At 43.9% G+C, this 144,179-nt stretch overlaps 4 protein-coding genes across 11 annotated transcripts; 2 read left to right on the top strand and 2 right to left on the bottom strand.

The window, feature by feature from the left end:
* Positions 1-52,554: 52,554 nt before the first annotated feature.
* LOC123068757 (uncharacterized) lies at positions 52,555-56,314 on the bottom strand. Of its 2 annotated transcripts, none has more exons than XM_044491403.1 (10): positions 56,071-56,314; positions 55,869-55,989; positions 55,194-55,548; positions 55,021-55,054; positions 54,599-54,802; positions 54,255-54,344; positions 53,802-53,867; positions 53,629-53,720; positions 53,491-53,538; positions 52,555-53,006 (listed from the first exon to the last, which is right to left on the bottom strand). In XM_044491403.1, the coding sequence occupies exons 3-10, from the start codon at positions 55,532-55,534 to the stop codon at positions 52,889-52,891; spliced, it is 993 nt and encodes a 330-aa protein (XP_044347338.1). In that variant the 5' UTR covers positions 55,535-55,548; positions 55,869-55,989; positions 56,071-56,314; the 3' UTR covers positions 52,555-52,888. The 2 variants fall into 2 exon arrangements, with proteins under 2 accessions (XP_044347338.1, XP_044347339.1); XM_044491404.1 differs by having other exon boundaries at positions 56,103-56,294.
* Positions 56,315-64,137: 7,823 nt separating this feature from the next.
* Positions 64,138-68,866, top strand: LOC123064890 (uncharacterized). 7 transcript variants are annotated; one of them, XR_006430841.1, is made up of 11 exons: positions 64,142-64,367; positions 64,481-64,573; positions 65,325-65,480; positions 65,728-65,805; positions 66,034-66,110; positions 66,200-66,425; positions 66,554-66,723; positions 67,095-67,284; positions 67,368-67,466; positions 67,572-67,642; positions 68,345-68,866. XR_006430841.1 is itself a non-coding variant. In XM_044488285.1 (10 exons), the coding sequence occupies exons 6-10, from the start codon at positions 66,204-66,206 to the stop codon at positions 67,608-67,610; spliced, it is 720 nt and encodes a 239-aa protein (XP_044344220.1). In that variant the 5' UTR covers positions 64,144-64,367; positions 64,481-64,573; positions 65,376-65,480; positions 65,728-65,805; positions 66,034-66,110; positions 66,200-66,203; the 3' UTR covers positions 67,611-68,866. The 7 variants fall into 7 exon arrangements, 4 of the variants coding, with proteins under 4 accessions (XP_044344222.1, XP_044344220.1, XP_044344219.1 ...); XM_044488285.1 differs by having other exon boundaries at positions 64,144-64,367; positions 65,376-65,480; positions 67,572-68,866; XM_044488284.1 differs by having other exon boundaries at positions 64,144-64,367; positions 67,572-68,866.
* A 20,734-nt stretch (positions 68,867-89,600) lies between these two features.
* On the top strand, positions 89,601-90,986 carry LOC123064889 (uncharacterized). The gene has a single exon (XM_044488283.1). The coding sequence runs from the start codon at positions 89,763-89,765 to the stop codon at positions 90,858-90,860; it is 1,098 nt and encodes a 365-aa protein (XP_044344218.1). The 5' UTR covers positions 89,601-89,762; the 3' UTR covers positions 90,861-90,986.
* A 22,720-nt stretch (positions 90,987-113,706) lies between these two features.
* On the bottom strand, positions 113,707-126,816 carry LOC123067346 (uncharacterized). Its single transcript, XM_044490180.1, has 24 exons — positions 126,569-126,816; positions 126,449-126,483; positions 126,200-126,337; positions 126,013-126,081; positions 125,611-125,768; positions 125,413-125,479; positions 125,283-125,336; positions 124,744-124,832; positions 124,483-124,599; positions 124,233-124,339; positions 124,061-124,139; positions 123,911-123,967; positions 123,400-123,585; positions 122,473-122,838; positions 121,587-121,709; positions 121,143-121,194; positions 120,435-120,630; positions 120,031-120,110; positions 119,810-119,926; positions 117,606-117,659; positions 116,769-116,835; positions 115,994-116,097; positions 115,806-115,913; positions 113,707-114,146 (listed from the first exon to the last, which is right to left on the bottom strand). The coding sequence occupies exons 1-24, from the start codon at positions 126,708-126,710 to the stop codon at positions 114,024-114,026; spliced, it is 2,688 nt and encodes an 895-aa protein (XP_044346115.1). The 5' UTR covers positions 126,711-126,816; the 3' UTR covers positions 113,707-114,023.
* Between the last annotated feature and the right edge of the window lie 17,363 nt (positions 126,817-144,179).

The following is a 144,179-nucleotide window of genomic DNA, read 5'->3' as shown; positions in this document are numbered from 1 at the left end:
TTGATCGTTTAGTATGTTGCTATTGCTTTCTTCATGACTTATACAAAGTTCCTACAACTATGAGATTATGCAACTCCCGTTTACCGGAGGAACACTTTGTGTGCTACCAAATGTCACAACATAACTAGGTGATTATAAAGGATCTCTATAGGTGTCTCCAAAGGTATATGTTGAGTTGGCGTATTTCGATATTAGGTTTTGTCAGTCCGATTGTCGGAGAGGTATCTCTGGGCCCTCTTGGTAATGCACATCACTATAAGCCTTGCAAGCAATGTGACAAATGAGTTGGTTACGGAATGACGCATTACGTAACGAGTAAAGAGACTTGCCAGTAACGAGATTGAACTAGGTATTGGATACCGACGATCGAATCTCGGGTAAGTAACATACCGATGACAAAGGGAACAACGTATGTTGCTATGCGGTTTGATCGATAAAGATCTTCGTAGAATATGTAGGAGCCAATATGAGCATCCAGGTTCCGCTATTGGTTATTGACCGGAAACAGTTCTAGGTCATGTCTACATAGTTCTCGAACCTGTAGGGTCCGCACGCTTAACGTTACAATGACAGTTTTATTATGAGTTTATAAGTTTTGATATACCGAAGGATGTTCGGAGTCCCAGATGTGATCACAGACATGAAGAGGAGTCTCGAAATGGTCGAGACATAAAGATTTATATATTGGAAGCCTATATTTGGATATCAGAATCATTCCGTGTGAAATCGGGATTTTATCGGAGTACCGGGGGGTTACCGGAACCCCCCGGGGGTTAATGGGCCTACATGGGCCATAAGGGAGAAGAGGAGGGCCGGCTAGGGCAGGCCGTGCGCCCCCTCCCCCCTAGTCCGAATAGGACAAGGAAGGGGGGGGGGCTGGCGCCCCCCTTTCCTCTTTCCCCTTCCCCCTTCCTTCTCCAACAAGGCAAGAGGGGGGAGTCCTACTCTCGGTGGGAGTAGGACTCCTCCAGGCGCACCCCTAGGGGGCCGGCCACACCTCCCCCCTCCCTCCTTTATATACGGGGGCAAGGGGGCACCCCATGACACACAAGTTGATCTTCGTGATCGTTCCTTAGCCGTGTGCGGTGCCCCCCTCCACCATATTCCACCTCGGTCATATCGTTTTGGTGCTTAGGCAAAGCCCTGCGTCGGTAGAACATCATCATCGTCACCACGCCGTCGTGCTGACAGAACTCATCCCGACACCCTGCTGGATCGGAGTCTGGGGATCGTCATCGAGCTGAACGTGTGCTGAACTCGGAGGTGTCGTATGTTCGGTGCTTGGATCGGTCGGATCGTGAAGACGTACGACTACATCAACCACGTTGTCATAACGCTTCCGCTTTCGGTCTACGAGGGTACGTGGACACACTCTCCCCTCTCGTTGCTATGCATCGCCATGATCTTGCGTGTGCGTAGGATTTTTTTGAAATTACTACGTTCCCCAACAGTGGCATCCGAGCCTAGGTTTTATGCGTTGATGTTATATGCACGAGTAGAACACAAGTGAGTTGTGGGTGATACAAGTCATACTGCTCACCAGCATGTCATACTTTGGTTCAGCGGTATTGTTGGATGAAGCGGCCTGGACCGACATTACGCGTACGCTTACGCGAGACTGGTTTTACCGCCGTGCTTCGCACACAAGTGACTAGCGGGTGTCTGTTTCTCCAACTTTAGTTGAACCGAGTGTGGCTACGCCCAGTCCTTGCGAAGGTTAAAACAACACTAACTTGATGAACTATCCTTGTGGTTTTAATGCGTAGGTAAGAACGGTTCTTGCTCAACCCATAGCAGCCACTTAAAATTTGCAACAACAAAGTAGAGGACGTCTAACTTGTTTTTGCAGGGCATGTTGTGATGTGATATGTTCAAGACGTGATGCTATATTTTATTGTATGAGATGATCATGTTTTGTAACCGAAGTTATCGGCAACTGACAGGAGCCATATGGTTGTTGCTTTATTGTATGAAATGCAAATGCCCTGTAATTGCTTTACTTTATCACTAAGCGGTAGCGATAGTCGTAGAAGCAATATATGGCATAACGACAACGATGCTACGATGGAGATCAAGGTGTCGCGCCGGTGACGATGGTGATCATGACGGTGCTTCGGAGATGGAGATCACAAGCACAAGATGATGATGGACATACCATATCACTTATATTGATTGCATGTGATGTTTATCCTTTATGCATCTTATCTTGCTTTGATTGACGGTAGCATTTTAAGATGATCTCTCACTAAATTATCAAGAAGTTTTCTCCCTGAGTATGCACCGTTGCGAAAGTTCTTCGTGCTGAGACACCACGTGATGATCGGGTTTGATAGGCTCTACGTTCAAATACAACGGGTGCAAAACAGTTGCACACGCGGAATACTCAGGTTAAACTTGACGAGCCTAGCATATACAGATATGGCCTCGGAACACGGAGACCGAAAGGTCGAACGTGAATCATATAGTAGATATGATCAACATAGTGATGTTCACCATTGAAACTACTCCATCTCACGTGATGATCGGACATGGTTTAGTTGATTTGGATCACGTGATCACTTAGATGACTAGAGAGATGTCTGTCTAAGTGGGAGTTCTTAAGTAATATGATTAATTGAACTTAAATTTATCATGAACTTAGTACCTGATAGTATTTTGCTTGTCTATGTTTGTTGTAGATAGATGGCTCGTGCTGTTGTTCCGTTGAATTTTAATGCGTTCCTTGAGAAAGCTAAGTTGAAAGATGATGGTAGCAATTACACGGACTGGGTCCGTAACCTGAGGATTATCCTCATTGCTGCACAGAAGAATTACGTCCTGGAAGCACCGCTGGGTGCCAGGCCTGCTGCAGATGCAACTGACGACGTTAAGAACGTCTGGCAGAGCAAAGCTGATGACTACTCGATAGTTCAGTGTGCCATGCTTTACGGCTTGGAACCGGGTCTTCAACGACGTTTTGAACGTCATGGAGCATATGAGATGTTCCAGGAGTTGAAGTTAATATTTCAAGCAAATGCCCGGATTGAGAGATATGAAGTCTCCAATAAGTTCTATAGTTGTAAGATGGAGGAGAATAGTTCTGTCAGTGAACACATACTCAAAATGTCTGGGTATAATAATCACTTGATTCAACTGGGAGTTAATCTTCCTGATGATAGTGTCATTGACAGAATTCTTCAATCACTGCCACCAAGCTACAAGAGCTTCGTGATGAACTATAATATGCAAGGGATGGACAAGACTATTCTCGAGCTCTTCGCAATGCTAAAGGCTGCGGAGGTAGAAATCAAGAAGGAGCATCAAGTGTTGATGGTCAATAAGACCACCAGTTTCAAGAAAAAGGGCAAAGGGAAGAAGAAGGGGAACTTCAAGAAGAACAGCAAACAAGTTGCTGCTCAAGAGAAGAAACCCAAGTCTGGACCTAAGCCTGAGACTGAGTGCTTCTACTGCAAGCAGACTGGACACTGGAAGCGGAACTGCCCCAAGTATTTGGCGGATAAGAAGGATGGCAAAGTGAACAAAGGTATATGTGATATACATGTTATTGATGTGTACCTTACTAATGCTCGCAGTAGTACCTGGGTATTTGATATTGGTTCTGTTGCTAATATTTGCAACTCGAAACAGGGACTACGGATTAGGCGAAGATTGGCTAAGGACGAGGTGACGATGCGCGTGGGAAATGGTTCCAAAGTCGATGTGATCGCGGTCGGCACGCTACCTCTACATCTACCATCGGGATTAGTTTTAGACCTAAATAATTGTTATTTGGTGCCAGCGTTGAGCATGAACATTATATCTGGATGTTGTTTGATGCGAGACGGTTATTCATTTAAATCAGAGAATAATGGTTGTTCTATTTATATGAGTAATATCTTTTATGGTCATGCACACTTACAGAGTGGTCTATTTTTATTAAATCTCGATACTAGTGATACACATATTCATAATGTTGAAGCCAAAAGATGCAGAGTTGATAACGATAGTGCAACTTATTTGTGGCACTGCCGTTTAGGTCATATCGGTGTAAAGCGCATGAAGAAACTCCATACTGATGGACTTTTGGAATCACTTGATTATGAATCACTTGGTACTTGCGAACCGTGCCTCATGGGAAAGATGACTAAAACGTCGTTCTCCAGAACTATGGAGCGAGCAACTGATTTGTTGGAAATCATACATACTGATGTATGTGGTCCAATGAATGTTGAATCTCGCGGCGGGTATCGTTATTTTCTCACCTTCACAGATGATTTGAGTATATATGGGTATATCTACTTGATGAAACACAAGTCTGAAACATTTGAAAAGTTCAAAGAATTTCAGAGTGAAGTGGAAAATCATCGTAACAAGAAAATAAAATTTCTATGATCTGATCGTGGAGGAGAATATTTGAGTTACAAGTTTGGTTTACATTTGAAACAATGCGGAATAGTTTCGCAACTCACGCCACGCGGAACACCACAACAAAATGGTGTGTCCGAACGTCGTAATCATAATTTACTGGATATGGTGCGATCTATGATGTCTCTTACCGATTTACCGCTGTCATTTTGGGGTTATGCTTTAGAGACGACCTCATTCACGTTAAATAGGGCACCACCAAAATCCGTTGAGACGATGCCTTATGAACTGTGGTTTGGCAAGAAACCAAAGTTGTCGTTTCTTAAAGTTTGGGGCTGCGATGCTTATGTGAAGAAACTTCAACCAGATAAGCTCGAACCCAAATCGGAGAAATGTGTCTTCATAGGATACCCAAAAGAGACTATTGGGTACACCTTCTATCACAGATCTGAGGGCAAGATTTTCGTTGCTAAATTCGGATCCTTTCTAGAGAAGGAGTTTCTCTCGAAAGAAGTGAGTGGGAGGAAAGTAGAACTTGATGAGGTAATTGTACCTGCTCCCTTATTGGAAAAGTAGTTCATCACAAGAACCGGTTCCTGTGACAACTACACCAATTAGTGAGGAAGCTAATGATATTGATCATGAAACTTCAAATCAAGTTTCTACTGAACCTCGTAGGTCTACCAGAGTAAGATCCGCACTAGAGTGGTACGGTAATCCTATTCTGGAAGTCATGTTACTTGACCATGGCGAACCTGCGAACTATGAGGAAGCGATGATGAGCCCAGATTCCGCAAAATGGCTTGAAGCCATGAAATCTGAGATAGGATCCATGTATGAGAACAAAGTATGGACTTTGGTTGACTTGCCCGATGATCGGCAAGCCATTGAGAATAAATGGATCTTCAAGAAGAAGACTGACGCTGATGGTAATGTAACTGTCTACAAAGCTCGACTTGTTGCAAAAGGTTTTCGACAAGTTCAAGGGGTTGACTACGATGAGACTTTCTCACCCGTAGCGATGCTTAAGTCTGTCTGAATCATGTTAGCAATTGCCGCATTTTATGATTATGAAATTTGGCAAATGGATGTAAAAGCTGCATTCCTGAATGGATTTCTGGAAGAAGAGTTGTATATGATGCAACCAGAAGGTTTTGTCAATCCAAAAGGTGCTAACAAAGTGTGCAAGCTCCAGCGATCCATTTATGGACTGGTGCAAGCATCTCGGAGTTGGAATAAACGCTTTGATAGTGTGATCAAAGCATATGGTTTTATACAGACTTTTGGAGAAGCCTGTATTTACAAGAAAGTGAGTGGGAGCTCTGTAGCATTTCTGATATTATATGTAGATGACATATTGTTAATTGGAAATGATATAGAATTTCTGGATAGCATAAGGGGATACTTGAATAAAAGTTTTTCAATGAAAGACCTCGGTGAAGCTGCTTACATATTAGGCATCAAGATCTATAGAGATAGATCAAGACGCTTAATTGGACTTTCACAAAGCACATACCTTGATAAAGTTTTGAAAAAGTTCAAAATGGATCAGGCTAAGAAAGGGTTCTTGCCTGTATTGCAAGGTGTGAAGTTGAGTCAGACTCAATGCCCGACCACAGCAGAAGATAGAGAGAAAATGAAAGATGTTCCCTATGCTTCAGCCATAGGCTCTATCATGTATGCAATGTTGTGTACCAGACCTGATGTATGCTTAACAATAAGTTTAGCAGGGTGGTAGCAAAGTAATCGAGGAGTGGATCACTGGACAGCGGTCAAGAACATCCCGAAATACCTAAAAATGACTAGGGATATGTTTCTCGTTTATGGAGGTGACAAAGAGCTAGTCATAAATGGTTACGTTGATGCAAGCTTTGACACTGATCCGGACGATTCTAAATCGCAAACCGGATACGTGTTTTAATTAAACGGTGGAGCTGTAAGTTGGTGCGGTTCTAAACAAAGCGTCGTGGCAGGATCTACATGTGAAGCGGAATACATAGCTACTTTGGAAGCAGCAAATGAAGGAGTCTGGATGAAGGAGTTCATTTCTGATCTAGGTGTCATACCTAGTGCATTGGGACCAATGAAGATCTTCTGTGACAATACTGGTGCAATTGCCTTGGCAAAGGAATCCAGATTTCACAAGAGGACCAAGCACATCAATAGACGCTTCAATTCCATCCGGGACCAAGTCCAGGTGGGAGACATAGAGATTTGCAAGATACATACGGATCTGAATGTAGCAGACCCGTTGACTAAGCCTCTTCCACGAGCAAAACATGATCAGCACCAAGACTCCATGGGTGTTAGAATCATTAGTGTGTAATCTAGATTATTGATTCTAGTGCAAGTGGGAGACTGAAGGAAATATGCCCTAGAGGCAATAATAAAGTTATTATTTATTTCCTCATATCATGATAAATGTTTATTATTCATGCTAGAATTGTATTAACCGGAAACATAATACATGTGTGAATACATAGACAAACTTAATGTCACTAGTATGCCTCTACTTGACTAGCTCATTAATCAAAGATGGTTATGCTTCCTAACCATAGACATGTGTTGTCATTTGATTAACGAGATCACATCATTAGGAGAATGATGTGATTGACATGACCCATTCTATTAGCCTAGCACTTGATCGTTTAGTATGTTGCTATTGCTTTCTTCATGACTTATACAAAGTTCCTACAACTATGAGATTATGCAACTCCCGTTTACCGGAGGAACACTTTGTGTGCTACCAAACGTCACAACGTAACTGGGTGATTATAAAGGAGCTCTACAGGTGTCTCCAAAGGTAGATGTTGAGTTGGCGTATTTCGATATTAGGTTTTGTCACTCCGATTGTCGGAGAGGTATCTCTGGGCCCTCTCGGTAATGCACATCACTATAAGCCTTGCAAGCAATGTGACAAATGAGTTGGTTATAGAATGATGCATTACGTAATGAGTAAGAGACTTGCCGATAACGAGATTGAACTAGGTATTGGATATCGACGATCGAATCTCGGGTAAGTGACATACCGATGACAAAGGGAACAACGTATGTTGTTATGCGGTTTGACCGATAAAGATCTTCGTAGAATATGTAGGAGCCAATATGAGCATCCAGGTTCCGCTATTGGTTATTGACCAAAAATAGTTCTAGGTCATGTCTACATAGTTCTCGAATCCGTAGGGTCCGCACGCTTAACATTACAATGACAGTTTTATTATGAGTTTATAAGTTTTGATGTACCGAAGGTTGTTCGGAGTCCCGGATGTGATCACGGACATGACGAGGAGTCTCGAAATGGTCTAGACATAAAGATTGATATATTGGAAGCCTATATTTGGATATCGGAATCATTCCGGGTGAAATTGGGATTTTACCGGAGTACCGGGGGGTTATCGGAACCCCCCCGGGGGTTAATGGGCCTACATGGGCCATAAGGGAGAAGAGGAGGGCCGGCCAGGGCAGGCCACGCACCCCATCCCCCTAGTCCGAATAGGACAAGGAAGGGGGGCCGGGGCGGCGCCCCCCTTTCCTCTTTCCCCCTTCCCCCTTCCTTCTCCAACAAGGCAAGAGGGGGGAGTCCTACTCCCGGTGGGAGTAGGACTCCTCCAGGCGCACCCCTAGGGGGGGCGGCCGCACCTCCCCCCTCCCTCCTTTATATACGGGGGCAGGGGGGCACCCCATGACACACAAGTTGATCTTCGTGATCATTCCTTAGTCGTGTGCGGTGCCCCCTTCCAGCATATTCCACCTCGGTCATATCGTTACGGTGCTTAGGCGAAGCCCTGCGTCGGTAGAACATCATCATCGTCACCACGCCGTCGTGCTGACGGAACTCATCCCCGACACCCTGCTGGATCAGAGTCCGGGGATCGTCATCGAGCTGAACGTGTCCTGAACTCGGAGGTGCCGTATGTTCGGTGCTTGGATCGGTCGGATCGTGAAGACGTACGACTACATCAACCGCGTTGTCATAACGCTTCCGCTTTTGGTCTACGAGGGTACGTGGACACACTCTCCCCTCTCGTTGCTATGCATCGCCATGATCTTGCGTGTGCGTAGGAATTTTTTTGAAATTACTACGTTCCCCAACAACATATGCAAATATGGCCTCGGAACACTGGAGACCGAAAGGTCGAGCGTGAATCATATAGTAGATATGATCAACATAGTGATGTTCACCATTGAAAACTACTCCATCTCACGTGATGATCGGACATGGTTTAGTTGATTTGGATCACGTGATCACTTAGATGATTTGAGGGATGTCTATCTAAGTGGGAGTTCTTAAGTAATATGATTAATTCAACTTTAATTTATCATGAACTTAGTCCTGATAGTATTTTGCAAATAATGTTGTAGATCAATAGCTCGTGTTGTTGCTTCCCTAAGTTTTTATATGAGTTCCTAGAGAAAACTAAGTTGAAAGATGATAGTAGTAATGATGCGGACTGGGTCTGTGATCCGAGGTTTATCCTCATTGCTGCACAGAAGAATTATGTCCTTGATGCACCACTAGGTGACTGGCCTATTGCAGGAGCAGATGCAAACGCTATGAATGTTTGGCTAGCTCAATATGATGACTACTTGATAGTTTAGTGCACCATGCTTTACGGCTTAGAACCGGGACTTCAAAAACATTTTTGAAATGTCACGGAGCATGTGAGATATTCCAAGAACTGAAATTGGTATTTCAGACTCATGTCTGTGTCAAGAGGTATGAGACTTCTGACAAGTACTTTGCCTAAAAGATGGAGGAGAATTGCTCAACTAGTGAGCATGTGCTCAGATTGTCTGGGTACTACAATCGCTTGAATCAAGTGGGAGTTAATCTTCCAGATAAGACAGTGATTGATAGAGTTCTCTAGTCACCATCACCAAGTTACTGGAACTTTGTGATGAACTATAGTACGCAAGGGATGACGAAAGCAATTCCCGAGCTCTTCGTGATGCTAAAATCGATGAAGGTAGAAATCAAGAAAGAGCATCAAATGTTGATAATTAACAAGACCACTAGTTTCAAGAAAAAGGGCAAAGTGAAAGAAAGGGAACTTCATGTAGAATGGCAAGCAAGTTGTCACTTCCATGAAGAAGCCCAAAGCTAGACTAAAGTCTGAAACTGAGTGCTTCTACTGCAAAGGAAATGGTCACTGGAAGCGGAAATGCCCTGAATATTTGGTGGATAAGAAGGATGGCAAAGTGAACAAGGGTATATTTGATATACAGGTTATTGATGTGTACCTTACTAGTGTTTATAGTAGCCCCTGGGTATTTGATACTTGTTCGGTTGCTAAAAATTAGTAACTCGAAATAGGAGTTACAGAATAAATAGAGACTAGTTGAGGGTGAAGTGATGATGTGTGTTGGAAGTGGTTCCAAGATTGATATGATCGTCATCGCACACTCCCTATAGTTTCGGGATTAGTGTTAAACCTAAATAAATGTTATTTGGCGTTTGCGTTGAGCATGAATATGATTTGATCATGTTTATTGCAATACAGTTATTCATTTAAAGTCAGAGAATAATTGTTATTCTGTTTACATGAATAAAACCTTCTATGGTCATACACCCAATGAAACTAGTTTGTTGGATCTCGATCGTAGTGATACACATATTCATAATATTGATGCCAAAAGATGCAAAGTTGATAATGATAGTGCACCTTATTTGTGGCACTGTCGTTTGGGTCATATCGGTGTAAAGCGCATGAAGAAACTCCATAAAGATGGACTTTTGGAATCACTTGGTTATGAATCATTTGATGCTTGCGAACCGTGCCTTTTGGGCAAAATGACTAAAACTCCGTTCTCCGGAACAATGGAACGAGCTACTGACTTGTTGGAAATAATACATACCGATGTATGCGGTCCAATGAGTGTTGATGCTTGTGGCGGGTATCGTTATTTTCTGACCTTCACAGATGATTTGAGAAGATATGAGTATATCTTCTTAATGAAGCACAAGTCTGAAACATTTGAATAGTTCAAAGAATTTCAGAGTGAAGTGGAGAATCATCGTAACAAGAAAATAAAGTTTCTACAATCTGATCGTAGAGGAGAATATTTGAGCTACGAGTTTGGCCTTCATTCAAAAAACAATGTGGAATAGTTTCACAGCTCACGCCACATGGAACACCACAGCGTAATGGTGTGTCTGAACGTCGTAACCACACTTTATTGGATATGGTGTGATCTATGATGTATCTTACCGATTTACCACTATCATTTTGGGGTTATGCATTAGAGACAGCTGCATTCACTTTAAATAGGGCACCATCAAAATCCATTGAGACGATGCCTTATGATTTGTGGTTTGGCAAGAAACCGAAGTTGTCGTTTCTTAAAGTTTGGGGCTGCGATGCTTATGTGAAAAAGTTTCAACCCGATAAGCTCAAACTCAAATCGGAGAAGTGTGTCTTCATAGAATACCCAAAGGAAACTGTTGGGTACACCTTCTATCACAGATCCGAAGGCAAGATATTCATTGCTAAGATGGATCCTTTCTAGAGCAGGAGTTTCTCTCGAAAGAAGTGAGTGGGAGGAAAGTAGAGCTTGATAAGGTAATTGTACCTTCTCCCGAATTGGAAAGTAGTTCATCACAGAAATCAGTTCCAGTGATTCCTACACCAATTAGTGAGGAAGCTAATGATGATGATCATGAAACTTCAGATTAAGTTACTACAGAACCTCGTAGGTCTTCCAAAGTACAGTCCGCACCAGAGTGGTACGGTAATCCTGTTCCGGAAGTCATGTTACTAGACCATGATGAACCTACGAACTATGAGGAAGCGATGATGAGCCCAGATTCCTTGAAATGGCTTGAAGGCTATGGAATCTGAGATGGAATCCATGTATGAGAACAAAGTGTGGACTTTGGTGGACTTTGCCTGATGATCGGCAAGCCATAGAAAATAAATGGATCTTCAAAAGGAAGACGGACACTAATAGTAGTGTTACTATCTATAAAGCTAGAATTGTCTTAAAAGATTTTTGATAAGTTCAATGTGTTGACTACGATGAGAGTTTCTCACTCGTATCTATGCTTAAGTCTGTCCGAATCATATTAGCAATTGCCACATTTTATGAAATCGGGAAAATGGATGTCAAAACTGCATTCCTTAATGGATTTATTAAAGAAGAGTTGTATATGATGCAACCAGAAGGTTTTGTCAATCCTAAAGATGCTAACAAAGTGTACAAACTCCAGTGATCCATCTATGGACTGGTGCAAGCATCTCGGAGTTGGAATATACGCTTTGATGAGTTGATCAAAGCATATAGTTTTATACAGACTTGCGGTGAAGCCTGTATTTACAGGAAAGTGAGTGGGAGCACTACAACCTTTCTGATAAGTATATGTGAATGACATATTGTTGATCAAAAATAATGTAGAATTTTCTGGAAAGCTGTGACGCCCCGAGACCGATGCTCTAGATGCCTTCTATTTATTTTAGTTGTTGCCGTGTGTTTATTATGTTTGTTGCACTATCATAATTGTTTTGCATATTTCATTCCTATATGTTTATGCCATGATCATGTTGAGTGCCTTGTCATATATTTGCTTCTTGCACCATGCTCATCTCACTTGTTATGTTGCATTGTACCCTTGTCATTTTACATTTCATCATGCTCATCATGTGGGTTGCATTCTTCATGTTGTATGTGTATCAGCCCTTGATATCTCTCTATCAAGCCATGCCCTTGTATCATCACCTCTCCCTTCCTTCTTCCTTCATGTTTTTGCAAGCGACATTATTCCCTCCTTCATTAATGTTCATTATTTTCCTGATGCTAGTTCACCATGCCTAAACCCTCTCTGCCAATTTTCAACTCTTTTGGACTTGATTTGGTTGGAATCAAAATTGCCTCGAGTTTAAATTTAGTTCAAACTTGCGACAATTTTCTTTCTCTAAAAATGCCCAAACCAATTATTTCAATTATTGCATAACTCCAACGTCGTAGGGATATTCTTATATCTCTCATACACCCATCTTTTATCCATGTGCTTTTCTGTTTATTTTCTGTCTGAGGAAATGGAAAAAAGGAAGAGAGAGCAGCGGCCTAGCTTCCAGCAGGCCGGCACAGTAGAAGGCAGCCCAGCAGCAGCCCCCTTATCCCTCCAGATCCTTTTCTCACCCAAAACCCAGCCAACCCTCTCTTCCACTCGTCCCACGTGGCAACACTAGACCCATCCATCAGCGGGGGAGACTGTAGCTTTCACCACCTTTCTCCTACCTCTCCTCCTCTGCTTTACACGCTCGCCATGGCCATGGCCACCGTGGCCGAGCCAGCTTGCCTCGCCCTCCTATAAAACCAGCAGCCCTCGCCCTAGGGTTCCTCCTCCTCCCTCTTTTCCCCTCCGTGCCGCCGCCACAGGTAAGGGGCACCCACGCACCTGCTTTCCCGCCTCCAGGAGCCATGGCCGGCTCGGGCACGACCTCGCTGTCGGCCTATCCCTCCGCCGTGGCCCCCCCTACATCGTCTTCTCGCTCGAGAACACTGCCCCAGACCCATTCTGACGACGAGCCGCACCCAGGGATCGCCAAGTCTAGCTACCTTCCCGTCGTCCTCTTCTTCCCCTGCTTCCTCTGCTTCGTGGACACGAGGACGCCGCCCCGATCAGCGCGTCTTCTCACCGTCCCCGCTCATCTCCAACCTCGTACGACTCCAGCAGCACCCCCACGGTGAAGCCCCGTTCCTCCCCATATCTCTCTCTCTCCGGTTCAATTCTGTCACCGTGGTCGTCTTCCCGAGTCGCCGATCCCATATCCGCCATGGACGAGTTTCTGAAACTCACACCCATGCGCCTCCTGCACATGCGTGCACCTGCATCCACACCTAGCACCACATCCGCTGCACGCCCGCACCCACGCTTGCCCCGCTGCATGACTGCACGCCCCGCTGCACGACTGCACGCCCCGCCGTGGCCGTGGCCGAGCGCCTCGACCTGCAATACCGGCCATGTTTCTCTGTAGTTGCTTCGCTTGGGTTCAGACTTCAAATCCGTTCAGTAAGTATGCATCTTCAGGCTTCAGCCGAGTCCGATTTGCAACACCAACACCTCGCGTGTTGCTCCGCACTAACCACGCACACCAGCAGCTCTCGTGCGCAACTAGAGCCTTGCCTATTGCCTTGCAGCCGCCCAGCACCGAGCCAAAACCCTCATGGCCAATAGCTCGGAAGCTTCGAGACCATGCCACACACGTCCCGAGCATTCTCCACACCTGTAGGCTGCACCCTGAACCTTTTCGCACGCCCGCTGTAGCTCTGCATCCACCGCATGCGCCATGCTTGCTCGCTGCCGTTGCCACTGAGATCCCCGTGCGCGCTTCAGTTTTGGTCCTGGTCGCGTTGCTCATATGCTTTATCTTGTGCCGATTTCCCTTTGCATCACCAACACAAAGCTAGCCTAGTGGCTAGCGTAGCCAGTATCCATCTGAGGGGTCTGGGGTTCGATTCCCAGCTGCCACAATTTTTGCCCTATTTTTCTTTACTGTTGCACGCGCACACACTCAGCGCTCACTCGGGCCAAGTCCTCCTGGGCCGCTGCAGGTTGCTGCAATCCGGCCCGTGCATTTTTTACCAGTATGTATTTTAGCATTTTCCAATGCATTCTTATTTACAGAAAATGCCCCTGTTTTGCATTGCTCATATCTAAATATCCATGCATCCAAATGAAACATGTCTTATATATAAAATGCTTAGAATTTCGTTTAGTTTCACATTATGCTGCTTTCATCCATGCTAAAAACATTTCTGGGGTTCGATTCCCAGCTGCCCCAATTTTTGCCCTATTTTTCTTTATTGTTGCACGCGCGCTCACTCGGGCCAAGTCCTCCTGGGCCGCTGCAGGTTTCTGCAATCTGGCCCGTGCATTTTTTTACTAGTCTGTATTTTTGCATTTTCCAATGCATTCTTATTTACAGAAAATGCCCCTGTTTTGCATTGCTCATATCTAAATATTCATGCATCCAAATGAAACATGCCTTATATGTAAAATGCTTAGAATTTCGTCTAGTTTCACATTATGCTGCTTTCATCCATGCTAAAAATGTTTCATATCCTGTTTGATTAAATTTGCTCAAATGCCACGTTAAAATGATTTATTTCATAACTAAATAACTGTAGCTCGGATTTTAATAAAGTTTATATGTAAATGGGGTGGAAAAATGCATAGATTAACTTGGTGCACTTTGTTTCACTATTTAACAACATTAAAATATGATTTAGGACAGAACAGTACCAAATTCTAAATATGGACACGAGGATTTTCCGGAATTGTTGTTTGTTGTTTCCAGCCTCATTTAAACTTGCTTAAATAGTTAGTTTACTTATGCTTCACCTCTTGCCATGTTAATAAAAATTTAACATTGTTTGGTAGCTTAAACGAGATTAAACTAAATATGTCAATGTGGTGTTTTGTCAATATGCAACTCGTTGCATATTGAGCTCCACTTAATTTGTAGTGTTGTTTGTTGCACTTTGCCATGCCATGCCTCTTTAAACCGGACATGCATCATACTTGTTTGTGGATCATGCCATGTTTATGCTTGTGCATTTACCATGTTGTTTGTTTCTTTCTGGTGTTGCTTCTTAGTTTCGGTAATGTTGCGATTGTGAGGATTCGTTCGACTACTCCCGTTCGTCTTCTTCATGGACTCGTTCTTCTTCCTAGCGGGATTTTAGGCAAGATGACCGTCACCTTGGATCTCACTACTATCATTGCTATGCTAGTTGCTTCGTTCTATCGCTTTGCTGTGCTACCTATCACTTGTTCTTCAAGCCTTCCCAAATTGCCATGTCAGCCTCTAACCTTTTCACTAAACCTGGGCAAACGTCGGGCCGGGCCGGGTTTCGGGCCGGGCTTGTAAAAGCCCGACCTTCATTTCTCAAGCCCGAGCCCGGCCCGAAGCCCAAAATACTCCCTGATTTCAAGCCCGAGCCCGGCCCGAGCTCAAGCCCGAAGCCCGAAAGCCCGGCCCGAACGGTGTTTTTTAGTACGTGTACGTGCAAGCCCGGCCCGAAGCCCAAAAGCCCGGCCCGAAAAAGAGAAAAAGAGAATCCCGAGCCCGGCCCGAACTACCTTTCGGGCTGCAAAACAAAGCCCGAGCCCGGCCCGAGTGTCAAGCCCGGCCCGGCCCAACCCGGGTTTTTCGGGCCGGGCTCGGGCCGGGTCGTCGGGCCGGGCTGCCCATGCCCGGGTTTACTTTTCACCCTTCCTAGCAAACCGTTGCTTGGCTATGTTACCGCTGTTGCTCAGCCCCTCTTATAGCGTTGTTAGTTGCAGGTGAAGTTGAAGATTGCTCCATGGTGGACAGGGTTATGTTGGGATATCACAATATCTCTTATTTAATTAATGCATCTATATACTTGGTAAAGGGTGGAAGGCTCGGCCTTATGCCTAGTGTTTTGTTCCACTCTTGCCGCCCTAGTTTCCGTCATACCGGTGTTATGTTCCTTGATTTTGCATTCCTTACGCGGTTGGGTGATTTATGGGACCTCCTTGACAGTTCGCTTTGAATAAAACTCCTCCAGCAAGGCCCAACCTTGGTTTTACCATTTGCCTCACCACCTCCTACTTTTCCCTTGGGAGTCGCTCTCTCGAGGGTCATCTTTATTCCGCCCCCCGGGCCAATGCTTCTCTAAGTGTTGGTCCGAACCGAGCAGCCTGCGGGGCCACCTCGGGGAAACTCGAGGTCTGGTTTTACTTGTAGCTTGACTTATTCGGTGTTGCCCTGAGAACGAGATATGTGCAGCTCCTATCGGGATTGTCGGCGCATCGGGCGGCTTTGCTGGTCTTGTTTTACCATTGTCGAAATGTCTTGTAACCGGGATTCCGAGACTGATCGGGTCTTCCTGGGAGAAGGAATATCCTTCGTTGATCGCGAGAACTTATCATGGGCTAAGTTGGGACACCCCTGCAGGGTATAAACTTTCGAGAGCCGTGCCCGCGGTTATGTGGCAGATGGGAATTTGTTAATGTCTGGTTGTAGATAACTTGACACCAGATCCGAATTAAAACGCATCAATCGCGTGTTTAGCCGTGATGGTCTCTTTTCGGTGGAGTCCGGGAAGTGAACATGGTTTTTGGGTTATGTTTGACGTAAGTAGGAGTTTAGGATCACCTCTTGATCATTGCTAGCTTCACGACCGTTCCGTTTGCTCTCTTCTCGCTCTTATTTGCGTATGTTAGCCACCATATATGCTTAGTCACTGCTGCAACCTCACCACTTTACCCCTTCCTTCCCATTAGGCTTTGCTAGTCTTGATACCCATGGTAATGGGATTGTTGAGTCCTCGTGGCTCACAGATTACTACAACAACAGTTGCAGGTACAGGTTATGCGATGATCTTGACGTGAGAGCAATGTTTGCTTGTTTTGGAGTTCTTATTTTGCTTCTTCTTCGATCAGGGGATAGGTTCCAGGTCGGCAGCCTGGGCTAGCAGGGTGAATGTCGTTTGAGTTTATGTTTGTGTTTCATCCGTAGTTCGGATGTTGATCTTATGTATGGTGTATTGATGTATTCTTGCGGCATTTGTATGTTTTGTATGTATCCCCATCTATTATGTAATGGTGATGTAATAATATCCACCTTGCAAAAGCGTTTCAATATGCGGCTCTATCCTTGGTGGGACCTTCGAGTCTCTTTAGGATAGTATCGCATATTGGGCGTGACAAAAGCATAAAGGAGTGTTTAAAAGGAATTTTTCAAAGAAAGACCTCGGTGAAGCTGCTTACACATTGAGCATCAAGATCTATAGAGATAGATCAAGACGCTTGATAAGATTTTTCAATGAGTACATACCTTGATAAGATTTTGAAGTAGTTCAAAATGGAACAGTCAAAGAAGGAGTTATTGCCTGTGTTGTGATAACCCACAAGTGTAAGGGATCACAATATCTTTCGAGGGTAGAGTATTCAACCCAAATTTATTGATTCGACACAAGGGGAGCCAAAGAATATTCTTAAGTATTAGCAGTTGAGTTGTCAATTCAACCACACCTGGATAACTTAGTATCTGCAACAAAGTATTTAGTAGCAAAGTAGTATGATAGTAATGGTAACAGTGGCAAAATTAAAGATAATAGTTTTGTAGGAATTGTAACAGTAGCAATGGAAAAGTAAATAAGCGAAGCACAATATGTGAAAAGCTCGTAGGCATTGGATCAGTGATGGATAATTATGTCGGATGCGATTCCTCATGTAATAGCTATAACATAGGGTGACACAGAACTAGCTCCAGTTCATCAATGTAATGTAGGCATGTATTCCGAATATAGTCATATATGCTTATGGAAAAGAACTTGCATGGCATCTTTTGTCCTACCCTCCTGTGGCAGCAGGGTCCTAGTGGAAACTAAGGGATATTAAGGCCTCCTTTTAATAGAGTACCAGACCAAAGCATTAACACATAGTGAATACATGAACTCCTCAAACTACGGTCATCACCGAGAAGTATCCCGATTATTGTCACTTCGGGGTTGTCGGATCATAACACATAATAGGTGACTATAGACTTGCAAGATAGGATCAAGAACACACATATATTCATGAAAACATAATAGGTTCAGATCTGAAATCATGGCACTCGGGCCCTAGTGACAAGCATTAAGCATAGCAAAGTCATAGAAACATCAATCTCAGAACATAGTGGATACTAGGGATCAAACCCTAACAAAACTAACTTGAGTACATGGTAAATCTCATCCAACCCATCACCGTCCAGCAAGCCTACGATGGAATTACTCACGCACGGCGGTGAGCATCATGAAATTGGTGATGGAGGATGGTTGATGATGACGACGGCGACGAATCCCCCTCTCCGGAGCCCCGAGCGGACTCCAGACCAGCCCTCCCGAGAAAGATTAGGGCTTGGCGGCGGCTCCATATCGTAAAACGCGATAAAACTTTCTCTCTGATTTTTTTCTCTGTGAAACGGAATATATGGAGTTGGAGTTGAGGTTGATGGAGCGTCAGGGGGCCCACGAGATAGGGGGTGCGCCCAGGGGGAGGGCGCGCCCCCCACCCTCGTGGACAGGGTGTGGCCCCCCTGGCCTTGATTCTTTCACCAGTATTTTTTATATTTTCCAAAACTTACCTCTGTGGTTTTTCAGGTCATTCTGAGAACTTTTACTTTCTGCACAATAAACAACATCATGGTAGTTTTGCTGAAAACAGCGTCAGTTCGGGTTAGTTTCATTCAAATCATGCAAGTTAGAGTCCAAAACAAGGGCAAAAGTGTTTGGAAAAGTAGATACGTTGGAGATGTATCATGTTGCAAGGTGTGAAGTTGAGTAAGACTCAAAACCCGACCATGGCAGAAAATAGAAAGAGAATGAAAAGTCATTCTCTATGCCTCAGTCATAGGTTCTATAAAGTATGCTATGTTGTGTACCAGACCTATTGTATACCTTGCTCTGAGTTTGGCAAGGGAGTACAATTTTTGATCTAGGAGTAGATCACTGGAAAGAGGTCAAGATTATCCTTAGTGAGGACTAAGGAAATATTTCTCGATTATGGAGGTGATAAAAGAGTTCGTCGTAAAGAGTTATACCGATGCAAGCTTTTACACCGATACAGATGACTCTACGTCTCAATCTGGATACATATTGAAAGTGGGAGTAATTAGCTAGAATAGCTCTGTGTAGAGCATTGTAGACATAGAATATTTGCAAAATACATACGGCTCTGAAAGTGACAGACCCGTTGACTAAACTTCTCTCATGAGCAAAACATGATCACACCTTAGTACTCTTTGGGTGTTAATCACATAGCGATGTGAACCAGATTATTGACTCTAGTAAACCCTTTGGGTGTTGGTCACATGATGATGTGAACTATAGGTATTAATCGCATACAGATGTTAATATTGGTGTTAAATCACATGGTGATGTGAACTAAATTATTGACTCTAGTGCAAGTGGGAGACTGAAGGAAATATGACCTAGAGGCAATAATGAAGTTGTTATTTATATTTCCTTATATCATGATAAATGTTTATTATTCATGCTAGAATTGTATTAACCGGAAACTTAGTACATGTGTGAATACATAGACAAACAAAGTGTCACTAGTATGCCTCTACTTGACTAGCTCATTAATCAAAGATGGTTAAGTTTCCTAGCCATAGACATGAGTTGTCATTTGATGAACGAGATCACATCATTGTGATTGACTTGACCCATTCCGTTAGCTTAGCACTTGATTGTTTAGTTTGTTTCTATTGCTTTCTTCATGACTTATACATGTTCCTATGACTATGAGATTATGCAACTCCCGAATACCGGAGGAACACTTTGTGTGTTACCAAATGTCACAACATAACTGGGTGATTATAAAGGTGCTCTACAGGTGTCTCCAATGGTACTTGTTGAGTTAGCATAGATCGATATTAGGATTTGTCACTCCGATTGTCGGTGAGGTATCTCTGGGCCCTCTCAGAAATACTCATCACTATAAGCCTTGCAAGCATTGTGACTAATGAGTTAGTTACGAGATGAAGTTTTATGGAATGAGTAAAGAGACTTGCCGGTAACGAGATTGAACTAGGTATAATGATACCGACGATTGAATCTCGGGCAAGTAAGATACCGATGACAAAGGGAACAAAGTATGTTGTTATGTGGTTCGATCGATAAAGATCTTCGTAGAATATGTAGGAGCCAATATGGGCATCCAGGTTCCGCTATTGGTTATTGACCAGAGAGGTGTCTCGGTCATGTATACATAGTTCTCGAACCCTTAGTGTCCGCACGCTTAACGTTCGTTGACGATATAGTATTATATGAGTTATGTATGTTGCTGACCGAATGTTGTTCGGAGTCCCGGATATGATCACGGACATGACGAGGAACTTTGGAATGGTCCGGAGATAAAGATTGATATACGGGATAATAGTGTTTGGTCTCCGGAAGGGTTCCGGAATTCACCGGAAGGGGTTCCGGATGTTTCCCGAAATGTTTGGGTACGAGAACACTTTATTTGGGCCAAAGGGGAAAGCCCACAAGGTTTTTGGAAAGCGCAAAAGGAAGTTTTGCGGAGTCCAGGGGCCAGACGCTAGGGTCCCTGGTGTCTGGGTCCAGACGGCGGGAACCCTGGCGTCTGGCCCTGGAGTCCGAGAAGGACTCTTGCCTTTCGGGTGAAACCTACTTTGTGGAGGCTTTTACTCCATGTTTCGACCCCAAGGATCAACATATAAATAGAGGGGCAGGGCTAGCACCAAAGACACATCGAGAAACACCAAGCCATGTGCCGGCAACCCTGTCCCCTCTAGTTTATCCTCCATCATAGTTTCCGTAGTGCTTAGGCGAAGCCCTGCGGAGATTCATCTTCACCAACTCCGTCATCACGCCGTCGTGCTGCTGGAACTCATCTAATACTTCGCCCGTCTTGCTGGATCAAGAAGGCGAGGACGTCATCGAGCTGAACGTGTGCTGAACGCGGAGGTGTCGTATGTTCGGTACTTGATCGGGGCGGATTGTGAAGGTGTACAACTACATCAACCGCGTTGATAAACGCTTCCGCTTAGCGATCTTCAAGGGTATGAAGATACACTCCCCCTCTCGTTGCTATGCATCACATAGATAGATCTTGCGTGAGCGTAGGATTTTTTTTTGAAATTACCACGTTCCCCAACAGAGGGGGGCACAACCCCCTCAGCTATACAAATAGCTCTTGCCTGTAGCCAATGTCGAAATGGTGTACCTGGTGAGAAGTGATGCAGCGGTTTCTCTATGGTAAATAAATGAGGAGAGATTCTAAAAACTTGAGGGGAGGGTTCAGATGTGACTGTTAATTTATATTATTGTACTATTTGTGAACATATTCCATAGTACTACCATCTAGGATTGATTCGGTACATGCTGATGCTGGCGTATATCCAGTAGTATATATCGATAATTCGCTCCTGATCCCAGCTCATCTACATTCGCGCTGAAAAGAAGTCAAAACAAATACTAAAAGATTCAAAAAATTCCATTTTTTGCATGATAGATAATTTTATGCGTAAGGTCTACTCCAATTTTTAAGTCATTTGGACATCTTAGCGGCTCTTGGCAAAAAAGAGAAATTCAGGGTCTATAAAAAAGTTCGCTGTTCATGCATTCTTCTGACCCGATTTGTCTTTTGCTAGGAGATACTCAGATGTTCAAATGATCTAAAAATTGGAGTGGATCTCACGCAATAATTTTCTACCATGCAAAAAGAAATTGATTTTTTTGTGATATTTTTTTGGCCAGATGTAGATGAGTACTAGCACCGAGATGCTGCACTCAGTATATATAATCTAGTTTGCTATGATTAACTGATGTATCCATGAGTACTTGGTTTGACAATGTGTGTGACCGTTGTTGCTAGATGAACGTGAAAGGTTACTTGCTTCAATCTCTTGTGTTGTATGCATAATTTTCCACACAAAATAAGATATGCATAATGGGTAACGGAGGTGTAGATACATGTCCTAGGTATTGTGCTTGTTTGAGTATGATTACTAGATGGACAAAAAATTTAGAGATTACTTATGTGTCTCAAAAATTGCAAACCATGCCTCATGGGAAAGATGACTAAAACTCCGTTCTCCGGAACAATGGAGCGAGCTAATGACTTATTGAAAATAATACATAGTGATGTATGTGGTCCGATGACTGTTGAGGCACGTGGCATGTATCGTTATTGTCTAACCTTTACAGATGATTTGAGTAGACATGGGTATATCTACTTGATGAAACACAAATCTGAAACATTTGAAAAGTTTAAAGAATTTCAGAGTGAAGTATAGAATCATCGTAACAAGAAAAATAAAGTTTCTATGATCTGATCGTGGAGGTGGGTATTTGAGTTACGAGTTTGGCCTTCATTTAAAACAATGTGGAATTGTTTCACAACTCATGCCATCTGAAACACCACAGCATAATGGTGTGTCCAAACGTCATAATCATACTTTATTAGATATAATGCGTTCCATGATGTCTCTTACCGATTTGCCTTTATCATTTTGGGGTTATGCATTAGAGACATCGACATTCACGTTAAATAGGGCACCATCTAAATCCGCTAAGACGACACCGTATGAACTATGATTTGGCAAGAAACTTAAGCTGTCGTTTCTTAAAGTTTGGGGATGCGATGCTTATGTCAAACAGTTTCAGCCTAATAAGCTCGAACCCAAATCGGTTCTTCATAGGATACCCTAAAGAAACTATTGGGTACACCTTCTACCACAGATCCAAAGGAAAGATTTTTGTTGCCAAGAATGGGTCTTTTCTAGAGAAGGAGTTTCTCTCGAAAGAAGTGAGTGGGAGGAAAGTAGAACTTGATGAGGTAGTTGTACCTCCTCTCGAATAGGAAAGTAGCACATCAGAGAAAACCGTTCCCGTGATGCATACACCAAATAGATGGGAAGCTAATGATGATAATCATGAAACTTCGGATTAATTTACTACTGAACTTCGTAGGTCGACCAAAACACATTCCGCACCAGAATGGTACGGTAATCTTGTTCTCAAAGTCATGTTGTTAGACAACGATGAACCTGCGAACTATGAAGAAGCTATGATGTGCCTAGATTTCGACAAATGGCTTGAGGCCATGAAATATGAGATATGATCCGTGGATGAGAATAAAGTGTGGACTTTGGTGGACTTGTCCGATGATCGGCAGACCATTGAAAATAAATGGATCTTCTAGAGGAAGACAAACGATGATGGTAATATCACTATTTATAAAGCTCGACTTGTCGTGAAAGGTTTTCGAAAAGTTCAAGAGGTTGACTACGATGAGACTTTCTCACCCGTAGCGATGCTTAAGTCTTTCCAAATCATGTTAGCAATTGCCGCATTTTATGATTATGAAATCTGGCAAATGGATGTCAAAACTGCATTCCTTAATGATTTTCTTAAAGAATAGTTGCATATGATGCAACAAGAAGTTTTTATCGATCCTAAAGGTGCACTACTAGGGAAAACCTTATACACAAAATCTTACCAGCATCACGGCTTAGAATAAGGCGCTGCCCACGTAGCAGTAGCGCGTTAGGAAAAAACAGCGCTACTCCTAATATTTCCACGACGTTGCCGCCAGACTAGGTATAGTAGTAGCGCCGGTTTTGTAAACGCGGTATTGCTATTGAACTTAGCAGCAATGCTTTTCGCCAACACTCGTTGTTGCTAAGTTTAGTCCACTCGTTGCAACTAAGCTTAGTCCTACCTCGCTTCACGAATAGGACGTTTACCATCTTAAATATGTTATTTCTCAAACCATCACAACCACTTGGTCTTCATTGAACTCTATGTGTAGGATCTGTGGCCGCAATAGGAATCTATGCCGGTTCTTAAACCGGGGAAGATTCCTATTGGAAATTTAGATTCTACACAAAAAAAATCATTGATGATCAATGTATTTTTTTGATTTTTTACATGCTTAGCCTTAGCTTAGCAGTAGCGCGTTTTGCAGAAGGCGCTACTGCTACAGGTATAGCAGTAGCGCGTCTCCAGTTAAAAGCGCTACTGCTATGGAGTTTAGCAGTAGCGCTTTATCCTAACACGCATTACTACTAAATGCCACCTATCTTCCCCAACCGGCCGCCCCCACTCTCCCTCTCCACTCTCACTCTCCCCCGCATCCCCCGTCGTCCGTCGCCGCCGCCGTTCCCCGACCACCGTCGTCACCCGTCGTCGTCGCCGCTCCTACTCCTCCTCCACTGAGGTAGTCCCCCATCCCTCCTCCCTCCTCCTCCTCTCTCTTCCCTCCTCCTCCTCCCTCCTCCCTAGCTACCGGCCCCTCCCTCCTCCTCCGGCCAAGCCCTCCGCTGGCAGCCCTCCTCCCCCTCCTCCTCTCCTCCCACCGCCTCCTCACTACTCCTCCTCCCTCCTCCCACCGCCCTCCTCCCCCTCCTCCTCTCTGTTTTTACTATTTTTAGTAAGTGTTTAATAGAAATAGTTTATTTAGGAAGTGCTTAATAGAACTAGTTGAATTAGTAATAAAATTAATTATTTTTATTTATAGTAAGTGAGGGAGTCCTGGATTAGGGGGTCCTCAGACAGCCGGATTATATGCTTATGCCGGACTGTTGGACTATGAAGATACAAGATTGAAGACTTCGTCCCGTGTCCGGGTGGGACTCTCCTTTGCATGGAAGGCAAGCTTGGCAATTCGGATATGTAGATTCCCTTCTCTGTAACCGACTCTGTGTAACCCTAGCCCCCTCCGGTGTCTATATAAACCAGAGGGTTTAGTCCGTAGGACGACAACAATCATAATCATAGGCTAGCTTCTAGGGTTAGCCTCTACGATCTTGTGGTAGATCAACTCTTGTAATACTCATATCATCAAGATCAATCAAGTAGGAAGTAGGGTATTACCTCCATAGAGAGGGCCCGAACCTGGGTAAACATTGTGTCCCTCGCCTCCTGTTACCATTAGCCTTAGACGCATAGTTCGGGACCCCCTACCCGAGATCCGCCAGTTTTGACACCGACATTGGTGCTTTCATTGAGAGTTCCACTATGATATCAAAAAAAGGTTTGATGGCTCACCTTGTTATCGAGGACAACTTCACCTCTGGGGGAGCCCGGGCTTTAGGCCAAACCCTCCGACTGGGCAGCTTCGTCATGACCGCCTGTTCGACCGCCGTGCCGACGATGACTTCTCGGATCATCAAAAACAGCCTCCACGTCAGCTCGGAATACGCCGACCAGATGGATCCAATGGAACTTTTGTCCTTGAATGAGCTCTTGGATCGCATCGCCACCCTGGGGGTCGCTACGATCGGATTGGGCTTAAACCCGATCAAAGAGAGATTAATTCTCCGCCGGTCACCCATCAAATAGCGGTGGTGGAGGAGCAATGCAGCGATCCTTCCTCTATTTTGAGGACGAACTATGTCCGTACCCGTTCGCGGGTGGACATGACCCAAACTCTAAACTTAGAATCGAACAGGGGGCCAGAAAAATTGGGCAACATCTCGGAACCCGAACCGTCAAGTTCGGAAGTTCCTCTGTCCCTGGGTCTTAGATTAGGTCAGGGTTCAGAATTAAATCCACCCACCCACCCAGATACAAGCGATCTTTCCCACATTAGACAACCATCCCAAGAGACAGTACATCACTTTTGGGCCAGATTCCTCCTTGTAATGAGCAAGGTCAAGGATTGACGCGAGGGAGATGCAATCTCATTCTTTTGCAAAAATTGCATGGACAAGGGAATCCTCAACGCCATAAGTCGTCGTGACATATCACACTTCGCTGACTTGGCGGCCATAGTACAAAAGCACCATGCGATGGAAAGCGCCTGGAAAACCCAGGCAAAATTCTGGGATCCTCCGGCTCTCACTAAACCCCTCGTTCGGACTAAAAGGGTGCACTCTTGCAAGTCACCCGATCCAATTACAAAGAAACCAAAGCCCACTATAGGGCGTGGAACCGTATTGGAGGGATGGCTCAATGGGCCATGCTAAATTCACACGACACCGGATACCATACCAACACACAACCTTAGAGCATGTTGGATACTTCGGCAGGTGGCCAAGAGCGCGCGAGGATCTCCTCATTAACAATACCGCAGAGCATCATCCCGCAGAAAACAACAATACAGTGTTGACAGTCTTCGAGACTTTCGCCTCAAATAACAGGCGCCAGAGAGCACTCCGCGGCCCCGCCGAAGTCTGCCACGTTGCAGCAACAAATCCATGGAACGACACGGCCATAACCTTCAATGCCAGTGACAAACCTCAATTCTGAACAGTCCGAGCACCAGCCGCTTTGGTCCTTAGTCCAATTGTGGACGGCCTCCGGCTTACTAAAGTGCTCATGGACGGTGGCAGCGGATTAAACCTCATCTACAAGGAAACTCTCAACAAAATGGAAATAGACAAGAGCCGCATTGAGCAAAGCATCACGACCTTCAGAGGAATTATCCCTAGTCGGGAGGCACAATGTGCGGGAAAAATCACACTCGATGTGGTATTCGGCATGCCGGAGAATTACAGGTCCGAAGATATAACATTCCAAGTGGCCCCATTCAGTAGTGGATACCACACCCTTTTAGGGCGGGACGCATTCTCGAGCTTCCAAGCTATACCCCATTATGGGTAAATGAAGCTCACGATGCCCGGGCCCAATGGAATCATCACTCTAGCCAGTGATCCGGACATAGCACTCCGCGCCGAAAATAAAATAGCTGCCCTAGCCCTTGAGGCATTATCCGAAGCCCTCGTGGCTGAAGAACTAACTGCGCTACGCTCCACAATGGACAGGGACGACGTGATACTCGACAAACGATCCAAGTACACCTCTTTCAAACCAGCGGACGAAATAGTCAAATTCCAAGTCCACCCAACGGATTCTACAAAAACAACATCCATTAGGGAACAGCTGAACCCCACTATCGACGCCGCACTGCGGGCGTTCTTGCGCGATAATTGGGACATCTTTGTCTGGCACCCTTAAACATGCCAGGGATCCCACGCAGGCTGGCCGAGCATAGCCTAAACATATTGAAGGGATACAAGCCAGTCAAGCAGACTCTACGACACTTTTTAGAGCCTAAACGACAAGCTATGGGAGAGGAGCTAGCCAAGTTACTCGAAGTCGGATTCATCAGAGAAATAAAACACCCGGACTGGCTAGCAAACCTGGTGATGGTACCAAAGAAGGACAAATCCTGGCGCCTATGTGTCGATTTCAAGGACCTCAATAAGGCTTGCCCCAAGGACCCCTTCCCTCTCCCCCGCATCGATCAAATCATCGATGCTACCGCAGGACATGACTCATTGTGCTTCCTCGATGCATACTCTGGATACCATCAAATCAAGATGGTGGAGTCCGATCAAGCCGCAATGGCATTCATCACTCCATACGACCCTTTCTATTTCAACACCATGCGTTTCGGGCTCAAAAACGCCGGTGCAACCTACCAACGCATGATTCAGACATGCCTGGAAAAACAAATCGGCAAAACAGTTGAGGCATACGTAGACGATGTGGTCATCAAGACCAGACACATCGAATCTTTAATGGACAACCTGAGGCTCACGTTCGACAACCTCCGAACATACGACATCAAGCTCAATCCGGAAAAATGCATTTTCGGCGTTCCCACCGGAAAGTTCCTGGGCTTCATCGTTTCCAATAGAGGAATTGAAGCAAACCCGGCTAAAATCCGAGCTTTGTCACAGTTGGCTACCCCAACAGACCTCAAGCAAATCCAGAAATTAACTGGATGCGTGGCTGCCTTAAGCCGCTTTATCTCCCGATTGGGAGAAATGACACTACCTCTTTACCGCCTTCTTCGACGCACCGAAAACTTCGAGTGGATGGATGTGGCCACGGTCGGACTGGAAGAAATAAAGGCCCTCTTGGCCAGCAACCCAATCCTTGCCGCACAGAACATCGGCAAACCCATGTTGTTATGTATAGCTGCAACACATCAAGTTGTAAGCATTGTGCTCGTCGTCGAATGAGAGGAGGATGGACATAACTTACCGCTTCAAAAGCTGGTATACTTTGTATCTGCTGTCCTCACTCCATGCAAGTCACAGTACCCACATTATCAAAAAATAGCATACGCGGTCTTCATGGCATCTCGGAAACTACAACACTACTTTCAAGAGTGTTCAATCACGGTGGCCTCTGAAGTACCACTCAACGATATAATAAACAACCGCAATGCCACGGGCTAGATTGCTAAGTGGGCCATCGAGCTCCTCCCATTCGACATTATATATAAACCACGGCGAGCCATTAAATCGCAAGTACTGGCTAACTTTGTCGCCGAATGGACAGAAGCCGAACTCCCTAAAGAGTATGGCGCATACTCCAATTGGATCATGCACTTCGACGGCTCTAAGATGCTGGCTGGTCTGGGAGCGGGTGTTGTCCTGACATCCCCCACTAGAGATAAGTCCAATACGTACTCCAAATACTATATATAGACTCCAACAATGCAGCCGAATACGAGGCTCTGTTGCACGGTCTTCGGATGGTAGTCTCCATGGGCATCCAACACCTAGAGGTGCGTGGGGATTCGAACCTCACAATATCTCAAATAAATGGAGACTTTGACGCCAAGGACCCGAAAATGGTGGCTTACCGTAATGCCATCCTCAAGATGTCAGCTCGATTCGAGGGGCTTGAATTTCATCATGTGGTCCGAGAAAACAATCAAGCGGCAAATATCCTTGCCCGTATCGGTGCTAAGCGCGACCCCGTCGCACCTAACATCTTCTTGGAATGGTTGTTCAAGCCATCCGTGGTGTGGCAAGGGGAGACCGGAAATACTAGTCCGGATCCGACCACAACCCCAGAACCCGAACACACTGACATAATCGAAGGCTCCACCACCGAAATAACACCTTTGGACCACATAATCATGGTTGTCATCGCCCCCTGGGCCGAACCCTTCTTAGCCTACCTAAATAGGCAAGAACTCCCCGAGGACCAAAATGAGGCACGTTGCATTGTGCGGCGCTCTAAAGCCTACAAGGTCCACGAGGGAGAGCTTTATAAGAAAAGCGCTATCGGAGTACTCCAAAGATGTATCTCCAAAGAGGAAGGGCGGCAGCTCTTGGCCGAAATTCATGCTGGACTTGGCAGCCACCACGCCGCAGCTCGGGCCCTTGTAAGCAAGGCCTTCCGTACAGGTTTCTACTGGCCGACAGCCCGTGCAGACGCACAGGACCTCGTCCAACATTGCGTCGATTGCCGGCTCTTCGCCAACCAAACCCATATGCCACCTACCGCTCTCCAAACAATCCCCATAACTTGGCCCTTTGCGGTCTGGGGGCTCGATATGGTCGGACCCCTTAAAGGAGGAAGCCATAATAAAAAATATCTATTGGTCATGGTGGATAAATTCACCAAATGGATAGAGGCCAAACCAGTTAAAACGACCGAATCTGGACCAGTGATAGACTTCATATCAGTGGTCGTGCACCGATACGGTGTCCCCCACAACATCATCACCGATAATGGCTCTAACTTCACAGCCGACGAGGTGAAAACTTGGTGTGGCAACATGGGCATTAACCTCGATTACGCCTCCATCTATCACCCCCAAACAAATGGTCAAGTCGAACGAGCAAATATTCTCATTATGAGCAGCATCAAACCCAGACTAGTGCGATCCCTGAAGGAATCAAACACGCACTGGGTTGAGGAGCTTGACTCTGTACTATGGGGGCTGCGGACCATGCCAAATCGCACTACCGGATACACACTGTTCTTCATGGTGTACGGCACAGAGGCGATATTGCCCTGCGATATCATTCATGACTCACCTCGAGTACGCATGTACAAAGAGAGAGAAGCTGAGCTCGATTGGCAGGACAGTTAAGATGCCCTGGAGGAGGAGCGCGACGTCGCAAAAGCCCGTTCCGCATTCTATCAGCAACAGGCTCGCAGGTATCAAAGCAGAGAAGTATGGGCCAAAACTTATAACATTGGCAAACTCGTTCTATGCCTACCGAAGAAGAAAAAGGACAAGCTCAAGCCCAAGTGGTAGGGTCCCTTCATCATTGATAAAGTTCTCACCGAAGGAGCGTACCGCTCGCGTGATGCATCAGATAATCTACTCGAGCCAAACCCATGGAACGCGGCCAGACTTTGAAGATTCTACGCCTAGCGCCGAACTCTGTGTCCGTCCCCTTCCCTCCGCCCTTTATATATATATATATATATATATATATATATATATATATATATATATATATATATCCTCTCTCTTTATTTTTATGGCTCTAAGGCTTTAAGTGTGACTCGACTACACACCCTTGACGCGCTAAATCCTTAAGTATGCGCACTCACTATACCTGGGGGCTTCTTATACAGAAGCTTAATATAATTATCTTCCGGGCATCATGCCCACTACATATGTGTCGCTTCTCCATATGTACCTTTTCTTCACTATTATATGCATCGATATGACTTAAGTTTTGGCCAAGATGGGTTGCATGGCTCCTGTATTTGTGCCCTACGTTCCCGTTAGTTCGGCTAGGGCATAAGGGGAGCACCTCTGCAATTGTTACTGCCGGGTACTCCAGACGTGCACCTTAGACTGGGTGAAGTCGAAAGCTAGCATTCTTAAGGGAATATTCGGTCGGTGAACTAAAGATGTTTCTTACCTATTACAATACAAACCCCCAGATGTTTCATATACTGCGTCTCTGTTCGCAGTTCGGGCATGCGCATTAATGCATGCGTACCCAGGGAAAGGAACCCTTAACGGAACTATTCTCCCTAGAAGATGTTTCTTACTATCCATGTAATATAACATAGCTAGTTGGGTACTTGTCTGTTCAAGCACTTATGACCCCTATGCCTGGTTTCCACGTGTACCCCGGTTTACATAATTGAGCGGGTATTCGGAAACACTCCGTACTATTGGGTCCGGAGGCTGAAGCGAAAAGGTCCACCATGACAAATGATTTACAATCCGGCTAGGGACAAAATATGTCAATTGAAGTACACAGTCACTTAGACCCACATACTTCTTCTTCTATACCATCCAACAGGCTGTCTAGCCTACAATCCTGTTGGGAATACTTTGCGCCTAATCCTACCTGGTCATATACCAGACTAACGGGAATCTCTTTCCCATCTGACCCTACAGGTCCGACCAGGGCCATGTGATTCGGATCGAGCTTGGTGTACCGTGTTTTCACCATGGCCCAAGCTTCCCTCGCACCTTGTCGACAGGCAGATATCTTCCATAAATGGAAGCACCGCCGCGCTCCCTTGAGCAGCTCTACAAGCTCCCCCATGCTTCCTGACAGAGAGGTGGATGGCCACAAGGCCTTGGCAATACCCTGCATCACCTTCCGAACTTGTTCGTGCAGTTGCGAAAGCTCTTGCAGAAGATCGCCTGCGGATTCGGGCATCTCCTCTTTGGGACGACCAGTCAGTATACCTACAGACATAACTCTGTTAGCCCGTTTCTTTGCCGAACAGTATAAAGGTTCGTTTGAGCACATACTAAAAATGCCGCGTTGAAGCCTCTTATTCTCCTTCACGAAGTCAGCAAGCTGGGCCCGAACATCGTTCAATTCCACGCCCAGCCGGGTATTGGCATCCTGGAGATCATTTTTCTCTCGCCTGACCCGTGTAAGTACACGCTCGCCGGCCTCTAGTTGTCGTTGAGCTCGTTGTTCATCCTCTTGTAAGATCTCCGAATTCACTCCGGGATTGCCTGCGTAATCTATTGTTAGATCTGCGAACATGCCGAATACCAAACAGTACACGTAATTACGTTTTTTATTGATCAAGAAAAATATTACCAGATGAGCCCTTCTTGGGTTCCTCCATTTCGGCAGCTGCGGCCCTTAGCCGGGCTTTGCACTCCTCCAGCTCTTGAGACAAATGGGTGTTCTTCTCTGTAAGAACCTATTCATACAATGATCCTTAAATCAGTTGTGCCAACTGTTTCAAGTCTCAGGGGCTACTGATATACATAATTATCAGATTTTGCTTACCCATATATCTTTTAAATACTGGTATCTGGCTTTAGCAAGCCCATCTTGAGCAGCTCGGATGTATGCGTCTCCCGATTTGAAGGCGTTGAACGCCTCTTCGGAGAAATTAGGGTCGCAGAGTGCGGCCCACCGACACCGATGATTCATAGCGCTCTCCACTTCGGAATTTGTAGCGGATATTCTATCCACATCCTCTATAGGAGGACCATCCGGTGTTGTCCCCATGTCAGCCTCCATCCTCGAGGTCGGTTCTGGAGTCCGGCTGGTAGAGGCGTGGCGAGCAGGATCCCTGGATACAGTCCGACGGATATTCTTTCTACCAAGACACGGTGGACATTGTTATATTTTAAAGATGACAATCACGGAGCATGTTCAAATCATACCTCTTCGATGGCGGCTCGGTCATGTTCGCTTTCCTTTTAAGCCTACCCAGCTTGGGCGCCCCTTGTTGGTGAGTCGCCACAGGTTCGGCATGGCGCACCGATGGCCTTCCCTATAAAGCACAATACACATGCGGTGGGTAAGGTGTAAAGAGGGGATCCTCTTCGGAAGTTAGGTCTGCTGTTTCACTTACATATGATGCAGGGAGGAGGCCAGGATAGTCGGCAATGATGGCCACCAAGGCGCCGTCACAACTTGCCTGGTAAAAACATCCTGTCAACGAGCTCCACAAATATGTCTGGATCTTCTTCGAGTCCGGGGTCGAGGGTCCGGTTGTGATCCTCTGGCTGTGTAGGCGGGCTGTGGACCTCCCTGACAGCTTTTCGCAGTTCCTGTTATGGACTAGCAAGGTAAATATTTGTGATGAAAGACTGCGGGAATGAATAGAGTTGAGTAAAAGATAGCAACTCACCCAGCTAGGGGGGTTGTACATGGAAAATCCATCTTGTGGCTTAATGCGGATGAACTCCTCTTCTTCTCCTTTATACAAATCGGACAATATTTTCGCCAGAGCGGTGGCGGAGTCCGGACCTTTCCGACCGCAGCGGGTGGCATCGTCTTCTCCATTGAAGTGCCACATGGGATGCCCCGATACTGGAGTGGCTGCACCACCCCTGCATTATGCATATTGACATAACCTCGATTATTGTCAATCCAGATTTGGCCAGCGTTTTTATCCTGCCCATCAGTTGAAGGATCTCTCTGCTATCTTCCTCCTAGGGGCTCCGGGGATGCCAGCTATGGCGTTTCTTCAATAGGGCATTTGTGAACTGGGGAAGACCCATCCGGATAGGGTCAGGAAGGGAGACGTCCTCTATAAAACCACTCGGAAGGCCAGTCTTCGGATGTCTCTTCGGAGTGCCGAACATGTATCCGGTCCCGGTGATGCGCCATATTTCGGCTCCGCCCACTTGGTATATTGATCCCTCCTGATTGCGAGGGGCGAGGCAGAACAACCTCTCCCATAGCTCGAAATGAGCTTCGCAACCCAGAAATAACTCACAAAGGGCGACATAGCCTGCGATGTGCAGGATGGAGGCAGAGGTGAAGTTGTGCAGCTGGAGGCCATAATACTCCAGGAGCCCGCAGAGGAATGGATGGATTGGAAATCCGAGGCCCCTCAGCAAGTAAGGGACAAGGCATACTCGCTCCCCCCTAGATGGGTTGGGTAAACTCTCCGCTTGCTCCCCACCGTCAAAAGTGGCTAATCCGGCTCGAACGGGGACAAGATATGCAGGGGGAGGAACCCCTGGGTCCGCAACTCCACCAATTGGCCATGGGATACAGTACACTTCTCCCAATCACCTGGCTTGGCGCTATGGGGGAGAGAGGAGGAGCTGCGGTGGCCGGCCATGATGGGATGGTTTTTTCGGGCACGCTCCGATGGATCCTCGCTTGGGGAAGATGGTGTGTTTTGGATCTGAGGATCCCCGTCTCTTTAATAGACAATTTGTTTACATGGTCAGGGTGGCAAGTGTAAAAATGCCCCGACTCCTCGCATTCTCTCGACACATGGAGACTGACATTATTAAGATACAGAAGCCGATGAGTGCAACATTAAATGGGAGGCCGGACACTACTCGTTACAACAGGTACTCTGGAGAATTTGGAGAAGAATCCGCATTGCAATGCCGAAGACAATATGCACGCCGGACTCATCATCATTAAAGCCTGGTTCAGGGGCTACTGAGGGATTCCTAGATTAGGGGGTCCTCGGACAGCCGGATTATATGCTTATGCCGAACTGTTGGATTATGAAGATACAAGATTGAAGACTTCGTCCCGTGTCCGGGTGGGACTCTCCTTTGCGTGGAAGGCAAGTTTGGCAATTCGGATATGCAGATTCCCTTCTCTGTAACCGACCCTGTGTAACCCTAGCCCCCTCCGGTGTCTATATAAACCAGAGGGTTTAGTCCGTAGGACAACAACAATCATAATCATAGGCTAGCTTCTAGGGTTAGCCTCTACGATCTCGTGGTAGATCAACTCTTGTAATACTCATATCATCAAGATCAATCAAGTAGGAAGTAGGGTATTACCTCCATAGAGAGGGCCCGAATCTGGATAAACATTGTGTCCCCCACCTCCTATTACCATTAGCCTTAGACGCACAGTTCGGGACCCCCTACCCGAGATCCGCCGGTTTTGACACCGACAGTAAGTGCTTAGTTGAACTAGTTGAATTAATAGAACTAGTTTATTTTTAGCAAGAAAACTTAGGTATATATATGAGATTTGATCATCTAACTTAAATTTTACTATATAACTAGTTTATTTTTAGTAAGAAAGTTAATAGAACTAGTTTATTTTTAGTAAGTGCTTAGTTGAACTAGTTGAATTAATAGAACTAGTTGGATTTATGTCATTATCACTTCGTCATCAAAGAATGCTATATGAGATTCGATGATCTAATTAAAAATTTACTCGATGGAATATGCAGGCTTTGTAGAGTCGTGTCTCCTTGGAGTGATTGTCATCCGAGCTACCTCTACTTCCTCCACACCTGAGTCGGTGAGCTAAAAGTACACCTCCTCCTTATCCACTCCTCGGTGTTGAATAGAGTAGAACTAGGATATTTATTTATGCTTCTTAACCAAATGAAATGTTCGGGTTATAACATATATTGAAATGTTTTTGTCAATATTGAACCATTGAAATGCAATGAGCACCAGTTTATGCTCATGTGCGAAGTGTTGATTCATTTCCGAGTGGCCTATGTTTTGCCGGAGTGTTGATTTATTTTCATTCTGGCAAATTTCAGGCGCTCGATATGTCCTATTTTACCAAAGGTCATGCCGAATTTTTCCGTGAATTTAAGCATGACTTGTGCTAGAATATGTAGGAAATATCGAGTGCCCCGGATTTGCTAGAAAGAGAATTAAACGACATTTTGAGTTGACTTTACATCTGTCGGGGCTCCATACATGACAGTCAAAAAATTAGGAGGGAGAGTCTCCACCATATATGAGAGAAGAAGAATGCCGACTGTTGTTGTGGGGGTCGCTTTTCCTTCTTCTCCTTGTGCTAGACCTTTGTTATGCACTAGGTGAAGAAGGAGTAGCGACCATCACTAACGGTCGAAAAATCGATGAGGGAGTATCCACCATATATGAGATAAGAAGAATACCGACTGTTTTCATGGGGGTCGCTTCTCCTTCTTCTCTTTGTGCTAGACCTTTGCTATGCACTAGGGGAAGAAGGAGTAGCGACCATCACCGATGGTCGCAATATCAGAGAGGGAGTGCCCACCATATATGTGAGATAAGAGTTTAGGAAGAAAGACTCACCAGACCTAAAGTCAACCCATTGCATATTGAGTAACAGTGATCTGTGTGTTGAGTTTCCTGGTAGTTGCCTTCGACTGATTTTCAGTGTTTCAAATATGAACATAGGAAATGTCTGATGATGAAAGGGAATTCAGTATGTGCGAATACTGCGAAGACGAGCGTGGCCTGTGCGACAGGCCTCACCTAGTTGGTGGTAGGCGCTTCCGCATCATGCTGGATGAGACCTTCGAAGTGGATACAGTAAGTCACAGCGACAAGTCTTTTTTTCATAATTAAGCATGGCTTATGCTTCATTTGCTTCAACTTATAATTTTAATTTTTTACAATTCTACTAGCGTATCCCCTGCTATGCAAGAATGTATGTCTTGGATAAGATTGGTTTCAGTACTATGGAAATTATGGAGGTAAAGAGAGTTCACTTGAGGACCGAGCATGGTTGTACTTTTGCCGTAAAATTATACAATACAGAGAACTACTCCCATTTTGAATGCAAAAATTGGTGTGCACTATGCAAGGCATATGCATTTGAGCCTAACATGTTTATCACCTTTGATATTTGTCCGAAAGATGAAATTGAAGGTAATATCAACATCTGGGTAGATGTGCAGACGCCTCCAGTTCTATCATTATGTGAGTTTCTCAACCATTTTATTAAGTAATTTATATTGTTTATTTAAAAATAGTTGACAACTAATTTCTACTGACAGCTCATTTCCATTCAAGCAAACATGTCCGACGCTTGGTAGATAGCACCTACTACTGTCCCGAGGCTGAACTAAACTGCGAGGAGATAAGTCATTATGTTTCATGGCTTAAGGATTTGATACTGTCAAGAAAGGTTATTTTTTGGACTTCGAGATATTAGTACTCAAAACGTGTGACCACTAGTGTGCGTATTGAACTACGGTCACATCTATTTAGGGAGGATGGTAAGATTTTTACTATTTGTCCTCAGTGCATCTTTTGCATACATTATTTTTTAAGCTAAACTTTACTGCTAAGTATGTTACTACGATGTTCTTCAACAGGGACTCCCTATGAGTGTTGTGCCTCGTTGGATCGAGTCTAAAGGTCGCATGACAATCATTAGCTTACGTCTAAGATATCCTGCATTGCACATGAGTGCATTCATCATTTCTCGAAGCGAGCAACTCTTAATAGTCGAATAGTCAAATACTGGAGCAAAATTGTGAAGGATCGCAACAGAGAAGTATTTGGGGGCATCAATCAGAAGCGCAGCCCACAATTAGGAGACATGTTCATCTGCATTCTCCAATATGATGAAGCAGGAGTGCTACATCTGTTTTATGCTATTTTACCTAAGAGAGAGAGAGAGAGAGCAGCAGGAGTAGGTCCTAGGTATTAAGAACAATTAGTTAGTGTTGATTATATATGAATATGATGATGATGAGAAGTTTTATTATGTGCTACAATGGGTTAGAGTTGATGGTGATGCTGAGGAGGAGGAGTAGTGATTATGAGTACTATGATGATGATGATGAGGAAGAGGAGTTGTTATTATAACTAGTGACCAAGTTGTTATATGATGTCTCATGGATGAAAATGATGATGATGAGGAGTTGTTACATGACAATGATGTATTATGACGATAAGTTGTTAATGATATTATGATGATGATGATGATGATGATGATGATGATGATGATGATGATGATGATGAGTTATTATGTCATTGGGTGAAAGAACCGCGGTTTAGTTTCAAGTGGATGGATCCAAAGTGACCATTTGGTCACTTTGGATCTATGCACTTGAAACTAATCCACGGTTCTTTCGCCCAATGATGTAATAACTCATTCTGATGTAAAAACAATCTCTAAATTGCTACTTTATGAAAACTTGTATAATGGCATATGAATATGACATAAAACAAAAAAATACGTAATAATAGTAGTAGTGCGGGTAGAGCAGTGCGCTGCTAGTAACTACCAGTAGCGCTCTCTACCAAAAGTGCTACTGCTAAGCAAGTATAGTAGTAGCGCGGGCAAACACATGCTACTGATACACTTTAGTTGTAGTGTCGTTTCAGTAGCACGCAGCCCCGCGCTACTGCTATACCTAAAACCGGCGCTACTACTAGGCTTTTCCCTAGTAGGCTTTTCCCTAGTAGTGGTGCTAACAAAGTGTAGCATTTTTTATATTATATGTGGATGACATATGGCTGATTGGAAACAATATAGAATTTCTAGATAGCATAAAAGGATACTTGAATAAGAATTTTTCAATGAAAGACCTCGATGAAGCTACTTACACATTGGGCATCAAGATCTATAGGGATAGATCAAGACGCTTAATAGGACTTTCACAAAGCACATACCTTGGCAAAGTTTTGAAGAAGTTCAAAATGGATCAGTCTAAGAAAGGGTTCTTGACTATGTTGCAAGGTGTGAAGTTGAGTAAGACTCAAAGCCCGACCACGGCAGAAGATAAAGAGAGAATGAAAGTCATTCCCTATGCCTTAGCCATAGGTTCTCTAAAGTATGCCATGCTGTGTACCAGACCAGTTGTGTGCCTTGCCATGAGTTTAGCAAGGGGGTACAATTGTGATCCAGGAGTGGATTACTGGACAACGGTCAAAATTATCCTCAGGTACCTAAAGAGGACTAAGGAAATGTTTCTCAGTTATGGAGGTGATAAAGGGTTCGTCGTAAAGGGTTACGTCAATGCAAGTTTTAACACTGATCCAGATGACTCTGAGTCTCAATCTGGATGTGTATTGAACGTGGGAACAGTTAGCTAGAGTAGCTCTATGCAGAGCATTGTAGACATAGACATTTGCAAAGTATATACGGATCTGAATGTTGCAGACCCGTTGACTAAAACCTCTCTCACGCACAAAACATGATCACACTCTTGTAAAATCTTTAGGAGTTAATCACATGGCGATGTGAACTATATTATTGACTCTAGTAAACTCTTGGGGTGAGACAATAATAAAATGGTTATTATTATATTTCCTTAATCATGATAAAGGTTTATTATTCATGCTAGAATTATATTGACCGGAAACTTAAATACGTGTATGGATACATAAACAAATATTGTGTCCCCAGTGAGCCTCTACTAGACTAGCTCGTTGATCAAAGATGGTTAAGGTTTCCTAACCATAGACATGAGTTGTCATTTGATAACAGGATCACATCATTAGGAGAATGATGTGATGGACAAGACACATCCGTTAGTTTAGCATATGATCATTCAGTTTATTGCTATCGCTTTCTTAATGTCAAATACATATTCCTTCGACTATGAGTGTTGGGAAACGTAGCGTGCAATTTCAAAAAAATTCCTAAGCTCACGCAAGATCTATCTAGGAGATGCATAGCAACGAGAGGGGGAGAGTGTGTCCATGTACCCTCATAGACTGAAAGCGGAAGTGTTTGCCAACGTGGTTGATGTAGTCGAACTTCTTCTTGTTCCGACCGATCAAGTGTCGAATGTACGACACCTCCGAGTTCTGCACATGTTCAGCTCGATGACGTCCCTTGAACTCTTGATCTAGCAGAGTGTCGAGGAAGTAGATGAGTTTCGTTAGCACGACGACGTGGTAACGGTGATGGTGAAGTTATTCGCGCAGGGCTTCACCTAAGCACTACGTGAATATGACCAGAGGCGTAAATATGGAGGGGGCGCCGCACACGGCTAATAATCGTTGGTGTGTGTTCTAGGCACCTCCCCCCTTCATATATATAGGTGGGAGGGAGAGGGAGCAGCCAAGGGGGCGCCCAAGTAGGAGGAATCCTACTTGGGGCCCTAGTCCTATTCGGCCCCCTCCCATCCATAATTACCGGAGGCGGAAGGAAGGAGGAGGGAGGGGGACGGAAGGGGGAGGCCGAATCCCTCCCCTTCCTTTCTCTCTTCTCCTCTTTCCTTACCCTCCAGGTTGGGCCTATATGGGGGCGCAGCAGCCCATGCTGGCTGCTGCGTTTCCCCTCTTAGCCCAATAGGCCCATATCTTTGCCGGGGGTGTCCGGAACCCCTTTCACTACTAGGGAAAAGCCTATACACAGAATCTTAGCAGCATCGCGGCTCAAAAAGGAGCACTGCTGCTAATTAGCAGTAGCGCGGGTGTGTAAAACCCGCTACTGACAAAAGTTTAGCAGTAGCGCGCTCGGTGTTACCCGCGATGCTACAAATATCGACCGACAGTGCCCCCCAAACTCCATTTAGTAGCAGCACGGTTCCGCGAGCCGCGCTACTGCTATGGATGTAGTAGTAGTGTGCTTTTTCTGAGGTCACTGCTGCTAATTTTTAAATGGGACACACTTTTTGTCCCGGTTAACAGTAGCGCTTCTGCCGAAAGCATGCTGTAGCTACTTTCTTATCAGCAGCGCGTTTTACGTCCCACGCTACTGCTAATCCACACCAACCCACCCCCTTTTCCCCACCCGTCCCCTCCCTCCCCCTCCTCTCTTCCCTTTCCCCTACCTCCCACTCTCACTCTTCTTCTTCCTCAACACTTCTCCCCCATTACTCTCCCTCTTCTACCTACCTTTCTATCTCTTCATTACTCCTACCTAACTACACCATCTCCATTAGTGCATCTCCTTATATTTTTCCTTCCCCCTCCACTAGTTGAAGTTGTCTCCTCCCAAATTAGGTAGCTAGGTAGATGTAGCATTTAGTTAAGTGATATATTTGCCCCCTAACTAGATCTATCTTTGTCAAGAAGAGCTTTGGGCACTTTTGATCTCCCTACATCATCATCTTATCACCGTGTGCTCGATCTCGAGATATAGGTGATGATAATTTCATGCTTTTGCAAAATGGAAATATGTTTATGTGTGTGTGATATGTTTGTGGAAATTGTGTGTATGGCATGAGTTGACGCCAAATTGTGCTTTTGAGTTGCCTATGTTTTGCTGAAATGTCGATTTATTTCCGTTTCGGCGAATTCTGGGCAAACTCTAGATCCATATATGTCCTATTTTTGGGGAAGGTCATGCCAAATTTTTGTATGACTTTGATGCATGCACGTATTTTTATAATCAATTTGTTTTATTATTACCGTGCAGACGTTCATGATGGTCAGTGGAACGATGGTGAACAGGTGGTTGCGGTCGGCGGTGCAGGACATGAAACAAAATAACCTGGCAGAGGTTTTATGTCCGTGTCGAAAATGCAAAGGAATAGTTTGGCTCGACCCCTATGACGATGGTTGTGTCGAAGCGCACCTGCTCATGACTGGTTTCATGGATGGCTATACTCGGTGGATAATTGAAGATGAGGATGACGATGTTGAGGATGCCGATGGGGCAGGCAATGATGACACGGGGCAAGATGAAGAGATGATCGATAATGGCGGCGGGGAAGAGGTCAGACATGGCGGCGGAGAAGGGGCCGGACATGGTGGAGGAGAAGGGGCCGGACATGGCGGTGGAGAGAATGACATGGACTCCACGCAGCAGAGTTCGTCAGTACTAAGTTCAATCGTGCGGGACCCTCACGTTCAAGCATTGCTTCGCAAGGAGACGAGTACTGAGAGAGCTGCTTCTAGAGAGGAGGCTAAGCTGGAGCAACTGGTGGTAGACTCGAACACTCCATTGTATGATGGTTGCAATCCTGAGGTGACCCGCTTGAGTTTCACGCTCCAACTCCTGAAGACGAAGGCTAAAAACAAATGGACCGACACTAGCCTCTATGAGCATCTCAAGTACCTAAAGGATGTTCTTCCCGCGGGTAATCTATGTCCTACTAGTGTTGATGAGGCCAAGAAGATCGTGTGCCCTCTTGATCTGCCACACGTTAGATACCATGCATGCATCAACGATTGCATAATTTATCGGAAGGAGCACGCGGAAAAAACAAGCTGTCCGTGTGCAATGCTTCTCGATACAAGAAGGCCGGGAAGAAATGTCCCCAGAAAGTTGTATGGTACTTACCGATCACTCCCAGTCTCCAGAGGTATTTTGTAGATCCCAAGGAAGCAAAGCTAATGCGCTGGCACGCGGAGAGGAAGAAGCCCGACGATGGAGATGATCCGAAGCTGAGACACGTGAAGGATGGAAGCCAGTGGAGAGCGTTGAACAACTTCTATCGGTATTTTGAATGTGATGCAAGGAACATCGTGCTCGGTGCGTGTACCGATGGCATGAATCTGTTTGGCAACCAGAACACCAACCATAGCACATGGCCCGTGTTTGTATGGATGTACAACCTCCCCCTGGCTGTGCATGAAATCAAAGTACATTCACATGAGCATGCTTATTCAAGGGCCGAAACAACCAGGAAATAATATTAATTTGTATCTAGGGCTACTTCAAGAGGAGTTAGACACGTTATGGAAAACACCGGCCAAGACATGGGACGCCAGCAAACGCGAGTATTAACATGAGAGTCGCGTTGATCACGACAGTGCAGGACTATCTCGGTTACGGATATGTGGCAGGCCAGGTGTGCCATGGATATTGTGGATGCACGCGGTGCATGGATGATACGACGTCTCAGCAGCTAACGTCAAGGAAAGATGGCGGGTCTAGGAAAATCGTGTACATGGGGCATCGAAGATGGCTTGAACAGGACGACCCGTAGAGAAACCGTGGAGATCTATTCAATGGTCACGCTGAGCATCGAGGACCTCCACGTAAGCGGAGCGGTGCCGAAATTGATGAGCTGTTGAAAAACTGGAAGGAGTGCCCCGCGCTGGGAAAGACGATGAGAAAGGCGCCGGAGCCGCTGCTGAAGGTATGGAAGACGAGGTCTGTGTTCTGGGACTTGGAGTACTGGCACAAACTCGATACACATCATTGCCTTGATCAAATGCATATCTGTAAGAATGTCCTTGAGAGCTTGCTCGCAACACTGATGAACATACCGGATAAGACCAAGGATGGGCCGAAGGCAAGAAAAGACTTGCAAGATTGGAAAATCAGGGAAGATCTGCACATGCCGCCCCGTAAAATGTCAGACGAGACAGAGACGGAGACAGAGGCACGGGAGAAGAAGGGCAAGAAAATAAAGAAAGAGGATTATTGCCCCCCCTTCTTGCTTCACCTTAAGTTAGGCTAAGATCAATCAATTCTTTAAGTCCTTACCGGAGTCAAAGTTAGTTCCGATTACTGTGGCAAGATAAGCAGATATCTAGACATGGACAAGAAAAGGTTCAGCGAGATGAAGTCTCATGACTGTCATGTGATGATGATGCAGATACTACCTGTTGCCCTTAGAGGGATAATGGAAAAGCACGTCCGTGACACGCTTATTGGTCTCTGCAACTTTTTCGACATCATCTCTTGAAAGTCGATCAGTGTGAAGCAGCTCTGAAGGCTACAGGAAGAGATTGTTGTGATACTGAATGAGCTTGAGATGTACTTCCCGCCCGCGTTCTTTGATGTGATGGTGCATCTATGTGTCCATATTGTGGATGACATAATAGACCTTGGGCCGTCATTCCTGCACAACATGATGTCGTTTGAGAGGATGAATGGGATCATCAAAGCATTCGTTCATAACATGTCCCGTCCGAATGGAAGCATCGTCCAGGGCTATTTGACACAAGAGTGCATCTCTTTCTATGAGAATTTTCTATATGGCGCAGACCAGCAGCCTGGTGTTAGTGTTGGTTTTCCCATTAACAAGCACGATGGGAGGCTCGAAGGAGATGGTCACTGCAATGGTCGCAGGGAACTGCATGTGGCATACTCAGATCGATGCAGCGACTTTGACAGAGCAAATTTGGTAGTGCTACAACACCTAGACGAGGTAGATCCTTTCGTGGCACTGCACAAAGAAATTATCGCAAAGAAGTATCGTGACCGGGGGGTATGCAGGATGGACGCCAAAGTTACTAGAGAGCACAACTCCACTTTCCTACATTGGTTCAAAGAGCATATTATTGCTAATCCCCCGGAGGAGGGCTCTAAGGACGGATTGCTCATATACGCCTTAGCACATGGCCCCTCGCCCAACCTCGTAACCTATCAGGCATATGATATCAACGGATACACGTTCTACACGGTGGCCAAAGATATGGACAGTGATGATCAGAACTCAGGGGTGACGATGGAATGCATGACCGGCAGCGACAACGGCGCAACTGAACGATTTTATGGAAGGGTCGAGGAGATCTGGGAGCTTGACTACTCTGGACTACACAACACGATGATGTTCCGTGTCAGATGGGCTAAGAATGTCGAAAGAGAAAGCCGGATTTTCACTACCATGACTATACCCGATGCCAAGAGCGCTACCGTGAACGCTATCGCAAAAAACAAGCCATGGGTACACGCTAAGCACGTGACACAATGCTTCTTCATAGCCGACCCGCGCAATCCCAGCCGTGTTGTCGTGAGGAGAGGCAAAAGGAACATCATTGGAATGGATGGAGTCGCCAACGAGGAAGACTATGATCAGTACGGCAACCCAATGAGGGAAGATGACGATGATGATGAAGTATACGTCAAAAGAAGAATCAATACTACATTACCTAAGAAAAATCGTACTCCATGGAAAAGGCAAAGTCACAATGAGGGGCTCAATTATTCTTCGACGAACAAGAAGGGAAAGAAGATGACTCAAAAACGAAAACGTCAGCGCTGAGGAACCGTATGTTATCGGTCAAATGATGTAATATATATATGTTCCTATTTTGTATACACACTTAGCCATTATTATGCATGGGTCCAATGATGTAATATATATGTTCCTATTTTACATACATATTTAACCGTCAAATGATGCAATATATATCGCCCTCCCTTCGTTCACTGCTCTCGGGAAATAAAAGTGGGAGAAAATAAAGGAAAAGAAAAAAAGGAAAACTGGCAGTAGTAGTAGCGCATTTCGTATAAATCGCTACAGCTACTGAAGTTGTAGTAGCGTATTTCGTATAAACTGCTACAACTACTGAAGGTAGTAGCAGCGCGTTTTGTCCAAACGCGCTGGTGCTATGTCCACTTAACCCAAAATTCTCACTATCCCTGCTTCATCCCACCTTTTCCCCCCAAATCCCCACTCTCTCTTCCCCCGTCGCTCGCCCCCGACCCCGGCGCCGGCGCTCGCCCCCGACCCAGCCCTCGCCCCCGACCCAGGCGCTCGCCCCCGACCCGGCCCTCGCCCCCGACCCAGGCGCTCGCCCCCGACCCGGCCCTCGCCCCCGACCCAGGCGCTCGCTCCCGACCCCGGCGCGCTCGCCCCCGACCCGTCGGCCCTCGCCTCCCTCCCCTGCTTCCTCCCCTCCCAACCTCAGTCGTCGTTGGGCCTGCCTCCTCGCCCCTGCACCCTTTGTAAACCCCCCCTCTCTCTCTCTTTGCTAGGGTTCTTCAGTTAATTTACTTAAGTTTTAGTTAGGGCAGTATGTTAATTAGGTTATCTATTTAGTTATGAATTTAGCTAGGTTTCAAAATTAGCTGAATTTATATGCAAAATTGAACTGGACATGTGATATGTGGATATGTCATGTTTTGGACATGTCATGTTTGGAAAATGATCCGAGTGGCCTATGTTACACCAGAATGTTGATTCATTTCCGTTCCGGTGAATTTCAGGCGCTCGATATGTCCATTTTTTAGCAAAGGTCATGCCAAAATTTCCCGTGAATAAAGGCATGATTTGTGCTACATAGTTGGCATATCGAGTGCTGGCACATAGATTTCTTTTTATGTCATTTCTCATTTATTCATACTTTTAGAAATAAATGAGGACACTTAATCATAGGAAACATGTCGAACAACGAAGAAACTGGGCCTTCTGACCAAGATGCAGATGCGATGGATTATGAGGGTGAACAAGAGTACCTCGACTATTTGACTGCTAAGCAAGGTTTGCAGGTCGGCCTCGATGATGGTACTGACACCGACATCGACACCGACGGCGCCGGCATCGATGGCGGCGCCGAGGGAAGGTACCGGCGGGGAAGATACCGGTGGGGAAGGTACCGGCCCCGATGCCGCTGCCGAAAAGAGGAAGCATAAGAAGCAGAGGATACGAAAACCTAACAAACTAGGGATTGGACGACTTGTGATCACAAAGATGGCACCTGGCAAGTTTGAGCCATTAGAGCCGGAAGAACCTCGCAAGTGCTATGGGAACCAAGTAGGATGCATCCTGCGGGAATGCGCGAGCATCAACGATGATGACTTAAGGAGTAAAGAACATTTGACGCAGTTGCTCCTAACGAAGTTACACAAGAGATTCAAGTTCCCCGACCGGGATGATAACATAGAACAACCGTGGGATGATCCGAAGATGAAAAAGATTAATAATCACACCATGGGCATGTTCAGCAATGATTTGGCATCCTAGAAAGGGAGGGTGAAATGAGCTATTGAGGCTGATGAACCCCTGTCCAAGATTCTGGAGGAAAATCCGACACTTACGGAAGAGGAGTTCGAAAAGTTCAAGGACACTTGCACTACCGACATATAATATTCCATTTTTGTTGCCTTTCGGTTGTTTTACGCCACAGACATATGTGTTTGCAGACGAAAGAAACCCCGTGCACCCTACTCTACTTGATCAAAGGCCAGAAGGTGGACGTGGGAAAGGGGATGATAATGGACCCCTCGCAACCCACGTTCCACAACCAGCCGATCCCCGCTGGGCACTTCAGGGTTAGCTTGACCAGTGTGAAATCGGGGCACGAGGGTTTGCCTCCTCCAGTACAGGATGTGGGAGCGGACGACGAGACCCCGCCGTGGATTGGAAGCTGCAAGGGTTGGGTGCTGCTATGGCCGAAGAATCTTATTCGTCTGGAGCCGGCTGAGAGCACACCAATAACCACACATCAACAAGCATGTGCGGAGACCACCGACCTGCCTATGCAATTACCAGCTCCTGTAGTGCCGGGTGAGAGCGGCGGACGACATGATGAAGGGGGTGCAATAGTACTGGCTGATGTAATTTCTCCTGTAGAACAAAGAATGGATGATGAGACAGAGGTCGACCCTATGGATTTCCTCAATACAAACGCGTATGACTGTGACATAGGTATGATGAGTCAACCATATGACGAATCAGGCTATCAGCTTGCTAATGAGGATATGGATGATATACCCGGGCAGGGTCATAGCACGGATTGCAAAAAGTCTCTCTTCATGAAATCCTCACAGGACACGCCTGAAGATGCCGCCTCAACACAGGCTCAACTAGCCGGGCACGAGGGTCGTACAGTACTTAGCCCGGAAACACTGGGGCAGGGGTTAAGGAAGGTTCTGGAAGGTGTGACCAAGAAAAAGGAGAGGAAGAGATTGGGGAAGATAACTGCCTCCAAACAAGCCAGAGCACATAGCAGCCAGACAATGCATTCTGAAGAGCGTGTACCCGTGAAAGGTGCGGTCATGTTCCATCTCACGGGCGAGCCGATGCTACCGCCGAAACCGCTGGAGGCACTATCAGGGGATCTCAGGAGACTGCACGACCATGTGCTATCGACTGAGAAAAGCCTACTAGCCTCAAAGGATCCAGGATATCCGACATACGCTGCTCGTGTGCCTGAGGGGAAGTGCTACGTCGAGACACGGCCTGCGGAGGTGTTCTTCCTGCGGTTTGACCATATCTTTGAGATGTTTCTAACAAGGCGGCTCGATTTTACAATCGTCCGCCTTTTTGCACTACATATGAGCTTCGTCATGAAGAGTGAAGAAGTCTCGCAAATCTATGTGGCGGATCCGTACTACATGCACGAGTCTTTCTTGAGTCTCGGCGACTTTGAGCGTGAAACTGCTAGGGAGTACCTCCAAAACTTCATGGTACAAAATAAGGACCGGGAAATTGTCCTCGTGCCTTATCATCCAAAGTAAGTCAGTTCTGGACAACCCTTTCGTACATTTCAATCATTCCTTCTCTCTCATATGGGGAATAATTTGAGGTGTCTTTTCCCCGCAGCAACGGGCGCGTCGTCCTTATCGTTCTTTACCCGCAAGTCTCCCACGCCGTGTATTTTGACCCTTCCAGAGACTACGAGAAAAAAGACTACACCCACATAATGAATATTCTAGATGATGCTCTCCAAGGCTTCAGCTTTAGAGGTGGCCACGTGCAGATCGGGAAACAAAGGAACAAGAAGATGGGTTTCGCGCATAAAACTAACTTCTCCTGCATCCATGTCCCAAAACCAAGCAAGAAGGATGGATTCTACATCGTCCATCTTGTGATTCAGTTCAACACGGATCACCAAAAGCTTCGCATGAGAAGCAGAAATGATGATCATATCCACAAGTGGCTAGAATCTCATGGAGAAGCGGATTATAAACTTAGAGATGACTTCTTTCGTGTCCAAAGCGACATTGCGACGATCATCATGAAAGAAGTCATCGATGAGAAGGGGATGTTCCACCACGGCCCTATATCGCGAGCTGACGTCCGAACTTGCATAGGCATGCAATGTCTAGACCTCACGCCATTCAAGAAGCTAGGGTTCATCCTCGATGATATGGAAGGATGGAACTTCTAGTGATTTATGATGCCGATGATGATGATATGTGTCGGTTGAACTTGTATACTTTTTGTAGCGATGAAACTTTGTGATGTCCATGGTCCCTGCCGAACTTGCGTAATGCTACTTTGTTAGTTTGCGTACGATGACCTGCATACCTCTAGTTAATTAATTTGCGTACTGTATGTTACATCTAGTTGCTAACCCTTTCTTTTTCGGTGTTGCTCTAGTATATTTTGTTGCATATATATGATTGTACATCCTCTTCATGAACATGCATATCTAACAGGTACCTAGTTTCTTGATGGCGAGATGGAATTGCTATGTCGTGTATAAAGGGAAGGTTTCGGGGGTGTACAACGAGTGGCATGAGTATCAGGCGCAAGTGAATGGGTTCACGGGCGCCAGCCATAAAGGCTTCAAAAGCAGACAAGAAGGAGAAGCTAGTTACTTGAGGTTCACGCTAGCGCGAGAGAGGACTCGTAACCGCCACCTCATGTACTGCATAGTTCCGCTCTCACTCATAGTGATAGCTCTTCTTGCGTATACCTTTGTTTAGATGGATGACGTTGTTGTAGTTGCAAGTATTCGAGACTTGCATGTATTGCTATTTTCGAGATGATGACAAGATACCACTTTATGTTGGATGATGATTATGCGGAGACTATTTGTATGTATATGTTATTATTACATTTGTGGTCTCGCAGACATTTGTATGTGTATCATGATGACATTTCTATGTGCTAAAGATTCTTCTATAAATCCTGTTCAAATACAAAACAAATATGCCAAACAAAAAAAACTACTTAAATTAGCAGTAGCGAGTGTATAAAAGTTAGCAGCAGCGCCGCGATAGCAGTAGCGCGTCCAGGCAAAGCGCGCTAGAGCTACTAGCAGTAGTGAGCTTCCACTAACCGCGCTGCTACTATACTTGTGTAGCAGTAGCGCCGGTGAGCACGCGCTACTGCTATGTGTTAGCTGTAGTGCCTTATTAGTAGCGCCTCCCCCCGCGCTACTGATACACCTAAAATCCATGCTGCTGCTAGCCTTTTCTCTAGTAGTGTTTTCGGTGACCCGATACATACCCGGTACCCCCGGAATACTTCCGGTGTCCGAATACTATCGTCCTATATATCAATATTTACCTCTCAACCATTTCGAGACTCCTTGTCATGTTCGTGATCTCATCCGGGACTTCAAACAACATTCGATCATCAAATCACATAACTCATATAATACAAAATAGTCATCGAACGTTAAGTGTGCGGACCCTACGGGTTCGAGAACTATGCAGACATGACCGAGACACCTCTCCGGTCAATAACCAATAGCAGAACCAGGATACTCATATTTGCTCCCACATATTCTAGAAGATCTTTATCGGTCGAACCGTTATGACAGCATACGTTATTCCCCTTGTCATCGGTATGTTACTTGCCCGAGATTCGATCGTCGGTATCTTTATACCTAGTTCAATCTCGTTAACGGTAAGTCTCTTTACTCGTTCCGTAATACATCATCCCGCAACTAACTCATTAGTCACTTTGCTTGCAAGCCTTCTTATGATGTGTATTACCGAGAGGGCCCAGAGATACCTCTTCGATACTCGGAGTGACAAATCATAATCTTGATCTATGCCAACCCAACAAACACCTTCGGAGATACCTGTAGAGAGCATCTTTATAATCACCCAGTTACGTTCTGACATTTGATAGCACATAAGGTATTCCCCCGGTATCCGAGAGTTGCATAATCTCATAGTCAAAGGAATATGTATATGACATGAAGAAAGCAATAGCAATAAAACTGAATGATCCATAATGCTAAGCTAATGAATGGGTCTTGTCCATCACATCATTCTCCTAATGATGTGATCCCGTTCATTAAATGACAACACATGTCTATGGTTAGAAAACTTAACCATCTTTGATTAACGAGCTAGTCTAGTAGAGGCTTACTAGGGACACGGTATTTTGTCTATGTATCAACACATGTATCAAGTTTCCGGTTAATACAATTCTAACATGAATAATAAACATTTATCATGATATAAGGAAATATAAAATAACAACTTTATTATTGCCTCTAAGGCATATTTCCTTCAATGAGATCATGCAACTCCTGGATACCGGAGGAATACCTTGTGTGCTATCAAACGTCACAACGTAACTGGGTGATCATAAAGATGATCTACAGGTATCTCCGAAGGTGTCTGTTGAGTTGGCATGGAACGAGATTAGGATTCGTCACTCCGTGTATCGGATAGGTATCTCTAGGCCCTCTAGGTAATATACATCACAAGAAGCTTGCAAGCAAAATGACTAAGGAGTTAGCTACGAGATGATGTATTACGGAATGAGTAAAGAGACTTGCCGGTAACGAGATTGAACTAGGTACGAAGATACCGATGATCAAATCTCAGGCAAGTAACATACCGACAGACAAAGGGAATTACGTATGTTGTCATAAAATTCGACCGATAAAGATCTTTTAGAATATGTAGGAACCAATATGGGCATATTGGTTATTTATCGGAGAGGTGTCTCGGCCATGCCTACATAGTTCTCGGACCCGTAGGGTACGCACGCTTAACATTCATTGATGATATAGTGTTATATGAGTTATGTGATTTCGTGACTGAATATTGTTCGGAGTCCCGGATGAGATCACAGACATGATGAGGAGCTCCGGAATAGTCCGGAGGTAAAGATTGATATATAGGACGATGCTATTCGGACACCAGAAAGGTTTCAGAGGGAACCAGGTATTCACCGGATCACCAGAAGGGGTTCCGGGAGGCCCCGGGATGTCATGGGCCTAATGGGCCAAGGGGAGGTACACACCAGCCCACAAGGGGGCTGGCGCGCCCTCTCCCTGGCCGCCGGCCCTAGAGAAAGGAAAGGGGGGAGGGCTAGCCCCTCCTGCCTTCCCTTCCTCGTGGGAAAAAGGAAAGGGGAAGCGTCACCTCCTCCTACCTTCTCCCTGGCGCCAAACAAGGAAGGGGGGCGCCAAAGCGCAAGCGCCCAAGGGGGCCGGCCGGCCACCTTGGGGCGCACCCAAGGCCTCCCCTCCCCCACCTATATATATGAGAGGGAGGGGCGCCACACAACGCACACAGTCTCTTAGCTGTGTGCGGCGCCCTCTCCAAAGTTTAGTCCTCCGTCCAGTTTTTCCGTAGTGCTCGACGAAGCCCTGCTGGCACGAGTTCACCATCATCGTCACCATGTAGTCGTGCTGTCGGAACTCGTCTACTACTTCACCCGTCTTGCTGGATCAAGAAGGCGAGGACGTCATCGAGCTGAACGTGTGCTGAACGCGGAGGTGTCGTACGTTCGGTACTTGATTGGCTGGATCGCGAAGAAGTTTGACTACATCAACCACGTTAATAAACGCTTTCGCTTACGGTCTACGAGGATACGTAGATACACTCTCCCCTCTCGTAGCTATGCATCTCCATGGATATATCTTGCGTGTGGGTAGAAAATTTTTGTTTTCCATGCAACGTTTCCCAACAACATGTCCCTATAAGTTTGTGACACCTTGATTTACGACTAGTCATGTCGGCCCGAGTTCTCTATCATATGGATGCTAGCGGTACAATTATATATGTGAGCCAAAAGGCGTAAACAGTCCCGGCCAAAGTAAGGCTGTAGCCGTGGGGATACCGTGCGTGAGATTGTAAAGTGATACAATGTGTTACATAATAGATCGATGTGACTTAGGATCGAGGTCCCGACATTGTTGATCATATCAAAGTTCTCATAACATCTGTTGCTGTTGATGTCGATGTGCAGAGGGGTGGTATCCGTGGTGGAGGGGCTCATCGGCAGCATTTGCGGTCGCGGTGCACTAGGAAGAGCATGCTGCCCGTGGAGATGCGGAATTCGATGTCGCCATGGTCGAGGGGGACGGCGGTGGGTTGCACCGTCAGGGAGGGTGAGGAGGATCCCGGGGGCGGCCGTAGGCGCCACTGACGACATACGGTGCGAAGACGGGTGCGGTTGGCGTGCGAGTGCACACGGGAGAGGACCAGGCTCAGCAGCTCCCGCAAGTCACGCTGTGTCACCTGGCGACGCATGCCGAATGAGCCGCCGCTGGAGCGGCAGAAATGTCGCCATTGCCACCTCCTTGCCTTGCCAACCGAGGCCAAGGCCAAGATATTCTCTTCTCGTGGTGCAATGGGGGTGCTCCTCTCCCCTCTCGGGGCCTGCGTGCGGTGGCCGGACGTGTGCTGGGTCGCTAGATTTTTAGGTGATGCGATCGTGTCTGGGTGAAATCCTTGGGAAAAAATTATGTTGATGGTGGTGACGGCATAGCTGAGATGCCCCCCCCCCCCCCCCCCCCCCAACTACACTGGTGGCACACAGGTGCCGTGGCGTTGCCTCAGCCTCGCGTGACCCTTCAAAAGTACAAATGAGTCCCACGACACCACCTGTGTCGTGGCGTTATGCAGTCTCGAAGCCTTTGGATTGTGTCAGTGTTGTGGTTTGATCACAGCTGACCGATGCTGTTTGATTGCACCAGCGTTGCTCTCTGTTGTGTCGATAGGCTGCAAAGCTTTTACCCCCCACCTTCCCCTTCTCTGTAAATATTCCAAAATTCATGGATGTGCTGGCTAGGCAAATAGCAGGTCAGGAAAAGAAATGCAACTAAAGCAGCTATCAAATGGTGGGGTGTCACATATCATATTCAGATTGCACAAAATTCCCCACTGGAAAGAACGCCTGCTTCAAACTTCAAAGAAGCTACGCATCCCAAAATTTTGGTGCACATAAGTCGTGGCAATTCACACATCCACTTTTGAGTAAAGAACCTCGTAAAGAGCCCGTGCTTTCAAGTACAAGGAATTACAAGCACCTGGCTCCGAAGAATGCGGCTGATTGTGTAGTAGCAGAAGCTCCATGTGGTTTTCAGGACAAGGGGAAAATGGGAATAAATTGTGCCAGTATATGTGTATCTTCTTGTCTACTTCACGTATGTGTAACTATGCGGGAACCAGCTTTCCAGGAGAGACCTCTTGATCCTCAGGACTAGGGCGAAGAGACCATAACAAGGGAAGTGAAGCAATGCCACCACCAAGTACCTGCATGAGTACACTTTTTTAAGATCACAGTTTAAGGCATCGAGGTTACAAGTTCAAACAGTAATGGAGATTTATGTTAAAAATCACTTATAATCAAGTGTCTCAAAAAGATTCCGAACCAATTTAACCAAAATTTATGCAAGAAGCTGAAACAGTAATCAGATTATGAAGCTTTTCAGAATTCTGTTGACTACTCTTCTTGATCATCTATTCACAAATGTTTGACCCCAAAATGTATCCCCAAGAAACAACCATAGTCTGGATTGATGTCTAAGACAAACTAGTAAGGAAATCTATCAACTGCGGTCAATATGAGTTCATTCTTGACTTATGCCTGCTACGTATGTGCCATGCCCAGCCTATCAGACGGTTTTACGTTCATCAAACGTCTAGATTGTATACAACGGTGCCAATTCATTAATGAAGCAGCTGCACATGGAAGAATAGCACTACAAAAGTACTTCTTTCGTCAAGCAGAGCTTACCAGACAGGTGCGCGAGGGTATGTCAAGTCTAGGAATGGGTAAGGCCACCTGGAAAAATAGTATAACATAAACACAAGAATATTCTTTTCCACGATTAAGATTCAATATAATAAAGGGAGATGTAAGTAAAAGTATTACCAAATCGACACATTAGCATGGATGATCCACTGAACACTGACAAAAAGGCCTGTCCAGAGCATGAAGTATGATATTCTAAACCATGGAAAACGCTGCAATTTTAGATTAAACGATCAATATAAAGATCAGAAGATTGTGGTATGGATCAATATATTCTGGCACACGACATTTACCAGGCTATTCAAAGCAGTATCACCAATTATGAAGAGAGCATTGAGTGAATGTGTTCCAATCAGCAACTGCAGTATGCAATCACAAAACAGTAGTAAGACATGCAGCAAAGAATATGTTCACCAAAGGATGTGTGAGACACTCAGCCATTCATTAGCACAGCTCCAAACCACCAACAAAATATCACAATTTGCAGAACCCACAACCCAAAGCCATACACAATCATATGGACTAGCTCAATAACCAGGATGTAACTAGAGGAGTCCTATTTAGACTTATGTATTATGGTCTTAGAGCAAATTTAGAGTAAAAAATACAATAATAAAGTAAATGATACAAATCATAGTATTGATTATAAAAAAAGTGGCAACAATTCTTCCCATTTCTTTGGATTAACAAATAACTTAAAAGGTCTCGGAGAACAAGGTTTGTAAAATCTGTGATCGAAAACTCACAAAATTCATTTGATATTGATTCCGGGCAAGAAAAGGGTAGAGAATGAACCAAAACACCATATCCGTAAGCATCACAGCACCTGCATTTGTCTGAAAACAGGCATATCAAAATCGGGGCAGGCAACAAACACCAAATCCGTAATCATCACCATTCATCGGCCAGCCACAGTTCATAATGCTTTCAGTTAAAGAATAGCTATAATAATGTAAAAGAATTACATGTCAATCAATTACACTTTCAGATTATGTAATTTTTTTTCATCAATCACAACACACCTACTGTTCAGCAGTTAAAACTCAGAAAATCATGTGCACTTTGTACTTAAATATATATGACAAATTACCTGAAACATAATCTGGAACAGATAACCCCAAAATCCTGCAATTTCCCGGCCATCATGTGTTTTATTGAAACAAGAACTTTTGATGGAATCGTCGTATGTACTTTCCCCCGTTGGAGCAATGATATAAGAGCCATGATCTCCAACAGATTTATCCATCTTGCAAGCGTACTGATAACATCCATAGAACGAAAGCACCGAACCAAGCTAAAGATGAAGAAGGTGCACGTTAGAGGTATCACCTAGTGAGTGCCAGCAAAATAGGCAATGAGCAAGCATGCAGATACAACAAATTGCATGCTATACAATCAAAAAATATTTTATATTGATCATTTGTTCAAATTCTGGCAGAACATGTTGTTGTCATTCTCATGTGTAGGTAAGAATAAGTGGTCACAATGAGTTTACCGTAGCAAACAACATACCCCAAAATACAAGGTGACAAGCAAGAAGGTCCACCTGTCAAATGTAGAGAACAAACAAAATCAAATAATTTTCTGAATATTACTTGGTACGAAATGGACACTTCGCGCTATCTTTCCGTTGTTGTTAGCAAAACTTCACAGGCAGTAGTACGAGGAAGGATGAAGTAGCTTACTGAGTGTAGTAAAGGAAGACGCTCCATCCATCGACAATAACATCAGAGACAAGCACTGAAGCCATAAACAAGAACGACACAAGGCGAAAAGCCAGCAGCCAAGCGGGATGGATCTCCTCAAGGCACGGCTTCCAGCAGTCCTCAAGATACACAACTCCGGGTCCGACCTTGGGCCGCGCCTCCTCTCTGTCGCCCCCCTCGTCATTGCCGGCCGGCGAACTGGGGCCCTCGTACTTCCAGATCAAGTAGCAGGCCAGGGCCATACAGGAGTAGACCCAGGTCGCGCAGAGCAGGAACCTCCAGTTGAGCCAGTAGCCCGGATCAGTGGTGTCCATGACCATGGCTGATTGCAATGCTGCGACCAAATTAACGTCAGGCTTTTTTCTATAAAATTCGATACTAATACCATACTTGTGGATGTGACCAAGAGAAAAGGCATTTTCCCCTGTTCCATGCCGACAGGGGGAGATATTTGCCGAACAGTGAAAGAACAAGGGGAATGGAATCAGGTGGTGCCCCCACGGAAAAGGCAAAGACGCAAGCTCTGCGCCATGATTCCGTGATCCAGTCCACGCCCACGCAGAAGTAGAACACAAGAACAATAAACAGCGGGCATCAAGAAGCCTCGCGCGCAGGGGGGAGACAGAGAGAGGGGGGCAGAGCAGAGCTAATTACCAGTGATCCGTCAGTAGAACCGCACGCAGGGGGCGCCTCCTCCCCGACGAGAAGAAGAGCAGTTCACTCCGCCTTCTCCAAGCTCCCGCCTCCCTATCTCTCCAGCTCTGCCCGATTGCCGCTGTCAGATCGGAGAAACGCGTGCGCATCAGTACAGCGAGAATCATAAATGCTGGGGACAGGACCAGGGGGGGGCGCGTACTGAATCAGGACGGGGCTTGGGTCGATCTTTACCCGTGCTCCGGTCTCCCTCCCTCTCAGGTCGCCGGCGCCGCGGAAGGAGGGATCTCCGGAAGCGTCGGGGCCCGGGAGTCGTGGACTGGTGTCCCGTCTACCAGTCTCACTTCGCTCGCGGCCACAGACAGAAGTCGGCGGCCGTGGGTGTGTGGGGGGAGTGAACAAAGAGGGAGGCCGGCCGTGGGGAGCCACGTATCCGGTGTCTGATTCCAGGGTGCTCCACGGTGGTGGCGATGTGGGCGGGTGACGTGGTGGACCCGAAGACATCTCCGCTTCTCCCTCCGACTTGGCGTGGGTGACTCGTCGGCAGGAGTCGTTTGCTTGTACCGTTTTGTCTTTGCCACCCGGGGCAGTCGCAAATAGCCGAACAGTGTCTGCACGTAACACACAAATCGCTAACGTCCACGAGGTCTGCGTCTAAACAAGTTTCACCGAGGAAGAGGCGAATTTGGGAGTGTCCAATTGGCACTTGACAAAAAATCAATTGCGTTTCTTTCATTCCAAAGATGGTTCATTGTCAGACACTTGCCCTCTGTTGCTGAGATGGTAGCTAGCTAGTACTGCTTCACTAATTATATTTTGGATCGAAATCAATACAGCTTTTCTTTTCATTCGTCTGGAACCTCTTTCCTGAACTTTGCTCAAGCCCTGCCCGCCGGCAAAGAAAATAAATAAATGAGTTATTAAATAGTTGATATCAGGAAATGACGAACTAAAGATGCCGACATATAGTTAATAATGATTGAAATTACCTGTCGACTATCCCCTTCAAGATTGAGTAGTCACTTTGTTTTTTAAATAGTGAGTCCAGTACTTCAACTGTTCCTTCGTCAACTTAATGATTAACAAGATCCAATGGTAACTGCATGCACACACGCTTGCATGTCTTAACTAAGCGGGCATGTGCATAACACTCATCAACTACCCTAAACCCTATACACTTAATTATTAACATCTAGCTAACTAGTAAGCAAAAACAGAATTTGTAGTACAAGACAGTGTCACTCACCGGAAGTTGTAAGGAAGTAGTATATCTTCATTGATATTGAGGCGCTTCAAGAACTCTAGCATGTTTTTCTCTACATCGTCTTTATACCATGCATATGTCCATGTTTCTTCATTAATGGTATTTGGGTCAATTAACCCAATGCCATAGCATCCACATTTTTTCATTTCATACATCTTCATCCTGCATAATTGTCACGCCCAATATGCGATACTATCCTAAAGAGACTCGAAGGTCCCACCAAGGATAGAACCGCATATTGAAACGCTTTTGCAAGGTGGATATCATTACGTCAACATTACATAATAGATGGGGATACATACAAAAGGCATACAATGTCACACGAATACAACATCATCTTACATAAGAGCACCATCCGACTATGGATGAAACACAAACAGAAACTCAAACGACATCCACCCTGCTAGCCCAGGCTACCGAACTGGAACCTATCCCCTGATCGAAGAAGAAGCAGAAGAAGAACTCCAAAACAGGCAAACATCGCTCTCACGTCATGATCATCGCATAACCTGTACCTGCAACTGTTGTTGTAGTAATCTGTGAGCCACGAGTACTCAGCAATTCCATTACTATAGGTATCAAGACTAGCAAAGCTTAATGGAAAAGGAAGGGGTAAAGTGGTGAGGTTGCAGCAGCGACTAAGCATATATGGTGGCTAACATGCGCAAATGAGAGCGAGAAGAGAAGCAAACGGGACGGTCGTGAAGCTAGCAATGATCAAGAAGTGATCCTGAAACTACTTACGTTCAAACATAACCCAAAACCATGTTCACTTCCCAGACTCCACCAAAAAGAGACCATCACGGTTACACACGCGGTTGATGCGTTTTAATTCGAACCTGGTGTCAAGTTCTCTACAACCGGACGTTAACAAATTCCCATCTGCCACATAACCGCGGGCACGGCTCTCGAAAGTTTATACCCTGCAGGGGTGTCCCAACTTAGCCCATCACAATCTCTCACGGTCAACGAAGGATATTCCTTCTTCCAGGAAGACCCGATCAGTCTCGGAATCCCGGTTTACAAGACATTTCGACAATGGTAAAATAAGACCAGCAAAGCCGCCCGATGTGCCGACAATCCCGATAGGAGCTGCATATATCTCATTCTCAGGGAAACACCGGATGAGACTAGCTACGAGTAAAATCAGCCCTCAAGTTTCCCCGAGGTGGCCCCGCAGGCAGCTCGGTTCGGACCAGCACTTAGAGAAGCACTGGCGGGAGGGGGGGGGCTAAAATAAAGATGACCCTCGGGAGCGCGACTCCCAAGGAAAAGTATAGGTGGTGGTGAGGCAAATGGTAAAACTAAGGTTGGGCCTTGTTATAGGAGTTTTATTCAAAGCAAACTGTCAAGGGGGTCTCATAAATCACCCAACCGTGTAAGGAACGCAAAATCAAGGAACATAACATCGGTATGACGGAAACTAGGGCGGCAAGAGTGGAACAAAACACTAGGCATAAGGCCCAGCCTTCCATCCTTTACCAAGTATATAGGTGCATTAATTAAATAAGAGATATTGTGATATCCCAACATAATCCTGTCCATCATGGAGCAATCTTCAACTTCACATGTAACTAACAACGCTATAAGAGGGGCTGAGCAAAGCGGTAACATAGCCAAGCAACGGTTTGCTAGGAAGGGTGAAAAGGTTAGAGGCTGACATGGCAGTTTGGGAGGCTTGAAGAGCAAGTGATAGGTAGCGCAGCATAGCGATAGAACAAAGCAACTAGCATAACAATGATAGTAGTGAGATCCAGAGTAACGGTCATCTTGCCTGAAATCTCGCTAGGATTAAGAACGAGTCCATGAAGAAGATGAAGCCACGAAGATGAACCAAGCGTAGACGAACGAATCCTCACGATCGCAACGAAACAGGAACTAACGAGAAGGAGCACAACCGGAAAGAAGCAAACAACAAGGTAAACACACAACACATAGACAAGACATGATGCGCAACCAAGCATGATGCATGAAAAAACTACATGAAGCTACTCATGGCAAGAGATGATGCATACAAGAGCAACATATCAAAGCAAGTTTAAATGAGGCCGGAAACAACATATAACAAATCCGGAAAATCCCCATATGCATATTTCGAAATTGGTCCAGATCTGAATAAACCTTATGTTCAAATTGTTAAACAGCAAGTTAAGATGCACCAAGATGATATACACGAGATTCTAGTCAAGTTACATAGAAAGTTCATTTAATTCAGAGCTACGGCCTAGAAGATATGAGCAAAACAAGTTAAACATGGCATTGATGCAAAATGCATACAAACATCAAGCAAACACTCTCAAAACATGGATGCAACATGATAATATGAAACTTCATGCAAAATCAAGCAAGTTTCATATAGAGCACACTCAAAACGGAGCAACGGTTCAACACATACACATGAAACAAGTTTAAAGGAAAAGTTGTCCAAAACAGCAACTAGGCATCTAGCAAGCATCACAACAATATGCTACAACACCTCAACAGGAAAACAAAAGGCATGGACATGAAGTCCAGGTAAACCATGACAAAACATGAACACAGAGATATCTCCAGAAAACACTATAACATGCTCAAAAGGACATGGCAAGATTGCAAATAATAACCATTTCACCGACTTAACAGAAATCATTGTGCATGACAGAAATAACATCAGGTTGCAATGTTTAGAGCTATCAAACAACATGTTACAGGAACTTATCATGGCAAACAAAGGCATGGAACGCTAATACTAAAGACAAAGAACAAAACTCCCTTACTGAACTAATTCCAAAGATCAATAGAAAACATGGTAGCACCCATGCAAACATGGCAAGTAATATGACAGATTCAGACACGGCAGGAACAACGATAAGTAGGCATGTTGGTGAGCTTGTACAACTCACCACAGAGCATTACATGGCATGATAAGGCAACCAACAGTAAGATGACATAGTTATGAAGCTAAACATGGCAATAGCATGGTCATAGGGTGCATGGATCACTAGTAAAACACATGGCAAAACTAAACTTAATGTTAACAGACTGACAGCAACATTATTTAGCAAGTTTGGAACATGATTACAACAATCTACATCAGGCTATAAATGTAACCAGGGGTATGGAGGGATAGAGCATGACATGAGTAACTAAACATCCTTAGTGAACACTTCCAGATTATGCATAGAATGGCTTGTAGTAGCAGGTTTACATAGCATCATGATATAACAGATTCAACCTAGCAAAACAGCAACAGCAAGTACCCTACTACACGAGCTTGATGCACTCACCACAAGACTCATAAAAATACATGGATTGCACCACTGTAAAGATGGCATGAAGTAGCTCAACACTCATGTAGACATCAAGCTCATAGGATGCACACACAAAATGCAACGAAAATAACAACTCAGCAAGTTCTGTTAACAGAAAGCAGTTAACATCATATATCACTCTTGCAACAATGATTAGGGCATCAATATGAACTCAAAAAAACATGGCACAATGAAACAAAATAAAGAGCATCTCACAATAAACATTTTTATATATCATGCGCATGAAACGGAGCTACGGTCATCGAGTTATGACAAGTCAAAGGGGGCACCAAAATATGACAGAAAAAGGGACAGTGGAATTTCGGGGTCAACCTTTGGATCTAGGGTTCGGTGGCGCGGACTTCGAGGTGGGGCTGGGCTCGCCGAAGACGAGCGGCGCGGCGGCCGGAGTGGACGGGGGAGGTCGCCGAAGGGATGGGGGCGGCCGGATCTGGCCGGATCCGGCGTCGGTGGAGGCGGGGCCGGGCGGCGAACGGGACGGCGGGGGACGGGCGGCGGCGCCCAGATCTGGGGCGCGGGACGGCGAGGTGGCGGCAGCCGGCGGAGTGCTGAGGCGGCAGCGCGGTGGTGCGGGCGGAGGCGGCGGCAGGCGTGGAGGCGCGGGCGGTCGACGGCGGGGAGCGCGCCGGCGGGGTCGCCCGCGGGCGGCGGCGACAGGGAGACGGGCCGCGGGGGCCGGCCTCGGGCCCGGGTGGGTCGGCGACGCGGGAGGCGGCGGTTGCTGACGTGTCGGCCTCCGGTTGGCTGCGGGAGGCGGCGCGGACGCGTCCTGTCCGATCCGGACGTGTCCGGCGATGGAGAGGGGCTAGGCTAGGGTTTGGACTGCGCGAAATTTCGGGGGGATGCACATATATATAGGTAGAGGGAGCTAAAAGACTCCAAATGGGGTGCGGTTTTCGGCCACGCGATCGTGATCGAACGACTGAGAGCATGGAGGGGGTTTGGATGGGCCCATGGGCTGTGGTGAAGAGGGGCTGAGCTGCAAAGAGAGAGGGGTTTCGGGCTACGCGGTTAACCGTTGGGGCATCAAACGACCTCCAAATGGAACGAAATTTGACGGGTGGTCTACCGGTGATATACCAAGGCCACTCGGCAAATCCCGGCCCATTCCGAGAACTTTTTTCTCCCGCTCACGAAACAAGGTCTGAGAGGGGCGACGGGCGCGTGCTAGTGTGTCTGGGCTCAGAACGGACAACAGAGAGAACCGGCGGAACCCGAACGGATGCAAGTTTTGAAAAAAGATGCAGATGAAATGCAGATGATGACATGGCAAAATGCAGCACGCAAGCAAATGACATGGCAACAACAATGAATAACTAGGAGACACCTGGCGCATCGAATCCGGGCGTTACAATAATACCATAGAAAAGAATATAATAAGGATAATTACAGGTAATGATCGCTCAATGAGCACTACAACTAACTTGAGACTTAAATTACAGAAACAAATCACTTAATGACAATAACAATTAACGAGAGCTTTGTCGAGTGCTTCTTGATTGAATAACTGTCATAGTTCTGAATACTCAACGTTCAGAGTTAGCTTATGTAAGTAATGCTCTTCCTTGACTTTCACCATGAGGGACTCTCGATTGGAATTCTTGGTAATTTTCATGTACCAATCATGTAATTCATACATTCTCGTTGGGAGGTTCTTGACCTCCTCGGGCTTGACCAAAGGTTGGCCGCGGACATATTTTGGTTTTATGTCCTCCTCTCTAAGCGGAGACATGGGCTCAATCTCAAGAGTGCAACCATTATAAACTAAATAATGCAAGCAACATGCTAATGCTTTCACACAGTTTGATGTGACATCAATATGAACAATGAGCAAACTTCGAATCTACAACAGACTGCAGTTGACACGACCACATCTAATTTAACTACTGTGGTTACTAATGTTCCAGTAGATACCGAAGATAATAAGGGCGCTCCTTGGTCCGTGGGTTGTCTCCCGGTGTTGTTTCTTCACTAATAATGCAAAATGCTTATTATGTCTGAGTAACTATAAAGTACATAAACACTCCCAACAGATCAATACGAGCCAAAAATTAGCAAGATAAATTGCATCTATTTTAAGTACAAAAGGACTCCCAACAAATTGATACAAGCAAAAATTAGCAACACAAACTTGCTTGAATAGTATATCAATCTCTGGTGGAGGTGTGACCGATGGAAAAGGTGCAGCTGCCACTGGAGCTCAATAAGGAGGCGGCGCCACTTGAGGACCTCCTTGGTGCTCGGTTGAGCTTGTGCAGAGGGCCTGCTTGAGGGAGGAGGTCTGCAGAGGAGGATGGTGGTGAGGGACGACGTCGGAGGAGGATGGTTGCTAGCGGAGTGCTTGGGGTTGACGGCGCGGCTCTGAAGCGATGGTCTCCGGCGGAGTGTTTGGGGGCGATGGCCCGAGCTCTGAAGCCTTGTTGCATGCTCGCGGGGGTCCTGGTGGAGGGCGTGACAGTGGGGTGTGGTTGGGGCGGCGAAGGAGTTGCGATGGTGGGGGCGGATGGCATGCTCTGAGTAGAGGTCGCCGCCGTGGGATGGGGGCTATGTCGGCAGCGATGGTTGGGGACGCCGGCAACAGCGATGGTTGGGGGCGGCGGCGGCTATGGGATCTGATGCTTGGGGCGGAGGCGGCTGCAATGGCTTACGGTTCGTGGATTTGGGGGAAGGAGTGGAGGCAAAGGAGTGGTTTAGTGTGGTGAAGCCGTGAAGGGCCGGCGCGCGAGTTTAACTTCATTTTTGGGCCATAATGTTAGTCATACTCGCGCGCTTTTTCTCGCCAGCGCTTTAGGCCCGTCTCGTGCCAATGACGGTCCCCGTCAGTATATGTGCCGGGTTGTAGGTGTCTCGACAGATTGTGTGCCCTAAATTGTACCGGTAGTTTGAGCGCCGTTGTTGCTTAAGTTCTCCCGGCAGTTTGCCCACCCTAACATGCTTGTACCGGCAGACACCAATGTCCCGGCAGTTTATTTGCCCTTGAACTGGTATTTCTCCTGGCAGTTAATTGCCCCTAAATAAGTGTTGTGGTGTAGTGTCATATCATGTTGCAGTGTGTCTTCTCGAGAGCCTTCTGGCTACAGCTGTGCATGGCTCTGGACAAGCCGGACTGGACCCCCGCGCAGACAAGCACCCTCCATGTTTGGATCTTGGGCAAGTGCATCCAAGGCATGCATGACAAGGATTTGCGAGCTTTTTGCTCACATTGGCCTTTTGGGAGTTGTGGAAACACCAGAATGGTATTGTTTTTGTGGGGAGTCGCCTTCTTTGCAGCGGTTGCTAGGAAGGGTTCTTGTTGACGGTAGAGCTTGGAGGACGGCGGGATTGTTGAGAACACCAGGTTTAGATATCTTCTTCTCATGGATTCAAATGTGGGTGTCGAATGAGACGTAGATTTATGTGTTAGCGTGGAGTAGGCGGGTGTGTTGTAACACCGTCGGTGGAGGGCTCTTGTACCCTTTTTCTCTCTCTCAATATATATGATACCCATGCTATGCGAGAAGAAAAGAAGTTGAGAGGAAGCACCATTAAACCCAATAAGAGTCGCGCAAGGAGCGCTCCCTCGACATGTCCACGTCATCACACCCGTACTGTGCATGGCAGCCAATGGCGAGAGAGTTTTGTCCTGGCCAATTGGATGTGCGAGAGGGCGAAGAAAACGCATGCGAAGGAAACAAAGAAAATGCCCGCACGCCTCGCACACACGGCCCCAGCCGTCCCTCAATTCCCTTCTCCTCCTTGCCCTTGTTTTCTCCTCCTTGGCTAGGGTTATCGCCGCCGCCGCCTTCGGCACGATCCCAGCTCGCAGCCTCGGTCGATTTGTTCTGCGTCTCCAACCGTCCAAAGATCCCAACCCTATCATCATCTCCTACCACGAGCTAGGCGACGAGATCGGACACGGCAAGTTCGGCTCCGTTCGGATCTATGGTAGGAAGACCTGTGAAATCCAACTCGACGTTAGGCCTTTTCTGTCCTTCTCTCTGGTGGTCTTGATTGTTGAACATGGGTGCCTTATTTTTGTGCTCGTACTGTCGTTCAAGAGGTTCGTGCTGATCGGGCGGGTGGCCCTGGTGAACTACAGCAAGGACTACGGCCGCCTCATCGTCATCGTCGATGTTGTTGACCAGAACAGGGTGAGTTTGATCCCCTTCCCTGCTTCCTCATGTCATTCTCGATCTGCTGCGGCGGAGGAGCCTTTATGGACGTAGTGATTGAGATCGTGCTCATGTTTAGTTTAGAATTTTCTTCTCTGCGTGTCCTTCCCTTGGCTGTAGATTTGAGTTGTTCAAGGTGTGGACTTCTATATAGTTCCAAGTAGAATTGTAGCTGCACGGATATCATATTGTTGATGCGAATTTTTGATAGTTTTCGTTAGCTTTTACTGTAACTCGGTAACTTTGTTTTGCTTTGTTGCTAATAACTTGGTTGTGATTCGCCTCCTAAAGTCCCTTAACTTCGATTGCATATATAACTAGCCTTTACAACTTGTACGAATTTGGAAGTGATTTTTGATTTTACATGCCATTTGAAGTTTACACTTGCCAAGTAATATTGCATACTCTTATCAGCGCAGTTATTCTGCCAGAACTTGTTTAATTTTTGTATTGACTCATCTCTAACATGTGGCCCTTTATCCACCCTGGCAATGTTTTTATTTGTACATGTTTAGCTCACCTGATCAGCCCCTAACGTGCCTTGCGGCCTTGCCTAAATGTGTGAGTGACTACTGAAAATAAACAGCCAGAGTGATATTGCTCAAATATATGCAATGTGTTTTGCCATTTGATATTTATTACTGTTTTCCTTGTGAAATAAATAACTCCAGTATTCATTTCATCTTCCATGAGTTGTGATGCCTTCATCTCTTTATGCTTCTCATGATAGCTGCATTGCTCTGTTTACACTTATACCACTGCTACTTGGTATATCCCCAAGAATGTCGAGGACACGGTCCACCGCGAGGTCGAGATCGTGCAACACCTTTCGGGCCACCCCGCCGTCGTCACGCTGAAGGCCGTCTGTGGCGGCTGCAAATCGAAGGTGATTGTGCGGTGGCCCTCTCTCCTTCCAATTCTCTCTCTATCACTGGAGCAAAAGTTGCGGAGATCTTGGCGGCGTTGGCAGTCGCAGCTGGGCGTGGTGTGGAGCGGGCATGCGTCTGTGCTGCGCGTGCTGCCGGTGGCGTGCGTGTGTGCTAGCTGTCGTGGTGTGCGCATGTTGTGCTTGCTCTAGTGTGCGTGGTTGAATGGTGGTGTGTGCTGATCTTTCAATTGCTTTTTCCTTGCAGCAGCTGAAAGGGACAAGGCGATTGGGAGTCAGGGACTACATATCCCTCCTCTCCTTTATTTTCTGTCCAAAATATAAGGTAATTTGTTTATTAAATCCCATATTTGCTAAATTCTAAAGCCTCTAAACATTTCTTGGTCTTATGTGCTTGTTAGATTTTTACTGAAGACCTTGTTGTCTTTGTGCTTTACCAGTGTGATGAAGTTCAGCACTATGGCTGCCATTATGTGTTATGTAATGGTCTAGTGGGCAGGAGTTATGTTTGATATAGTTATCATTTCTATGGTTAAAGCTGGTCATTTTGTAGGAAGACGTATGGGTTCTCGTCAAATGCAAGCTGTACTACTGTGAAAAAATGCACTAATTTTTACAGTACATTAACTTGTAAGTAATGTCATTTGGTAACCACAACATCATGTAGTGCTTAGTCCTGTCTTGAAAATATTCATACCATTGTTCTTTCGGGCATCTAGGATCATGGGATTCTCCATGATGGCAGCAAAGAGACAACATGGGGTGGAGATGCAGGTCATCAGTACACTGAAGGCGCTGCGTTCTGTCGGGGTGTTGGGTTCGATGCAGAGCATCGGAGACGTTGCCATTGTCCTTGCACGACTCATCAGATCCAACCTCGGGCCCGCGCCAGCTGTGTACGGAGCCCTCGCTACGGTGCTCAGTCTCTGCAACTGCAACTCAATGGTGAGTCCATCATCCATTCATTGCTCTCTGACTCATACACATTTGAATTTGTTCTCGTTTTTCAGCCTTGCATGAAGCTGCCAGCTATTGATGCCCTCTCTTAATTACCCTGTTTTGAATGGAGTCAGTTGGGGTCGTCTATAAATTTGCTTGTGATGTGCTTGCAAACCAAGACTTTGTTGAGGCTTTTCTGCGGGGTCAGGGGAGACGCCAGTGATCAAGCGGCAGTGGCCTACAGCCTAGGAGACCTGCACAAGGGAGCCGCCAAGATCTCCAACGACATCCTCGACTCTGTCGGGTGAGATTGATTCTTTTGCTCTTTCATTCTCCACTCTGTCATGTTCTAGACTAAATAGATTGGATTTATTGGTATATTAGCTTATAAGCATCGGCATTGTTGTGATGTTGATGAAGATTTCAGTCTTTACTCTGTAGTAACCAGTTCTTGCCTCTTGATAGTTTCTTTTTGCAAAGACAATGGTATTTTCTCCAAACTTTTGAACATACTGGTGTTTCTTTGCTGCATGTGGCTAATTACTAGGATAATTTGCTAGAATCTCCTTGAGAAAAGATGAATTTAGGCATCTACGAAACAAAAACTGATTTTTGCATCATTTCACGCATTGATTTTTTGCTTCTTGATATGTTTGTTGGAATGTGCAAGAACAGGGTTTCAGTATATGCAACAACAGAAAATTCGACAACAGTATACGCGACAAATGGTGCTATTTGCTTTCGCTGCAATCTCCTCATACTTACCAGGGTTGAGTGCCCAACATTCCCGAAGATGGCACCCGAGACGTGTCCGCAGCCAGAACCAGCGAGGTTGCCGTATGAGATTCAGATCTCTCTTGGAACAGTATGTGCAGAGCTGAACCATCATGTTTCTGTTGTTGTTGGTCCAGTTTTTTTACATCTTAGTCTTATGTTTACTTCTCTTAGATGATCTTGGAGAGCAAAGCACAGAGAAAGAATCCCATGATATGCTCTCTTATTCTTTTAATCATGGCATCAACATACTGGACACCGCAGAAATTGCCGGTACACATTCCTTCCTTCCCTTCGACCACCGTCTTATTTTCTGAAGTTGATCCCAGTTTTAATTGAAATACTCCACTTCTGTTGGTTGTTACTACTGAATGCAAGCCAAGAAGGAGACTCAAGGGAGGACTGATCTGTATGTAGGCAGGTGGATGAAATCCAAGCCACGAGATAAAGTACCCTAAACCGGCCTTATAATTTATTTGCAGTTTGCTAATCCATTTGGAGTTCCCCGATTTCCACTTCAGATAACATGCTTCTGAATCCATTTGTTGTTCCCTGCTCACTATGTTTCCGACTAAATAACTTTAGCCACCAAAATTTCTGGTTTCAGACCACACTTTTCATCGGTACAATGCAGAAAGGTGTGTGTTCATGGTCCCATTATAAAGGAAAGTGTCGAAAAGAGCCTTTCATGCTTATCTAAAGACTACACTGATATTCTTCACATAAACTGGGTAGTGTTTATTTCAAAGATTATTTTTGCTCAGAATAATTTTCACATCTTGTTCCAGATTGATTCATACACAATCATATTTCACATTTTGCATTTCCTTACTGAACTTGAAAATTGTAAATCTGAGTTCTCTTTTCCATCCTCTGTGAGTCCTTTTGTCGTCATTGTTTTCAGCACACATTCTTAGTATGGATCTATCTTTCCAAAGGATTTAGTGCATGTATTTTGCACACTCTTTAAAAACCATGTGCATTTTTGTTGTAATAATAGCCTAGATTTATTCTAGATTATAAACATATGCTTGTTGTGTTCATAAACGCACATTTGAATAATTCACGAGTATATGCATAAGACAGCCGGAGATAGCAGACAGGTAACCATAAACCAGTATATAATTCCATGTTTGTCTCTTCTAATCTAGGCACAATATATCGGTGTTTCCAATGAAACCCTGTACGGAGTAATGCAGTTTGTACATGCTGCAAAGCTTGATGGACTTCCAAAGATTATGAGCATCTAGAATGGTTATAGTCACCTTGTGAGATGCATCTTCGAAGGTGAAACAGAGATGTCAGCCATAATTTATTCATTTTCATTCAATGGAACTACATGCCATCCCTGTTGTTCTGAAACTTATTCACAGACATGTAATTTAGAGAAAGAGGGAGGAAAGAACTCCTCGGTTGTAGTTCAGATCATCGGCCTGCTGTGATCTCTTTCATAATTAAATTTTTAGTCGAATAGTCTTGGCTTCTTATTAGGTCTTTGGAGTTATGTTCAGTGGTTATCATTCATCATCATCATCATCATGCGATGATTTCATTTTGTGGATGCTTGAGTTTAGAAAATTTAGGCTCTGCATTCCATCATCTCTATATGTATAAGTCTTTGTAGGATGTAAGACTGCTACTCTATGTTCATATAAGCTTACCTATTAATAATATTTCTGATTTATTTTATAAATGTATATTGCAAGTAATCTATTTTTGTTGGTCCTGTAAGCCACATGAGTTGACTGGCAGTTCCATGTATATGTTCTACTCATAGCGCCAAAAAGTGAATGAGAAGTGCGGCCACCTACCTGCCACCGCACATGCATGCCTCAAGCGGCGCCACCAGGTGGCGCCCCAACCACTAGTGTTCAGAAACTGGTGTGTGCGTTACGGACCGCGCACCCGCTAGCGTCGGGCATCGGCAACGGGGAAGGGCGACTCACTACCGGAATAACTGTCTATGCCGACGGCATTTACTATGCCGACGGCTTTTTGTCGGGGCCGTCGGCATAGCCGGAGATATGCCTAAGGCCCACAGAAAGCCGTCGGCATAGCTGGAGATATGCCTATGGCAGCCGTAGGCATAGAAAAGCCGTCGGCATATCTCTATATATGTCGACGGCAGCCGTAGGCATAGGACGACCGTCGGCATAGACATGGCCGTGGCGTCCCCGGGGTTGACGACGGGCTGACGCCGTCAAAGCTATGCCGACGGCCCTGACGGGGACCGTCGACATATATTATCTTTATTTTAATTTGTTTTCTTTTTTAGTTGAAATTTGATTAATTTAAATCTGACTTATCTAAACTTAAATATATACAAATTGTATATTGATTTGGGGTAGAATTTTCCATAGATTATGAATATCCAGTTTGTTTTTTCTTTTGAGCATCTTAGAAATGTGACCTCATGTAATTTTGCAAATAGGTCCTTGTACTTTGTTAAAATCACAAGTAACTGATACTTGCATCGATTTTGACAACTTTTATATGGTTTTTTATCAGAATCTTGAAAGGATTCTGTTGCTATACTATGTTTTCAAATTTGAACAAACTAAAACCATGGTTGCTTCAGATTTACAGAAAACACACTTTTGTTTTGACTTTTTTTTGTATATTTTTCATTCTTTGGCCAAACGAGACAAAAACTTATATCTACATATGGGTTGACCTACAAAAATTTAGAGCCGGAGGGAATCTAGTGATGGGTTGGGCCCGGACCATGTTCGGGCATGCTCCTATGGGTTGATCTATCACAATCGGTGGAAGAGTCCATTAGTCAAAGGCCGTCCGGTGAAATTCAAAGGCATAGATCTCTGGGTTAACGGGGCTAGGGGTGGTCGGTCGGGTCCCACCAAAATATCACACCATGTCCTCTTACATGTCTGAAAGTGTTGTGGCATGCCGAGATGCCCGTCGCATGGCTCCGAGGTGTGGACCCCTGATCACGGACGGCACTGCCGCCATCATTGGAGGGGGGAAACATGCGCGTCGGATCGAGCCGGAGGGAATCTAGTGGTGAGCTGGGCCCAGACTATGTTTGGGAATGTTCCTATGGGCTATCCTATCACAACCAGGTGGAAAAGTCTATTGGTCAGAGGCCGTCCGATGAAAGTAAAAGGCGTAGATCTCCGGGTCAACGGAGCCAGGGTTAGGCCGGTCGGGGGCCTTGGGGGTGTCATGAAATGTCCTAGCATGTGTCATGCAAAATTCCCCTTTGAGTGCATGAGAAGTTTCAAGGTCAACGAAGCAACGGGCAGCGCATTTCATTCACAAACCAGACATGTTCTCTCTTGATAGCTAGATACTAACTCGGAGATGCTGCAGTTTACAAGCGGCCTCCGGTCAGACTTCTGCAGAACGCGCTCAAACTATTACCATGCCCAACAAGGGGCATATGAAGACACTGTGCCACGTCCCGAGGATTTCTGGTATCGTATGATTTCCATGGATTTTTATGTCTTGATCTGGCATGCCGCCGAGGTACATTCGCCCCCTTGGTGGTGGGGCTCCTCCTTCTTTGGTTGCACTAGGCCTACGCATACTCCAAAGACATCGTATATGATTTTACAAACCACTTTTGGACATCATTTCAGGTGGTTGTCGTGCAGATCTGCAATTTCCTGCATTGAAACCCTACAGATGCAGTAAATGTCTCGAATATTCCAGGCAGGCCCGAAAAATGCCATGTCCTGACACGTGTCATGAAATGGCCCCTTTGAGAGCATGAGAAATTTTGAGGTCAACGGAGCAAGGGGCAGCACAGTTCCTTCACAAACCGAAACACACACTCTCTCTCTCTATAGCAAGAGATTAACTCGAAGATGGTGTAGTTTGCAAGCGGCCGCCGGTCAGACTTCTGCGAAACACGCTCAAATTTTTACCACACCTTACAAGGGCCATATGATGACATTGTGCAGGTCCCTAGGATTTCCGGCATCGTATGATTTTCCGTGGGTTTTTACGGCAAGATCCGACATGTCGTCGAGGTACATTCGCCCCTCCCGGTGCTGGGGTTTCTCCTCCTTTGGTTGCACTAGGGCGACGCATACTGCAAAGACATCATATATGATTTTACGAACCACTTATTGACATCATTTCAGGTGGCCGCCGTGCAGATCTGCAATTTCCCACATTGAAGCCCTACAGATGCAGTAAATGTCTCAAATATTCCAGGCGGTCCCAAAAAATGCCATGTACGGGAACGTGTCATGAAATGCCCCCCTCTGAGAGCACGAGAAGTTTCGAGGTCAATGGAGCAACGGGCAACACACTTCCTTCATAAACCGGACACGTTCCCTCTCGATAGCCAGATACTTAATAACTCAAAGATGGTGCAGTTTACAAGTGGTTGGATTCGGCATGCCGCCGTGATCCTCCTCTCCCCTCACAGATCGTCGGCAGCCAGATACTACCTCGGAGATGGTGCAGTTTACAAGCGACCTCCGGTCAGGCTTCTGTGAAACGCGCTAAAACTTTCACCCCACCCTACAAGGGCCATATGACGACACCGTGCAAGGTCCCGCGGCAATACACAGCTCTGGAGTGTGGCCCCCCTCACAGACGGCGATGACACTGAAGTAATGTTTTGCAGTTTTGGTGTTGCATGAATATTCTTGAACACTCAGACCATGATCAATTCAGTGTCATCCCACACGCAGCTTCAGAGTGTGACCCACATCACGGACGACACTGCCGCCAGCACTTGGAGGGGGGAAACAACCACACCGGGATTTTTAAATAGGCAATATGCAGCTCCGAAGTGTGCCCCCCTCACGGATGGCGATGACACCGTAGTAATGTTCAGCGGTCTTCGGCGGCTAGCAATGCCACCAGAACTTGCGTTGGATCCTCTTACATGTCTGAATGTGTGGTGGCAGGTGTGACCACCTGGCATGCGACTCCGAAGTTGCCCCCCTCACGGAAGAGGTCCACAACATGCATATGTTGGGGAACGTAGCAGAAATTCAAAATTTTCCTACGTGTCACCAAGATCTATCTATGGAGAGACCAGCAACGAGTAGAAAGAGAGTGCATCTACATACCCTTGTAGATCGCTAAGCGGAAGCGTTCAAGTGAACGGGGTTGATGGAGTCGTACTCGTCGTGATTCAAATCACCGATGATCCTAGTGCTGAACGGACGGCACCTCCGCGTTCAACACACGTACAGCCCGGTGACGTCTCCCACGCCTTGATCCAGCAAGGAGAGAGGGAGAGGTTGAGGAAGACTCCATCCAACAGCAGCACAACGGCGTGGTGGTGGTGGAGGAGCGTGGCAATCCAGCAGGGCTTCGCCAAGCACCATGGGAGAGGAGGAGTAGGAAGAGAGGTAGGGCTGTGCCAGAACTTCGTGTATAGCTGCCATGCGCCTCCCCACTATATATAGGGGTGGAGGGGCTGGTTTCTTGCCCTCCAAGTGCATTGGGGCGTTGGCCAAGGTGGGAGGAAAGAAATCTCATTATTTCCTTCCCCACCGATTGTTATCCCCCCTTTTTACGGATCTTGATCTTATCCCTTCGGGATATGATCTTATTCCTTCTAAGGGGGGATCTTGGTGCGCCTTGACCAGGGGTGTGGGGCCTTGCCCCCACTACCCACGTCCATGTGGGTCCCCCCATGCAGGTGGGCCCCACTCCGGAACCTTCTAGAACCTTCCCGGTACAATACCGAAAAATCCCGAACATTTTCCGGTGGCCAAAATAGGACTTCCCATATATAAATCTTTACCTCCGGACCATTCCGGAACTCCTCGTGACGTCCGGGATCTCATCCGGGACTCCGAACAACATTCGGTAACCACATACAAACTTCCTTTATAACCCTAGCGTCATCGAACCTTAAGTGTGTAGACCCTACGGGTTCGGGAGACATGTAGACATGACCGAGACGTTCTCCGGTCAATAACCAACAGCGGGATCTGGATACCCATGATGGCTCCCACATGTTCCACGATGATCTCATCGGATGAACCACGATGTCAAGGACTTAATCAATCCCGTATTCAATTCCCTTTGTCTATCGGTATGTTACTTGCCCGAGATTCGATCGTCGGTATCCAATACCTTGTTCAATCTCGTTACCGGCAAGTCACTTTACTCGTTCCGTAACACATCATCCCGTGATCAACTCCTTGGTCACATTGCGCATATGATGATGTCCTACCGAGTGGGCCCAGAGATACCTCTCCGTTTACACGGAGTGACAAATCCCAGTCTCGATCCGCATAAAACAATAGATACTTTCGGAGATACCTGTAGTGCACCTTTATAGTCACCCAGTTACGTTGTGACGTTTGATACACCCAAAGCACTCCTACGGTATCCAGGAGTTACACGCTCTCATGGTCGAAGGAAGAGATACTTGACATTGGCAAAGCTCTAGCAAATGAACTACACGATCTTTTGTGCTAGTCTTAGGATTGGGTCTTGTCCATCACATCATTCTCCTAATGATGTGATCCCGTTATCAACGACATCCAATGTCCATAGCCAGGAAACCATGACTATCTGTTGATCACAACGAGCTAGTCAACTAGAGGCTCACTAGGGACATATTGTGGTCTATGTATTCACACGTGTATTACGATTTCCGGATAATACAGTTATAGCATGAATAAAAGACAATTATCATGAACAAGGAAATATAATAATAATACTTTTATTATTGCCTCTAGGGCATATTTCCAACAGTCTCCCACTTGCACTAGAGTCAATAATCTAGTTCACATCGCCATGTGATTAACACTCACAGGTCACATCGCCATGTGACTAATACCCAAGAGTTTACTAGAGTCAGTAGTCTAGTTCACATCACTATGTGATTAACACTCAGTGAGTTTTATGTTTGATCATGTTGCTTGTGAGAGAGGTTTTAGTCAACGGGTCTGAACCTTTCAGATCCGTGTGTGCTTTACAAATCTCTATGTCATCTCCTAGATGCAGCTACCACGCTCTATTTGGAGCTATTCCAAACAACTGTTCTACTTGGAGCTATTCTAAATTATTGCTCCATTATATGTATCAGGTCTCTCTACTCAGAGCTATCCGGATAGGTGTCAAGCTTGCATCGTCGTAACCTTTACGACGAACTCTTTTACCACCTCCATAATCGAGAAAATTCCTTAGTCCACTAGTTACTAAGGATAACTTTGACCGCTGTCCTGTGAGCCATTCTTGGATCACTCTTGTACCCCTTGACTGACTCATGGCAAGGCACACTTCAGGTGCGGTACACAGCATAGCATACTGAAGAGCCTACGTCTTAAGCATAGGGGACGACCTTCGTCCTTTCTCTCTATTCTGCCGTGGTCGAGCTTTAAGTCTTAACTTCGTACCTTACAACTCAGGCAAGAACTCCTTCTTTGACTGGTCCATCTTGAACACCTTCAAGATCATGTCAAGGTATGTGCTCATTTGAAAGTATTATTAAGCATTTTGATCTATCCTTATAGATCTTGATGCTCAATGTTCAAGTAGCTTAATCCAGGCTTTCCATTGAAAAACACTTTCAAAATAACCCTATATGCTTTCCAGAAATTCTACGTCATTTCTGATCAACAATATGTCAACAACATATACTCATCAGAAATTCTATAGTGCTCCCACTCACTTCTTTGGAAATACAAGTTTCTCATAAACTTTGTACAAACCCAAAATTTTTGATCATCATCAAAGCATACATTCCAACTCCGAGATGCTCACTCCAGTCCTTAGAAGGATTGCTGGAGCTTTGCATACTTATTAGCATCTTTCGGGATTGACAAAACCTTCCGGTTGTATCACATACAACCTTTCCTCATTAAAATCGTCGAGGAAACAATGTTTTGACATCCTATCTGCAAGATTTCATAAATAATGCAGTAATCGCTAATATAATTCCAACAGACTCTTAGCATCGCTACGAGTGAGAAAATCTCATCGTAGTCAACTCCTTGAACTTGTCAGAAAACATCTTAACGACAAGTCGAGCTTTCTTAATGGTGACATTTACCATCATTGTCCGTCTTCCTTTTGAAATCCATCTGTACTCATTAGCCTTACGACCATCGAGCCGTTCTGCCAAAGTCTACACTTTGTTTTCATACATGGATCCTCTCTCAGATTTTATGGCCTCAAGCCATTTATCGGAATCCGGGCCCACCATCGCTTCTCCATAGCTCGTAGGTTCATTGTTGTCTAGCAACATGACCTTCAAGACAGGATTACGTACCACTCTGAAGTAGTACGCATCCTTGTCATCCTACGAGGTTTGGGAGTGACTTGATCCAAAGTTTCATGATCAATATCATAAGCTTCCACTTCAATTGGTGTAGGTGCCACAGGAACAACTCCCTGTGCCCTGTCACACACTAGTTGAAGAGACAGTTCAATAACCTCATCAAGTCTCCACCATCCTCCCACTCAATTCTTTCGAGAGAAACTTTTCCTCGAGAAAGGACCCGATTCTAGAAACAATCCATATTGCTTTCGGATCTGAATTAGGAGGTATACCCAACTGTTTTGGGTTTCCTATGAAGATGCATTTTATCCGCTTTGGGTTCGAGCTTATCAACCTGAAACTTTTTCACATAAGCGTCGCAGCCCCAAACTTTTAAGAAACGACAACTTAGGTTTCTCTAAACCATAGTTCATACGGTGTCATCTCAACGGAATTACGTGGTGCCCTATTTAAAGTGAATGTGGTTGTCTCTAATGCCTAACCCATGAATGACAGTGGTAATTCGATAAGAGACATCATGGTACCCACCATATCCAATAGGGTGCAACTATGATGTTCGGACACACCATCACACTATGGTGTTCCAGGCGGTATTAATTGCGAAACAATTTCCACAATGTCTTAATTGTGTGCCAAAACTCGTAACTCAGATATTCATCTCTATGATCATATCATAGACATTTTATCCTCCTGTCACAATGATCTTCAACTTCACTCTGAAATTACTTGAACCATTCAATAATTCAGACTTGTGTTTCATCAAGTAAATATACTCAACATTTACTCGAATCATCTGTGAAGTAAGAACATAACGATATTCACTGCATGCCTCAGCACTCATTGGACTGCACACATCAAAATGTGTTGCTTCCAACAAGTTGCTATCTTGTTCCATTTTACTGAAAACGAGGCTTTTCAGTCATCTTGCCCATGTGGTATGATTTGCATATCTCAAGTGATTCAAAATCAAGTGAGTCCAAACGATCCATCTGCATGGAGTTTCTTCATGCGTATACACCAATAGACATGGTTCGCATGTCTCAAACTTTTCAAAAACGAGTGAGTCCAAAGATCCATCAACATGGAGCTTCTTCATGCGTTTTATACCATTATGACTTACATGGCAGTGCCACAAGTAAGTGGTACTATTATTACTATCTTATATCTTTTGGCATGAAAATGTGTATCACTACGATCGAGATTCAATAAACCATTTATTTAGGTGCAAGACCATCGAAGGTATTATTCAAATAAATAGAGTAACCATTATTCTCCTTAAATGAATAACCGTATTGCGATAGACATAATCCAATCATGTCTATGCTCAACGCAAACACCAATCTCGGTGGTAGAGGGAGCGTGCGATGCTTGATCATATCAACATTGGAAACATTTCCAACACATATCGTCAGCTCACCTTTAGCTAGTCTCCGTTTATTCCGTAGCTTTTATTTCGAGTTACTAACACTTAGCAACCGAACCGGTATCTAATACCCTGGTGCTACTAGGAGTACTAGTAAAGTACACATCAACACAATGTATATCCAATATACTTCTATCGACCTTGCCAGCCTTCTCATCTACCAAGTATCTAGGGTAATTCTGCTCCAGTGGTTATTCCCCTTATTACAGAAGCACTTAGTCTCGGGTTTGGGTTCAACCTTGGATTTCTTCACTAGAGCAGCAGCTGATTTGCCGTTTCATGAAGTATCCCTTCTTGCCCTTGCCCTTCTTGAAACTAGTGGTTTCACCAACCATCAACAATTGATGTTCCTTCTTGATTTCTACTTTCGCGGTGTCAAACATCGCGAATACCTCAAGGATCATCATATCTATCCCTGATATGTTATAGTTCATCACGAAGCTCTAGTAGCTTGGTGGCAATGTCTTTGGAGAAACATCACTATCTCATCTGGAAGATCAACTCCCACTCGATTCAAGTGATTGTTGTGCTCAGACAATCTGAGCACAAGCTCAACGATTGAGCTTTTCTCCCTTAGTTTGCAGGCTAAGAAAATCGTCGGAGGTCTTATACCTCTTGACATGGGCACGAGCCTGAAATCCCAATTTCAGCCCTCGAAGCATCTCATATGTTTCGCGATGTTTCGAAAACGTCTTTCGTGCCTCAACTCTAAACCGTTTAACTGAACTATCACGTAGTTATCAAGACGTGTATGTCCGATGTTCACAACATCCACAAACGACGTTTGGGGTTCAGCACACTGAGCAGTGCATTAAGGACATAAGCTTTCTACTGTCCGCATAATTGCTACTATCAACTTTCAACTATATTTTCTCTAGGAACATATCTAAAACAGTGGAACTAAAGCGCGAGCTTACGACATAATTTGCAAAGGTCTTTTGACTATGTTCAGGATAATTAAGTTCATCTTATGAACTCCCACTCAGATAGACATCCCTCTGGTCATCTAAGTGATTACATGATCCGAGTCAACTAGGCCGTGTCCGATCATCACGTGAGACGGACTAGTCATCATCGGTGAACATCTTCATGTTGATCGTATCTACTATACGACTCATGCTCGACCTTTCGGTCTCCGTGTTCCGAGGCCATGTCTGCACATGCTAGGCTCGTCAAGTTAACCCTAAGTGTTTTCGCTGTGTAAAACTGTCTTACACCCGTTGTATGTGAACGTAAGAATCCATCACACCCGATCATCACGTGGTGCTTAGAAGCGACGAACTGTAGCAACGGTGCACAGTTAGGGGAGAACACTTCTTGAAATTTTGTAAGGGATCATCTTATTTACTACCGTCGTCCTAAGTAAACAAGATGCATAATCATAATAAACATCACATGCAATTATATAGTTGTGACATGATATGGCCAATATCATATAGCTCCATTGATCACCATCTTCGGGGCTCCATGATCATCTTGTCACCGGCTTGACACCATGATCTTCATCATCATGATCTCCATCATCGTGTCTTCATGAAGTTGTCACGCCAATGACTACTTCTACTTCTATGGCTAACGCGTTTAGCAATAAAGTAAAGTAAGTTACATGGTGTTCTTCAATGACACGCAGGTCATACAATAAATAAAGACAACTCCTATGGCTCCTGCCGGTTGTCATACTCATCGACATGCAAGTCGTGATTCCTATTACAAGAACATGATCAATCTCATACATCACATATCATTCATCACATTCTTCTTGGCCATATCACATCACAAAGCATACCCTGCAAAAACAAGTTAGATGTCCTCTAATTGTTGTTGCATGTTTTACGTGGCTGCTATGGGTTTCTAGCAAGAACGTTTCTTACCTACACAAGACCACAAGGTGATATGCCAATTGCTATTTACCCTTCATAAAGACCCTTTTCATCGAATCCGTTCCGACTAAAGTGGGAGAGACTGGCACCCGCTAGCCACCTTATGCACCAAGTGCATGTCAATCGGTGGAACCTGTCTCACGTAAGAGTACGTGTAAGGTCGGTCCGGGCCGCTTCATCCCACAATACTGTCGAAACAAGATTGGACTAGTAACGGTAAGCATATTGAACAACATCAACGCCCACAACTACTTTGTGTTCTACTCGTGCAAAGAATCTATGCAATAGACCTAGCTCATGATGCCACTGTTGGGGAACGTAGCAGAAATTCAAAATTTTCCTACGTGTCACCAAGATCTATCTATGGAGAGACCAGCAACGAGTAGAAAGAGAGTGCATCTACATACCCTTGTAGATCGCTAAGCGGAAGCGTTCAAGTGAACGGGGTTGATGGAGTCGTACTCGTCGTGATTCAAATCACCGATGATCCTAGTGCTGAACGGACGGCACCTCCGCGTTCAACACACGTACAGCCCGGTGACGTCTCCCATGCCTTGATCCAGCAAGGAGAGAGGGAGAGGTTGAGGAAGACTCCATCCAACAGCAGCACAACGGCGTGGTGGTGGTGGAGGAGCGTGGCAATCCAGCAGGGCTTCGCCAAGCACCATGGGAGAGGAGGAGTAGGAAGAGAGGTAGGGCTGTGCCAGAACTTCGTGTATAGCTCCCATGCGCCTCCCCACTATATATAGCGGTGGAGGGGCTGGTTTCTTGCCCTCCAAGTCCATTGGGGCGTTGGCCAAGGTGGGAGGAAAGAAATCTCATTATTTCCTTCCCCACCGATTGTTATCCCCCCTTTTTAGGGATCTTGATCTTATCCCTTCGGGATATGATCTTATTCCTTCTAAGGGGGGATCTTGGTGCGCCTTGACAAGGGGTGTGGGGCCTTGCCCCCACTACCCACCTCCATGTGGGTCCCGCCATGCAGGTGGGCCCCACTCCGGAACCTTCTAGAACCTTCCCGGTACAATACCGAAAAATCATGAACATTTTCCGGTGGCCAAAATAGGACTTCCCATATATAAATCTTTACCTCCGGACCATTCCGGAACTCCTCGTGACGTCCGGGATCTCATCCGGGACTCCGAACAACATTCGGTAACCACATACAAACTTCCTTTATAACCCTAGCGTCATCGAACCTTAAGTGTGTAGACCCTACGGGTTCGGGAGACATGTAGACATGACCGAGACGTTCTCCGGTCAATAACCAACAGCGGGATCTGGATACCCATGATGGCTCCCACATGTTCCACGATGATCTCATCGGATGAACCACGATGTCAAGGACTTAATCAATCCCGTATTCAATTCCCTTTGTCTATCGGTATGTTACTTGCCCGAGATTCGATCGTCGGTATCCAATACCTTGTTCAATCTCGTTACCGGCAAGTCACTTTACTCGTTCCGTAACACATCATCCCGTGATCAACTCCTTGGTCACATTGCGCATATGATGATGTCCTACCGAGTCGGCCCAGAGATACCTCTCCGTTTACACGGAGTGACAAATCCCAGTCTCGATCCGCATAAAACAATAGATACTTTCGGAGATACCTGTAGTGCACCTTTATAGTCACCCAGTTACGTTGTGACGTTTGATACACCCAAAGCACTCCTACGATATCCAGGAGTTACACGCTCTCATGGTCGAAGGAAGAGATACTTGACATTGGCAAAGCTCTAGCAAATGAACTACAGGATCTTTTGTGCTAGTCTTAGGATTGGGTCTTGTCCATCACATCATTCTCCTAATGATGTGATCCCGTAATCAACGACATCCAATGTCCATAGCCAGGAAACCATGACTATCTGTTAATCACAACGAGCTAGTCAACTAGAGGCTCACTAGGGACATATTGTGGTCTATGTATTCACACGTGTATTACGATTTCCGGATAATACAGTTATAGCATGAATAAAAGACAATTATCATGAACAAGGAAATATAATAATAATACTTTTATTATTGCCTCTAGGGCATATTTCCAACAGCATATCTCGTGGAACATCGTACTCCTCGTGCATCACCCACCCATCGCGGAGGAATATCTATGATGTTGACCATCACACGTGTTCATCTTCGGCCTCACAACCCCTTCGAGATGCATGTGTAGCAGTTGTGTGGACGACGACGACGAACGCCGGTTCTTCCTCGACCTCCACGACGCGAGCCGACAGTTAATTTGAGTTTCATGTTTCAAAAGCCGAACAAAACGTGTGGGCTCCGCTCGATACCATGTTGTGTCCCAAAAGCCAGACGAAACATGCACGCGATGCTTTCGAAACCCAGCCCATCGGCCCGCCATCCATATATTATTTCCTTTCATTTTCACCGGAAAAAAACATCCCGCAAATGAAATCAGAATTAGAAAAAAAGAAAAATAGTCAAGAGAGAGACCCAGACACTCAATTTCAGTTTCACTTATTCTCATTGGTGGATCCATTTGTGCCACGGATCGATGACTTGGCTCACATCCTACCGTCCATTTGTGCCCAGGAATCCCACAATCCCACATCCATCCATCCATCCGACCCACTGACCGCACGAACACACACACTCTCTTGCTCGAACCCACCGAAACCCTTGTCCCCTCCCCCTCCCCCCCTCGAACCCCCCTCTCCCTCGCCGCTGCCGCCACCCACGCCGCCCGGTTCCGGCGAGCTCCGGCCGCGCGCAGCACGCCGGTGAGATCCCCTTGGTCCGCGTCTGCCTTACCTCCGTGCAGATCCGCGGCTCCCCCATTTGCTAGGGTTTTGCATCCCCTTTTGTTTTGTTCGCCGGGATCCGCCACGGCAGGCCACGGCGAGGCCAGAGGTGACCGGATCCAGCACTGGTAAGCCCCTCCCCCTCCTTCTTCGCCCACCATCTCCTCCTCAACTCACCTCACCTCACCTCATCTTCTCTTCCTTCTCTGCAGGTCGCCATGGGCGTGCCGGCGACGACGGCAGGAGGGGCGCACCTCCATGGGGCAGGACGCCACCATGGAGATGTATTCCCTTGTCCCCCACCACGCAGCGGCCCCATGGAGCCTCTTAGCGCCCCAAACCCTAGCGGAGAGAGAGGAGCTGCTCCTAGTACAGCACGCCATGGAAGGGTTTTTTTTGGGGTCTTTTTTTGTTGTTTCTCTTCCCGATCTAAACATGTGAAGGCCCTTTTCCTCACCATGACTTATTCATCTCCCCTTCCTCTGTTTTGTGCAGGTTGCTCTAATGGCGAAGCTTCTGCTGTAGGACGCCCTCCAACCCTCCCCTGCATCCACCTCCTACCCCCATACATGGTGAGCTACAACCTCTCTTTCTAGCCCTTGAAAATCTGATCTGAGGTGGACATCAATTGCAATTGTCATGGACACTACATAACAACAAGTATTGGTTCAGTTTTTGTGTGAAATTCGATATTCATCGTGCTTTTTGATGCTTACTTCAGAAAAATAAAATCATGGATAGATAGAAGATGGAAACAGTGAGCTTCCTTTCAAGTTAGTAATACTAAAAATCATTTGGCTCATCAATTTTTCATGTCTTGTGTTAAATCCGCTCCATTGCAATCTGGCTATGTATGGATGGTTTGGTACAGTTTGCCATGGATGAGTATACGTAGTTACGGTTTTAGTTCTTCTTGTGTTGCTGCACTTAGTCTAGGGATACAACAACATTAGTTAGGTCCATGGATGGATGGATCAACACATACAGCTAGCAGTGCTAGCAACAACAAAAAAATAACCTTGTGATTGATTCTGTTGACGCTAGCATGCTCTGTTAGTTTTGGAGCCCAACCATGGACTACATACTAGGCTAGCTCAAGCACACACACAGGCAGCTTGATTTATTTCTGTAGATACTAGCAGCAGCACTTGTGTCTCCTATACTGCCTGCTTAATTTTTGTACTAGATCAACGACTTTAGCACTTAGTTGTTTGTTAGATTCGGAGCAGCAGGCATCCTCCGTGTGTGATGGCGACAACCAGGTCATCCACCGCCACGATGACGCCCCGCACATGGTCCAACTCGACTACAACATCCTCCACCATGTGACGGCGACGTGGTCGTGTGCGGCATCGACTACAACCTCCTCTCCTGTGAATCCGTCTCCTACCTCTAGCTCCCTCTCTTGTGCTGCTATATTAGTACCTTGCTCTGTTTCATGCGCATGGGTGATTTTGTTTGTGCTTTCCATGCCTGTGTCATGGAAAAGATCATTCCTATTTATTTGTGCTCTGTTTTCTTTATTATCACGAGTTGCAAAATTAGTAGTGGGAAGTAAACTTTGGTTAACTTGTTGATTGAACCAATGGAACTACTGTTATATTTGATTTGTCGCTCAACTAGTGCGGCAATGATGGAATCGAATGATTGCATGACCCTACTGTTGGTCTATCATTGCAATTATCTTGGTCTTATAGATGTTATTCTTCCTGTCATATAGCACATGCTAGTTTCTTTATTGGCTGGCTGCTGGTTCTGTTTGTTCATATGCATAAGTGCTACTGTTTCTTTGTTATCTTATAAAGGATATAGTCCTTCATTTGTATATAGTTTTCACTCTCTTATTGATCAACATACACTGATTCATCTCTTTACTGCAATTACTTTGTGTAGTTCATGATTCGCTCCTGTAGTGGTATAAAATTATAGTTTCTCTTTCAAGCTGGTTTTTGTGTTTGATATATACTAGTATTTATCTAAATACCTTGTATTGGTATTTCTTGTATGGTTTAGTACATCATCTACTGGTGGTTTAGTTATATGGTTTAGTCCTGATGGTTGCATGTAGTGATAACCCAAGCTTAATTGAGGGATCCCCTAATCATGGAGTTAGTGCTAATTTGAGTTGATCTTTGGGTTTGGCTTTGATCTATACTTTGTTGGCTTTACTTCTGTATTGGGTTATTCCTTACTACCAATTGAACCTGTTCCTTTTGGCCTTACTGGTTACTGTTCCATTGGCTCCATTTACGTAGTGCTGGCTCTCTTCTACTGTTTCTTTGATCAACTTAATCTGTTGGGGTTTGACTAATGTTTCCAAACTCCTAAGTGCTGGCTCCTACAGCAAAGGCATTTCCCTATGGGGAATGCTACATTTTAACCTTAATCAAGTTTTTCCTATTTGTTGTTTCTTGTTTTGCAGGTTGATGAACTGGAAGAAAGAAGCAGAAGATGAAGTAGATAGTTTAGTATAGGTTTAGTTTAGGACTTATCCTTTCTTCTTTTATTTCCTTTTCCTAAGTGTAATTCCTGAATGCTTGTAGTTGACATTCATATTAATAAAGTCTATTGTTTATTATTCAGATCAAATAATTGCAATGCTTCATTTATTATGAATATAGTTTCTTTTATTCAGTTTTTGCAATATCACTTGTATTCTTTTTTCATGAATATATGTTTCCATCTATGCCTACGGCAAAGCCGTCAGCATAGATCATCTATGCCTACTGCTTTGCTGTAGGCATAGTACTCAGCGAGGAGCAACCATGAGCTGCCATGTGGCAAAACTATGCCGACGGCAAAGCTGTAGGCATAGTTTTGCCACGTGGCAGCTCCTGGTTGGTTGTACTTAGCGACGGCGCCGTCAGTTGTCGTCTTGTCCTTTTTTTTGCCGACGGTGAAACTATGCCGACGGCTGTACGGAAGCCGTCGGCATACACATCTATGCCGACGGATTTAGTATGCCGACGGCTTGACAGACTACGCTGACGTATTCTATGTGGACGGGGGTATGCCGACGCAGCCGTAGGCATAGGCCTATGCCGACGGCATTTTTTTGCGGGTGAAATAGCAATGTATTAATCAATCACAAGGTCCTTACAATCATCGGATGCTATTTCCATAACTTCATCTGGACCAGCACCTAACCAAGTCATGGTCCTACCTTGGGTTCTAGCAAAACTAGCTGAACTATCACTAGCTTTATTTTGAGTTCTAGAAATAAGAGAAATAAAAGTCTTCCTTAAACCCAACAAGTGCTTGATCTCTCTAACAATTGAAGAGTATACCGACCGGTCAACCTCCAAGCTTGATATGAGCGTGACCGCTTCAGAAGAATCCAACTCCACCACTAACGGCATGTCACATCGTTGTATTGCCAGGGACAAACCCTCCATACATGCGCAAAGCTCCGCCTCGAGGGGATCACTGCACGAGTACAAGGCCCTGCAAGCCGAGTAACTGATGGCACTCAGATGATCACGCAGGATCATCCCCGCCCCAGCTTCACCAGACACAGCAAAAGAGCCATCAGTGTTTAACTTACACCAACCCTCATCCGGTTTCGTCCATCTTCGCTCCTCTTGAACTGCAGCACCGCTCCCCCTCTTCCTTGGGATTTGCCACTCAAAATAAGCTTTCCCCTTGGCCGGATCAGCTTGTGGGTTTTGCTTTATACCAAGCAAAGATTCCAAGTAGCTTTGCAAGAAACGTATCGACACTTCCATTGGCGGGGCAGGCTTTGCATGAGTGAGCTCATTACGAACAAACCAACTTCTCCAAAAAAACCATTAGTACCATTGTGCGATCGAGATCAGTAAGAGGACTCAACACATGTAACAGCCACTCCATGCCGTTATTCAGTATTGGTGTTATGTCCGGTAGCCTCCAAACCTTAGTCATAGCCACAAACAGATCCCTCCCGAGCTGACACCGGACGAACGGATGAAAATTATGCCCCTCTTCTAATCCACACACCGGGCATATACTCGTAGTCTCCAACCCAATTCAGTGTTTCTTCTTCCAAACAGGAAGTGCATCAGTAGCCATCCGCCATGCGAAATGTTTAACAGTTGGAGGGGCACCACACTTCCAAATAAAATCCCAGCAAGCTCGACTTCCTGAAGGTGATGCACTAGATGAAGACGCAGTATCTCTATGATCCTCGTCGAAGGCCAACTCATATGCTGATTTAACCGTAAAGCAGCCATGCCGACCAGGACCCCAAGCAATAACATCTCCCATCAACCTGGGCGAGGCGCGGATCTTTAAAATTTCCTGTACATCTGCTTCCACAAAAAAGGCCCGAAGAAGCTCCATATTCCATGACCCATTAGCATTCAAAAGACTAGAAACGAACCGAATGCGGCATCTCCCTTGCGGAGAGATCGGTTTGTAAGAATAGGGTCTCGGAATCCAATTATCTCACCACTCCCTTATGCTTGCACCGTCACCAACTCTCCACAAAAGACCCTTTTTCAACAATTCCAGCCCATGGCAAATAGCTTGCCACGAAGATGAACAGTTTCCAGAAAAAAACTGTATCCTCCAACTTACCATCCGGATAATAACGTGCTTTTAAAACCCTAGCACACAGGCTTTCCGGCTTGGTTATAAGTCTCCACGCCTGCCTAGCCAATAATGCTTGATTGAATAGCCTAAAATCACGAAAGCCAAGACCCCCCTCTCCTTGGGCTGCATAAGATCGTCCCAATTCTTCCAATGAACCTTCCTCTTGCCCTTTGCCGACCCCCAGTAAAAATTCCGCACCATGCGCGTAAGATCATCACAAACAGAAAAAGGTAGCTTGAACACACCCATAATGTAAGTTGGGAGAGCCTGTGCAACTGATTTGATCAACACTTCTCTTCCCGGTTGCACCAGAAGGCCATCTCCCCACTGTAACAATCGCTTGGTTAACCGAGTCTGTAAATTCTGAAAACGACCCTTAGACATCCGCCCCTCCGGTGTCGGCAGGCCCAAGTACTTTTCCTCAAAGAGCAAATTAGTGATTTCAAGCACTTCCCTAACTTCCTCCTGCCTCGCCACGGGACAAGCATCCCCAAATAGAATAGAGCACTTATTAGGGTTTAGGCCCTGGCCTGTCGCCCTACTGTATACATCCAGCAGAGCTTTGACCTCTCTCGCTTGTTCCCCTATTACTTCAAAGAACAAAAACGTATCATCAGCAAACAATAAGTGTCACACACCAGGCCCTCGTCTAGCCACTTTCACCGGCGTGATGTCACTTGTATCCACTTTGTTCCTCAGTAATGCAGAAAGTCCATCTGCCACAAGTAAGAAAAGAAACGGGGATAGCGGATCTCCTTGCCGAAGCCCACGCGTCGGTGCAAATGAATCCAAGAGGGTTCCGTTTAGTTTGATAGAGTATCTCACCGACGTGACACAAGACATTATCCAGTCAACCCATCGCTGAGAGAAACCTAACTTTTGCATCATTTGCCTCAAGAAGACCCAATCAACTCGATCATAAGCTTTTGATAAGTCCAATTTGTATGCACAGAAACATTTTTTAGGATCCTTCTCCTGCTTAATATGATGGATACATTCAAACGCAACAAGCGCGTTGTCCGTGATCATCCTTCCTGGAATGAACGCACTCTGTTCAGGAGATATGAGATCATCAAATAAAGGCCTCACCCTATTCACCAGGCACTTGGAGATCACCTTATAGATAACATTGCACAGACTAATAGGCCTGTAATCTGTGATTCTCACCGGGTTGGGTATCTTGGGAATAAGTACAATCGAGGTAGAGTTCACCCCCTCCGGCATGATTCCTGTACTGAAAAAATCCCTCACCGCTGCCAGCACCCCCTCCTTGAGGGTGCTCCATTTCCTCTGGAAGAATCTCGCAGGAAAGCCATCTGGACCCGGTGATCTTAGAGGACCAATCTGAAACAAAGCATCCAAAATCTCTTTATCTGTAAAAGGCGCACATAGCTTATTATTATCCTCTTCAGTAACCACCTGGTTTATTAGGTCCAGAATAGGCGCAACATTAAGCGTCAGGTCAGCTGTAAAAATATCATGGAAATACATGTTAGCCAATTCTCCCATGCCGCCAAGGTCCGAGTGAATGACACCGACGCTATCCGTAAGTTCACGGATCTTGTTCTTCCTTGCCCTCCAAACTGCCTTGCTTTGGAAATATCTTGTGTTTCTGTCCCCTTCCTTCAACCACGTGATACACGAACGTTGCAGCCAAAGCATCTCTTCTTGATACAGAAGCTCATTCATCTTATCCGTCACACGAACAATATCTTGGCGATCAGCATTCATACACATCAACTCCTCTAGCTGGGATCGCGATTTTGCTAGCTCTCGAGTGACATTACCAAATTTTTTACTCCAAAGTCGCAAGGCTATCTTCGTTTTAGTTAGCGCATCTCTCAGCTGCGCCATGTTGTGTACACCTCCCGCAGCCTCCCAAGCCCCCTTGATCACCTCCGGTAAAGATCCGTCCCTCTCCCAAAACAGTTCATATCTCCTCTGCTTCCCCCCATTCGGCCCTAGATCAGCCGACCCCTTCAAAACAAGTACCACATGATCCGAGCAAGGCGATGGCACATGTAGTATCGAAGCATAAGCAAACAAATTCCTCCATGCGTTATTTGCCATTGCCCTTTCAAGCCTCACCTTCACATTGCCTCCTCCGCCCCTCTTATTATCATACGTAAAGGGGGTCCCAACAAAACCTAGGTCAACTAGGCCACAGATCTCCAAAGTATCACGGAAAGCGAGCATTTGTGGCTCTCCCCGTGGTGTTGCTGAAAGATGTTCAAAGCCCCACATGGCCTCGTTGAAATCACCCACCACTAGCCAAGGTAAATCATTCACAACCTTTAGTTGTTCAAGTTTGGACCAAATACGGTGCATGTTCTCCACGCGTGGTTCACCATATATGCAAGCAATCCTCCATTGGGCTGCCCCTTCATGAACACGGACTGTCGCATCAATAAAATGTTCTTCCTTGTCTAGAATCACCACATCATAACTCTCATGCCAATACAACGCAAGACCACCGCTCATGCCATTACTGTCAACTCCTACAAAACCCTTTAGACCAATCCTCCCTCGCACCTTCTTCATTTTGTCCGCTCTCTGCCTTGTTTCACACAAAAACACCAAGCTGGGGGAATGCGACTGGCAGATAGTCGCCAACTCACGAACTGTCCGGGGATTTCCCCCTCCCCGGCAGTTCCAACTAAGGATATTCATTGGGCCCGGCGGTCCTCCTCGAAGGAGGCCGCCTCTTCCGTCATATCAACATCCTCCCTCTCCTCACCTTGCTTTCTTCTTTTCACAACTGGTGTCTTGCCCGGCGTAGATGACGGGGCAGACACTACATTTGCCCCTGACACACTACCACTCTCGAGCAGCAAAACCGTGGTCGGAACCTTGCCCGCAAGGTTCGGCACTGGTTGACCACGTACCATCACAACTCCATCGGCCCCCACGAGCCTTTTCCGAGCAGTCCTGAGGTCCTCCTCCCCAATGTTGGGGGCGCTTGACACCGCAAGCCCACCCCTCCCAGCATTCTGTCCAACAGCCTCTGCTCTTCCAGCCGGCTGACTATCTGCACTACCCCTTCCTCCTGGATTTCCTACTCCTGTACCACCTCCTCTACCAGACCGTCTCCCTCCTCCCTCACCGAAACCTGCTGGCGCCCCTCCTTTGCCACGCCCTACACCACCTCCTGACATAGCCGGCTCACGACGGCATTGTGGCCTATGCCGACGGCCTTGGGCCGTAGGCATAGCCCCTGATTTCGGTAGTGGCTAGCGTTTGGACAGGGAGGAAGGAGAGACCGCTCGCGCAGATTTTTCTTTGATTGTGAAGCATATCGTGCTCGTCCGTGCGTACCGGTGATCGGAGCCGTGCCTGCCCGATCCCGTGGAAAGTGAACAAGTTTGAGTCCGGTTGGGAGTCGTCGATTATTTTAGTACTTGTTCCGTTTCAAAAAATTAAATTATCTTTGTACCTGTCCGAGTTGAACTAGGAACTCTAGCTCCAGGAGTAGTAGGAATAGGTAAATTATATACTGGTTTTAGTCTGTACGGTGGTGCCTATATAAGCATGAGCACCGTAGCGTCTGTACGTGAAGTCGCGAGAAGTAATAAAGAGATTCAAGGCACAATACTGCCTTTGGCAATAGTGTTCGTATTATTTTGGTGTGATCGATCTTGCCCGGATCCCAACACCGCACACAGATTGCGTTGATCTCATCAAAATCCTATCTTTTGTCTCCGGTTTGTAGTATGTCTAAGCGACGACGGCAGGACGGGGAGGAGGGTCAGGCGGCCAACTACGACGGCCGCAGCGGCAGCAAGCACAAGAGCCTCTATCTGGTTCTAGATGACTGGCACGGTGGCTTCACCATCCGCAAGCTCGACACCAACAACCCTGACCTAAGCGCGCCCCCCGTCTTCCGGCTAGCGTCACCTCTGAACAACCATGCCATGGACTTTGCCGCCCTGGGCACCAACATAATAGCCACCAGCAACCGATGCACCGCAACCGTGGTCTTCGACACGGAAACCGCCGCGCTGGCCATCGGCAATCCCCTCCCGGACGCGCTTCTCAACGCCGTCAACTTCTTTGTCACCGCCGACGACACGTTGTTCGCGTTTACCTACCACTTCATGTCGCGGCCTCCCGCATTCGAAGTCATGACGACCGCCGCCGCCAAGGACGAGATGATGCGCTCTCTGTGCCCAAGCACCGACTGGTCCTGGGAAAGCATCCCGGCCCCCTTCACCAAGCATCAAAGGATTGTGTCCTACGCCCTTCACCCGGACGGACGCACCGTATTCGTGTCTGTGGATGACCGAAAGGTCAGCGGCACAGGCACGTTCTCGTTTGACAGCGAGAGCCGTGAGTGGAGGCGCCATGGGGAATGGGTGCTCCCTTTCCACCGCCAAGGTTACTTCGACGCCGAGCTAGATGCATGGGTCGGGCTACACCCGGATGGCTACGTCTGCTCCTGCCAAGTTCCCTCCCTCTCCCTCGGCGGCAGCAGCAGCAACAGCGGTAGCAACACCACGCAGCAGCAGCCCAGCTGGAAGATGGCCAAGGGGCAAAAACTGTGGAGCCCAACACATCAGGTGTCTAAATCCCAAGGGGCTACTCTCACATCCATGGGAAACTCCAGGTTTTTCCTTGTTGATTGCGTGGTAGCCGATGGGTTCGAGTTCCAGGATGCCTTTGAGGACCCTCATGGCTTCGTGCTCAACATGACCACGTTCCGCCTCAAGTACAATCATCAGGGCAAGCTTCGAATCGTCGACAGAAACACCACCTCTTGTCCTGTGTCTAGGCAACTCTCATCTTTTGCTCCCGTAGCGTTCTGGATGTAGCTAGCTAGCAAGGAAAAGAAATGCACCTCCTGTTCTCATTTATTTAACTGTATGTCAAGCATACAGGCTATGTTCGTTGTGCTATTTACTTCCTCCGTTTTTCTATATACAAGACCACTTTATAAATTGGGTCTAGCTTTTACCATTGATTTTGGGAATTCACTTTGGCACATGGAGCTTATGCTCCTTCCACAGGTAAAAATATTTTGAAATGTCAAACAAATCCGAACAGAAAGATTTGCGTGTACATCTCGACATTCGATGTGCGCATTCCAAGTTCCGCAAGAAAATTGACATTTCGTGTCGCCTGTGCAAAAAAGAAAAAAAATGTCTCGTAAAAAGCATTTTTAAGCACCAAGTTTTCTCTTTTTATACAAGACACGAAAAATGTGAACAGATAGAATGTTGAGATGTGCACATAAAAAAATTATCTGAATGTTGTGACATTTGAAAATATGTTCAAATCAGATTTAAAAAACCAGGAGCATCAAAGTGCCACCCCGCTTTGATTTTGAACACAAACCATATGTTATAGATGCCCCAAAAATAGATTTTTATTTCAAATATGAATCCATAGCGGCGTCTATGGCCGCCGGGGCCACGACGATGGCGGCTACCGCAAGACGGCAGGTGGACGTGGCAAGGGTGCATGCCAGATGGGAGGCGGGAAACGTGGCGGTTCTATACCTGCTACTTCTTGAGTTTGTGTTGGTTTTTCCCTTGAAAAGGAAAGGGCGATGCAGCAAAGTAGAGATAAATATTTCCCTCAGTTTGAGAATCAAGGTATCAATCCAGTACGAGAAGAACGTGCAAATCATCAATACCTGAACAAACAATCAAACACTTGCACCCAACGCGATAAAGGGTTGTCAATCCCTTCACGGTCACTTGCAAAGGTGAGATCTGATAGATAAAAGATAAAATATTTTTGGGTTTTTTGGTTTATAGATCTGATAATAAAAGATTTCAAAATAGTAAATCTAAAACTAATATGATGGAAAATAGACCCGGGGGCCATAGGTTTCACTAGAGGCTTCTCTCATGAAGGCAAATAATACGGTGAGTGAACAAATTACTGTCGAGCAATTGATAGAAAAGTGCTAAGTTATGATGATATCCAAAGCAATGATTATGCAATATAGGCATCACGTCCGTGTCAAGTAGACCGACTCCTGCATGCATCTACTACTATTACTCCACACATCGACCGACTCCTGCCTGCATCTAGAGTATTAAGTCCATAAGAACAGAGTAATGCATTAAGATGACATGATGTAGAGGAATAAACTCATGCATTATGATGTAAACCCCGTCTTTTTTATCCTTGATGGCAACAATACAATATGTGCCCCGCTACCCCTACTTTGTCACTGGGTGAGGACACCGCAAGATTGAACCCAAAGTTAAGCACCTCTCCCATTACAAGAAAAACCAATCTAGTTGGTCAAACCAAACCGATAATTAAAGAGAAATACAAAGATATCAAATCATGCATATAAGAATTTAGAGAAGATTCAAATAATATTCATAGATAAGCTGATCATAAATCCACAATTCATCGGATCTTGACAAACGCATCGCAAAAGAAGATTACATCAGATAGATATCCAAGAACATCGAGGAGAACATGGTATTGAGAATCAAAGAGAGAGAAGAAGCCATCTAGAGCTACTAGCTATGGACCTGTAGGTCTGTGGTAAACTACTCACGCTTCATTGCAAGGGCAATAGAGTTGATGTAGATGCCCTCCATGATTGAATCCCCCTCTGGCAAGATGCCGGAAAAGGCCCCAAGATGGGATCTCACGGGAACAGAAGGTTGCGGCGGTGGAAAAGTGTTTTCGTGGATGCTTCTGGTGTTTCTGGAATATATGTGAAGATATAGGAGGAAGAACTAGGTCAGGGGGGTCATGAGGGGCCCACAAGGCAGCCCCCCCCCCCCCGGCGAGCCCCACCCATGTTGCTACCTCGTGGCTCTTCCGACTTGAACTCCAAGTCTCCTGGGTGTCTTTTGGTCCAAGAAAAATCATCGCGAAGGTTTTATTCCGTTTGGACTCTGTTTGGTATTCCTTTTCTGCGAAGCTCAAAAAAAAGAAAAAAAAGAAACTGGCACTAGGCTCTAGGTTAATAAGTTAGTCCCAAAAATAATATAAAATAACATATTAATGCATATAAAACATCCAAAACAGATAATATAATAGCATGGAACAATCAAAAATTATAGAAAAATTTCCACTAGTATATTAAAGTGACAATATAGGAGACTTTCTATCATGAAGATCATGGTGCTACTTTGAAGCACAAGTGTGGAAAAAGGATAGTAACATTGCCCCTTCTCTCTTTTCTCTCATTTTTTTGTTTGGCTTCTTTGCCTATTTTTTATTGTTGGCTTCTTTGGTCTCTTTTATTTTTCCTCACATGGGGCAATGCTCTAATAATGAAGATCATCACACTTTTATTATTTACAACTCAAAAATTACAACTCGATACTTAAAACAAAATATGCCTCTATATGAATGCCTCGGCGATGTACCGGTATGTGCAATGACTCAAGAGTTACATGTATAAAAAATTATGAAAGGTGGCTTTGCCACAAATACGATGCCAACTATATGATCATGCAAAGCAATATGACAACAATGGTATGTGTCATAATAAAATGGAACGGTGGAAGTTGCATGGCAATATATCTCGGAATGGCTATGGAAATGACATAATAGGTAGGTATGGTGGCAGTTTTGAGAAGGTATATGGTGGGTGCATGGCATCGACGAAAGTTGTGCAGTACTAGAGATGCTAGCAATGGTGGAAGGGTGAGAGTGCGTATAATTCATGGACTCAACATTAGTCATAATGAACTCACATACTTATTGCAAAAATTTATTAGTCATCAAAATAAAGTACTACACGCATGCTCCTAGGGGGACAGATTGGTAGGAAAAGACCATCGCTCTTCCCCGACCGCCACTCATAAGGAAGACAATAAATAAATAAATCATGCTCCAACTTCATTACATAACGGTTCACCATACGTGCATGCTACGGAAATCACAAACCTTAACACAAGTATTTCTCCAATCCACAATTACTCACTAGCATGACTCCAATATCACCATCTTTATATCTCAAAACAATTATAAGGAATCAAACTTCTCATAGTATTCAATGCACTTTATATGAAAGTTTTTATTATATCCCTCTTAGATGCCTATCATATCAGGACTAAATTCATAATCAAAGCAAATTATGACGCTTTTTAGAGAGACTCTCAAAATAATATAAGTGAAGCATTAGAGTTCAATAATTTTTACAAAATAAAGCCACCGTCGTGCTCTAAAAAGATACAAGTGAAGCACTAGAGCAAAATTGCCTAGCTCAAAATATATAAGTGAAGCATATAGAGTATATATTCTAATAAATCACGATTCATGCGTGTCCCTCTCAAGAGGTGCGTACAGAAAGGATGATTGTGGCAAACTAAAAATTAAAGACTCATATCATACAAGATGCTCCAAGCAAAACACATATCATGTGGTGAAATAAAATATAGCCTCAAATAAATTTACCGATAGACAAAGACGAAATAGGGGATGCCATCCGAGGCATCCCCAAGCTTAGGCTCTTAGTTATCCTTGAATATTACCTTGGGGTGTCTTGGGCATCCCCAAGCTTAAGCTTTTCCACTCCTTATTCCATAGTCCATCAAATCTTTACCCAAAACTTGAAAATTTCACAACACAAAGCTCAATAGAAAATCTCATGAGATCCGTTAGTATAAGAAAACAAATCACCACTTTTGGTACTATTGTGAACTTATTCTTTATTTATATTGGTGTAATATCTACTGTATTCTAAATTTTCCATGGTGCATACCTCCCGATAAAACCCATAGATTCATTAAAATAAGCAAACAACACATAGAAAACAAAATTTGTCAAAAACAGAACAGTCTATAGCAATCTGTAAACTTAGAATACGTATGTAACTCCAAAAATTGTGAAAAATTAGGAGAACCTGGAAAATTTGTGTACCAAACTTGTGCAAAAAGAATCAGATCAGAAGCACGCTTCTGTAAAAAAATGCAAATTATTTTCCTGGGTGCAAAAGTTTATGTTTTTCAGCAAGATCACAACAAGTATCACCATAAGCCATCCCAAAGGTCTTACTTGGCACAAACACTAATTAAAACACAAAAACACATCTAACCAGAGGCTAGATGAATTATTTATTGAAAAAGAGCAAGGAAAAATATTGGTTTGTCTCCCAACAAATGCTTTTCTTTAAAGCCCTTTTAGCTAGGCATTGAGATTTCAATGATGCTCACATGAAAGACAAGAATTGAAGCACAAAGAGAGCATCATAAAACATGTGACAAACACACTTAAGTCGAACATACTTCCTATGCATAGGTATTTTATAAGAAAACAAATTATCAAGGCAAGCAAAAACTAGCATATGCAAGGAAGAATAAAGAGACGATAGCAATCTCAACATGAAGAGAGGTAATTTAGTAATATGAAAATGTCTACAACCATATTTTTCTCTCTCATAATAATTACATGTACGATCATAAGCAAATTCAACAAACTAGCTATCACATAACATATTCTCAACATGATCCACATGCATGCGAAGTTGAGACTCTTCCAAAATAGTGGGATTAACATTAACTAAAGTCGTGACCTCTCGAAACCCACTTTTATCAAAAAATTCATAAGATTGAACATTCTCCAAATATGTGGGATCTAAAGTTCACACTCTTCCAAACCCACTTTCAATATTATTGCAAACACTATTATCAATCTCATATTCATCATTGGGCTTTGATAATCCCCAAGTGCAGGGAATCATCGTAGCAATTCCCAAAGGTGGAAGTGATAAGTATGGAGTGTCGAACCCACAAGGATCTAAAGGTAAGATCAATATTCTCTCAAGCCCTATCTGCCACTAATACGACTCTACGTGCACCTAACGTTTGCTTCCAACTAGAAACAAGAAATAAAACTGTGTTGTGGGTATAAAGAGGATAACTTTGTATGATATCGGAAAGCTAAAACATAAAAGTAGGTGCTGTTATCATAAAGTTAGAATATAATACTAAATAATATAAATAGCGAGTGTGGAATATTGGTGGATCGTTGTGCGGAATTGTCCTAAGCAATTGTTAACAAGATCGATAGTCGTCATTGCAATTTCATATGAGGGAGAGGCATAAACTAGCATAATTTTCCTACTTGGATCATATGCTCTTATGATTGGAAAATCTAGCAAACATCCGCAAATACTAAAAGATTCATTAAGGTAAAACCCAACCATAGCATTAAAGCGTCAAGTCCCCTTTTATCCCATACGCAATAACCCCCTTACTCAGGTTTAAGCTTCTGTCACTCTAGCAACCCACTATAAGCGAATCATGAACGTATTGCAACACCCTACAGCGGGAATCCCTCATGCTTGCGCAACACGGAGGGCACCATAGGACAGCACCAATAATAAAACATATAACTCGTACCAATCTAGATCATCAATCAACTCAAGGACAAAAGATATCTACTCAAAACATCATAAGATGGCAACACATCATTGGATCATAATATGTAGCATAAAGCACCATGTTCAAGTAGGGATTACAGCGGGGTGTGGGAGAGTGGACCGCGTAAAAGAGATGAGGATGGTGATGATGATGGTGATGTTGATGAAGACGATCACCGCGGCGATGATTCCCCTCCCGATGGCACTCTAGTGCCACCAAGAGCGAGGAGGAGAGGTTCTCCCCATTGTGATTCCTCCTCCATGGCTTTCCCCCTCTGGTCCTTGGCCTTCATGGCGATGATGGACCCTCCGAGGTCCTCCTCCATGGCCTCCGGTGATGATGGCCCTCACCGGCAGGGTGCCGGAGAGGGCCTAGATTGATTTCTCGTGGCTACAGAGGCTTGCGGCGGCGGAACTTCCGATCTAGGTTAATTCCCGAAGGTTTCTGTATTTATAGGAATATTTGGCATTGGTTTCACGTCAGGGGGGTCTCCGGGCTGTCCACGAGATAGGGGGCGCACCCTAGGGGGGGGGCACTCTCGTGGGCAGCCTGGGACTCTTCTGGCCCAACTCCGATGCTCCGTGGTCTTCTTTTGGTCCATAAAAAATCCTCAAAAATTGGCACGTCATTTGGACTCCGTTTGGTATCCCTTTTCTGTAAAACACAAAAACAAGGAGAAAACAAAAACTGGCACTGGGCTCTAGGTCAATATGTTAGTCCCAAAAATCATATAAAATGACATATAAATGCATATAAATCATTATAGAAGGATAATATAATAACATGAATACTTCATAAATTATAGATACATTGGAGACGTATCAGCATCCCCAAGCTTAATTCCTGCTCGTCCTTGAGTAGGTAAATGATTAAAGAAATAATTTATGAAGTGTGAATGCTAGTAGGTGCACAAGTTTGATCAAAGATAATTTCAATCACCTTCTCTAGCATCAATATGTGTCATAATAGTAGCTTATCTCATAAAACTATTCATGATCAAGTAACAATCTATTCACAATGTCAAGTATGGTTCAGAAACTTCATTGAGAACTAACAAACTATAATCTCAGTCATTGAAGCAATTGCAATTTATCATAACATCAGAAAGAGTCAAGAATAGAGCTTTTCAGCAAGTCCGCATACTCAACTATCATATAGTCTTCTACAATTGCTAACACTCACGCAATACTTGTGGTTATGGAGTTTCAGCCAGACACTGAGAAAGATAGGGGCTTATTGTGTTGCCTCCCAACATATTCACCTTTAGGTGATGTCAACAATAATAGCCCATGCTAACTTACATCCAATTGGATATATGTATCATGATCTTTCAACCACGTGGAGCTTGCCAAAGGATAAAATGAAAAAGGGAAAGGTGAGGATCACCTTGACTCAAGCATAAAGTAAAAGATAGGCCCTTCGCAGAGGGAAGCAGAGGTTGTCATGCGCATTTAGGGTTGATGCACAAAATCTTAATGCAAAAGAACGTCACTTTATATTGCCCCTTGTATGTGAACCTTTATTATGCAGTCCGTCGCTTTTATTACTTCCACAACAAGATCGTACAAAGCTTATTTTCTCTGCACTAATAAGTCATACATATTTAGAGAGCAATTTTTATTGCTTGCACCGATGACAACTTACTTGAAGGATCTTACTCAATCCATAGGTAGGTATGGTGGACACTCATGGCAAAACTGGGTTTACGGGTATTTGGAAGCACAAGTAGTATCTCTACTTAGTGCAAGGAATTTGGCTAGCATGAGGGAGAAAGGTAGGCTCAACATGTTTGGAAGGTCAATGACAATATACTTTAACTGAGATGTCGGAAAACATAAACCATTACGTTGTCTTCCTTGTCCAACGTCAACTCTTTTAGCATGTCATACCTAATGAGTGCTTCACAATCATAAAAGATGTCCAAGATAATATATTTGTATGTGAACCTCTCTTTCCTTATTACTTCCTATTAATTGCTACGATGACCAAAACTGCGTTTATCAACTCTCAACAACTTTTATGCCTCATACTTTCTATGTGTGAAGTCATCACTAACCATGTTATAAGCATATGAAACATATAAAAATTAAGATTCATGACATTCAACTCATTCAACAATTTACTCATAGGATATAAGTGAAGCACACGAGTAAATGAAAAACTACTCCAAAAGATATGAGTGAAAGACACTGAGTAGTCAAATAATTAACTAGCCATGGGAGGGTTCCCTTTTTTATTCAATAATCAGATCCAATGATTTTATTCAAACAACGAGTAAAATTGAAATAAAATGACATTGCAAGGATAGCACAACTCATGTGAAGAAGCAAAAACTTAGGTCAACCGATACTAACCGATAGTTGTTGAACAAGAGAGGTGGGATACCTACCTGGGCATCCCCAAGCTTGAGCTTTTATGTCTCCTTAATTCCTCTCATATCATGGTTTCTCTTTTTATCATAAGCTTCATTCACAACAAACTCCACAAGAACTCGTGAGATGGGTTAGTATAAACCAATACAAAACCTTATCATTTTCTACTGTAACAAATCACTAAAATTATTATTCAACATTGAATACTGAATGCCTCTGCATATTTAATACTCCTATCCTCAAATAGAATCATTAAACAAGCAAGCATACGCAAACAATGCAAACATAACAGCAATCTACCAAAACAGTACAGTCTGTAAAGAATGCAAGAGTATCAATACTTCCCTAACTCAAAATTTTATAAGAGACAATTCCCACTGTAATAAATTTACCAGAGCTTAATATGCAAAAATATTCAGCATTATACCATTGTCTGACTTTTCTAGGGAATTTTTGCAACAACGGTAAACTTTCTGTTTTGAACCAGGAACATGTATACTAGCAAAATAAGCATGGTAAAGGCTATCCTTGACATTTTTATTGAAACTAAAGATGCAAAACATTATTATAAATAACAGAAAGCAAATACTAACAAGAGGAAATGACGCTCCAAGCAAAACACATATCATGCGGTGAATAAAAATATAGCTCCAAGTAAAGTTACCGATGAACGAAGACGAAAGAGGGGATGCCTTCCGGGGCATCCCCAAGCTTAGGCTCTTGGTTGTCCTTGAATATTACCTTGGGGTGACTTGGGCATCCCCAAGATTAGGCTCTTGCCACTCCTTATTCCATAGTTCATCGAATCTTTACCCAAACTTGAAAACTTCAACCACACAAAACTCAACCAAACTTCGTGAGATAGGTTAGTATGATGAAGAGTAAACCATGCACTTTGGTACTGTAAAAGACAAGTTTCATAATTTTTTTCACACAATGCCTACTGTACCATATTATTTCTACAATTTATGTTGAGAAATATAAGCCATAGAAACTAGAAAACAAGCAAACTATGCAGTGAAAACAGAATCTGTCAGAAACAGAACAGTCTGTAATGATATGAACAATAACCATACTTCTGCTACTCCAACAATTATGAAATTAATTGGTGGACGTGAGGAATTTGTCTATTAATATCCTTCAAAAAGAATCAACTCAAAATCGCTCTTCTGTAAAAAAAATGACAGCTAATCTTGTGAGCGCAAAGTTTCTGTTTTTTTACCGCAAGATCACATTAACTTTCACCCAAGTCTTCCCAAAGGTCTTACTTGGCACTTTATTGAAACAAAAGCTATAAAACATGATTAATACAGTATTTTAATCATGTAGACACACAAAAATAGTAAGGATAAATATTGGGTTGTCTCCCAACAAGCGCTTCTCTTTAATGCCTTTTAGCTAGGCATCATGATTTCAATGATGCTCGCATAAAAGAAAAGATTTGAAACACAAAGAGAGCATCATGAAGAATATGACTAACACATTTAAATCTAACTCACTTCCTATGCCTAGGGATTTTGTGAGCACACAATTTATAGGAACAAGAATCAACTAGCATAGGAAGGCAAAACAAGTATAACTACAAAACTTTAAGCACGTAGAGAGGAAACTTGACATTATTGCAACTCCTACAAGCACATATTCCTCCCTCATAATAATTTTCAGTAGCATCATGAATAGCAACTTTTTTCTCATACTCAAATGGAACCTCTTCCGAAATAGAGGAATACTAACTAAAGTTGACACTCTTCCAAATCTGCTTTCATAAATACCGTACGGAGATTCAACACCCTCCAAGATAGTGGGGTCACTAATTCCTAAAGTTGACACTCTTCCAAATCCACTTTAAATTATAGTATTATTCATACTCCAAAAGATATAAGTGTAGTTCATGGAGCATTCTACAATTAATGTAGACTAACTAATGTCCAAGCTCAAAATATATAAGTGAAGCACAAAGAGCAATTCTATAAGATCAATGAAGAGCTATCTCTTACTAGCATGATTCTTAAATAAAAACAAAAACACAAAGGGCACAAACAATGTGAACAAAACAAAAATCGAGGTATACCGATATTTGTTGAAGAAGAAAGATGGGATGCCAACCGGGGCATCCCCAAGCTTAGATGCTTGAGTATCCTTTGAAATATTTACTTGGGGTTCCTTGGGCATCCCCAAGCTTGAACTCTTGTCTCTCTTTATTCTCCTCACATCGGTAACTCCTCGTTCTTCAAACACTTCATTCACAAAAACTTAAACAAAAACTTGTGAGATCCGTTAGTGTAATAAACCAAACTACCACTTTAAGGTACTGTAATTAACTCATTCTTTGTTTATATTGGTGTTGAACCTACTGTATTCCAACTTCTCTATGGTTTATACCCTATATACTAGCCATAGGTGCATCAAAATAAGCAAACAACACACGAAAAACAGAATCTGTTAAGGACAGGACAGTCTGTAGTAATCTGGAAGTTTAGTAAACTTATGTAACTCCACAAATTATGAAATAAATTTGAAAATTTGAAAAATTTGTACAGAAATAATGTGCAAAAAGTTTCAAAACCATTTGACTTTCCAGTAAAATATGTAAATTCAAGCACTACAGCCAAAGTATCTATTTTTGTTCTACACATAGTAAGCAAGCAATCTTATCATACTAAAACCAAAGCTTGGCACAATATTTTTATAATACAATGGTTATATACAAGGGGATAATTATTTACAGAGAAACTTCCATGAAAAATTCTACATTGTTTCCGTGAGCATGATCACAAGTGCTCAAGGTCGACCCTCACTTCTTCAATGCATAACTTTCCAATCACTTATCTTTTTGAAAAAAAAATTAAGCATGAGAGGCAAGTAAATATTTTTTTTGGTATTTTCATTCTTTTTAATTTTTTTGTATGTTTCACCCACAACTAAACAGAAACAAAAAAAGTAAAATAAAAAATCTACTAAGTGAAGAAAGCAACCAAGCACACACAAGAATATCAACCCCATGCTATTGCTCCTCGGCAACAGCGCCAGAAAAGAGCTTGATAATCCCCAAGTGCAGGGAATCATCGTAGCAATTCCCAAAGGTGGAAGTGATAAGTATGGAGTGTCGAACCCACAAGGAGCTAAAGGTAAGATCAATATTCTCTCAAGCCCTATCTGCCACTGATACGACTCTACGTGCACTTAACGTTTGCTTCCAACTAGAAACAAGAAATAAAACTGTGTTGTGGGTATAAAGAGGATAACTTTGTATGATATCGGAAAGCTAAAATATAAAAGTAGGTGCTGTTATCATAAAGTTAGAATATAATACTAAATAATATAAATAGCGAGTGTGGAATAATGGTGGATTGTTGTGCGGAATTGTCCTAACCAATTGTTAACAAGATCGATAGTCGTCATTGCAATTTCATATGAGGGAGAGGCATAAACAAGCATACTTTTCCTACTTGGATCATATGCTCTTATGATTGGAAACTCTAGCAAGCATCCGCAAATACTAAAAGATTCATTAAGGTAAAACCCAACCATAGCATTAAAGCGTCAAGTCCCCTTTTATTCCATACGCAACAACCCCCTTACTCGGGTTTAAGCTTCTGTCACTCTAGAAACCCACTATAAGCGAATCATGAACGTATTGCAACACCCTACAGCGGGAATCCCTCACGCTTGCGCGACACGGAGGGCACCATAGGACAACACCAATAATAAAACATACAACTCGTACCAATCTAGATCATCAATCAACTCAAGGACAAAAGATATCTACTCAAAACATCATAAGATGGCAACACATCATTGGATCATAATATGTAGCATAAAGCACCATGTTCAAGTAGGGATTACAGCGGCGTGTGGGAGAGTGGACCGCGTAAAAGAGATGAGGATGGTGATGATGATGGTGATGTTGATGAATACGATCACCACGGCGATGATTCCCCTCCCGATGGCACTCCGGTGCCACCAAGAGAGAGGAGGAGAGGTTCTCCCCCTTGTGCTTCCTCCTCCATGGCTTTCCCCCTCTGGTCCTTGGCCTTCATGACGATGATGGCCCCTCTGAGGTCCTCCTCCATGGCCTCCGGTGATGATGGCCCTCTCCGGCAGGGTGCCAGAGAGGGCCTAGATTCATTTCTCGTGGCTAAAGAGGCTTGCGGCGGCAGAACTTCCGATCTAGGTTAATTCCCGAAGGTTTCTGTATTTATAGGAATATTTGGCGTTGGTTTCACGTCAGGGGGGTCTCCGGGCTGTGCACGAGATAGGGGGCGCGCCCTAGGGGGGGCACTCTCGTGGGCAGCCCGGGACTCTTGTGGCCCAACTCCGATGCTCCGTGGTCTTCTTTTGGTCCATAAAAAATCCTCAAAAATTGGCACGTCATTTGGACTCTGTTTGGTATCCCTTTTCTGTAAAACACAAAAACAAGGAGAAAACAGAAACTGGCACTGGGCTCTAGGTCAATATGTTAGTCCCAAAAATCATATAAAATGACATATAAATGCATATAAATCATCATAGAAGGATAATATAATAGCATGAATACTTCATAAATTATAGATACGTTGGAGACGTATCAGGCTTAAATAAATTTTCAAGATCATAAGAAGAATCACTCCAATCATGATCATTGCAACAAATAGTGGACATAGCAAAACTAGCATCCCCAAGCTTAGGGTTTTGCATATCATTAACACACTTGACATTGATGGAATTTATAATAACATCATTCCAATCACGCTTTTCATTCAAAGCACTATCGTGAATCAGTTTATAATTTTCTTCTTTCAACACTTTATCACAATTTTCAGATTCACGGATTTCAAGCTAAACCTCATAAAGATAATCTAGTGCACTCAACTCACTAGCAATTGGTTCATCATAATTGGATTTCTTAAAAAGATTAGCAAGTGGATGAGGATCCATAAACTTTTTGGTTTCTGATTTTCAATAAACACACAATTATACTAAGCGAACGAGCAAACGAACCAAGTAAGACATAAAGGCAAACGAAAAAATGAATGAAAGAAGGGCAAATAAAAAGGCAAATGTTTTCGAAAATCATTTTAAAAGTGGGGGAGAGGAAAACGAGAGGAAAATGGCGAATAATGTAATGCAAGAGATGAGAGTTTTATGATGGGTACTTGGTATGTCTTGACTTGACGTAGATCTCCCAGGCAACGGCGCCAGAAATTCTTCCTGCTACTTCTTGAGCTTGCGTTGATTTTTCCCTTGAAGAGGAAAGGGTGATGCAGCAAAGTAGAGACAAGTATTCCCCTCAGTTAAGAACCAAGGTATCAATCCAGTAGGAGAAGAATGCGCAAATCATCAATACCTGCACAAACAATCAAACACTTGCACCCAACGCGACAAAGGGGTTGTCAATCCTTCATGGTCACTTGCAAAGGTGAGATCATATAGATAAAAGATAAAATATCTTTGGGTTTTTTGGTTTATAGTTTTGAAAATAAAAGATTGCAAAATAGTAGATCAGAAACTAATATAATGGAAAATAGACCCAAAGGCCATATGTTTCACTAGATGCTTCTCTCATGAAGGCAAATTATATGGTGAGTGAACAAATTACTGTCGATCAATTGATAGAAAAGTGCAAAGTTATAAAGATATCCAAGGCAATGATTATGCAATATAGGCATCACGTCCGTGTCAAGTAGACTGACTCATGCCTGCATCTACTATTATTACTCCACACATCTATCGAGTCCTGCCTGCATCTAGAGTATAAAGTTCAAAAGAATAGAGTAACGCATTAAGTAAGATGACCTGATGTAGAGGAATAAACTCATGCAATATGATGTAAACCCCGTCTTTTTATCCTTGATGGCAACAATACAATACGTGCCTCGCTACCCCTACTTTGTCACTGGGTGAGGACACCGCAAGATTGAACCCAAAACTAAGCACCTCTCCCATTGCAAGAAAAACCAATCTAGTTGGCCAAACCAAACCGATAATTCAAAGAGAAGTGCAAAGATATCAAATCATGCATATAAGAATTTAGAGAAGATTCAAATAATATTCATAGATAAGCTGATCATAAACCTACAATTCATCGGATCTCAACAAACACACCGCAAAAGAAGATTACATCGGATAGATCTCCAAGAACATCGAGGAGGACAAGGTATTGAGTATCATAGAGAGAGAAGAAGCCATCTAGCTACTAGCTATGGACCCATAGGTCTGTGGTAAACTACTCACGCTTCATCGCAAGGGTAATAGAGTTGATGTAGATGCCCTCCGTGATCGAATCCCCCTCCGGCAGGATGCCGTAAAAGGCCCCAAGATGGGATCTCACGTGAACAGAAGGTTGCGGCGGTGGAAAAGTGTTTTCGTGGATGCTTCTGGTGTTTCTAGAATATATGTGAATATATAGGAGGAAGAACTAGGTCAGGGGGGGTCACGAGGGGCCCACAAGGCAGGGGGCGGCCTTCCTAGGGCGAGACCCCCACCCACGTCGCCGCCTCGTGGCTCTTCCGACTTGAACTCCAAGTCTCCTGGGTGTCTTCTGGTCCAAGAAAAATCATCACGAAGGTTTTATTCCGGTTGGACTTCGTTTGGTATTCCTTTTCTGCGAAGCTCAAAAACAAGGAAAAACAGAAACTGCCACTGGGCTCTAGGTTAATAAGTTAGTCCCAAAATAATATAAAATAGCATATGAATGCATATAAAACATCCAAAACAGATAATATAATAGCATGGAACAATCAAAAATATAGATACGTTGGAGAAGTATCAAGCGGTGGCTAGAGTTTGGGAGTTGGAGACGGCAAAGGTGGAGGCCGCGGAGATCATGGTATCTCTTAGTTTTGGCCTAAAATGGACGTACACACTCAAGAGGATCCCTCCCAAAACCAAAATTTCCTAATCAACATTTTGAGGTACTCACAAAGTCCTCAAGGAAGTTTGAAACATGACATGGAATACACTGGCACTGCTTGTGCAACTGCTTTCACCAACACCTCCTTTCCTGCTGAGGACATTGTTCGCTCTATCCATCCTTTGACCTTTCCCCATAAGCAATCTTTTAGATATTTGAAAGCCCCATTCTTCGAAGATCCTACATCAGAAGGCATGCCTACACTTTTCATTCAATGTCTCATTGGGTACATTCAAGATTGCCTTGTCATTATTAATTCTTTGGCCAGAAGCATTGCAATACACTACAAGAAATATGTCAACTTGTGACCACTACTATTGATCAGTGAATGGTCATAGTTTTCCATTTGTGACCTTTTTGTGACCAAAACCAGAAGGTCAAAAGCTGACAGTCGTAAACTGACATTTTTTACCTTCTCTGTGAGAAGGTCGTAGACGTTTACGACCAAAATATGCCTACTATTTTGTTTTGGTCACTAGCAGCCTCTGCAGGCCATGTAGGCATCTGACGTGGCAATCTGATGTGGCACAAGAATCAGCCAGGTCCAATTCGGTGTTTATATGGGCCGAGCCCATTAATTCAACCCATTTATATTTTTTTCCTATGAATTTTTTGTCAGCTTCATGGACCAAGCCCAACATTGTAGCCTTTTTATTTATATTTTTCCTGTTATTTTTTACTAGCTACATGGGCCTAGCCCAGCAATTCAACGTTTTTTTTCTTGGCCATTGTCTTTTATAGTCCATTTTTTTCGCCTTCAACCCTTTTATAGTCCATTACTATTTTGGGCCTCGGCCTTTTTACATTCCATATACTTTTGGGGCCTTGGCCTTTTCGTTTGTCCCACTGGTCATCTTTCTATTTCTCACACTTTCACATTAAACAAATGAAAAATATTTCAAATGGCAAGAGAACATACTAAACTGTTAAAATGATAGCCAATATTAGCACCAAATATGCTGACTACTGTACAACATACGAGATTACAGTATTTACAATACAACCAGATATGCTAGCCACTGTACAACATAACTAGCACTACTAACTCGCTACTCTTTACTTTGTCGGGCTTCAAGCTTCTTCAAATTTCTTCAGCCCGGAGCTCGTGTAAAGAGGGGTAACACCACACTTTTAGAGCTAGATCAAGGCACAAAATGTTTATTTGGTTGGCTCATGCTGCAACAACCACATAGAAGCATAATTATAAGCACAAATACACCAACCATCTCAGTTCAAGCAAATGATCTATATTAGCAAAGCATGAAAAAGGAAGCAGCACATGGCAGGAATGTTTACAACATCTCAGTTGATGACTTCAAATAGGAATAATGTATACAAGTATAATAGAAAAATATGAGAAACTATCACAGTACAGAAATGGTATCGCAGAATTATATAGCTAACTCAATGACAGATTAAAATATTCTACTCAACATATGGAACTCAAAAGAACTTTTCTGGTTAGTCAAGAGCATCTTAACTGCAGAAATTAGATAGTATGAAGGCAATATTCTAATGATCAAAACAGATGAAGCTGGCAACATAATATAAGCAGAAGTCAATTGTATCTACTCATATTTTGTGTGTCCAAGTAGGTACTGGTGGAAGGGTGTACCTGAATGTAGGGCGTGAGGAGCTAGAGCGCCCACCTGAATTGGAGCTGCAGTAACCATGCAGGCAAGCATCATGCAATACTTGGGCGCGCCAAAAAGAACACTATGTCCTCAACAACAGTCATGTGCACCTGCATCAATAGGAGGCGCCAAAACTAAGAAATGAGAACAAAATGTACATATTCATATTTTCGGATTGATAGTCTCTGAACTTTCATGTATCTTGGAAAGGGAAGGACTGCCAGCAAATAACACATATTCATATTTTATTACTGTTCCAAGGCAGCAGTATATATGTATGTGGCATCACATAGCTACAGCAGACATGCTTCGAAAACTACATTACATATTACAGCAGCATGATAAAAAAATGTGAAGTAAAGTGGATTTAGTGTAGCTTGATTTACCCTAGGAGCCCATCTGCGCATGAAAAAGGGAGGCAGATCTTCCATCTTCTGCATCTACAGCCAGCAACAACAAACGGTGAGATGCATATTGCACAGGGCAACATCGTATCAGTCTAACATAAGGGGAAAATCAGCAGGCCTATAGAAGGTACCGTGCTATTGACAAAGAAGACGAGGTCGTCCTCCTCCCTGCTACTCGAGACCTTACAACGCACGAAGAAAAGATCAAGCATCTCATGCCAGAATTTATCATCCATCTCAACGTCCGACGGATCACCCTCAGCCTCAACAACAGTCCACCCAATCAGATGTGAATGCTTCTTCACCATGCTGAGCAGTTCGGCCCTGAAAACAGAAACATGTACAAGACAGCAGCAGATCATATATTCTGCAAAACATGCACATAGTATACTTTTATCAAGGTGATGCCCACAGAAAACTGGATCATCCAGTTGCGCTGCAAAACATGAAGCTCCTTCGAAAGGAAAAAAACATGAACCTACTCCAACTACTCTGTTCTGCTTTCTTCTTGTTGTTTGACTAAGGAGATCATTTTGGGCGGTGCAATGCTGAAGATATTCTAGTGTTTACTGCATATCGGATTAGCATAGGACGAGGAGGCAGTTAAGGGCGTGGGCAACTAGTGTTAAGCATCGACACGTAAAGACAGGAGATCTGACTAGCGCTTGCCAACAGAATCTGCTTATAATAAATAAGAAATGCTAGATAGATAAATGCTCGTGTATGAAAAGTCCAGCTCTCAACTTGATAACAATCGCAGCTGGTTCCAATTACAGAAAACTCAAGAATGAAAAGGAGGCATGTTTTGGTTGCATCAACAAACGTGGTCCATGTGGTGCCAGCCATATGACTTAAATCCTCTAGCAAACAGATAGAAAATTCATACGCCAACATGCCCCCGTTTCTTAAGTTTAGAGATACAGGGGCTGCGTTGGCACATCTGGTTAAAGCACGCTCAGTTTCAGCTTACTGAGAACACACCATCAAACAGATCTCAGATTGGCCGCCCAGCTCTCCAAAATTATAGTATCAAGATTTGCGCTGCTACACACACAAATGAGATCTACCCTGTAGCACGACACGAGCAGCACATCCTAAATTGCAGCCCCAAACCGAAGTAAATCGCACCGTCAAAATAATAAACTTGTAATATGGTAATTACTTTAAAAAAAGTGTTCTCAGAAATGAGCTATCATGCGTGAAGATTCAGGGCTTTCAAGCCAAATGATCAATCTTATGGCCACATTCATGGCATGTTTTGTTCAAATGATCTCATATCATGCACAAGGGGGCATCTTGGAATTCCAAACAATGTTGCCTAAGGGAGTTTTCATTTTCTTTGAACGAAAAATTCATTTTCCATTTTCCGAGTGCCTGAAATGAGTTTTTTTTGTGAAGGACCTACCATATATTTGTTGCAAAATTGGACCAAATAAATTTTATAACATACTAGGCCATATTTAATACACAATTGACAAAATAGTTGGGTGTCAAAAGTTTTGATCCACCTCTAGTGAAAAAGACAAATTCCCGCCGATTCAGCAGGAAGCAGGTCAAATTTGAACTGCAGCTGCCTCATAGTTTGCTATTTATTTTTTCCAAAAATCATTTCTAGTTACATAAGTACCTATTTAATCAGAGAAACAAAAAAAAAGTCCAAGATTCAACCACTAGCTAGGAACGGTCAAGCCCGCTGTTTTGACCGCATTTTGAAACGGGCATAAAAGATTCAAAAAAAAATCAAAAAATTATAAAACCTTCGCATTGTGTCATTATATGTGACCAAGTTTCCAGAAAAAATAATAAACTTGTAATGTGGCAATTATTTTAAAAAAAGTGTTCTCAGAAATGAGCTATCATGCGTGAAGATTGAGGGCTTTCAAGCCAAATGATCAATCTTATGGCCACATTCATGGCATAGTTTGTTCAATTCATCTCATATCGTGCATAATGGTGCATCTTGGAATTCCAAACAATGTTGCCTAAGGGAGTTTTTATTTTCTTTGCATGAAAAAATCATTTTCCATTTTCCGAGTGCCTAAAATGAGTTTTTTTGTGAAGAACCTACCATATATTTGTTGCAAAATTGGACCAAATCAATTTTATAAAATACTAGGTCATATTTAATGCACAATTGACAAAATGGTTGGGTGTCAAAAGTTTTGATCCACCTCTGGTGAAAAAGACAAAATCCCGTCGATTCAGTAGGAAGCGGGTCAAATTTGAACTGTAGTTGCCTCATAATTTGCTATTTATTTTTTCCACAAATTATTTCTAGTTACATAAGTACCTATTTAATCAGAGAAACACCAAAAAAATCCAAGATTCAACCACTAGCTAGAAACGGTCAAGCCCGCCGTTTTGATCGCATTTTGAAACGGGCATAAAAAATTCAAAAGAATTCAAAAAATGGAAAACCTTCGCATTGTGTCATTATATGTGACCAAGTTTCTAGGAAAAATAATAAACTTGTAATACGGGAATTATTTTAAAAAAGTGTTCTCAGAAATGAGCTATCATGCGTGAAGATTCATGGCTTTCTAGCCAAATGATCAATCTTATGGCCACATTCATGGCATAGTTTGTTCAAATGATCTCATATCGTGCACAAGGGTGCAACTTGAAATTCCAAACAATGTTGCCTAAGGGAGTTTTCATTTTCTTTGCACGAAAAATTCATTTTCCATTTTCCGAGTGCTTGAAATGAGTTTTTTTTAAGGACCTACCATATATTTGTTGCAAAATTGGACCAAATCAATTTTATAAAATACTAAGCCATATTTAATGCACAATTGACAAAATGGTTGGGTGTCAAATTTTTTGATCCACCTCTGATGAAAAAGATAAATTCTCGTCGATTCAGTTGGAAGCGGATCAAATTTGAACTGCAGGTGCCTCATAGTTTGCTCTTTATTTTTTCCAAAAATCATTTTTAGGTAAATAAGTATCTATTTAACCAGAGAAACACCAAAAAAATCCAAGATTCAACCACTAGCTAGGAACGGTCAAGCCCGCCGTTTAGACCGCATTTTGAAACGGGCATAAAAAATTCAAAAAAATCAAAAAATTAGAAAACCTTCGCATTGTGTCATTATATGTGACCAAGTTTCCAGGAAAAATAATAAACTTGTAATACAGAAATTATTTTAAAAAAATGTTCTCAGAAACGAGCTATCATGCGTGAAGATTCATGACTTTCTAGCCAAATGATCAATCTTGGCCACATTCATGGCATAGTTTGTTCAAATGATCTCATATCGTGCATAAGGGGGCATCTTGGAATACCAAACAATGTTGCCTAAGGGAGTTTTCATTTTCTTTGCATGAAAAATTCATTTTCCATTTTCCGAGTGCCTGAAATGAGTTTTTTTTTGTGAAGGACCTACCATATATTTGTTGCAAAATTGGACCAAATCAATTTTATAAAATACTAGGCCATATTTAATGCACAATTGACAAAATGGTTCGGTGTCAAAAGTTTTGATCCACCTCTGGTGAAAAAGACAAATTTCCGTCAATTCAGTTGGAAGCGGGTCAAATTTGAACTGCAGGTGCCTCATAGTTTGCTCTTTATTTTTTCCAAAAATCATTTTTAGGTAAATAAGTATCTATTTAATCAGAAATACATGGTTTGTTGGCAATACATCGAGGTTTGGACGGTGGTCGAGGGCCCCAACTCTAGAGTGCATAAGCTCGCATGCCCGTCGCGTGGTCACCGCGTGACCGTGGCATTGCCATGCGTTCTGGGCTGCCTAGGCATGTCTAGTGGGTTGGGCACTCCCCAGGTAGGTGCTAGGAAGAAAATTATAATATAAGATTCTCATGAGGAGACTGAACTATGCTCAAACATGAATTAGCAGCCAAGTGTTTGATTAGCGGTACGGGAAATGCACATGGCCAATGGGCGTGAGTTTTGGCTGAGGATGATCATATACTAAGAAGAATGTCTTCACAAATTTTTAGGGAAATCAAGAATATATAAATAACAATTCCTTCACAAAGTGCTGCTCTAAACAGAATAGGAAAATGAATATTGTTGAGTTATTTTTGAACTAGGCAAGGAAGGTTTTTGACATATTTGATGAAGATATGATCCAAACAATTTATGAGAATTTTTTAGGAATTTTTGGCTTAGAGCAAAAATTGACACATGGACATGACACATAGGCAAAACTGATGAGATGTCGCCTAGTCATCACAATCCACCACAATATTGGTCGTTAACAACTAGAAGTAAGGCAGCGGACCAGCACTGTTTGCTTTATGACCATTTCATGTAAGGAAATTACGACCTTTCTGACCAAAATGGTCGCAATGGTTTAGGGTTTGGAGCCCCCGAACAGCTTTTGACCAATTGGTCTCAAATGGTTATAGATCTATGACCAATTCTTCCAGGGTCACTGACAGAAGGTCATTGGTTGACATATTTCTTGTAGTGATAATTGTCCAACACTTGGTCCACCTATCTAGCCCCATCACCACGTCCGGTCACGTCGCACAACATCAATATCGGCAGATGCATGCTTTGGCCCGGCATGAATGCGGCATAGCAAGCGGCACGCGCGTTGGATGGAAAGCGGGGGAGAGGCAGGTGGGATTTTTGGGTGGGCCACGATTGCCAGAAGCGGGCGTGGCAGTGGTCCGGATGCCCAGAAAGCCCCCCCCCCCCCCCCCCAGTTTGTCTCGGGTTTGTGGGAAAAAGTGCGCTCAGACTGGTCAGCGAACCGATGCAAGACCGCCTTAGATGGCAAAACACGTATGGACCGCGCGGTCCAGACGGTTTGAGGGTCCACGTTGGAGATGCCCTAATTAAGCTTATGCTAACCCACACTCTTTTTTCATGCATTGTTTTCATATATAGAGTGCCTCTATATTGTCATATGTTACCAAGTTGACAAGTTTACATGACTTAATTTACAAATTGATATTCAAGAAAAATTCCCACTAAAACACGGTTGGTGAAATATCCCATTGCTAGTTACAAATAATACTACCACATGATGCAGGCAAAAAAAGCATTGCTCAAGAGGACACCACCAAATTTGTTGAACCAACGCAACAAAAAGCAATCCAAGATTAACGAGTCAAGTGCCACAAATTCTAGTGCATCCCTTGGTGACATCTCAAGTTATCTGCCTCAACATTTCACCAAATATGCTGGAGTCCTGCCTCAAGGAAAAACTAGGGCCTCCTACTTGTCACTCCTCGGAGGAAATGACAAGAACTATCTCATCACCTAAACCAGTGTAAGAATGCAGCACAGAAGTGCAAGATCTACAACCTGATGCATAGACCCCTGGAACCTGACTAGGCGCTTTCTGTTGCGGCACTGCCTGAACTCTTGACCACCCGATGCTTATCGCACAGCCCACGTGTCAGACAGCAGCACCACCACATCAAGCTTGCGTCTTCTTGGGTTCGGTAACGTCAATGGCGATGGCAGAGGGAAAGGGGAAGAGGCCAAGGCGAAGGGGTCCATGAGGAAGCAGAAGCCGAAGACAGCCCGGTTTTGGCTGTGAAAGCTCAGGGCTTTGAAAGGCCAATAGTTGAAGTCGTGTTGGCACTTTGCCTGCCCAAGGACAGCGAGCATATTCGTAACAGATTTGCCCTTGGGGCCGATGAACATCAGCAGATCAAGGAGACAATAATAAACTCCAGATACAGGTGTATTTCTCATATTGCCTATTTTAATTTTTAGAATTCGACAATTGTACTGCCATGACCGGTTTATGTTAACTCTGGAATAGAGTGCGAACTACTCCCTCCGTTCAGAATTACTTGTCACAAAAATGGATAAAAATGAAAGTATCTACAACAAAAATACATCTACATACATTCATTTCTTGGACAAGTAATTCCGAACGGAGGGAGTACCTCTAAACAGACATGAAACAGTACATGTAAGCCACTCTGCCAACCAACGAGGCAGACATGAACTAACTCGTAATACCATACTTTACCAACATGGGCACAGGGCAAGCAGAAAATAAAGCATTTCATCATTCAACGAGAATGAAAATCTGGCTGACTTCAGCTTTAAAACTGTTCAGAGAAGATCAAGAGAATGTCAATTCTGTTAAATACAATACTGGGGTGCCAACGCTGAAATGTTAAGTACGCCCTCCGTCCCTAAATTCTCGTCTTAAATTTGTCTAGATATAGATGTATCTAGTCACGTTTTAGTGTTAGATACATCCATATCCTGACCAAAAAATTGGGACAGAGGTAATATGAGTTTTCTGCCTCGGCCATGATAAGTTGTCACATGTTCGGCTCTAATGACTGGGTACAATAATCAGCGATTAATGACCAATGTGAGCTAGGCATCACGCGAATTGCTCTACGGGAGTTGGGGGGATGTCCTCCATGATCCCTTTACCATCAGCTGCATCGTAATAAAAGAAATTCTTGATCGGATCGCCCTTACAAGATATTGACTTGATCACCTCCTGTTAGATCCAAAAACCAAGTGCAAAGCTGTGATCAGTATGCTAAAGAAAATATTCAAATATAAGAAGGCTTGAGATGGAAACAAATTCACACGTGCTGGTTTATTTTCGCAGCAAAACATAAATGGAATCTAGTGTTCTTTTGGACTGGAAGTTTTTCTACCTGTTTCAGCAAACATCACGAGTTCAAACACATCCTTCTTAGATCAATTACATCTGTGTGATTGATTTTTTTTCTCTTTGAATGATCCATGTGGAAAATTTCAAACCACAGCTAGCTTCCACCAAGTGGTTTGTTAATGCAGTTTCTAAACTTACCAAGAGCTATCTATGAGCCATAGTATTGAAAACCAAACCAGTAAGTACCTCGATTTACTGGTTCAGCGCTTGGAATGCCGGTTCATTCGTTTGATCGCTGGACTAGCAAGTATAAAATTAAGTACTACTGTACTTCGGTTATGGAGCAAGTACCTTCATTTCTGCATGACAATCAGCAAAACAGCAAAGCCAAGTTCACTAGGTAGGGGGGCGCTAGCTCTGCACTGAAGCATGAGGTCACGAGTTTGAGTACTTGCAGCTGCAACTTTTTTCCTAGCACGAGCGATGTGCAGCAGGTTGAACTGCACTCCAGTGTGCAAACCGCCTGGTTTGACCATGGATTTGTTGAAGTGTATATGTGGATTGCCTAGCCCTTTCCATTGGTTCGGATTTTTGGTTGTGTTACCTAGTGCATGAACCTTAACATGGTATCAGGGCCTAAGGTCTTGGAGTTCAAGTCCATGTATCGGCCTCATGTAAATTTTAAATTGATTTATAGGAAACAAACATATTGAACTATGTAACCAGACAAGTAATCCCTCTTTAATTATATTTTCAGTTTCTTATTACAGAGATTGATAGATTTACGGTACAAGAAAATTTTACAACGAAAAAAGAAGAGCAGTTAATTTGGAATAGAACTCAATCCGTTCAACTCTCCTAAGAATCTACTCCCCTCTAACCAAATTCACTAGCTTGCTGAAGATAATGGACAAGTCAAATGCCTTTATTCAAACACACACATGACCGCTATTCAAATGAACCCGTAACTGATGCAATTTTTTATTAAACAAACAGTAGAATCATAAAGGCTCAAACAAATCCTACAACTGGTAAACAGAAAAGCTAGTAACTGTTGTATCCCACAATCTATGCAGTACTTATCGCAAAAACATAATTATATATAGACATGGATTCTTTAGGCTTGCACTATGATTATCTCAGCCACCATTCGAGGGCTCAGTCACATGTGGGAAATCAAAAGATAGAATAGATGTATCTTATACTATCATATTTCACATTGTTACATATTTTGGTTGCCTTCCTTTCCATGCTAGCACAAGTACAAATGCCCTAGACTGCGAATTAAAAAGGAAATAATCCATATATAAGAATTCAAAGTGTCATCTCCATACGTCACCAACTTTTTGCTAGTAATAATTTAAATACCATACGTTGCTTGAGATAACTACATTTTCTGTTGAGCTACTATGTTCCACATTTGAAGAAAAAAATATACTGATCCATACCTAAATTATGATTACTTTTCTTATTTTCTGGCTATCACAAGAATTAAACAATAGAAGAAACAGAAAATAGCGGATGGAAGATTGAACCTACCTGACCAAGAATGCCACCAAGGATTGCACATACAGGAGGATGTTCCTTCTTTCCAGCTGCTAAAAGCCGTTCCAGGAGAGCCGTAGGAATTTGAGACTCACTTAAAGACTGCAGTTTACAGCAACAGGGAAAATATCTGAAGAAACGTGACTCAATTACTCAAAATAAGACAAACAACAAAGCTGTACCATTCTATCACACATATCCTTCCTCTGAGCCAAAACTGCAGGTAGATCAGAAAGTGTTGTCTCGCCAGGCTCGCGCCCTTCAGATAATTCATAACTTTCCAAGACTACAAAACGACGTACTTATGCTAGTTACAAAACCAAGACAGCGAAAAATACACATAGGTAACAGTCAAAAGGGTTCTGCATGGCAGATCGAGTGAACATACAGATCAGCAGATTTTTTGGTGAAAAATAAAAATAAGAGTCCTACAGAAAATCTCAGAAAACTATAGGATGTTATGTTCTCTGTCTGCGAAATATCAGGAGCAAGCTCATTTGCTTTGAGATATGAAAAAGATTACTTGTCGCTGGTTTAGTACAAAGTTGTACTCCCTCCGTTCCAAAATAGATGATCCAACTTTGTACTAACCTTAGTACAAAGTTGGGTCATCTATTTTGGAACGGAGGGAGTACTACTTTGTACTAAAGAAGTGACAAGTAATATGGATCGGAGGGAGTAGTGAAACAACGATTCAGTTTGTTCTGTTCCACTACTGTACACCATAAATGAATCACATCGATCTTAAATTTTGCAGGGATATGGAACATGCCCACCCCCTACATATTTTTAAACTTCAATACCTGAATTTCATTAGTTTTCACCATAATCACATTTTTGCCTGATATTTGCCCAGGAGAATAACAGTCCAAGAAAGCAAACAAACACCCATTTTCAGTTGCCACTATTAGACAAGATAAACCTTAGGAACAGTAACTTAAGTTTTCGTATCATCACCTCTCATGGCGTAGTACAATTTAGTTGTTTTCTTGGGCAGATTCTTCCAGGGCACAGAAATAGCTTCCTGTATAAAAACAAACAAAATGTAAATGCAGCCATTGTACTTCAAATTGCAATACTTGCCACCTGAAGCATCCAGAAGGGTAGTGATATGACTGCAATCACCGGAATTGAAAATGTTATATTTGGAAATTGAAGCACCCTAAACGGTGTGGTAATGGCTCTTGCAATCAAATCAAATACAGGTATTCCAGTAATATTTTATAAATGGACTACATGACAGGAGCAACATAGCATCATAAGTACAATAACAGATTGAACCAGTATTTAAGTGGTGGCAAACAAAGAAGAAACAAGATAACATGAGCAATCATGCATAAGTACTTGCATAGAACAAACAATTTAAGAAAGCACAGCAGTGTTAAAAGAACAAAGACCAGCAGCTACCTCCAAGAAATGTTTTACCCAAAAAAGAAAATGCATGCCTTCCCAAATAAGGGTAGGTGGCATCGCAGAGCCACATCAGAATCAGAACTAAAAGGAAAAACGAAATGCAATAAAAGCATTTACTTTCATCTTTTTCCCTGCTGTCACAAAAAATTAAATGTTTAATCGTAGGAGGTATCAGCATGTTTTCATATTATAATATAAACAAAAATTGAATTGCTTCTGTGTATCATGTAACATGTATAAGTTGCAAACTAAATACTCCCCAGAACAGTAAATGGCAGCAAAACAAGGATCGCCAACTTGAGGAATAAAAAACATGAGCATACATACTGAAGACTGTCTCAATAAAGACCAAACTACAAAAAATAAATCAAACTTCCATACCTGCAGGCTAGCATATGACAACTCCTGCTGTTCAGGTTCGCCTCCAGGCTTCTTCTGAAAAAATAAACACAATTTCAGAAATGTACATTTTAAGAATGAACTGAAGATAGAAAATCTGTTCCACTAGCTATCGTAATTTGCAAAGCATAAGAAACTGAATCATCATGGTAATTGAACCAGAAGTGGTTTTTTATAGAACTGAATCCCTGGTACCAGATTCAATATGTAATATGTGTCCTGTTTAAGCAAAATAAGGTGCTCAATTTTTTTTTATCATCCATTTTAAGAATTGACAGACGAAGAGACAGCCAATGAGATCACCACAGGAATATTGGGTTTTTATATGCTGACAAGATGAATAGCCCGACATAATGCGGCAATCAATCTAAAATTAAACATGCCAATGCAGAAGGTGCCACTGCCACCATTATGTATCTTGAGAATAAAGTAGGCACGACCCAAGATAATTCGCTGGCAGCCTAGAGGCGTACGTCACATAATGCAGAAAGGCCATTTACTTTTGGTGGAGGGGAGGTAGATGGCATTCGAACCATCATTGCCAACTCTAGTGTTTATAGGAGTAATGATAAAGATATGGAAAAGATAATGAGATATTTATGAATTACAAGAAAAAACCACAAACAACAACAAAGCCTTTCAGCCCCAAACAAATTGGAGTAGGCTAGAATTGAAACCCACAAGATACCAAAACCAAGTCATGGTTCTGGCACATGGATAGCTAAGTTCCACGCACCCTGTCCATGGCTAAATCTTTGGTGATATTCCACTCCTTCAAATCTCTCTTTACAGACTCCTCCAATGTCAAGTTTGATCTACCCCGACCTCTCTTGACATTACCAGCATGCCTTAACCGCCCACTATGCACTGGCGCTTCTGGAGGCCTGCGCTGTATATGCCCAAACCATCTCACACGATGTTGGACAAGCTTCTCTTCAATCAGTGCCACCCAACTCTATCACGTATATCACTCCGGACCCGATCTTTTCTCGTGTGGCCACATATCCATCTCAACATGCGCATCTCTGTAGTTGTTGGACATGCCGCCTTTTAGTTGGCCAACATTCAGCGCCATACAACATCATAGGCCGAATCGCCATCCTATAGCTTTTTTTAGAGATGCCTTTTAGCTTTTGTAACAACTCTCTTATCAAGAGGACACCAGGAGCTTGGCACCACTTCATCCATCCAGCTTTGATTTGATGGCGATCACATCTTCATTGATATTACCATCCTTCTGCAGCATTGACCCCAAATATGCAAAGATGTCCTTCTGAGGTACCAACTGCCATGCTAACTTTCCCCTCCTAGTGCCTAGTGGTACTGAAACATGTACTCAGTTTTAGTTCTCGAAGCAACCTTCGGATTCTAAAGTCCCCACAGCTCTAACTTTTTCTACGAACCCCCCTCTGACTATCGTCGACTAGCACCACATCATCCGCAAAGAGCATACACCATGGGATATCTCCTTGTATATCCCTTGCGACCTCGTCCATCACCAAAGCAAAAAGATAAGGGCTAAAAGCTGACCCCTGGCGCAGTCCTATTTTAATTGGAAAGTCGTCAGTGTCTTCATCACCTGTTCGAACACTTGTCACGACATTATCGTACATGTCCTTGATGAGGGAAATGTACTTTGGTGGGACTATGTTTCTCCAAGACCCACCACATGATATTCCATGGTATCTTATCGTAGGTCTTCTCCAAGTCAATGAACACCATATGTAGGTCATTTTGCTCCATATATCTCTCCATAAGTTGTCGTACCAAGAAAATGGCTTCCATGGTCGACCTCCTAGGCATGAAACCAAACTGATTTTTGGTCATGCTTGTCATTCTTCTTAACGGTGCTCAATGACCCTCTCCCATTGCTTCATTGTATGGCTTATCAACTTAATTGCACAACAATTAGTACAACTTTGAACATATGCACACAGGCAGGTATATCTTATTAGAGGTGACAACTGAACATAGATCAATCGCAGGCACACTTAGAAGGCATACATGTCTTTTGACTTCCACTCCCTCCGTCCCATAATATAAGAACGTTTTTCAAGCTAACATAGTTTGAAAAACGTTCTTATATTATGGGACAGAGGGAGTAGTTGTGAAAAACAAAGCAAGTAATACAAAGGTAAGTGATGTATCACTAGACTAGATGTCACATGTCCATAAGTAATACATACCTGAAGATAACTATGGTTCTGCAAATCAACAAATATTTCACCACAAGAATCCTTGCACTCTACAGAGTAGAAGGCAATATGCTTGCTTCTCTTCCGGCAGTTGTCATTAATGAACAACTAGAAACATAATACAGATGCAAAAACAGTGAGGATAAGAAACAGAACACATGACAAAAGAAACAGAAACTAGTGAAAATATTACTTTAGAGAAGGGTCTGCACCTTTGTTTTAAGAGATGCACAGCTAACTACAATAATGTCGAACCTGTCAACGAATCCTTCATCAATTAGTGATGGATCACCTGGAGGAAACAACATGATAGTCATAACTTCTCCAATCATTACTGTAGAAAAGAATCTCAGATTTTATGGCCACCAAAGAATGGTTGAAAATTTCTCTTACAGAACCAATATTAGTAAAACAGACATAACTGCTTGTTCAGTTGTTCCTATCACAAAATGATCTTTCTTGTAAGAACGTTTTCAACTATAGCAGCATTATCAGTAAACACAATAAATTGAACACCAATTCAAGAATACAAGACATGATCACTTTGTATAATATATTTTTTTAAATCTAATAACCAAACTAATCAAAAAGAAGTGCATCAAACTATACACCACACCTATTGCGACAGCAACTCGGACCATTGGATTGAAATCTTTCAAGGACTCGCAGCAAGCCTCAGCTCGTGAGCTAACACCATGCATACATATGTCATGAGGAATTAGGAAGTTTGCACTGAGATCATCCTCAGTGACTATGTGATCATCCATCAAGGATAAACTGCCAACTCCTGCTAGAACAATATTCTTGCAGAACTGCAGAGTAGGAGAGAAATCAACTTAGTGTATGTGGGTACTTTCAGTAAATTAACTAAATTGTAAATGACATATGAGAAGTTAAATTGTTGAAATTCAACTAAAGTTCAGAAGAATTGGGGACCTCTGTTTGAAAAATAAGTGTGCATTGGCAAGATGGAACATGAGATGACAAGGGCGAAAAGCTAAGTTAAGAATATGCCATCAGAAATGAAAGGAACGATGAGTTTAAATTTAATTCCCTTTATCTAGCAAAGAAAAAGATTAAGCGCTTACAAAGAAAAGTATCGGTCTAGCACACAGACAGTTTAAAGAAACTAAAAATGGCTGAATTGTAACTTACTCATTTGAGCGATGCAAACACAGAACATTACCGCAAATACTAGTTATAACACCTTGAACCCTAATTTTTCAATGCTATCTTTTCATAAACAATAGGAGACCATCAAAGTTCTTTTTAAAGGCAAATTAACTGTGAAGCATAATAATAGAAGACAATTTTAGTTACCCACCTCAATAGTAGTACCGTTCACGCCGCACACAAGCACATGTGCTTTACTTAGCCTGTTCCAAGCAACACATATATAACAGTCAGTTAAACGATGAATGCACCCAAACAGTGTTACAGAAGGTAACAAAAAACCAGTAAAAGACAGACATTACAAATAAACAAAATAGAGCGCAGAACATTGGCAGAAAAAAAAAACAAGTCCAGAAATTTCTACCGAAAGGATAAAACCAGGTTCACATAATCAGGGGAAAATCCATAGTCGTAGCAGAACGGTAAGTTTGATATGATCCAAAAGGCTGAATCTTGGTTCAAAAAATCTCATAAGACCAAACAGGGTTTTCCCGACACAAAAATCCAACAGAAGTACAAAAATGATGCATTAAAAGAGAAAGAAAGGAAAAAATAGCAGGAGCAGAGCTGGGTTCTTGGGAGGGGAGGGGCGCACCTCTTCTGTGCATCAACGCCCCAGACGCGGATCTGACGGTCATAGAGCGCTGTCTCCTGTGCCGTCAGCTCTTCCTCTGTGCCGCCGCCGCCGCCCATCGCACGGAACGCCCGGATCCTGAGCCTGATACGCGAATCCAGTTAGCAGCCAAAGAAGGGAGAAAGTCGCAACGGTTTTGGAGTTGTCGGAGAAAATGGGTTTCTTTTCTCTCTTCCCTAGAAGCATATCCTACAGGTTCAAGGACGGACGTCCATCTGCCCTGGATGAAGGGTCAAAATTTCGACTCATGCAAGCAATTTAGTAGCCAAACTACTAGCAGAAGATGATCCAAGTCATCCTTTGGTTTGGGAACATCAAACCAAACTAATAGGAGATTATTATTGTTTGGGACGAAGAGTTAATCCGTCCACATACCTACGGAAGAAGGATATCAGATAGGTCACATACTTGGACAGATCCATCATGCAACAACAAGTGAAACGAGAGAGAGAGAAAGGTGGCTCCGGCCTCTATCTATATATGCTGATCCCGCTGGTGTGAACAAATTACTCCTAGATTACACCAAGAGGCATACTAGGAGCTAATTAAAGTGCGCCCCTTGATGTTCCACTGGGCGATTTGCGAGCAGTTAATTTTGCTGTGAGTGCTCGCGGAAATCAAAAGACAGACGGACTGACAGGCTTCTCAGATTTCCCTCACGGAAACCAACCCAAGCAGCAGCTGCCATTAGTATTGCAAAAATAGTAGTAGTACAGTACTACGTACTCCTCTGCTCTCCCGGTCGGCCCTCTGTAAGCCGGTCGCAGCAGCCACTGCCTGCCTATGCTAGCGTACGGGCCGCGGTGCGAGCTACAGACGGAGTTAGAGAAGAGATGGAGAACGGAACCTGGTCGCCGGCTCCGCTGCTTCGCGCCGCGCCGCCTCTTGCCTGCCGCGGTGCTGGCCTTCCGGCTTCCGCGCTTCGCCGCCGGTCCGCCGGTCCGCCGCGCTAGGTAGGAGGAGATTGGGGAACGAAACGAGCGAGGTTTTGGTCGCGGGGGTGGCTGTTCGGAAGTCGGAACGAAACGAGTGTGCCTGTGGGCTGTGGGCTGTGGGCTCGGTTGTGGCCTTGTGGGCCGCTGAATTTATCAAAGGCCTTGTGCGACAGAGTCCATGAAGAAGACAAGCCAGTCTTTGCCTGCCAATCTGCCATAGAATCAACTCAAAAAAAAAAACTGCCATAGAAACCTCAAAAAAAAAAGCCATAGAAACCCTTAAAAAAGAAAAATGACATAGAACAGCAAGCAGGTCAAGGGGGCGAAAGGGAGCTTCAGATACATTTCACATGTTGCTTATTTCAAAATTCAGGTTGGGGCAAATTTTACTGCCATGGCAGCTTTATGTTACTGTTTTCAGGTTCTGCCTTATGAAGATGTTGGGTCAACTGATGAACTGCTTTTGTCTGGAAAAAATCATTATGATTATTTTGTCCACTAACTGGTATAAATTTCCAGAAGATCGTCGTTCAAGTCAAGGAGACCGTATAACCGCAGTGGCTACACACAAGGAAGATAATACAACGTCATACTCCTATTTGGTAAAACTGTTTTCATCTATGCTGACAGTTTACAAATGTTGCATCTCTGGTATGACAAGATATCCCTCTTAAGAAACTTGGACTCACATCAAGAGTATAACCATACTAAAAGACTAAAAGTACAGTGTGTCAAAGTACATAGTTTCATATTTATAGAAGACCTCTCTGCTGTCTGTATCAGGGTTTTCGTAATACTGCTACATCAAAGGATCAAAATATCCTGCAGGGAAGCTTCACATTGCCTTGCCCGATTCTTTACTCTCCCTGTCCGCCTTTTCCTTTTTATTGGCATAGGGGTACTCAGCAGGCGAACTCCATAGGCCGAACAAGATGAAGAGGTGCGCGAACAACAGAAGTAGTGACGAATAGGAGGTAGAAGGATAAACGTTCCAGCAGAGCTCCACGACAACAAACAAAATGATCCTGGAACAATGAAGGATATGACATGACAGAAGAAACCAAGGATGAATACTACTAGAAAAAGAAGCACCCCTGGAGAAACACATATAATCTTCAAAAACAGCGAACAAAAGAATTTCTATTACAATTTACCCTAAACCCGTAGCTATGAGTAATTTGTTCAAACAGCTACCTCACATGATTATGAAAAAAAATTAAAGGTGGAAAAAGGATGCAAAGATACTGGTGCCTCATGGAACAGAAGCATTCTATAAACATGACCATGAGTGATTTGCACTAGCATGCTGATTTCAGGTGGGAAATGATGATGAGGAGTGTGTTGCCTTACCTTACTACTGTTGGAAACTGTGTTCTCCACAACAGAAAAGGCAATGAATAGAAGTACCTGCAAACAGAAGAACAAACTTCATTTCCAGCATCTGTAGGTACCGGGCTACACTTGCGCGGTGGCGGTGGTGGTGGTGATGGGGGTGCTTACCAAGAATAAAACTGGTAATGTAATGATCGGGCACACACAATGCCAATGAAGTTTCCAACAAACATCACAGTCACAATATCTGGATTGAAGTTGTTATTATCTCATTAGTCTGGTAAAAGAACAGTTCCAAATGCTGTGAATACAAGTAAGTCAAGCTTTAGAGTCAACATACGCTCTTTACTGAGAATGGACTGTCTAGGCTTGCACGAAATGAGCTGTTGAATTGATGTAGCATCTCTAAATCTGGAATACACAAAATGGAACAAACCACCTTCATGCCTGTCAACAAGTGCAAGAATAGTAAGAAGTATCAGGAAGAACCATACAGTTTAGAGAACAACTATGGTGAAATTTTTACATGCATATGTTTACCACAATTCTAGCATGTAACAACTGATTAGACCCAATATAAGTATACTCACTTAAACCACTTGAAGTGTGCAAACACCATAAGAGTAGTGAGGTGAAAAATCAATAGCCCAATAGCTAGCTCTTTTGATACAAAATACTTCTCAGGAACAAACTTAAAGTTGACAGACCTGAAAAGCATAAAACAGATAAGATTGTATCACAGCTGCATATATGCAATAACAAATCTATGAAGCCACAGCTGGGGATGTGATATACTGGGTATAATTATAGTGCTGAAATGATTTGAAATTCCAGAAGTATTGTATAAGCACCAGAAATGGATGAAGACACGCCCAAGATTGAAAGCTCTTGAGATGTACTCAACAGGATGTGACAACAAGAATGGGATGCCCAACAAAACCTAGAGAATGAAAATGCAAAGCATTAGAGACAAAATGAGATACTTCTTATCCATCTGACCATCTAGCCACTTCCCAAGCAACATAGAGCACAGCACTACAACAAGTTCATGTTTTCCTGAGGCCACACTTTTACATCAATAATCACTAGTTTTTCCATGTAAAATGGCAAATATCTTTATACATAGTCTCATATATAATGAATTCGCATTTAGCAGAAAATTGTAATAAATCATACTGTCCAAATGAGGGTGAACCTTACAATGCACACTGGCAGATGTCAGTACAACTTGAAAAAAAAAAGGAAGACCTAGAAAGATTTATTTTTAACACTACATAACATTTGTGAAATATGAATAACTCATGTTGGAATGCTAGAAGGAGCCATCAAGCATAGCGTAGCCTAAATGAAACTAAGATGACAAGTATGAATAAAGTAAAGCACAACACACCTGTACTCCTGCAGCTCCCAACAAAGCAAGAAAAACTCCTTTGATACTCATGGCCTTTATTGAGAACTTGGTAAGATAAAAGTTTGTAGCATAGGATGAAGGTACAGAGCATGGTCATACACTACTATACCTTCAACATTAGTAGAAACAAAGATGGAGCAAAAAGGAGCACGTTCATCTTAACTGAGACAGCTCCACTGCAGCAAGGTGGTTGCAACTAAATGTGAGCAAAAAGCGTGTACTAACGGTATGGTATGTTAGTACTTTGTAAGAAACAAGCATGGATGAAATGATAAATCAATGTCATACTCACACAGTTTGTAATCACCTGAAAATAATTAGGCCGAGGTACCACTTGTGATAGACAATCAAGACCATAGCAGCATGGAGCAACGTCATAGCAACGCAATCGTTGAAAAGACGGAGCACAAAGATGGAGTGAACTCGCTTTGATAAGCAAAGCAAACCTAAAGCCCACCAAGGAAGCTGGTCGTCATGATCAAGAAACAGGGAGGCATCAGAAACAACTTCAGGTAAACAGATCTACAGAAGTGCTGCCAATGGAAGCCTGGTCATACAGATCTGTTACGTGTTTTCTTACTGGTAAAAGAAAACTTAAACGGTTTTGGAGTCCCTTGTAAATTATATACAGTTATCCTCATTGAACTGAACAAAAGACTGTTCTAAGTTTAGAATTGTGAAACTAACGTCATCAATTTCCCACTCATACCACTTCAGTCTTGACGTAAAGCAGCAAAACAAGGCTCAGGTTGACAAGATACAAGACGCCGAACAGAATCTGCAAACACAACCCAAAAGCGCATTGCATCAGCACAGCTACCGGCATGACTGATGCGGCAGCAAGACAAGCAAAATAAGACGATGCTGGCAAACAAATTTAGCACTGGAAAGGTGACCTGAGCAGGGAACACTTGGCCGGCGGTGAGGAACTTGATGGCGGAGTAGACGTAGAGGAAGCCGGCCGGGTAGACCAGCGGCCCGGTGTCGCCCTCGATCTTGGTGTAGTCCCTCTCCCCCTCCCGAAAAGCATCGACCTTCCACGCGAAATCAACACTCCGAAGTCAGAATCTCTGGCTCAACCCGAATTCCAAATTCTCCACCCAAAAGAGGGAAAAAAAACGAGCTTAGTGCTCGATTGCAGGTACCTGAGACATGTAGGCGTCCCAGTCGATCTTGGTATCTGCACACGGAAGCAACAGCGCGGAGGTGAGCTGCGAGCGGGAGATGGCTGGGAGGGAAAGAGGGGGAAGGGGAAGGGCGCGAACACGGGACGAAGGCGACGATGAGGGCGACGAGCGCGGCGTCGGCGAGCAGCAGGAAGGCGGCGAAGTGGAGCGGCCGGCTCCGGTCTGCTGTCTTACCAGGCACGCTTGCGGGCCGCTCCTTCGCCAGCCGCGCCCGCGCCATGCTGGCGGCGACGAGGCAACGCGGCCGCAGATCCAGAGGCGGCTGAGGCGATTTTGGCCGGCCGGTGAGCAACTCGCCTGTTGGTTTGGTGGAGCTGTTGCGCGTTGTGGGCATTGGGCTTGTACGCTCTTACGGTTAGGGTGTTCTCGGCCCATGGAACGAGAGGGTGGGGTGGGCTCGAACGGCGGGCCGCCTGCGGAAACGTTTGGGTTTCAGGCCATTGTTCTTCTCTGCGTGAACTGGAACTCGCTCGGCCCAAAACAAGCTTATTTACTTTATTATTTTATTCCTAAAGAATTTTACTTGAAAGATATGTGTACTCAAGTAAGTTATTTAAAATGCGAAAAATAAAATGTTCATGTATCTCAACAAAAAATGTCCATGTGTTTGGGGGGAAATGGTACCCTCATATTTTTAAAAGTGATCGTGCTTATGGAAGAAATATTCATGTGTTAAAAAAACCATGTATTTTAAGAAAATCATGCACTTTGAAGAACTGGTCACTGACAACTGAGGAATAAAATATGTTTATATACTTCTGGAAGAAATGTTCGCACGTGTGCCAAAAAGGACATAAATAAAAAAAAGGATAAAACTTGTAAAATCGGAACAGGACACCAGGTGTTGTGCTAAGGTGCACGTTATAGGGGCAGTTTATTCCTATGAGTGTAGAATAGGAATTTCCTTCATCGCTCGATTTATATGCATCAGGAGCTTCTACTAGATGCTAGAACGCTTATGTATATGTTGAAAGAAAAAGAAATATATAAGCGTCTATGTAAATGTCATGACCTCGAGTATAAATTACTATATTAGGTGTGCTAAAACTAACATTTTAGTGGTGCCTAGACAACAAAAACGTATTAAATTTTTACTTAACCGTCTGACTGGAAGTTAAACGTCAATGCCAACCTCTAGTTTGGGAATAAATCTTATACAAACTGAATGACTAGGATTTTGAACTCAAGAATCTAGTATTTTAAGTGTTCCATTTCGGATGACCTTACCATGCAATAAATGAGTTTCAATTCAAGGAGAGTGGGCCATGGTTGCCGCTCGGGCCAGCCCCATCCTAGCCTCCATCACCACCATCCAACCCTTGTCACAATCACCACCACCATGCCCCTGATAGTTGAAAGTGCGTTATATCGACTAGAGGGGGGTGAATAGGTGTTTTTTATGAATTCTTCACTGAGGAATTTGCCGGTGAGGAAATTCCTTAGCGAAGAACTACTTGCAGCGGAATAAGTACTCAGAAGTAAGCATGACAGAATACACACATAGTCATCGTAATGAAATGAAGACAAACACAGAGTACAGAAAGCGTAAACACAGGATAACACAAGATGAAGACAAACAAACTGAAGAAATTGAACTGAGAAAATTGAGAAAGTCTTCAGTCAAAGTCTTCAAACACAGATATGAACAATCACTCAACACAGTAATGAGAAAATGAAAGAGTTGAGGAAATAGAACCAGTAAGGTTGGTGAAGACAATGATTTGGTAGACCAGTTCCAACTGCTGTCTCAGTTGTACGTCTGGTTGGAGCGGCTGATTATTTAAACTCGAGGACACACAATCCCGGACACCCAGTCACTGAGCACGCAGCTCGGGACACCAAGTCCTCACCGTATTCTCCTTGAACTAAGGTCACACAGACCTCGTCCAATCACTCGTGGTAAGTCTTCAGGCGACTTCCAAACCTTCACAGACTTCGGTCACTCGGCGATCCACAATTCCTCTTGGATGCTCTAGACCATGATGCCTAACCGTCTGGAAGAAGCACAGTCTTCAAAGGTAACAAGCATCGGATCCACGCAGGATCAATCTCTTCAGTGATGCTCAATCACTTTGGGTTTGTAGGTGTTGGGTTTGGGTTTTTCCTCACTCGATGATTTTCGCTCAAAGTCCTCGGAGGATGGGTTGCTCTCAAATGACGAGTGTCAGTTTCTCTCAGAGCAGCCAACCAGCTAGTGGTTGTAGGGGGCGTCTATTTATAGCCTAGGGAGTAGCCCGACATGATAAGACATAAATGTCCTTCGATGATATGACCGTTAGGTGGATAAGATATTTTGGGACAGCTGGCGCGCAGCACAGCAACGGTCGGAAATTTGACTCTCAAATTCCTCAGGGCTATCATGTTCCTCACTGTGTAGGCAATCCGCACTAGCGAATTCCTAACTCCTCAGTCAGAACAAATTCCTCAACGACCAGAAGAACTTCGTCTCTATCACTAAAGAAATTGATTGAACTGTATGAGATTTCCAATGGCTTCACTCGAAGGGATTGGTAGGTGTAGGATTTTGAGTTGAGCATCACATGGAAATTTTTCCTTAGTATTTCCTCGACCCCCTCTAACAGTACGGTGTTTCCTATGACTCAAGAAAGAGAAAAACAAAACTATGAAAATGAAAGTCTTCAAGCTTCATATTCCTCGCATGAATATCAAGTCTTCACGGACACACCAATTTCTTCACTTTAAAAGTCTTCATGAAAGTCTTCAGGAATACCAAAATCTTCAGTCGAAGATATTCATTTTTAGGGGGCGACTTTCTCTATAAATATCAAACTCCTCATAGACTTATAGACATGTGTACACTCATAAACACATTAGTCCCTTAAGATATAAGTCTTCAATACACCAAAATCACTAAGGGCACTAGATGCACTTAAAATAGTGAAGGAAATATGCCCTAGAGGCAATAATAAAGTTATTATTTATTTCCTTATATCATGATGAATGTTTATTATTCATGCTAGAATTGTATTAACCGGAAACATGATACATGTGTGAATACATAGATAAACTAAGTGACACTAGTATGCCTCTACTTGACTAGCTCGTTTATCAAAGATGGTTATATTTCCTAGCCATGGATAAAGAGTTATCATTTGATTAACGGGATCACATCATTAGGAGAATGATGTGATTGACTTGACCCATTCCGTTAGCTTAGCACTTGATCGTTTAGTATGTTGCTACTGCTTTCTTCATGACTTATACATGTTCCTATAACTATAAGATTATGCAACTCCTATTTATCGGAGGAACACTTTGTGTGCTACCAAACGTCACAACGTAACTGGGTGATTATAAAGGTGCTCTACAGGTGTCTCCGAAGGTACTTGTTGGATTGGCATATTTTGAGATTAGGATTTGTCACTCCGATTGTCGGAGAGGTATCTCTGGGCCCACTCGGTAATGCACATCACTATAAGCCTTGCAAGCATTGCAACTAATTAGTTAGTTGCGGGATGATGTATTACGGAACGAGTAAAGAGACTTGCCGGTAACGAGATTGAACTAGGTATTGAGATATCGATGATCAAATCTCAGGCAAGTAACATACCAATGACAAAGGGAGCAACGTATGTTGTTATGCGGTTTGGCCGATAAAAGATCTTCGTAGAATATGTGGGAGCCAATATGAGCATCCAGGTTCTGCTATTGGTTATTGACCAGAGACGTGTCTCGGTCATGTCTACATAGTTCTCGAACCCGTAGGGTCCGCACGCTTAAAGTTAGATGACAGTTATATTATGAGTTTATGTGTTTTGATGTACCGAAGGAGTTTAGAGTCCCGGATGAGATCGGGGACATGACGAGGAGTCTCAAAATGGTCGAGACATATAGATCGATATATTGGACGACTATATTCGGACTTCGGTAAGGTTCCGAGTGATTCGGGTATTTTTCGGAGTACCGGAGAGTTACGGGAATTCGTATTGGGCCTTAATGGGCCACGCGGGAAAGGAGAGAAAGGCCCCAAAGGTTGGCAGCACCCATCCCCATGGACTAGTCCGAATTGGACTAGGGAGGGGGCGCCCCCTTCCTTCCTTCTCCTTCTCCCTTCCGTTCTCCTACTCCCACAAGGAAAGGAGGAGTCCTACTCCCGGTGGAAGTAGGACTCCCTCCCCTAGCGCGCCCTCCTCCTAGGTCGGCCGCCTCCCCCTTGCTCCTTTATATACGGGGGCAGGGGGAACCCCATAGACACAACAATTGATCATTGATCTCTTAGACGTGTGCGATGCCCCCTCCACCATAATCCACCTCGATAATATCGTAGCGGTGCTTAGGCGAAGCCCTGCGTTGGTAGAACATCATCATCGTCACCACACCGTCGTGCTGACGGAACTCTCCCTCGACACTCGGCTGGATCAGAGTTCGAGGGACGTCATCGAGCTGTACGTGTGCAAGAACTCGAAGGTTTCGTGCTTTCGGTGCTTGATCGGTCGGGCCGTGAAGACGTACGACTACATCAACCGTGTTGTTCTAATTCTTCCGCTTACGGTCTACGAGGGTACGTGGACACACTCTCCCCTCTTGTTGCTATGCATCACCATGATCTTGTGTGTGCGTAGGATTTTTTTTTTAAATTACTACGTTTCCCAACAATGGTATCAAAGCCTGGTTTTATGCGTAGATGTTATATGCACGAGTAGAACACAAGTGAGTTGTGGGAGATACAAGTCATACTGCTTACCAGCATGTCATACTTTGGTTCGGCGGTATTGGTGGATGAAGCGGCCCGGACCAACATTACGCGTACGCTTACGCGATACTGGTTCTACCGACGTGCTTTGCACATAGGTGGCTGGCGGGTGTCAGTTTCTCCAACTTTAGTTGAACCGAGTGTGGCTACGCCCGGTCCTTGAGAAGGTTAAAACATCACTAACTTGACGAACTATCGTTGTGGTTTTGATGCGTAGGTAAGAACGGTTCTTGCTAAGCCCGTAGCAGCCACGTAAAACTTGCAACAATAAAGTAGAGGACGTCTTACTTGTTTTTGCAGGACATGTTGTGATGTGATATGGTCAAGACGTGATGTTATATTTTATTGTATGAGATGATCATGTTTTGTAACCGAGTTATCGACAACTGGCAGGAGCCATATGGTTGTCGCTTTATTGTATGCAATGCAATCGCCATGTAATTGCTTTACTTTATCACTAAGCGGTAGCGATAGTCGTAGAAGCAATAGGTGGCGAAACGACAACGATGCTACGATGGAGATCAAGGTGTTGCGCCGGTGACGATGGTGATCATGACAGTGCTTTGGAGATGAAGATCACAAGCACAAGATGATGATGGCCATATCATATCACTTATATTGATTGCATGTGATGTTTATCCTTTATGCATCTTATTTTGCTTTGTTTGACGGTAGCATTATAAGATGATCTCTCACTAAATTTCAAGGAATAAGTGTTCTCCCTGAGTATGCACCATTACGAAAGTTCTTCGTGCTGAGACACCATGTGATGATCGGGTGTGATAGGCTCTACGTTCAAATACAACAGGTGCAAAACAGTTGCACACGCGGAATACTCAGGTTAAACTTGACGAGCCTAGCATATATATAGATATGGCCTCGGAACGCTGAGACCAAAAGGTCGAGCGTGAATCATATAGTAGATATGATCAACATAATGATGTTCACCGTTGAAAACTACTCCATCTCACGTGATGATCGGACATGGTTTAGTTGATTTGGATCACGTGATCACTTAGATGATTAGAGGGATGTCTATCTAAGTGGGAGTTCTTAAGTAATATGATTAATTGAACTTAAATTTATCATGAACTTAGTCCTGGTAGTATTTTGCAAATTATGTTGTAGATCAATAGCTCGCGTTGTTGCTTCCCTATGTTTTTATATGTGTTCCTAGAGAAAACTAAGTTGAAAGATGTTAGTAGCAATGATGCGGACTTGGTCCGTGATCTGAGGTTTATCCTCATTGCTGCACAGAAGAATTATGTCCTTGATGCACCGCTAGGTGACAGACCTATTGCAGAAGCAAATGCAGACGTTATGAAAGTTTGGCTAGCTCAATATGATGACTACTTGATAGTTTTGTGCACCATGCTTTATGGCTTAGAACTGGGACTACAAAAATGTTTTTTGAAACGTCACGGAACATATGAGATGTTCCATGAGATGAAGTTGATATTTCAAACTCATGCCCGTGTCAAGAGGTATGAGACCTCTGACAAATACTTCGCCTAAAAGATGGAGGAGAATTGCTCAACCAGTGAGTGAAAGAACATGCGATGCCCCCATGTTTGGTTTTGGTAATTGATGACAATCTCTATGGACTAATAGTTGCCTTGAGTTATATTTGAAGGTTTTGTTCATAGGCTTTTCTTGAAGTCCATGTGTTGGTTTCAAGGAGGTTATGAGTTGACCAAGGTGCTATTAAGGAATTATCCAAAGATTGGTCATGTGAGTGTTGAGCTTATTGCAAGCATGTCTTGAAGAAGAAGATTGTGTGATCATTCATGTTTACCTTCAAGACATCATCCAAATGAAGAGAGTTGCAAAGATTCAAGGTTGATCAAGACTAAGTCAAGAGTGAATCAAGTTGATCAACTCACAAAGCGTAGAAGATGTACCGAGAGGGATCAAGTGATCCCATGGTATGGTAAGCATTGTCCATTGCACTTTGTGTACTAACCCATGGTCTATGTGAGAGTTCTATGTGGGTTTAGGTACGTGTCCATGGGCTTGCTTCAAGAGGAAGATATCATACAACCCATGGAAAGGATGACATCAAGTGGTGATCGTCATCATGATTGCCGTGTGCAAGTTCAAGTGGAGCATCACGAAGAGATCAAGTGCTTGAATCTTATCATCCTTTGTGGTGTCAATGTTCTTGTGAAGATGTGCCGAAGAGAGGCTCACCCATAGTGGACTATGGGGGACCAATCATCTAGTCTTCATCGAGCCAACGCAATCAAGAAAGGTGGTCCAACTTGAGGGAGTCAAGATCGTCATCATCTAGCTCAAGTGGACCATGTGCAAGGAAAAGATTTTCCCTTGATAGGTTTTCTCTTTTACCGGTCTCGTGGTGGTAGTTGGGAGACCGGGTTATAGGATCGTTTGCCGTACTATCAAGGGGGGCTCTCAAGTTGGTAGCTTGATCGTATCGTTAGTAGAGATCTCAAACCATTGCATCCTTGCATCATGTTTATTGGTTCTTGTTTGGTTCTCTTTGTGAGTCTTAGAGCTTATGGTCATCTTGATGACAAGCTTGGTTTCATCGAATTCGGAGCTCGTATGCGAAAGTTGTGGTTGTTTTGATATTGCCTGTTTTACTTAGAGAGGTTGTACCGCCCCATAGAGAGGTTGTACCGGTTGACCGGTACAACTGGTGTTTGGAGCGGTTGTACCGCTCCAGAATTGGTCCGGAGGTTGTACCGGCCATGTACCGCTCTACCACCGGACTAGCTTCTGTTGTGGTGCGATTGTTGGGCGGTTGTGGGCCGGCTGTTCTGCTTATTGCCTGTTACCGGTTGTACCAGTGCTCTTAGCGGTTGTACCACTCCTATGTCTTTCTGCACATAACGGGCAGATTCGTGGGGACCTATTTAAGGGGGTCTTCTTCCCCAATGGTTCCCTAACTCTTGAGCTCGTTTTTGCCCCCATTGTTGACCTTCTTTGAGCTTGCTAACTCTCAATCCCTCCATGGATTCTTGCTAGTTTTTGAGGGAAAAGAGAGAGGAGATCTAGATCCACACTTCCACCAATCACTTTCTCCTCTATGTGAGGGGAACCCCTTGGATCTAGATCTTGGAGTTCTTTGTGTTCTCCTTCTTATTCTTCCTCTCACTTTCCTCCCTAGCATTAGTTGCTTGGGTGGGATTTGAGAGAGAAGGACTTGGGCACTCTGTGTGCCCTTGCCATTGCATTTGTGCATCGGTTTTAGTTCTCCACGGTGATACGTGGAAGTTACAAGTTGAGAAGCTTATTACTCTTGGGTGCTTGGTAACCTTGAGCTTGTACCTCTTGGGTGCTTGGGCGCCCTAGACGGTTGGTGGTGCTTGGAGCTCAATCATTGTGGCGTAAAGCTCCGGGCAAGCGGCGGGGTCTCCAATTAGGTTGTGGAGATCACCCCGAGCAATTTGACGGGTACCTGTGACCGTCCCCAAGGGTTGCCAAAGTGTACGGGTTTGGTAACCGCCCCCAAGGGTCGCCATTTGTACGGGTTCGGTGACCGCCCTCAAGGGTGCCTTAGTGAAATCACGGCATCTTACATTGTGCAAGGGCGTGAGGAGATTAAGGTGGCCCTAGTGGCTTCTTGGGGAGCATTGTGCCTCCACACAGCTCCAAACGGAGATTAGCATCCGCAAGGGTGTGAACTTCAAGATACATCGTCGTCTCTGTGTGCCTCGGTTATCTCTTACTCGAGCCCTTTACTTATGCTCTTTACTTTCTGATAGCCATATTGTTCTTTGTCATATTTCTTGCTATCGCATAGTTACTTATCTTGCTTAGCATAAGTTGTTGGTGCACATAGGTGAGCCTAGTTGTTTTAGGTTTTGTGCTTGACAAATTAACCGCTAGGTTTATTCCGCATTTTTTCAAGCCTAAACCGTAATTATTTTAAAGCGCCTATTCACCCCCCCCCTTTAGGCGACATCCACGATCTTTCAATTGGTATCAGAGCCTCGTCTCTCTTTGTTAGGCTTAACCGCCTAGAGAGTAAATATGTGGACTAGGGGATTAGGATTCTCTGACACTCTTAGTTTCGATGGCACAAATTTTGATGTTTGGGTAATTCGCATGCTTAATCTCTTTAGGGTCATGGACCCAAATTTAGAGCGAATTGTAGATATGGGTTTTTCTCCTCCAAAGGATCCCCAAAGATTATCTTTAGAGGATAAGAAAAACTCTTATCTCAATGCTCAAGATTCTAATGTGCTTTTCGATGCTTTGAGCAATGTAGTTATATTTGAACTCATGCCGTTCCGGGATGCTCATGAGTTGTGGACGAAGCTTCAAGATAAATATGGTGTGTCCAAGATTTGTGGGGATGATCGTTCTCCCTCCACCTCCGGTCGTATGGTCTTCTTAACTTCTTCTACTTCACCTACATGTGGTTTGCCACAAGGTAATGATATGGTGAGTAGTGTTGGTCATTGCAATGATGATAGTATGCTTATTGTGGATGATCCTTCATTGCTATATTATTGCAACGCTCCTTATTTGGGCTTTAACACTTCGAGCACTCCAAATGTTTCACGTGCTTGTGTTGATAGTCCTTGCATATCATGTAGAAATTGCTTGACTAAATCTCATGATGATATGCTTGCTATGTCTTGTTGCCATGATAAAAATGCATCTATTTCCTCGAATTGTTGTGCTAACAATGTAGAGGAAACCCAACACTCCATGTAACAAAATGTGGTGTTTAATAGTGCCTCAAGGGATCCTACACCATCATCTATTACTTTTTGCCTTATGGCTAAGGCGTCAAAGGTATCTCCTACTTTGTACCCCAATATGTCTCTTGATGATGATGTTGATGCTAATGATGATGAGGATAATTATGAAGAGAATGATAATGTTGCCTCCTTAAAAACTAAGGGGGAAATGATTTTTAAAGCTCTTCATAAAAATAAAATTGCTCGTTCCAACTTCATGGAAATAATGTCCATTGCCATTGATGGGAAGAAATACATTGAGGAGCTGGAATCTCATCTAGAGGAGCATGAGGTCACCATTGAGAAAATGGAAGCTCATGGGCGTGATTACACAAATGAGATCGCGGAGCTATCTCAAGCTCTTGAACATGAACAAACCACCTCCGAATCTCTTGAGGAGAATTTTGCTCTAGAAATATCTAGAGTGAGGGAATCTCATGATAGAGCTCTTGAGGTGGCCAATGATTTCAAAACTAAAAATGCTAAGCTTGAAGTTTCTCATGCTATACTCCTTGAGGATTTTGAGCACCTCGAAAATGGCTCAAGGGTCATCAAGGGTGAGCTCATCAAACTCACCGAGTCTCATGCCCAACTTGAAGCTTCTTAAAAGAGTTTGCCAAGTTGTCCTCTCCTATTGTTGTAAATGATGATGGTTGTGCTACTAACTCTATTACTTGTGAAGCATCCATTTTGAAGGAGAATGTTGAGCTACCGGCTCAACTTGAGGTGCTATCTAGCAATTATGGGAAATTGGAAGAAAGTCATGAAAAGCTCTCAAGCTCTCATGATGATCTTCTAGTATCCCATAATGTGCTAAAGATAGCTCATGAGGCCAGGATTGCTAAGGTAACATCTTGTGAGCCTCATGTGGATACTAGCACTACTTCTAGTCAAAATAGTATATTGCCATGTGCTAGTCCTTGTAATTCATCTACTCACAATGTTGGTACATCTTGTGATGAATTGCTTTCCTTGCCTTGTTGCTCTAACGATGAAGCTTATACTTCCTCTAGTACTTGTGTTGAGACTAACCATTTAGAGGAAATCAAAGAGCTCAAGGCCCAAGTCACTTCTTTGAAGAAAGACTTGGAAAAGTGTCATGAAGGAAAATTCACACTCAACAATATCTTGAGTGTGCAAAAATCCCCCAATGACAAAGGTGGACTTGGATTCAACTCCAACAAGAAGAAGAAATCCAAGATCAACAAGAAGAAGGGCCAAAAACAAGTCAAGAATTCAGCCAAGATTATTTGCTTCAAGTGCAAAATTGAAGGGCATCATGCTAGATCTTGCCCATTGAAGAAGAAGGCCATTAGTGACAAGCAACAAGGGAAGCGGCTACAAGTGCATTCTCATGCTCAACCTCAATTTGAAGAAAGGCCTCTTCCCAAGAAGACTCAAGCTAATGCTTCTCAAGTTGAGAAATCAAGTGAGAAGAAAGTGAAGAGTAGACGTTGCTATCTATGTCGTGAGAAAGGTTACCTTGCTTCTTCATGCACTAGTGGTAACTTATCCAACCCAATTGTTATTGATGATGTCTATTCTCTTGGGAAGGATAAGGTTGGCAATGTGTTTGCCAAGTTTGTTGGTACTCAAAGTGGTTTGAAGCAAAGAACCATTTGGGTAGCCAAGCCTATTGTGACTAACCTCTTAGGACCCAACTTGGTTGGGGACCAGCTAGCTCAAACTTGATCAATAGGTGTTGTTGGAGGGCATTGGAGACTTGGCTACATTATGAAGAATTAAGGGGACTTCATCACTCTTATTGTCTCAAGCCAAGTCAATTGAATCGTCAAGTTTATATCTTATATCCAATGTGCCTCCTTGCGGTAACTTGTACTTAAAATTGCTTACATTGAAAGTTACTTTCCCCCTTGCATGTTTTGGTTTTGTTCCTTGCATGTGTTTGTATATGATGTGTCTCCAAATTGCCTTTGTGTATGTTGGTTTGCACATCATGTACTTGTGTGTCGTTCGTTGAGCCTTAGTGCATCTTGGTTGTATCTTATTTGGCTCGTGTGAGAGATTAATGGAATATACCATTATGGGGGAGTGATGTGCTTTGTGCACTTCGCAATCCTATAAAGGTGGGTACATGGGGAATACCACTTAGTATTGATATTACAAGATTATCTAGTCGCTAGGTGGTATATCTCTCATGAGAAATTCAAATTCTAAATAGTCTGTTAATTATCTCTTGTTTGTTTCTCTTATTGCCTCTTGTTAAGTTTTTATTGGTATCACATTATGGGGGAGTAATATGCTATGTATATTACTAGCCTAGAAAATGTGTACATTTAAGATTTTGTCACCTAGTGTTGATATTGTAGATTATCTTGTTCCTAGGTGGCATGTTAGCTCTACAAGTTGCAACTTGCTTGTGTTTGGTGTGAAGATGATGTTGGATATCCTTGCTATCTACCAACGGGAATTATTTCCAAATACTTCTTGTCTTTTGACAAGTGGTAGTCACTTATGTGTGGTAGAATTTATTGATCATCTTTACATTGGCTTTTGTTTTTATTTGCCTTTTATCTTGCCAAGGTTTGTGTCAACTCCCGTTGTCTTCCATACCACTTGTGGATCTTGTTAATTTCTTGTTCTTGTCTAGTGTTTTCTAGATATAGTGAAAGTGGTGATCCCACCTTGTGCATTTTGTATTCAAAAGCAAATTCTCTCTAGTGCACAACTCGTGGGGGAGCTATCCTATTTTCTTTAGAACACTCTTCTTGTGATCCTTATCAAGTGTGTGTTGGTGGAAGGCAAGCCGTTTTCTTTTGGTACCTTGTGCCATCATGAAACTTTGTTGCGAGCTTGGTTTGTTTGGAACCATCCTCTCTTTGGGAGTTTGACATCTTTAATTTAGTGCGTATCAATGGATATCTCATTCCTTGACGTATTTTTAATGATATCTTCCAAGTGATGATTTATCTATTTGGTATCCTTTTTCACTTGGCATTTCATTTTCATTGGTTTCGGTTCGAGCATGCATATTTACTTCTTGTATGTTATTTGGCATGATTTCTTTCTTTGACTCAATATATAGGGGATACTCCACCTAGCCTCAATTTGGATGAATGTGCATGAAATTCATTTTCATATCTATATGCACATATTTATGTGGAGTTTGTCCTATGTATTGGTGTTTCTAACTATGTGGTCCCAATGAGTTTGGGTACCGTTTAGTTTGTGTTGCTCTTCTAGGAACATTTGGAGATGCATTGGATGCTCGGCTCACTCACAAGGAAGGTGTTTCCACCATGTGCTTATTGGAGTCAAGCTAGGATGATCAATGAACTACCATCTACCTTCAATTGGTATCTACTACATCCTTCCAATGGTATCTCGGTAACAAGTATCATCATCTACTTCATGCACACATTTCTTGCATCAACCTTGTGTAGGTTGTATCATGGCATCTATTCATTCTTTCTTGTGATTCTTGTTTCCTTTCTCAAAGCATCCCAATAATGATCTCATGTTGCTAGTTGTGATGTCTTTGATGGTTGTGTGGTAGGAATTCATTTATATACAATAAGACCATATCTAGCCATGTTCTATGCTTCCAAGCAAATATCTTATTGGTATATGTACGACTTCCTTTTGGATATCTTATTCCTTTGTGTTGTAACTATGTCGGGTGTACATCCTTCTTTGTAGACATATATCATCATGATTTCGTCTACCTAGAACCTTATACACCTGAGAGAAATTACATCTCTAGATGATATCCTTTCTTTCACGTCCACCTTGTCTTTCTTTTGTTATTTCTTTGGTGGCTCCGTGAAAGCTCTTGTCTTGAGTGCGGGTCTTATCTCGTTGCATCTTGATGCACTCTTTTGTGGTGAAGATCTTTTTCCTCATGCTTGTCTTGACGAGGCCTTTGCCATCTTAATTGGTATCCCTCGTCTTGATGAGGCTTTCATTTTCTATCTTCACCACGAGTTGTCACAAGCATAGGTTCTCTTCTGCTTATTAGTAAGCTTGTGAACCCATTTGCCAGTTGTGTGTGAGAATGATAGGCCTTGCACCGTGTGCCTCATTCTTTCAAGACTATGTTGATGCTTAATGCTCATCCTAATTTTAGTCTTCTCAAGTGCTTCGCCATGACTCACACACATTATTTTGGTTGAGCCTATTCTTAAGTTGCCTCTTTCACATGTTGCTCAACCATGTGCTTGTTGCAAGCGCTAGGCTTTGTTTCCTATTTGCTCACTTGCACTGGGTGTGAGTTTCTATTGATTTTGGGGGAGCTATGATCCTACTTTGTGCACTTTGTATTCAAATACAAAAACTCTTATGTGTGCACAAATCATGGGGAGCTTCTCTAGTTTCTTTAGAACACTCCCTTGCTCATATCATAATATCCTTTTTTCATGTGGCTCGTAGGATCATTGACCTAGTTGGTTCAATTGGTATCTTTTGATAGCTTGGTTCAATTGGTATCTTTTGGTTGCTTGATTGCTTGTTTCTCTCTTTGATTATGTCTTTGTGGCATATCTTCCTTTTGCAATCTTTGGGCCTTAATATAGTTTGTCTTCCTCCAAGTATTTACCGTTGGATATGTGTATTGCATTCCACTCTCTTGTCGAGAAATACACAATTTATGGAGGAACACATTTTATATTGGCCTTCTAAGCTTTTAGCCCATTTTGGCAATCGATGCCAATGGGGGAGAAGTTTCAGAGAGTTTTGTGGAGAAGTTTAGAGAGTTGTCTCCTCTTGCTTTGGTTTTGTTCCTTAGCATTTGCATCTCATTCGCATGCACTATTGGTTGTTGCATTGCATGGTGATGCATAATTCCTTATATAAACTCTCTTGAAAGTGATTGTCATAAATTACCAAAATGGAGGAGATTGAAAGAACATGCGATGCCCCCATGTTTGGTTTTGGTAATTGATGACAATCTCTATGGACTAATGGTTGCCTTGAGTTATATTTGAAGGTTTTGTCCATAGGCTTTTCTTGAAGTCCATGTGTTGGTTTCAAGGAGGTTATGAGTTGACCAAGGTGCTATTAAGGAATTATCCAAAGATTGGTCATGTGAGTGTTGAGCTTATTGCAAGCATGTCTTGAAGAAGAAGATTGTGTGATCATTCATGTTTACCTTCAAGACATCATCCAAATGAAGAGAGTTGGAAAGATTCAAGGTTGATCAAGACTAAGTCAAGAGTGAATCAAGTTGATCAACTCACAAAGCGTAGAAGATGTACTGAGAGGGATCAAGTGATCCCATGGTATGGTAAGCATTGTCCATTGCACTTTGTGTACTAACCCATGGTCTATGTGAGAATTCTATGTGGGGTTAGGTACGTGTCCATGGGCTTGCGTCAAGAGGAAGATATCATACAACCCATGGAAAGGATGACATCAAGTGGTGATCGTCATCATGATTGTCGTGTGCAAGTTCAAGTGGAGCATCACGAAGAGATAAAGTGCTTGAATCTTGCCATCCTTTGTGGTGTCAATGTTCTTGTGAAGATGTGCCGAAGAGAGGCTCACCCATAGTGGACTATGGGGGAGCAATCATCTAGTCTTCATCGAGCCAACACAAACAAGAAAGGTGGTCCAACTTGAGGGAGTCAAGATCGTCATCATCTAGCTCAAGTGGATCATGTGCAAGGCAAAGGTTTTCCCTTGATAGGTTTTCTCTTTTACCGGTCTCGTGGTGGTAGTTGGGAGACCGGGTTATAGGATCGTTTGCCGTACTATCAAGGGGGCTCTCAAGTTGGTAGCTTGATCATATCGTTAGTAGAGATCTCAAACCATTGCATCATTGCATTATGTTTCTTGGTTCTTGTTTGGTTCTCTTTGTGAGTCTTAGAGCTTATGGTCATCTTGATGACAAGCTTGGTTTCATCGAATTCGGAGCTCGTATGCGAAAGTTGTGGCTATTTTGATATTGCCTGTTTTACTTAGAGAGGTTGTACCGCCCCATAGAGAGGTTGTATCGGTTGACCGGTACAACCGGTGTTTGGAGCGGTTGTGCCGCTCTAGAATTGGTCCGGAGGTTGTATCGGCCATGTACCCTCTACCACCGGACTAGCTTCTGTTGTGGTGCGATTGTTGGGCGGTTGTGGGCCTGTTGTTCCGCTTATTGCCTGTTACCGGTTGTACCGGTGCTCATAGCGGTTGTACCGCTCCTATGTCTTTCTACACATAACGGGCAGATTCGTGGGGACCTATTTAAGGGGGTCTTCTTCCCCAATGGTTCCCTAACTCTTGAGCTCATTTTTGCCCCCATTGTTGACCTTCTTTGAGCTTGCTAACTCTCAATCCCTCCATGGATTCTTGCTAGTTTTTGAGGGAAAAGAGAGAGGAGATCTAGATCCACACTTCCACCAATCACTTTCTCCTCTATGTGAGGGGAACCCCTTGAATCTAGATCTTGGAGTTCTTTGTGTTCTCCTTCTTGTTCTTTCTCTCACTTTCCTCCCTAGCATTAGTTGCTTTGGTGGGATTTGAGAGAGAAGGACTTGGGCACTCTGTGTGCCCTTGCCATTGCATTTGTGCATCGGTTTGAGTTCTCCACGATGATACGTGGAAGTTACAAGTTGAGAAGCTTATTACTCTTGGGTGCTTGGTACCCTTGAGATTGTTCCTCTTGGGTGCTTGGGCGCCCTAGATGGTTGGTGGTGCTTGGAGCCCAATCATTATGGTGTAAAACTCCGGGCAAGCGTCGGGGTCTCCAATCAGGTTGTGGAGATCGCCCCGAGCAATTTGACGGGTACCGGTGACCGCCCCCAAGGGTTGCCAAAGTGTACGGGTTCGGTGACCGCCCCCAAGGGTCGCAATTTGTACGAGTTCGGTGACAGCCCTCAAGGGTCCCTTAGTGGAATCACGACATCTTGCATTGTGCGAGGGCGTGAGGAGATTACGGTGGCCCTAGTGGCTTCTTGGGGAGCATTGTGCCTCCACACCGCTCCAAACGGAGATTAGCATTCGCAAGGGTGTGAACTTCGGGATACATCATCGTCTCCGCGTGCCTCGGTTATCTCTTACCCGAGCCCTTTACTTATGCTCTTTACTTTGTGATAGCCATATTGTTCTTTGTCATATTTCTTGCTATCGCATAGTTACTTATCTTGCTTAGCATAAGTTGTTGGTGCACATAGGTGAGCCTAGTTGTTTTAGGTTTTATGCTTGACAAATTAACCGCTAGGTTTATTCCGCATTTGTTCAAGCCTAAACCGTAATTATTTTAAAGCGCCTATTCACCCCCCCTCTAGGCGACATCCACGATCTTTCAGTGAGCAAATGCTTAGATTGTCTGAGTACTACAATCACTTGAATCAAGTGGGAATTAATCTTCTAGATAAGATAGTGATTGATAGAGTTCTCTAGTCACCATCACTAAGTTACTAGAACTTCGTGATGAACTATAGTATGCAAGGAATGATGAAAACGATTCCCGAGCTCTTCGTGATGCTGAAATCAACGAAGGTAGAAATCAAGAAAAAGCATCAAGTGTTGATGATTAAACAAGATCACTAGTTTCAAGTAAAGGGCAAAGGAAGGGAATTTCAAGTAGAATGGCAAGCAAGTTGTCACTCCCGTGAAGAATCTCAAAGCTGGACCAAAGCCTGAAACTAAGTGCTTCTATTGCAAAGGAAATGGTCACTGGAAGCGGAAATGCCATGAATATTTGGTGGATAAAAAGGATGGAGAAGTGAACAAGGGTATATTTGATATACAGGTTATTGATGCGTACCTTACTAGTGTTTATAGTAGCCCCTGAGTATTTGATACTTGTTCGGTTGCTATGATTAGTAACTCGAAACAGGAGTTACAGAATAAACAGAAACTAGTTGAGGGTGAAGTGAAGATGTGTGTTGGAAGTGGTTCCAAGATTGCTATGATCATCATCGCACACTCCCTATACTTTTGGGATTTGTGTTGAACCTAAATAAATGTTATTTGGCGTTTGCGTTGAGCATGAATATGATTTGATCATGTTTATTGCAATACGGTTATTCATTTAAAATCAGAGAATAATTGTTGTTTTGTTTACATGAATAAAACCTTCGATGATCATACACCCAATGAAAATATTGTGTTGGATCTCGATCGTAGTGATACACATATTCATAATATTGATGTCAAAAGATGCAAAGTTGATAATGATAGTGCAACTTATTTGTGGCACTGCCGTTTGGGTCATATCGGTGTAAAGCGCATGAAGAAACTCCATAAAGATGGACTTTTGTAATCACTTGATTATGAATCATTTGATGCTTGCGAACCGTGCCTTATGGGCAAGATG

Source organism: Triticum aestivum, chromosome 3B (assembly GCF_018294505.1).
Source record: "Triticum aestivum cultivar Chinese Spring chromosome 3B, IWGSC CS RefSeq v2.1, whole genome shotgun sequence".
Taxonomy (NCBI): Eukaryota; Viridiplantae; Streptophyta; class Magnoliopsida; order Poales; family Poaceae; genus Triticum; species Triticum aestivum.
Note: the sequence above shows the minus strand (reverse complement) of the source record. Positions and strands in the feature narration are given on the sequence as shown.

What these genes read in the sequence shown, in the direction of transcription:
- LOC123068757 (XM_044491403.1), bottom strand. Translation starts at nt 55,534, where the DNA reads ATGGTCATGGACACCACTGATCCGGGCTACTGGCTCAACTGGAGGTTC. An exon ending in ATCAATATCAAATGAATTTT is followed by an intron (nt 53,868 to 54,254) that starts GTGAGTTTTCGA and finishes TGCATACTGCAG; the next exon opens with TTGCTGATTGGAACACATTC. An exon ending in ATACTGCTTTGAATAGCCTG is followed by an intron (nt 53,721 to 53,801) that starts GTAAATGTCGTG and finishes CTAAAATTGCAG; the next exon opens with CGTTTTCCATGGTTTAGAAT.
- LOC123064890 (XM_044488286.1), top strand. Translation starts at nt 66,204, where the DNA reads ATGGGATTCTCCATGATGGCAGCAAAGAGACAACATGGGGTGGAGATG. An exon ending in GACATCCTCGACTCTGTCGG is followed by an intron (nt 66,724 to 67,094) that starts GTGAGATTGATT and finishes GTGCAAGAACAG; the next exon opens with GGTTTCAGTATATGCAACAA. An exon ending in GGACACCGCAGAAATTGCCG is followed by an intron (nt 67,467 to 67,571) that starts GTACACATTCCT and finishes ACTGAATGCAAG; the next exon opens with CCAAGAAGGAGACTCAAGGG.
- LOC123064889 (XM_044488283.1), top strand. Translation starts at nt 89,763, where the DNA reads ATGTCTAAGCGACGACGGCAGGACGGGGAGGAGGGTCAGGCGGCCAAC.
- LOC123067346 (XM_044490180.1), bottom strand. Translation starts at nt 126,710, where the DNA reads ATGGCGCGGGCGCGGCTGGCGAAGGAGCGGCCCGCAAGCGTGCCTGGT. An exon ending in TGGGAGCTGCAGGAGTACAG is followed by an intron (nt 124,833 to 125,282) that starts GTGTGTTGTGCT and finishes TTCATTCTCTAG; the next exon opens with GTTTTGTTGGGCATCCCATT. An exon ending in CCGAGTTGCTGTCGCAATAG is followed by an intron (nt 120,111 to 120,434) that starts GTGTGGTGTATA and finishes TGTTTCCTCCAG; the next exon opens with GTGATCCATCACTAATTGAT.